The sequence below is a fragment of the Perognathus longimembris genome, chromosome 6 (genome assembly GCF_023159225.1).
Source record: "Perognathus longimembris pacificus isolate PPM17 chromosome 6, ASM2315922v1, whole genome shotgun sequence".
Taxonomy (NCBI): Eukaryota; Metazoa; Chordata; class Mammalia; order Rodentia; family Heteromyidae; genus Perognathus; species Perognathus longimembris.
The window spans coordinates 4,726,023-4,870,201 of record NC_063166.1 but is presented as its reverse complement, the minus strand read 5'-3'; the positions used below and the strand labels follow the sequence as shown (position 1 = coordinate 4,870,201).

At 48.3% G+C, this 144,179-nt stretch overlaps 1 protein-coding gene across 1 annotated transcript; it reads right to left on the bottom strand.

Moving 5' to 3' along the window:
• Positions 1–53,543: 53,543 nt before the first annotated feature.
• On the bottom strand, positions 53,544–101,951 carry Tnfrsf21 (TNF receptor superfamily member 21). Its single transcript, XM_048347649.1, has 6 exons — positions 101,707–101,951; positions 86,770–87,439; positions 84,866–85,372; positions 71,415–71,680; positions 56,185–56,413; positions 53,544–54,983 (listed from the first exon to the last, which is right to left on the bottom strand). Exons 1-6 carry the CDS (start codon positions 101,773–101,775, stop codon positions 54,754–54,756), a joined length of 1,971 nt encoding a protein of 656 aa, XP_048203606.1. The 5' UTR covers positions 101,776–101,951; the 3' UTR covers positions 53,544–54,753.
• Between the last annotated feature and the right edge of the window lie 42,228 nt (positions 101,952–144,179).

Sequence of the window (144,179 nt, the reverse complement as noted above, 5' to 3'; positions counted from 1 at the left end):
ATAGAAATGTCGCTTACGGGGACTGGGAATATGGCCTAGTGGGTAGAGTGCTTGCCTCATATACATGAAGCCCTGGGTTTGATTCCCTAGTACCACATATATAGAAAACGGCCAGAATGCTAGCCTTGAGCAAAAAAGAAGCCAGGGACAGTGCTCAGGCCGTGAGTCCAAGGCCCAGGACTGACAAAAAAAAAAAAGAAAAGAAAAAGAAAAAGAAATGTTGCTTATCAACCATCAACTGAGGCCAAAAGGCCAGGGATAATGAATGTACTGTTTAAACACCAGGGTGGATGGTGCTGTGGATGGAAATGGGGATGGAAAGGGGCTCTGAAGCTGGCAGGCAGGGGTTTGAGTTCTACTTAACTCTGTGGTCTCTCAAAACCAGGAACTAACAGTGAGGATAGGAGAATGAAAGTAGATAATCCACATAAACCTGCTTGGAGCTTGATCTGTTTTTGATAAATGTTAGCTGTTATTACCATAAAGATAGTCGCCAGGCTCATTCTTTTTCTGGGAATGCCACCATTGTCACTCTCTAAGAAGTTTGCGCTGGTTTTACTTGAAGCATTATTATTAATGTGCCTGGTGATTTTTAGGCATTCAGTCAATGGCTGAGGAAAGATGTAGAGTGTAGATTAGTAGAGCTGTATCTTTGAACAGTCTTTGAGTATATGAGAATAAATCTGTGCTACAATTCCACTTACCGCATACACTTGCACATTTACAACTGGAAAAATATTTACCAAGTAATATGTAACCTTCGTGTGCAATATATTTTGCAATTATTTCTTACAGTTTTTAACTTCTGGTTATAATCTACTCAACTTATTATATAGCCGAGTAAGGGGTTGAAACTCATATTTTGGGGAACATATACTTCCACCCAACCATCTTTCCAGTTTGGAGACCTATACCACTGTTTGTTTTATATTTCTATGTTTTATATCCTTAAGTATATCTTTTGAAGTCCAAGTTTCATGCTTATTAGAAGCACACATAACTTTCTAACCCCCAGGCAGAAACCAAAAAGCTCTCTACAATTGTTTTTCAGTAGAATTGAGTTTACATTTGCATAAAATTGAAGAAAATGGACTGTTCTGTCTTCCACAGGAAATTGCATAACACAGACTACGAAAGACAAAATTATCTGCCCATTGAGACAGATAATTATCTGCCTATTACCCTTCTAAATCCTGGATGTGAAAGTTGCTCAGAGATTTAGATACGGAGCAAAGTGTATGAGAAAAGCAAAGCTGGCCAATCCTACTAGCCCCACCCCCCCCCATGCCAGGATTGGGAAGGACAATCGTGAAGGAGCTGAAGTTCAAGTAACAAGAGTTTCTGCTGTCTTGACTCAAGAAGAGTCAGTCTTCCTGATGGTTTCCCCCCTCTAACTATGTAATCCTTCCGACTGTACTTCCTCCTTTCACAGACATAAGCAATACCTACTGGTTTTGCTTTAGTGACTACTTTGGTTTGGTTTGGTTTTGCCAGTCCTGGGCCTTGGACTCAGGGCCTGAGCACTGTCCCTGGCTTCTTTTTGCTCAAGGCTAGCACTCTGCCACTTGAGCCACAGCGCCACTTCTGGCCATTATTTATATATGTGATGCTGGGGAATCGAACCTAGGGCTTCATGTATACAAGGCTAGTGCTCTGCCACTAGGCCATATTCCCAGCCCTAGTGACTACTTTAGAAGCATAGCTGTGAAGATCTTAGGAAGAACTCTAATGCATAAGCCAACTCGCCAGCCTTCTACACCCTAGAATCCTCCATCCCAAGACCTCCTTTTTACTATTTCATGCACATTTCCTGACTTTCATACCTGTAAGCTATTGGGTTCCAGTCCTACTGGAATTTCTATTTCTAATATACATGCTCAGCAGGGTTAGGAAAGCTGTTTTGAGCTTCAGACAAAAAATAACTGTGGGTTTTCTTTTATTTGAATATCCTCCAACCATTATACCTTAGATAAATACTACTACTGGGAAAGAATTCTTGAAGTATTAGTAGTACAATAGCAACTGCTTTCCTTCTTCCTTCCTTCCCTCCCTCCCTCCCTCCCTCCCTCCCTCCCTCCCTCCCTCCCTTCTTTCCTTCCTTCCTTCCTTCCTTCCTTCCTTCCTTCCTTCCTTCCTTCCTTCCTTCCTTCCTTCCTTCCTTCCTTCCTGCTTTCCACAAATTTGCTGAATGCCCCATCTTTTCTCCAATGAGTTAGAAATCGAGACTGATTTCTAAAAATTGCTTGAGAAAACTGCATGAGAGAAACTCTTAACGTCTTCACTCTCTTGTGCAGAACCCGCCATAGCGGGTGAGTTCTCAGTGAAATCACCATAGAAAGGAAGGTGGCCTGGGTTCAGCTTGGTCCCTTTGCCATCTTACAAACAGGTGACCCATGTAGGGCCCTGCCTGGCCTAAAGCTCCAGTTTTGCCTCTGGAAACCGAAGCTGATGCCAGCCTATCATAGCATCCTTGTGGAGAATCACATACCAATAAGCATGCTAAGCCCTCTCCATGGCCCTGGGCAAGCACACAACAGAAATGTCCTTTTTTTTTTCTTTTAGTTTTACTGTTTTGGTTACTGCCGCAGTGATGCGAGTTTGGGGAGTTGAGGTCTGTAGATGGAGTGGATGGTGGGATCAACGAGTGCACCCCAAACCTGCACAGTGGGGACAGACTGCTCCAAAAGAACGAGGATGTAATAAGGACCAAGGAATGAGGAAATGAGGATGGGCAGTAAACCTTGCGCATAATAATGCCCTTTCAGGAAACAGAAAGGTCACCTGCCAATCAAAGCCAGCTTCAAGCACTGTGACGCTCGCTGTTTAACCCCAGGCCAACTCTTGGAGGAAGACCGCCAGAATGGTTGGGGTAGGCTGACGTATTTTCCTGTGCTACGTCCATACCAGGTGCTCTATTTCTCTGACATAGTTCTCTTCTAACAAACTTCTTTTTGCCATCTTTACCTATATTTGTGTCTGGCTTGAAGTCTTCTCTTGCCAGACACAATAACTGGGGTTGATTGGTTGCCCTGATCTTTCTGATAATATATTTGGTGTTGGCCAATTAGTTAGGAATTGAGCATGACTTCCTCTGACTCAGACTCACGGAAAGGTTCCAATATAGCCCTCCAAAGCCCCTCATGCTGAAAAGAACCAGGGTAGCCCAGCAGACTAATAGGGGGAAATCTTTAGCCTCCCGGATCCGTGAAGAACCAGTCTTGGAAAGAAACTTCCACAGTGAAGACATGACCCCATGATTATATATAACAGATCATCCAAATTTCCAGATGGAACTGGCCTGTAGCTCTCAACAGATCCCCCAGGGCCACGGGGTCCCAGGGGCTGACCCTGCTCCTTCAAAGAAGTCCCTGCCAGCAGCTGTCAGGGCTGAAGGAAGGCTGGGCGAAGGCTCCCCAAAGGCCCTTCACACCAGGTGGGGGCCGTTCCCACAGTGCGACTGTCTGAAGCAGGGAAGCAAGTGGGGCTGGAGCACATGTTTTACATTACCCCGAGTCCCCAGACTCTACAACTTTGACCCTGTGTCCTAAAAAGCACAGTCTGGGAACCGGGGTCCTTTACACATAACCCCAGTTCTCAGAGGAAGCCCATCAGGAAACTGGTAAGGCCTTGTAGAGGTACCAGCGCTAGATTCCCAGGTCACCAAGGTCATGGAAGCATGACCTTCTGGCTAGGCTATTCGTGGTTGACCACCAGACACGGAGAGGTAGAGGCCTTTGGCTGCCATATTGCTGGCTGTCGGCTCTCAGAGTTGGGCCTGCATTGCACCTCAGCTCTTTGAAGGAGCAATGACCCTCATGGTAAACTGCCTATTCTGACCCCCCCAAAGTCAGTCCAGGAAAGGCTTTCACAATATAGATGTTAGAAGTCGATTACCTAAGCCTCAATCTGGTGGAACAGAGCTACAGACACATGTCATCACATTCCCGTGCGTTTTTCAGTCTCCAAATGTTGGCCCTGGGCCTTGAAAACCCAGGAGACAGGGAACAGCAAAACAAGACATTTTTGCCTCATGCTTAATTAATTCCCATCTCCTACAATTTCATGTCAAATATGCAGCTGTTCTCCACCCCCCCAGCTTCACAACACAACAGACAAATCTCTGAGGCTGAGAAAGACCCTCGGGGTTATTTAGTCTATCTTCTCGTCTCTTAGGAACCAATCTCATTTTATGATACATAGTCCTGTCTTTGTCAATGTAACATGCTTTAAACATCTTCCAGACCCTTTCTGGGATAAAGCTGTCGTAAATGTTAGATATTCCCATACAGAGTCAGGAGGTAGGAGTGGCTCCTCAAATTTCCCACAGCCTCTCTGCCATGTTCAGCATCTTGGGTCTGGCTGCAAGCGCAATCTGTGACAGTGTATATGCTGTTGCCCTGCATTACACAAGCCATGGGTTTCCAGTCGGTTTCCCTCGCTGGGGCTGGGCTGCTCTGTGTTGTGCACACATCCAGTTGCATCTCGGGATAGGAACCTCCACAAGGTCCAAGGAATGAGAGAGAAGATGAGTTCAAGGTGGCACTGAGCCTCAATGACCAAGACAGAGTTCAGACAGATAAGCAAGGGGAGAAGCAGAAGACTGTGAAGGATGTAGGTGGGGTCTCTGGGCATGGAGTCATTGCAACTCTTCATTCCGGATTCAAGGAAGATAAGCCTCCTTAGGCAAAGAAAACTGCTTTCCAAGACTTGTGGTGGAAGAGATGTGATTAAAGCTACTATTGGCTCATCACAGAAGATAAGTGGACGATCTCGAAGGCTATCTCATAAGATAGCGGCAATCATTATTTGTGTGCATATAATAAACTTGCCCCATGTCTTACATAATCTCCAAGGCAAAGGGAAATCACTGGGGAGACTGAGGGGGGCCAATGATGCTCCCTTCCCCTAAGTCAGCCTTGAATTTGCACCTGAACGCAGTCATTGAAAATAAGTTTTTCAGAGTTTTCCCCAAACTCCTTTATTTTCTAAACAATTTTTTAGCTCTATCAAGTATCCAAAGCCTTCAATGCCTATTCTCTCTGAATACACTGTAAATCACTTAAGATCTAGAACATTAGCAAGTTTCTCACTGAAGTCTGATCCAGCAAAAATTCAACAAACCTTACGGGGCCACATGTTTTTGTTTTTGTTTTTGTTTTCCCTTTTAATGTTACCTAACACCGCAAAGAACTCTCTAGAAGCAGTAGGAAAAAAAATCACAATTAACTTGTATTGCCTTTGAGGCTAATTAATTCATTTGCCTTTTTCAAGTACATTTATGTTCTTAGACTTAGACAGTTGTTTGGGTCACTTTCTTTGTATTTTTTGGTCCTACCAAAGGTTAAAAACTTTACTCCTGTTTAATTTTCCCTGATACGTTTTAACTGCCTGTCAATCTAACTTGGTAAGAACACGTTGAATCTGGATTCTGACTTCTCACTAACCATTCTTCACAGATCCGCACCATTCCCAAATTAATAATCAGGCTACTTGAGACTTCTTTCAAATACTCATTACTCAGTTGAGACCTCATTACTGAGACTTCATTACTGAGAGTTCTTTCAAGTGTTCATTACTGAGTTGAGAGAGGGCCAGACAAAGGCATGATTCCATTTTCCTCCTTAATTGTGCTCTTCTTCAGGGTCCATTGTTAACCTTGACTTTGCTAACTTCAGCAACAAGCTATCTACGTCACTGAGAAGCTTACAAACTTTCCACAACATCATTTATTGAAATCCATCAGGATTTCACTAAGAAAGAGAAATGTCCCTATGTTATTAAATTAGAACACAAAAAACAATGGGCTATTGGAGTTAAGATTCCTACTTGGGTTAGAGTTGATATTTCTATTCCTCAATCCACTTAAAGGAAAAGTAGAGAATCTGTTACACTGATGCCGACTGACGGTGCGGACTGGCTGGCAGGCCTCACTAATCAAACTGGAGCAACCTGGTGACACCACAAGCATATTACAACATTCATGAATGATTTACAGTGGCATGGGTGTTAGAGTCACTTTGGGGTTCAATATAAATAAAAGGACTAAAAGAGGCCATTAAAATGTCATTTCCCCCTTAAAATGCTGTTTCCCACTGAGCGTAAGCCAAGGAATTAGTGTGTGATTCATTTCAGCATGATTTTAAGGGAGGCAGAGTTACAAACTTTGCAAAGAATATCAATATTCACCCAACAAATTCTTAAAGTGGAATAACCAGTGTATTCCTGGCTACAGAATTATTCCTAAAAGATAGTCACATTTCTTTAGCTACAACCATCTCCAGCTTTAGCACATACCATTACCTGCTAGTGCTCTGTAGAAGAAACTATGGGTTTCCTTGCTACCTCAAGATTTGACTTGCTGAGACCTAGGACTATCATGGCCCTGCTACGACCAGCCTTCCTGGCTCAGTGCCTTACGGGAAACTCCTCTCTCTGCCGGAGCATCAGAGGCTACTCACAGTGAGAATCCTGAGACGGATGGAAACAAGACACTGACAGTGAGGTGTAGGGTGAATGTGAAAGCTAGTACAAGGCCGTCTTTTCTCATGCTTTCTTGGGTGTGACAAGAATGTTTTGTTCACAGAAACATCACACGAGAGTGATTTATCATCCCAGTTTTCCCAGGACTGCATGGTGCCCTGGATAAAGGACCTTTAATGTTAACACTGAGAAAAGGTCCAGTCCAACTGTGAGGTGTTGGTGACTTGAGCTCATGCACATGCAATTCGAGAGTGCTACCAAATATCTTTCCTTAATTCTCCCTGCACTTCAAACTACTATGGGGGGTGGGAACAAAGCAAAGGAAAACAAACAAAGAAAACAATACTTATAATATTTATTCCCAATATGAATTCCCAGGATGTTCAGGGTCAGTGGCTCATCGTAAACCAAAACCTAAGGGCCACGTAACATGGTGGTTGGGAACTTAGACTCTGCTCCCCTCCATCTGAGCCCGCATGCCATGTGACCTGGGAACTAGTCTTAACCTTGATGAGATTCGCTTTGTTCATCTGTCAAGCTGGAGTGGCAGGACGGCTTTCAGATATCCTTGTCATGAGAGTTAATGAGTTATGACAGAAGAGGCCCCCTACAGGACTGACCGCGCAGTGGGGCAGAAGCAGCTCCGATGGTTTCTCCCCTCAGAACCGGCCTGCACGGTGCTCGCAGCCCGCCCTTTCGGTGTGAACATTCCTTCCCGGCTCCAAACACTTGGCTGAGCACTGGGAATGTACCGCTCCACACGGCACAGGAACAGGGGGCCGAGCTACCCACTGGGCTACAGTGACGTGCATGAGACTCACCAAGTGTCAGAACCTCGCCATGGCCGGGCTCACCCCCACGCTGACCGCCCTCCGGTGGCCGACCCATGACTGTGCGAATCTTCCCGCCCCCTGGCAGGTTCTCTTCACGGGGAGTGTGATTCCGCCAGCTTTGCACACGTGCCACAACTCCGGGGTCACTGCTGTGGCACTATTTCAACCCCATGTGCTCTCGGGTTACCCTGAGGAGATGGGAAGCAGAAGCTAAGTCAGATAGAAATCACACCTATTTCCCTGCTGCTGTTTTCTCTTTCCCTCTTTAATTAGAGCCTTAAGTTATAGCTCTCCAGCTGATTTCATCTAGCAAGAGCTTGTTGACAAATTCAAATGAACTCATTTCCTAAGTCTCCTGAAGATTGCTTCAGATTGAAATATCTTCCCTCTCATTAAATTATTCATCTCACTCTTCTAAGTCTTGCAGACTTCACTTGGAACCCTAAATCTTTATGGACATGGAATTCTAAGTACACTTTGATTGATTCTTGGCATGGTCCAGCATAGCCTTGATAGTTGTTAATATGAAGAACCTTCTTAGAAATGTTGAAATTAAGTGCCTAGAAGCAGAAAGTGTTCAATAAGCAGGACATGGTCAAAAGACAATATTAAGTCTACTCAATTCCCTTGTGAACTGGTTAGTAGTAGTAGTATTAGCTTTACTTTGCAGATGAGCAAATAGAGCATTTTCTCAAACTCTCCAAGGTCACATCTAGAAACTGCACCCTGACATTCCAGCTTTTGACTCCATGCTCTTAACCACTATCTTCATAACCTTCACTTGTTAGGAAACTTGGAAGTAAGACATTTCTTTTTTTTTTTTAATTTCAGATATCTACTGATTTCTACCATGGAAAAAATAATCTTCCTCCACTCAAATTCTCTTTCTGATATTTCAGAAACAATTTTAAGTGTACTAGTTTATAATTACTTGATGTGGTTCTTGTCAAAAATACAAAAAAAAAAGAGTAATGGCTTGATAATCATTCAATGTTACGGAAGTAACATGGATAATTTACTCCCACAAATCCTCTTTCCAAGAATTAAAGCTCTCTTCGGATTCAATTGTATTGCTTTGACCCTGGTTAGCTAATAGATCTCAGTTGTTGGTTCTGAATTGTAGATCCCATAGGTTACAAACCAAGATTGATTGCTTAGCTGACTTCATGCATGCTAATGGCAAGACAAGGGTTGAAGGTTCCAGCCTGCCAGACTCTTTCTATCCCAGGATGCATTTAGTTGATTCTCAGAAGAATGTTACCAGCAAGCGTTCAAAGAATACAGAGAGGAAAGTACGTGTGTTCGTGTGACTAATATACGTTTCCAGCATGATTCCTATGCGTGGCTATAATGACACACTACTTGCCACACTCTGAAGATTGAAACACTTCACCATGCCCTACCTAGGCCCTACACATCGGCTATGCCCAAAGCCCAAGTGTTGAGAGGACGAATGGTCAGTGGGATGGTTTAGAGAGTGGGGCTTTGAGGAGACTCGGTCATGGGGCCTGCACTCTCTGGAGTGGGATGTGTTCCTTGATGTAGAGTGTAGCCCAAAGCACTGGCTTCTCTGTCACCCCGAGAGAACTCACAGAGGTGTTGTCTGTAACAACTGGCTCTAATGAGACACCAAGTCTTCTAGTTTCTTCATCTTGAGGATTTCTCAGCTTCCAGAGTATGAGAAATAAAATTCTACTGCTTATATATTACCCAGCCAAAGGTATTTTGTTATTGCCAATAAAACTAAGTAAGGGACAGTTCCCCCCTTAAAATGGGTTCAAGATGGATGAAGTATAAAACAACGTATATTTGCATTGAAACACCACGTGCTACTCCCCCAAATAGGCACATTTCAATGCTTTTATATATCCGTTAAAATAAATTTAATTCAAAAAAAATTATTATTTTTTTTTGGCCAGTCCTGGGGCTTGGACTTAGGGCCTGAGCACCGTCCTTGGCTTCTTTTTGCTCAAGGCTAGCACTCTACCATTTGAGCCACAGCACCACTTCTGGCCATTTTCTGCATATGTGGTGCTGGAGAATTGAACCTAGGGCTTCATGTATACGAGGCAAGCGCTCTTGCCACTAGCCATATCCCCAGCCCTCAAAAAATATTTTTAATGAAAGGAAAAAAAACTATATTTAGAGATTTGGCAGGGGGAACCAGAAAGCTATGTTGCCTAAAAGCTAGGCTAATAACCAATGGATTCTTGAGTGAGCAAATAATAGTGTCAAAAAATCAATTATGCCCCTGAGTGATGGTTCAAACTTAGCAGAGAAGCCAAAGTAGTATGAGAGGTCAGCTCAGTCCTCGGAGCCAAGTTCTTCTTTCCAACCTAGCGCAGATTCATTCTAGTCTTAGTGGGAAGCGTGTTTCCTTACTGGCTTCTCTCGTTGCTTATATAGTTGGTGAGAAAAATAAATGGAAATGGAAGGCAGGTGGGAAGTTGGACGGCGGGGAGTTGCTCTGCGGGATCTGGCACCAACCGACTTTGAAAGGAGGAACCGAGGGGTGGGGAGGCAGGACGCGGGCGCTGTTGTAGGCTTACGAGACCTGGGAAAGATAAAGGGGACTCGAGGCACATTCTGAAGACTCACAAAATGCCGGCCTCCGGGGCACTCCTGTAATCTCAGCGACCCAGAAGGCTGAGATCTGAGGGTCGTGGTTCAAAAGCCAGCCCAGGCAGACAAATCTGAGAGAGAGGAGAGAGACTCTTCATGCCCAATTAGCTAGCAAAAAGCTGGGAAATGGGGCGTGGGGCGCAAGTAGTTAAGTACCATCCCTGGGTGAAAACACTAAGCAAGAGGCCCAATTTCCCCACGACTGCTGCCTGGTATTGCTGAAGGCATTAGGACACGGCAAACAAATAATAGTAGCAACATAAAAATGTAAACCAGCTGAAAAATAATTTTGGTCAAACCTCCTGATGTGGGAATCTTTGCTATCGACTGTTTCTCCTATCCTTCTTTTGAGACTAGCTTTGGGAAACCTGCACCTTATTGGCTGAGCACGGGGGCTCACGCCTCTCACCCTAGCTAATCGGAAGCTAGAGATCAGGTGGATCGCAGTTTGAAGCCAGCCTGGGGGGGGGGGGGGCGGTGTGGGGGATAAAGTAAAAGCAATAAAAGCTGGACCTCGTGGCCTACTTCTGTCTTCTCAACGGGCCAGCCCAGCTAGGGTTAACTGCAAGACTGTAGTTAAAAATAAGTATAGCCAAGAAGGATTGGGGGTGTGGCTCAAGTAGCACCTCTTCAAGAGTGGCCCAGAAAGCATGAAACCCTGCGTTTAAGCCCCAGTCCAACGTTCTCTCTCTCTCTCTCTCTCTCATACACACACATGCACACGCGTGTGCGCATGGGTTGTCGGTGCTAGTTCTCTCTGCCTGGAGCCAAGGGATGGGAGCGCGACACACACACACCGGTATCATGAGAGACAACGAGGAACACGGCCCGTGTGAGACCAAGTCCGCCAAGGAGCACCCCGGGAAGAGAAGTGTGCTCACCAGGCACCTTCCCGTCGCTCGCTTTTTGTGTTGTTGCTCCTTTTTAGAGCCTCCCACCCCACTCTCCGGGGCGGTGCGGTTGCCATGGAAACAAGAAAGTGTGGTGGCTACAGCCAGCAGGGGTGAGGAAGGAATGAGAATGCCCACACGGCCGGGTGAAGTTGATTTCGGTTGTGGGGAGGGAGGAAACGCACTCCGGGAATTATTGTGATGGCTCTCATGTCTCCTTGCAGTCTATAAATACACATGGCAGGGGTTCAAATCTCCCTCCCTGCTGAAGCCCAAGCTCTTAAAGGACAACAGAGTCTGGCTGAGGGATGGGGTGGGGGGCAGCCAGTGGCTGAAAGATCTCTTGCAGCATCCGTTCCTCCAGCAAATCGACGATCGTTTTTTTTTTTTTTTGGCCAGTCCTGGGCCTTGGACTCCGGGCCTGAGCACTGTCCCTGGCTTCTTCCCGCTCAAGGCTAGCACTCTGCCACTTGAGCCACAGCGCCGCCGCTTCTGGCCGTTTTCTGTATATGTGGTGCTGGGGAATCGAACCTAGGGCCTCGTGTATCCGAGGCAGGCACTCTTGCCACTAGGCTATATCCCCAGCCCTGACGATCATTTTGATATCACACGATTAGTACAGCATCCTCTCCACAGGAACAGCTGGATCCCATCTGCCAGCCTTTAGCTAAACGCCAGTCCCGCCGCTCACGTTCCGTGGCCCCGAGGAGAGAGCGGGTGATCGAGCCAGCGGCACCAGAGCTCAGCCACGCCCAGTATGCCGTCCACGCGTGGCGTGGAGCCCCGGGGGAGGGCTGGCTGAGAGGGAGCCGTGTCTCGCACACTTGCTTTTCACTTGTTCCTTCATTCAGTTCCGCTCACAGGTGTGTGTTAGGCATGGAAGGTGCGTGACTCTCCGTGGCGGCCCGTAAGCAAAGGAACTCTTTTCAGTGTCCGCTTCCTGCTGTGGCTGAGCCACGGAGACACTTTCTTAATGATCAGATCGTGTGAGGACACGCATGGTCACCTTAGGAAAAAGAAGGAGTGCCGGCCTTCGCGACCATATCGCCGTGCACAACTCAACTGCTCCGCAGGAGTGGCAGAGAAAAGCCCCATGATAAGGGGGCTTCCAAAACACGAGGGTGAATGAGAGGAGGGGGGTCAAGCGTTAAGTCACAGATAACATGAAAAGCGACAGTCAGACCTGCACTGCTGGTCGCTGGGAGAGGCAAGCAGAAGGGGAAAGATGAAGAAGGAAGGAAGAGATTAGGTGGTTGGTTTTCAGATAGAAGAAAAAGCTCCTAGAAGCCAGAGAGTCTAGGAAAGCACCCGGAGTCTGAGCCACTCCCGCCTGGGCTGTGTACAGCCAGGCCCCTCCTCCCCCTCCCCCCTCTCCTAGCCTCCGCTTTCCTGAGGGTGGGGAGCCATGAAATCAGATTCCTCCACCCACCTGGTGATTCCTCTGTGTACCTTACCCCTAGCCCTTGTCCCCGCAGGGGCAGATAACCTGCTCCCAGGAAATGACTCGTACTCAGAGAGGAATGACCAGTCCTGCGTCAGTGCAGCGGAAGAGGTTCTGTGTCTCAGACAGCAGGGAGCAAATGTGCCTGGGAGGGGTCGCTCCCCGGCCCTCCCCCACCCCCAGTTCGCCCAGAAGTGGGACCCTCGGCCCTCTGGGTTTTTTCTGGGTTTGGAGATCTTCCCGCCACCCAGCGTAAGCTCTGTGAGGTTGGTGTTGTCCACTTTGCGTACCTCTGTGGCCAGGGCCTGCGCAGCAGTGGACACTGGAGACGCCACGGGGAACGGACGGGAGTCCATGCCCTCCGCGCCCAGGGGTCTGCATGAACCGCTGGAGAGGGAAGGCAAGAAGCCCGAAGCTCCAAGTCAACGCCATCTGACCTTACGTGACATAACCCGTCTGCAGTTGAAAAACCAAAACGAAAGGGAAATAAGCAACAGTACAATCAAAAGTCCTCGCAATTCTCTTCTCAGGATCAGTGATGCCTCATAGAGTAGTGTAAATCCATCCAGATTTGCATCTGTGTCTATAGACACTCATAGATATGTATATAAATATACACACATATATGTATATAGGTGTATGTATACATATGGATGTAGGTGGATATATACATACACACATATAGAGGTTATATATACATGCATATGTGTGGACATACGTGTATGGAACGAGGTAACTTAGGGGGATGGGTGGGGTTGAGGGAGATGGGTAAAAACGGCAGGGGTAACATTCAACAAGATAAGTTGTACTCTCAATTGGTACGTGGAGTTGAAAGCCCAGGGTACAACTATGTAAAGATAATTTTAAAAATGGGAAACAGTTTTAATTAAAAATCATAAGCGCAGTATCACATCCTGTGCACGACTTCTGAACTGACTGTAACGAAGTGGCACCCTGATTACTTACTGGCCATGTTCTGCAGTTCCCGGCTTACCTAGCCACTAGGTTGTTTCCAACTCTTTGAAGTTCTTTCTTTTTATTATCTTCAAGTAGTTGTGCCAAGGAGTTTCCTTTTAACAAAGCAGTGTTTGAGTACATCTTGATCAGTGTCATCTCTTTCCTTTGTCCACTCCTCCCCCCCGGACTCCACCCTACCCTTTTTCCAATACCTGCTTCCTGTTGTTTCATTTTGCTGAACTTTTGCTTCCAACTTTTCACAATTATTTGCACTGCAACGGCTGTCTTTGTCGCCGAACTTGTGTGCTTGCTATTTCCTCTTAAGAGGGGGAACAGTATCATCATTATGGTTAAAAGACGGGCAATGAGGGCTGGGGATATGGCCTAGTGGCAAGAGTGCCTGCCTCATATACATGAGGCCCTGGATTCGATTCCCCAGCACCACATATACAGAAAATGGCCAGAAGTGGCGCTGTGGCTCAAGTGGCAGAGTGCTAGTCTTGAGTAAAAAGAAGCCAGGGACAGTGCTCAGGCCCTGAGTCCAAGCCCCAGGACTGGCAAAAAAAAAAAAAAAAAAAAAGAAAGAAAGAAAAGACGGGCAATGGTTACCAAATGCATTCATCCTCTGACTCACCTATTTAACCAAACATTGTATTTAACCCTCCCTCCAGCCTTATTATTTACAGATGTGGAAAAGGATGCCGGAATGCTGAGTAACTTGCTGGACTTTACCAATGACTCACCCGCCTTCATTGCCTTTGATAGAGATTATCAAATGTGTCTTCTGGTTTGGGAATGCTCTGGGGGAATAAGGACACACCTGTCCCCTCGGGCAACCCCTTCCAGCAAAGGGCTGTTACACAATATCTTTTAGTCAACTGTTCCCATGTTTTATTGACCGGCCAACATTTGATTTTCCCCTTATGTTTGCCCAAACCCTTCTGATAGTCCAATTAACTTAGCGCACCTGGCGCTGAGCCGCCTTTTTTTATCTCACCTTATCCTAAGGCTGCGCCCCAGAAAAGCAGTAGAGTCCAGGCCTCGGCGTCCTAAAACGTATGTGTGCACACTGATTTCATCTCTTTTCCTAGTGTGGACTCCTTGGGCACATCAGTTCATTTACCTGAAATCGTAGCTTCCACGTAAGATGGCAAAAATCACACCAGCCTAACTCATCTCCCAGGGTGCTTTGCGCGCTGACAAGAACAGGAGAGCCGCGAACCGTCATCGCCATCACAGTCCATAGGGCAGCAGCATCCTTCCGTCTGTGACCTTGCTCTTCGGTGAGCCTTTGCTTTCCTGCACAGAATTTCTTGAACAGAAACAACCTATATTTTGAAGCCATTTCAGATGTCTAAATCCATATGGAAGAAAGGATCCCAACTTTTTCTTATTTTACTGCGTCTGTGGCTCCTTTTCTTTGTGACTAGCAAGAGTTGGAGAGCACTGTTCTTAAGTCCAGAAACTGAGAGATAAGAGGTTGAAATAGACTCTCTGGAGAGTTCAAATAGTATAATCTTATAGAAAGACAAGGTCAAAGCCCAGTAAAAATCAGCACCAGGAAATGAGCCCATGCCAGGATGGGGGTGTGGGCAAGTACAAGTGGGGGAAGGTGAGGGAGAAGGCAGGAAAGAATCCATTACATATATGGCAAAATTCAGAAGGGAAAGGGAAGGCGTGGGTCGAGGGTAAGTGGGAATGCTGAAGGTACGACAGGGATCGAGATGCACTGATTTCATAAATTGCTTTGTTAAGCAGCACCTTCTTAGTACAACGACTTAAAGATAATAATTGGTTTTAAAAAAGAGGTTGAGACTTAGAGGTGAAGGTACATCTGTAACTGGCATCTCCTAGGATCTCCAGTGCACACAACCAAAAGATTTCTTTTGATGATTGATTGATTGGCCAGTCCTGGGGCTTGAACTCAGGGCCTGAGCACTGTCCCTGGCTTCTTTTTGCTCAAGGCTAGCACTCTGCCACTTGAGCCACAGCGCCACTTCTGGCCTTTTCTATTTATGTGGTGCTGAGGAATCGAGCCCAGGGCTTCATGCATGCTAAGCAAGCACTCTACCACTAAGCCACCTCCCCAGCCCAAGATTTCTTTTTAATGGAGCAAGATTTATTTCTTATAGCAAGAAAGAGAAGATTAGAGTCATCCACATAGCAATGTTCTCCCCAAAGGAAGCATGGGAATTTGGGGGGGGGGGGGGAACCTAGGCATATTGCTATAGGAAGGTAAATAGGAGGACAGGCCTATTTCTGAACACCCTCACTTGAAGGCTGTAGATCACTTGCTCCTGAGGGAGAGACGGTAGATGAGAACGCTTCTGGGCATGCTCAGTTCAGTATTACAGTGAGCTTACTCAAAGGTTACCTCAAAGGCTCAGTCCAAAGTAACGTGGGGACAGGGGTCATTTCTTCCAAAAAGTGTTAGCTGCAACGAAAAGAAGGAATCATCTTGAGGATGCGTGAACAGTCTCTTAAGGCTGCAGCAGCATTCAATCCTCAAAGTGAAGGAATGGGCTCCTAAACGTCCTCAGCAAGCAGCAGATTCGGACAAGAGATTGGAAGGCAAGGCTGACAGTGCTCATTCTCCAGGAAAGCAGAAGGCTCAGCACCTCAACAGCACTCAGAGGGAACGTACGAGGTAGGAGGAAGAAGATGGAAGAGAACACAACTCAGAAAGGAACAATTGTGGCACCGGGAGACCCATAGAAGGGGACAGGAGCCTCAAATTAAAATGAATGAATGAATACAGCCTGAATGAAACCAGAGCTATATTCCAATGTATGTGTGCAAAGTATGGAGTATTAGAGAAAGTACCAATCAGAAAAATATGAACTTAGGAGTTCCACTGACCATCAAATTCACATATCACTTTCTAATCTTTAAAATGGAGCTAGGGCTGGGGATATAGCCTAGTGGCAAGAGTGCCTGCCTCAGATACATGAGGCCCTAGGTTCGATTCCCCAGCACCACATATACAGAAAACGGCCAAAAGTGGCGCTGTGGCTCAAGTGGCAGAGTGCTAGCCTTGAGCAAAAAGAAGCCAGGGACAGTGCTCAGGCCCTGAGTCCAAGCCCCAGGACTGGCCAAAAAAAATAAATAAATAAATAAAATAAAATAAAATGGAGCTAAATCCTGACACTTGGACATTATTTTGTTCTCAATGCTACAGTTATCAGCAGTATTTTCTACCAAATTACTTTGGCCTCCAGGCTATGAGAATTTCTTGTCCTCTTTCTAAGACCTTGAACTGCATCAACAGTGAAGTCTCACCCGAAGGGACAAAAGAATAGACTTATAAACACCTACTGTGTTATTCAAGTTGATGTGGCTCAAAATGCATTTCTTCTTCTGGCAACCACAGCCCAGCACGAAGTGTAGGCATTGCAGAAGATTCTGTGACTATTACCCACAGCGTCTGGGGGTCTTGAGAAAATCCACTGCACAGAGTAGTTTAATTAATCTTTAAATTCAATTTTTGCTTGCTAATTAGCCCTTCCCAAATGAAAAATAAAATAAAAAGAATGGTTAATTTAATCTAGGCTTTGGAACAAAGAGGAAGATTAAAGTTAGCTTCTCAGAAAGAATTCTAAGGGTTGCACAGAAAAATGGATCATTAATATTAAGCATGACATGCTAGGGGGGAAAACTTGAATACTACTTACATGAAACTATTCTCTCCCATAATTTCTTAAAGATGCTTTTTCCCACCCCCCTCTGCTGAGGATGAATATGAGACTAATGGATTTCTTTCCTCCTTTATTTAAATCAGGGAGCTGGATGTCATTTCACCGACACGTTGTACCAAGCTTATTGCTTGCCTTTACAAAGCAGAACGGTCTCTGTGTGTGTGTGTGTGTGTGTGTGTGTGTGTGTGTGTGTGTGTGTGTGTGAAAGTTCCTAAGCCATTGCTGGGGAAGGAAGCTGAGCGCAGAAGATATCATGAGGTTCCCCCTACTAGCTTTCTCGTTCTCCTTGGGCCAGCAGGCCGTTTGTACGTGTTCCCCCTCTTTCCCACATGTAAAGCTGAGGCTTGGTTTTCCAGCGCATAATGTCAGGTTGACAAGCATTGCCCTGTGCCATTGAGACATGAACTTGGGCAATGATGCCTGTGAAGAAATCTAATTCCTGGAACTAAGTAGAATGGGGGATTTTTTTTTTTAATTTTTTACTGATAGGAAGCCACATGTCTGGTAAGTGGTATTTTGGAAAGGAACTGATTGGAAATGATGGGAATGTAATTAAAGTTAATGAAGTAGACCTCCTCAATTACAGCGGCGGACTTGGGTTTGATGAAGTTAACCCGGAGAGATTGCGGTATGGGAAAATACCCAGGAAGAGACAACCCGACTCGCTCTCATTGCGAGCATGTAGAAGAAAAGAAAGGAGCAGCTGTTCAGGGAACTTTCCAGAAAGGAGCAACAATGGTGTCGAGTTAGTCCAGCCCCACAAAGGCCCCATTTTGCAGGGGGGTAGAGAGTCAAGTGCTGTATGGTATGGAGGAATAAAGTAGCACTTTGCCTTGTCACGGGCCTGGCTCTGTGCGGGGCTGGCAGTCACGGGCCAGCCCTGTGGCAGGCAGGGTGGGGAAGAAGGGTACTGGGTCATCTCACCTTCCACGTGAGGAGTCTGCAGGTCGCGGAATGAACCAGAATGAACGCATTCCTCCTCCGTGTCCCCCAGTGCCACCACCGATTTCCCTAACAGAAAATGCAGATCCCTGTGGAGAAGCAGGCGCAGGGTTTGGGAGAATGTCATAAACAAATTTAATCACCATTACGCATTCGAGCCTTGGAAATTTTTTTATTTACCAGAATTTGCCCCTTTTGGTAGAAATTCCAAAGAAATGAAATACTGGTGTTTCTGTTTTGATACTAAGAGAAGCAGATGAGAAAATACTAGTGTGTGTTTTTTTAAACAATTCAAACATGTTTTATTATCTTTAAGTATTTTTTACAAAGGAGTTGGCATTTGACCGTGCAGTGTATGAATTCAATGCATCTTGTGTGTATTTAATAAGCGTTATTGAGCACTGCATCCTTCAAAAAGTCCCAGGACAACCTCCATGGCCTTAGGCTCTTACCATCTATTCAGAAATCCAGGTGAGAGTTGAAGTCTGTGAAAGAGAAATGAAGACATCAATGCCCAATGAAAAGCCTCATATACATGAGGCCCTGGGTTCGATTCCCCAGCACCACATATACAGAAAATGGCCAGAAGTGGCGCTGTGGCTCAAGTGGCAGAGTGCTAGCCTTGAGCAAAAAGAAGCCAGGGACAGTGCTCAGGCCCTGAGTCCAAGGCCCAGGACTGGCCAAAAATTTTTTAAAAGCCAAGTCACTTCTAAGTGTCAGAAGTCAGAGGACAGAGCCGACGTTCAAAGCAGTTCACAGCTACCCCAAGACAGGGCACCAAGTAAAATGCTGCAAGCAGACAATACAAATAGGGAAGAAGGTAGGAGGGGCAAGAAGAGACTGAGAGGGTGGCTTGCGAGGTGATGTGGACAGACACCATGCCAAGACAAACAGGGAATACAAAGGAAAACTCCGAGAGGAGACTCACGGGGGGAGCCAGATCTGAACAACCCAGCCACCCCATCACACTGCTAGCTCAGTAGTGTGGGATACGAGAGAGTAAGTTCACAATCGGAGCAACCTAGGAGTTGAAAACTTGCTATGTTGAGTTGAACCTACTACCGTGACTTGGTTTCCTCATTTGTAAGCAGGGTGTTCTTATGCCCATGCATATTGACTGTACCCTTTCTGATTGGTTGTTGTCAATCTCCTAGGCCGCAGAGAGCAAAAAGCAACTGGTCTGTGTTTCTGTTTGATTTGTAATTCCTAGCGTAGTCTGGTTTGGTCTGGTGCCTAAATCCAGGAGTTCTACCCAAAACAATGGCATTTTAAAAATGTTATTTAATAAATACAAACTAAAATGATTGACCTTAGAGTTCCGGCTGTCTGATTTGGAACATGGAGTAACTATTCAACACAATGAGGCTTCCTGTTGTTAGAAAGCTCTAGCACAGCACAGAAATTTGTTCTTCTTAATGTTCTACAGTTAAAATGGTATAAAATTGAGTAGCTCCAGACTGGCCAATTATTTTTTATTATTAATTTACATTATTGTTATTATAGAGGTGGTGTACAGAGGGGTTACAATGAGTCCGGTAATGAGGACATTTCCTTTCGTACAGTGTCTTCTGTTCCCTCGTTCTCTGCCAGTCCCTCCCTCTAATCTCCACCCACAAGTTGTAAAGTTCAACTTCAACGGTGTCCAGTGAGCTCCACTACTGCACTTTTCCACCCCCTTTTCCTTGCATTTCTGTGCCTGCCCCCAAAGATACACCCATGAATACACCATATACAAGACAAAGCAGACAGAACAACCAACAACTAAAACCTGAAAAGGAAAGAAAGAAAACAAAAGAGACCTCTTGCTTCCCTATCTTGGCGTTCGCTTCAGTAAGTGCGTTTCTTACATAAATACGAAGAGGCACTCAGGCATTGTGCCTTGCTGTTTCTCTTCTGGTCTCACGGTGTGTATCTAGAATCCTGTATAATTTATCATCTCCAGCCTGGCCAATCATTAAGCAGCTGTGCTTCCCTCTATCTTGGGCCATGGCCCACCTGCTTTGCTCCATTGTACTCCAGCACTGTGGAGGAGGAGTCAAGAGGATCATGAGTTCAAGGCCAACCCAGGCTCCAGAGATACCTTGTCTGTTTCCTGCATTTCATCCAACTTCTAATGGTCTCAAATAGAAAGAAAACGGAGCCCTGGTTATTCCATCCCAGGGAGAAACAGAAGCTGTGTGTGTCTTTCTTACCTCTGTGAAAACAGACACATTTTCCAGATTCCTCATGTTAATAGTTGTTAATTTATTTTCTTCACATAGCACTTCTATGTCTTAGTCATATGGCTAAATAATAGACTGTACTGAGTAAACATCTCAAATATTCTTCAGAGAGGGGGAAGTTTGTCTTCTAGTTCTCAGTGTTTTCACCTAAGTCTCATGATGATATAGAGTTGAATATACCTCCCTCCCTCCCTCCCCCTCCCTCCCTCCCTCCCTCCCTTCCTTCCTTCCTTCCTTCCTTCCCTCTTTCCTTCCTTCCTTCTTCCTCCTTTCCTTCCCTTACCACTATCTTTCTTTGTATTATCTTTAAGTAGTTGTACAAATGAGGTTTCAATTCAACAAATTAGTCTACAAGTACATCCTGATCCACGTCACCCCTTCCATCATTCTCCCCGTCTTTCCTAAACCCATCCACACTCTCCAGGTTCATGGTTCCATGTTCACACTCATGTACAGTGGACACAATGATCGTATTCTCCTGCCCTTCCTCTCTCCATTCATCTGCCTGCCCCCCTTTCACCTCCCCCTACAAAACACGTTGCAAATTCCTATTATTCACTTTGTTAAACTGTTTATCAGTTGTTCATAGGAGTTGGAAATGTCTTATCAGCTGTTGTTTGGTGAAGAAAATACCTATGCATTAGAGGTTCACTGTTTGAGTATTAGAACTAGTTCCTGAATGTTTTTTAGTCATTGACTGAGATGTGCATGTTTTTTCTTTCATCTATTTTAATATAGTACATTAGCATCATTATCATAACATACATCAGGTACTGAGCTTGGTCTTACAACAAATGAACTTTGTTATATTTTGGTGGTTTGGATATTGTTACTTTTAATATTTTAAATACTTTTTGCATACTTTAAATATTTTAAGATTGTTCTTAACCAAACTTGGGTGCTAGTTTTGTGTGTGTTTTTTTTTAAGATATCTTTGTAAGGCTTTGGTACAATGTTACTTTAGCTTTCTATAAATAATGCGAAGGCTTTTATTTTTCTCAGTGCTCCGCAACAATGTAAATAACATTGGAATCATCTGTTGTACCAACCATAAAGGTCTGAAATAATTCTTCTGTGAAGCAATAATCTTTTTTTTTTTTGGCTGACATTTTTAGCAGTGGCTAACAGGTGCCGGAGTCATAGAAGTGGGCGGATTAATCTGCAGTAGGCTTTTCAATTTATTCTGTCGTTATTAGTCAGTTTTGTATTTTTATATCTGCTGAAGTTGACCTCATGACTCTATATTTTCTTAAGAAAATTATAATCGCGTCTAAGTCCGTTTGCATATCATTTTGCAAGATGCTATTAAGTAAAGTTTCCAATAGCTTCAGAATGTGGGGTGTCTTCCAAGGCCTCATTTGTAACTGTATGTGTGATAAAACCTTGATCCCACGCCCCCGCAGTGTCTTCTTGATTAAATTAGGTAGGGGCTAAGTTAGGTGGGTGATTCAGTTAGGTAGGCGGTTGTGATGTGATGTGCTTTGGGCACAACTGCCTAGATGCAGGTCTTGTCTGTGAAAAGAGTGCATCTCTTAGGACAGACCAGGGTGGACTAATGAAAATAAGCCCTGATGTCCCAGTGACGCGCGGCTTTACTGGGCATGTGTTCACCACAGGCTGGGTCTGTGTCTCCCTCTTTCTCTCCAGGACCCCAGACAACAGAAGATCACATGCCGCTACCTCAAACCTTGGTGCAGAAATCTCACTGGCCCAAGCAAAGTGTGCCTGGGTCTATGGTAATGAGGCAGATCAGAACATGCAGATGGACGGCCACTGACGGGGTGCGGACGAAAAGGTTGTGAGGATCCATGAGGGCCACCGGCGCTTCTGATGAGTGCTCAGCCAAAGCAAAGACTCAACCTCCCTCAAAAATGCCATGGGTGAAGCTGGGCGCCAGCGGCTCACACCTGTCACGCTAGCTTCTCGGGAGGCTCAGATCTGAGGATCACGGTTCGAAGCCAGCCAGGGCAGAAAAGTCCCCGTGAGACTCTTGTGTCCAGTTAACCACTGAAAACCTGGAAGTGGTTCTGTGGCTCAAAGTGGTAGAGCGACAGCCTTGAGCAAAAGAGTTTAGGGTCAGCGCCCAGGCCCTGAGTTCAAGCCCCACAACCAACAACAACAAAAAGCATATGTATGTGTGTGTGTACATATATGTGTGTGTGTACATATATATGGATGTGGTTTAAATGTGCCTTTCAGAGTTGCCAAGAACAGCGGTTAGGGGCTGTGTATAAACTGCTCCACAAGTTGACCTATCACAAGTGAGGGAACCCAGCTCCAGCAGGGGGAAGAAACTTGTTCAAGGTCACAGTGGTGATAAGGGACTAGGAAGAGGCTGTGGACTCCTGTCTTTCTGGCACTAAACCCAATGGTCTGTCTGTTACACTGTAGTCAAGTGCAAGCTGAACTGGCCAGCGGTTCAACTGTAACCTTCAAGTCAGCAACATCAGCATCACCAAGGAATCTGTCAGACATTTGGATTCCTAGGCCTTCATTGAGACCTATGAGATCAAGAATTCCAGGACTGGGTCACCTGACTTAACAGACCTGCCCGGTAAATGGGATTTTTTTTTCCAAGTTTGAGAACCAGCAAATGAGGCCAATGGTATTCTAGAATACCTGCTGAAAGACACCTGCCTCTTAATATTTTCCAAGCATTCAAGTACAGAAAGGACCTTACACACATCTCTTTGTGACCTGATGTCAACACCTCACAGATGTTGGTTGGAGTTCTTTTTGTAGTTTTCTGTTGGTCTTGGGGCTTGAACTCCAGGCCTAGGTACTGCCCCTGAGCTCTATTGCTAAAGACTACCATCTTGAGCCACAGCTCCATTTCCAGCTTTTTAGCCATTAGTTGGAGATGAGTCTTATGGAGACTTTTCTGCCCTGGTTGGCTTTGAACTGTAATCCTTAGATCCCAGACTCCTGAGTACCTAGGATTACAGGCATGAGCTACTGGTGCTGGCTTGAGTTGCAGTTCTTATGCAAGAGAGAGCCCAGAAAACCTTTCCCCCAGGGATTCCAGAGTCACAGTAGAGGCACAAGAGGAGACTTCCTATTCTTTTGATAGACCCGACAAGTGGCTTGTGAGCTCAAGAAAAGATCCTCATCATCCTTAACAAGGAAACCCCAGCAAGGGGGCCCCCAGAGGAGAGAGTGGGCCCTTGGGAAGCATGGAGGCTTCAGAGCTGAGGTCTCTGGCACAAGCTTCACAGTAGAAACCTTGTTGATAGGCACTTGGGTGTTGTGTTTCCCTGTGACAGGCAGGGGAGTGATTGGGAAGGAGCTAGAGATGCTGAGGTGCCTGCAGGCTTAGGCACTGCCCGTAGGCCTGGCTGGCTGTACCTGTCTGCTGGCCTGAGGCCTTGCTGTAGAATCATGAGATTTTGCCTTTTCTCACCTGAGCTGGCAGGGCCTCTTCCTCTCAGCCCTGCCTCGCTTCCACCATTACGATCATCTGCCCGGGTACCAGACAAGCCGAGGGACTTTCTAAACCATGCCACTCAGGTCTGGTGACCCAGTTTACTGGCACTGGGGCATTGAAAAGTGAGGCCACTTTGGCATTTACTCTAGACAGGTGTCAGATGGTGACCTGCTACCAGGACAGAGCCTTGGTCCCCGTTAACCTCAAGCACACAAACTTTACATTGGATCTGAACCCTCAAGTAGAAGAGTGTTGGCCTTAGAATTTTCTAACAGGGACCTGGGAAGTTCAAAGACTTGGTAGATGGCGGTGGGGGGGGGGGGTGGAGTTTCAGTGGGTTAAGTAGGAAGCAAAAATCTACCAATCACTTCAGACACTAGTGATGGGAAAAAAGGGAATATTCAGTTACGCCCATGGGAATTGTGCCTTCCTGTTTCTGGGCTCACTGCAGACAAAACTCAATCACCTTTTTATTCATATGGCTACAAAAGACAGACTGAAATTTAAAAAAAAAATAAATTTACTTTTGACTCAGCATACACCACAGGTGGGTATCCAGTACTTCTTTTTCTTTTCTTGGTGAATAGTAAGCTTGTTTGTTTTGTTGAAGAGTGTGTGTGTGTGTGTGTGTGTGTGTGTGTGTGTGTGTGTATATATATTTGTGTGTGCTTATGTATGTGTTTGGCTGTGTGCATCTGTGTGTATGTACATGTGTGTATATTGTTGTTTTTGTTGCTGCTTCTGGCCTGGGAGTTTGGGGTTTGGTTTGATTCGGTTCTGTGACAGATGCTGGGTAACAGAGCAATGGCCTAGATTCTAAATGAGTATTTCTCTGTAAAAAAGGCCTGTACTACAATGTGCCACTTGTGACTATACTGCTACAGAAGCAGGGACTTATACTGGTGCTAAAAAGCAGGCTGAATTATTTAATGGACTTACACAGGCGGTTCCTGCTGCCCTTAAGCTCACCAGTCCCTTGTAGGAGAAGCAAGCCAGCAGGAGGTTAGGCAAAACCCATCATCATAAATCCTACTCCCCTTCTCCAATCAGTGGGGACCTGAGGCACTTCCATGATCAACAGTTTCCTTGGCTCACAGCCACAAAGTGGCCCTGACCTGCTAGCTCTCATTCTGCCTCCTTGCTGTCCTGTGAGCACATGCTACAGACTTACACATCTATAGTAAACAGCTGTCTTTCCCTACCACTGAACGTCCTGGAGTCCTTTCAACACCCTTCCTATGACTGGGAACTTCCTCAGATCAGCATGGTGTGGACTTTCCTGGACTCCCTTGCAGCTAGGCATGCCAGGTGGCTTAGATTTTTCCATCAGAACCACTTGCTGTGGAAGCCTGTGGCATCCAGAGGATGGAGGCAGCCAGGGCCCTGAGCAGCAATGGCAGAAGGTCCTAAAGGCAGATTCCTGTACTGACATATAGGACAGCTTCATGCCCAGCCAACCTCCTAGACCAAACCTATCCATTTCAAGTTCTTCTGTCCAAATAACCACTAACCCCAGTTCTCTGGTCCAGATGAAAACTCTATGTGCTGTCCAATAAATTCTTTTTTAGCTCAAAGTGAACCCAACTGGGTTGTGTTGCTTGCAACAAAGAATTCTAACTTGTATTGCATAAACCATCTTACTCAACCCCTGGAGAAACTCTATATAACAGGGTTAACCTCCTTTCATAATGAGAAAAATAAAGCTTTTAGTAAATCAACCCAATAAATAAGAAGCTGAGATCCCATAATCTTCTTTTGCCAGTTCCATGGGCTTTCAAACTTGTGACAATATCCATCTTCATGAGTGAATGTGGAATTGTAATGTCTTTGATATTTTTCTGTCTATACTATTCTACTCTTAACTCACCCATTATTGTCTTATTCTTTGAGACAGGGCCTTGAGTCTTAACTTTCAGTGTGAATGTTGAGCTGTGTGGACTCTGACACCTATATTGTATCTTTCATAGTTTTTTAAATCCCACTTTCCCTTCTACCTTATCATTTTTATACAATTGAAATCTGAGTAAAATAAAAGCATTATGGATAATAATTGGGGTGTACCTCCTGAATATTGTTGCCAGGTACCCCGTCTTCACCTTTTCAGCTGATGGGGAGCTGATGGGGAGCTGATGGGGAGGCCTGTGGTTTGCCAACCTCTCCTCCCTTCCCTCATGCACACATGCAGGCCTCTTCTCTGGGTTCGTTCTTCCTGCCCTCAAAGAATCTCAGATCTAGTCTTGTCAATCCCAACTCTTCTTTGTCCATTTTTATTAGCCTTTTCTCTGTCTGCTCTGGGACAACAGACCTCGTAATGGAGAAGACACAAAACTATGCCAACCCGAAGTGAAGCTTCAGATGAGAACGTCTGCCCACCCTGGCATTCCCAGGGAAGACGGCAGTAGGTGCCAATTGTCTATTGGGTTCGTTTCCTCTCATCCAAAGGCCCATGTTCTAATTCACTGTTGCCAATCAGACCACTGGCTGGTTCCTTCCTTGAGAAGATGAGATTTTTCATGACGTGAAGGTATACAGGGGGTCAACCTGTCTTCTATCAGCATCAATTTTCCGTCTCTCTAAGTGATACATGCTGTGTAATATCCTGGAAGATCATAATGTTTATTTAATCCTCACAACAACCAAACAGTCATGTCTTTTGTTTCAATTTTATAACTAAGAAACCTGAGTTAAAATAAGTAGCCTCTAATAGAACTGTGAGCTGAAGCCAGGATTTTAAAAAAAAAAATCAGAGTGAAAGGAAATATATGAGCAATCCCTGCCTTCTTGGAGCAAGCACAGTAGAGTAAATAAAATGTAAATGAACTAAGGTTTGATCATTTCAAATCCAGGCTGTTGGTTTTGGCTTTGGGGTATTGGGGTGGGGGATCAAAGACTCTTTCTCTAAACTGATTTATTTTATTTAATTATTCCTCACCTTCATTTCCTTGGCAGATAAGCCTAGAGATCCAGGTATAGCCATACCTTGTTCATTTTTAATATTTCTTACAGTGAGATCACCAACAAAATCCCACCAAGAAAGCAATATGCAGTACAGGATTGCAACATATGGGCTAAATGAAGCAAGCACCCATCCCCCACCGTCAGACCATGCGCTCTGAGGCAAGTGTGTAACGGACCAGAAACGAAAATCCTGCAGCCAGGAAGTGCAGGGAATTCCAGCTTTCTGTCTCCCAAAGCCCCTGAGTGTCATCCCAACTTATATAAACAAATAATTTTAAAAGGACAATAAGAACCAAATGCTGCACCATGAATTCATTTCAAATGTCTGAGAAACAGAAGAAGAAACTGTTGTGTGTGTTCCGCCCAAGATTTTATGTTTATGGGAACCGTGAGCTGTTTCTGCTAAATAAACCAACAGAAACAGTAAGACCAAATCCAGATCCGGAAAAGAGAACACAGAACTCCTTTACTCCTTGACAATCCAAACAGGGAGACTGGGAAAGAACAGAGAAAGCAGGAAGCAAGGGATTTCTGTCTGAACACGGGAAGTCATGAGTGTCCTTCCTCCTCCAGGATTCTTCCACGCAACAGATTCCCTACAAATTAAAATGAATCTGCCTTACACAATCCCTGGGATTTGAGGAATGTCAATTGTACCCGTTATCTGTGTTCATTAATAATCAGCTAATTGACAAATATGTACAATGCTGGTGCTGGGAGAAGATACAGATGTTTGAGCTGTGTTAAAATGTCTCATGCCTATAATCTCAGCTAAATAAAAGGCCAAAGATAGGAGGTTCATTCTTTGAAGCTAGCCTGGGCAAAAAAATGTTGTTGAGACTCTACCCCAAAGAGCAATCTCAAATACAGGAAATGTAGGTAAGATTGAGGTCCAAGATTTCCGGGAAGGTACCAATTTCTATCCTTCCTCCACAATGCAGTGTGTCTTCATGCACTACCTGGGCAGAAGGTCGTGGGGTGTCATTGCAGAGATTTCCGCCACGCTTCTCATTGGCTTCATCAGCCCTAACACACAGGCCAAGGAACCCATGGAAAGATGGCACCTACCACCAAATGGCTCATCTCCAGTTCTACGTGCTGGGACTGGAGCGGGGAAAACTGGCTGTGTTTGTGGATGCAGTGAAGATACTGCAATTTAGAAAGTGTGGTTTCTGATTGGCTGATGAGCTCCATTTACCCACAGCTGTCGCATACCCCGTGTGCTCACAGAAGATCCACGACGAGGGCTGGAATGTCTTTGGCATCTGTGTTGGCTCAGACCTGGCACACAACACACTTGAAGGGCCTGAGTTTTCCTTTCCCCCCTGTTAACTGGGCTCATCTTTGTAGATTCCTTTAAAGAGAAAGTGTGAGAGAATCATTTTCTGTCAACTCACTGTAGCTTTATGGAAACTTTTCTCCTGGGGACTAGGCTACTCGTCCACTGGGTTCCAATGGCTCAGATCTAGACACTGATGATGGGGAAGAACTCACGGTGACGGCAACTGCCTTCAGCATCTGGACCATGCATTCTTGATTTCCTTTGTTCACATAGATGCGGTCACTTTCTTCACCCGCCTGTCTATTTGGTCCCTAGTGATGGGGCGCTCTGTTAACTCTCTCCATCACTTTGTGGAGGTTCCTTTCCTCTCAGCTTTCCTTTTCTGTCTATCCATCCTCTAGGTATCCAGGGGTACCTCCCACATCTGTTGTGTTGGGCTTTCTCCATCCACATTGTTACTGGGGAGCCCAGCTTGGCAACAACATCGCCTTTGATCGGTCCTGATCTAGAGAAGCGAGCTACCACAGAACCTCCCAGTGAAGCGGGTGCCCTCATTTTCTAGCACATTCCTTACTTGGAGCTCTGGTCAATGTCATTCGGCCTCTTCATGGAACACAGATATGGAGTGTGTTTTCTGGTGTTGTGTGACGCACCGCTGTCATGTAAGTCCTTCTCCGCTGCTATGACAGCAACACATTCCTATGCTTTTGGTGTGGGCTTTTTTTCTGCACTCCATTTAGCGTGGAGCCATCCAGAAGTATACAAATGCTATCTGCAGCTATCCTAGCCAGAGCGCCAACACCTGCATTGAAGGCAATCTTCCCTGACTGGTAAATTTTCCAGTTAGACGACTTTATATTCTGCTGTCTCAAAATGAGTCCCACTGATGACCTCCTGAACCTTGCAGGCTTGTGCTGGCCAGGTCCTGCTGTTCCTTTGGGTCTGGAACGCTCCCTTAACAGACCAGCTCAGTCCTGTACTAAGTTTGGATGTTATTTAACCCTCTTTCTTGACCTGGTGTCCAGGTCCCAGGTTCTAAGATGGTCATGTTCTCCTACAGAGGGTGGAGTGCTTCATGATTGTCAAACTTGTGGAGAACATTGGTGCATAGCAAGGAGACACACCCTTCTGGAAGCTGAGGGCACACAGGAAACTCTTGGAATTCATGGTTTCCAGTTAAATAACCCAATCCAATCTTAGGAGTTAAATTTCTATTCTTTCCCAATGAAGGTGAGGATCTTGGCTCTGTAGGCCAGGCTAACTTACAGCCCGAGCCTTCTTTGAAGTTGTGCTTTTCTTACGATTAAATCACTGATCATGAGCCACAGTTCTTTCTAGCCCTGAGGCTGCAGAAGAGAAAAAGCTTGTTTATAACTACCAACAAATCCCTCTGGCTTCCACGCTGCAACTTTAATTGCCAATTCATGCCTCAAAGCCTTTCATTATCTAGTTCATAACTGTCAGCTGTGCTCACCCGTAACCATGCAATTGCATTGTCCTCAGAGTCCTTCTCCCCATGTGTCTGAAACACCTTGACAGGCAGCACCAGCTAGACTATTCTCTTATGCGGGAATGCCTTCCCAGTTCACCTCCTCAGGTGCCTTGTGGGAAGCACCCTGCTGGCTGGAGGCTGGTAGAGGGGCTCAGCGCCTGCTGAGCAGCAAGTGATCCAGGGCCCCAGGCTCATCAGAGCACCAGGCTCATCAGACCACTGCAAGAACCAGCTGTCACAGGCTGTGAGTCCGGGATGCACGCTCTGAGACCGAGACTGGTGTGCCTCACCAGCACGCAGATTTCCCTTGCCACTCGCACCCGCGGAAGAGGAGAGAGGCTTACCCAGGACATGTTTCGAACACCTCCATTGACTCACTGGAAACCTACCAGTCTGACTAGAGCTTTGAAGAATTAAACAGCCATGAAAAAAGAAATCTTTGTCTTACCTGATCATCTAATACAGGCCCACCCAGCATGGAAGACTTGAATCTGAGTGTGATCATCCTGCTTAAATAGTTTTGAATAGATGGACCGCTAAAGGCTCTGGAGACAATATTCTCTAGGTTGGGAGGACCTGAGTCTTTCTACACTAATGGGGGAACTTAGGTGTCACAAGCCAGTGCTTTATTAGGTAAGCAGATGGGATGCTTAGCACAAGCAAGAGACCTTAGAGGATGGACATTAGACGGTTCCCTCTGGGAGGCTATGGCACCCGGGGGTGAGGAGTGCTTGTCTCAAAGAAATGGAGTAGGCTAGCCCCAAGGTAGATCGCTAAGTCAGGGAGGCCCTGAAGGGAGCTAGGGGGAAGGCTGCCCGGAAGTTCAGGAGATGATTCCAGCCTTTCCTTTCTCCGCTGCTAAATGTCTGTGACTCGTTTCACCTCTCTGAACCTCATCTAAAAATGAACAAGGTAGACCCAAAGTTGGTAGTATATAGAATATACTAGAAAATATATAAAGAACTCTCAAAACTCAACAGTTTGAGTCTTTTCAGAAGCAAGGCAAAAGTCAGACATTCGATTGCATAGGATACACAGATGGTATGAAAGTACGCGAAGAGGCGCTCGGCACGATTAACCACTGTGGGAATGTGCTGCTACAACTATCCGAAATGCTAAAAAAAAAATGTATACGTAATACCACCCAATTGTGGCAAGGACGTAGATAAGACTGGATCATTCCTGCATTGCTAGTGGGACTGTGAGAGTCCAGCCACACTGAAAATCTACTTGGCAATTCCATTTTAAAAAAAAAAAACAAAAACTAAACATATGCTCACCATATGACCCAGCAAATGTATTCCTTAGGCATTTATCCCAGAGAAATGAAAACACACAGAAAGGTTTACATCAGTTTTCATAGCAGATGTATTTATAATGACTAGAAACCGCCTGAATGTCCTACAGTAAATGAATGGCTAAGCCAACTGTGCTGACTTCAGACCATGGAATACTACCACTCAACATTTTAAAAAGAGAAAACTATTGATACATCGACCAACTTCACTGGATAGCAAGGGCAGCATGTTCAGTGAAAGAAAAGCCAGTTTAATTTTTTTATGTGTTCTATGATTCAGTGTACGTAACTTTCTTGAAATGACCTAAGATACGAATTTGAAGTTATGGTTGGTTAGAGGCTGGGAGGCAATGGAGAATGCAGCCAGAGCTATCAAAGGGTGGCATAAATGACCTGGCCAATAGAAGAGCTCTGTATCGTTCATTATGGTGGCAGCTCACGAATCCACACACATGATGAAATGACAGAACATGCAAGATACATCCCTAAACACAGTAATTGCAAACTTAGTGAAATCGGAGAAAGATGGGTAGATTCTACAATGACAACTTCCCGAGTGTTAGACAAGTTGTCACCAATTTGGAGAAACTGGACAAAGGGTATGGGTTATTTCATTTATATATTTATGTCTTCGTTTATTTATGGTGCTAGTATTGGGCTTTGAATTCAGAATCTTGTGCACATGGCTGTTTTGCTCATGCCCGGCACTCTACCGTGAGAGCCATCCCTCCAGTCTGGATTTTCTACGGGTTAATTGTAGGTAGAGCCTCACAGATTCTTCTGCATCTGCTGGCTTTGAGCCAAGGTCCTCCAGGTGTCAGACTCCTCAGTAGCTAGGTTTACAGTCATAAGCTACCAGCACCCAGTGGTATATGTTAGTTCTTACAACTGTGTGTGTATTTGAGTACTTCAAAAATTAAAATAGACTCCAGTCTGAGCGATACCTTTAGCATTATAAATCATAAGGAAGATTATCATCATCTCCCTTCCCAGCCAAATGGGTTGTTAATTTAACTCAGACTTTTCTTTTTTTTTTTTTTTTTTTTGCCAGCCCTGGGCCTTGGACTCAGGGCCTGAGCACTGTCCCTGGCTTCTTTTTGCTCAAGGCTAGCACTCTGCCACCTGAGCCACAGCGCCCCTTCTGGCCGTTTTCCATATATGTGGCACTGGGGAATCGAACCGAGAGTTTCATGTGTAGGAGGCAAGCACTCTTGCCACTAGGCCACATTCCCAGCCCTTCAGACTTGTTTAAAAAAAAAAAATACAGCAATTACCAATCATGTACCAGGCATTGGACATGAGGCGGGCAGCACAACAATGAGCAGAGCAAGAGGAATCCTTGCCTCATAGAATACGCACACTGTACGTGCTTAGCCAACCAGTTATCTAACTAACAAACCCCCAAATTGCTACGTACAGTATGTGCACCACAGGTGATCTGACAAAGTCAGAAGAGTTCCCTGAAGAAGCCGGGGCTTAAGATGAGAGTAGAACAGAACCGCCAGAGGGGAGAGGAAAAGGGAGCCCCGGAGAAGTATATACATTGGAGTAGTAGAGCCGGGCTTGCACAAGACCCAACACAAGACTGGAAAAGCAAGCAGAGCTGGATCACAAGGGACCACTGAGGCCTCCTAGAGACGTCGGCTCCCGACGAATGGGAAGCTATGAGAACGTTTGACACACAGGCTGAGGTGGTTGCAGCTGCAGCAGAAAGAGAAGCTATTTTAAGAGCTTTGCCATTGCGGCAAGCAGCTCAGCGTTGCGCTGGGGGGTGGGGGGGAGCATTCTCTAGGAAGAAACGGAGTGGGATGTTACGGAAGATAAATAGCATCGTGTGGGAAAGTATGCAGAGGAGAGCAGCGGCCCTGCGGGGTGGGGGTGGGGAGGGGAAATTAGGTCATGGCCGGGGAGATAAACAAAAAAATGTGTGTCAGACTCTTGTCCCTGATCTCAGGCCTTTGAAGCCGGAAGGGAAAGGTAGCCAGAGCCGGCTCTCTCCTTGTGTCCCAAGCGGGGCTTTTGGAAGCATTCTGAGTCCTCCTAGAACTCACTAACAGGCAGGAAGGTAGGGCACTCCTTCAAAAGAGGAATGGCCATGAAAACTGAAAGCTAGAATACGAGGGAGAGGGTCTAGGATAGGGTCTTCAATTTCACAGTAGCTCTCAAGGTTAAGTCTTCCTTTACCTCCCTCATCTCCTCATCTTCAGGCGAAACTCTGTGTGACGCACTTTGTTTCGTTTCACAACATCTACTACTTAAAAGCAAATATTTACTAGAGGCATGGCTCAAGCAGTGGAGTACCGGCTGAGCAAGCAAGATAGCCAAGCCAGCACACGGGCTCTGAGTTCAAAACCTGGCACCAGCAGAAGACAAGCAAATAAGTATAGTATTTATAATGCCGGAGTGGGGACCCTTGTAAAATCGTGTAACAGGTCAAGTCGTATCTTAAGTACAGTCACAATTGTATCTAATCATTAATGGTTATATTAACAGTTATTGAGCATTATCCAGTTCCATGCTACTGCATGTGAGTATTTATAGGTGCAATGTGTGGTCTTCGAGAAGTAGATGTGTTCTCTTTCTCTCCTTTTTAGCAGTACTGGGTTCGAACTGAAGGCCGTGTGCTCACTAAGCAAACACTCCGCTATGCCTATTATGTCTCGAGAAGTATGGGTGCAGATGTTGTTGACGGACTACACGTGATCGAACGGTAATTGCTAATCTTCGTTTGGTCTCTAGGTGCTCTGTGAGACTTCCCCACGGCCAGCTCTTTCAAAGAAGTCTGTAAACAATATACACAGTCGCCTTAAAGCACAATCCTCTCCTCGGCCTTGGGAGTGGTGTTGATTTGATGGCTTCCATGTGACAGAGATAAAAAGGTAAAACAACACTGCTCTGTGGTCCACACAACTCTGGCGAGCACCTTCATCTAAATCCTAACTGTTGTATTTCAAGTCCTTCCTGACAGGAAGTGCAAGATGATGAGCTTGCAATGTGCTTTCCAGCTGAAATGGCGCTGTCTAACGCATGTCTGCCGCTGGCCTAGGAGGACTGTTTCAAGCAGTTTTCTTCAAGTTATAGACGGAGAATCAATAATAAAAGCAATGGTAGAACCTGTCTTTGATGAGCGCGACACCTACCTAAGGTGAGAGAGGAAATTTTGGATGGTATAGTATGCAGAAAAACAGGAAAGTCAGTATGGACAAGTTTCAACGTTGGTTGGTGTCTTAGTTGACTTTGTGCCGTTCTATGCGAATACCACAGACCAAGCAGTTAATAACAAACAAGAATGAATCAGCTCATAATTATGGAAGTTAGGAAGTCCAAGATGGAGGATATCTTGCTTTGCTGTCACATAATACAAGGCATCAGACAGTAGAGGGCAAAGAGAAATTGAGAGAAAGGTACAGAGCTCCAACTCACACTTCTGTGAGGAAACTTGAAGTCTCAACAGGTATCTAGAGACTTCATTCGCTTTGTCAGGAGTCATGGCGCTACAGGGCTGGGTCAAGGAGAGGACAGGAGCTGCAAGTGGATGACTACAGAGACTAGGTGATCAGATTCAGGTCGCAGAGGTGAGAGAGGGGTCAGACACTAACCCGTGCATGGCTTAGAATCATCGAATTTCAGCATTGAAAGTGACCCTGAGATCTCTAACTTAACCAGCTCATGTGGCCAATGACAAAACCCAAGTGGAAGGGCAGGGGCTTGCCAAGTCTTACCTAGAGCTGTCAGTTAGACTGAAAGTATTTTCTATTCAAAGGAAAGAACCTAAATGGTGAAAATTCATAAAGTATAAACCAGGAGGGAAGGAAGGAAAAACCATTGATTTAACTCAAGTGGCAAATGGTGTCACAGAAAAATGCTGTGTTGAGCATTAGGAAAGATAATGGTAAATGTTTCTTCACTGAACATCAGTGCACCCAATTTCATAAAACAAATATTACTTAACACAAAGTGTCAGATATAATAGTGGCAGGTGGACCACAACACCACAAATCTCATCAATACATAGATCAACCAGACCAAAATGTTTTTAAAAATACATACAACCAAGATATCTCCAAATCAAATAGCGCCAGTGAGTAAATTAACAGATGTTTGTAGATTATTCCATTCAACGGCAGCAAGGTAAACCCTGGCCTCAGTACCCATGGAATTTCATCCGCACAGATTACATATCGGGCCATAAAACAAACCTTCAAAAATACAAAACAAACAATTTCTGTATCCCAACAGTCCATAATGGAATAAAATAAGAAGCCACCCAAACACACTGATATTGAACAATACACTTTTGAATGCCACTGGGTAATTGAAGAAATTAGAAAGGAAATATAAAACGTTCTTGAACTCACGTGAAAACACAGTCTGTGCGCCACAGGCAAGGTGGTGCTGACAAAAGAGTTAGTTCTCTGAAAAGATAAACAAGATTGAAAACCCCTTAGCCACACTATTTACAAGAAAGAAGACCCCAGTTAATCAAATTAGAGACCATCGGCTTTCCCTAACGCCTCCGTCAGATGTGGGTAGGAAGGTTTGGGCACCGGGAAAGCTTGGGAGGCGGGAGTGGATCTGGAACTTTTCTTCACTGGGAAGCTTTCGCAGTTGGTGACCGGCAAGCAGTTCCCATCCTGCCCTCTGCTTGAAGCAGAGATCAGCTCAATCCCCAGTTCCTGAGGCTGCCGGCGGCAGGAGGGCGGCATTTGGAGGCGTTTGGTGACACCACCTAGGCCTGGGTGTGGCAACAGCCACGTCTCATTGCAGTTTCACGAATTCTTCTGCGAGGAATACAATCACACTTGTCAAACTGAGACGGAACATGGAGAGCAATGCCACATGTGATTGCGGTACCCCTTGTCCAGAATGTTTTAAAATTCCATGAGTTCTTCACCAGGACAGAATGAAACAACATGAGGGCCCCGTTGAGTGCCAGGTCCCGTGAAAATGCTCAGGCTGCAGGTCCGTGAAGATGGTCCATTGACTTCCTTCCCAACTGTCACTAAATAGCTAGCATTCAAACTATGTGTGCGGAGCCCTTCCCCCTTCCTGGGCTTCCCACAGCCCTGTATCTATCGCAGACATCGACCTGGAGGTCCCAAAGTGAACCAGTGGATGGATGGAGATTACACGGGGAGGAGGTAGGTAGGTTGATGGGTAGCTAGGTAGATGATAGGTGGATGGATGCATTTAACAATACGATGTATTATAAGCAATGGACTCACATAGGAAGAGTGAGAAGTTGCACGCTCTTTAGGAAAACCCAGGCAATCGGATGGTATAAATTCCAGTTCAAGTCCAAGAATCAGGGGAACCTACTGGCCAGGCTACCAAGTTCTTACTTCCAAGGGAGGAGAAGATCCAGGTTCCAACTCACAACCAGGAAAGGAGATGACATGTTCTCTTCTTCCACCTTTGGTTTCTTCAGACTTCCAGTGAATTGGACTGGGGCCGCCAATCGAATCGAGGTGCCATTCCACTCACTCATTCTCCCCCCAATGTAAATGTTTCTGTTTCCCAGAATTGTTCACAGACATGCCTAGAAAAAAATGTCGCTCAAAGTACCAGGTACTTTACAGCTGCGCCTGTCAACAATAATAATAATTAGATTGTCCATCCTAAAGCTCTTCTCCCTTCCCTCTACCCATCACTACAATTCCCATGGACGTTTTCCTACCCCTGGTAGTGAGTCCGGGAAGGCTCTCTACCATAGCCATGCTTCCTGCCTCTGGCCTCCAGCCTGCCCATCATACCCAGGAATTGCCACTCTCTACGCTTCTGGATCTTTCCTCCAATCTTCCGCTGGATTTCAGGTCTCTCACTTCAAGGTCAGGCGGTCTTGGCTTTCCCTGAACCTAATTCCCTATGGCCCTGTGGGAAACCTCCGCAGCGCTCCACTTCCAACACGCAACTCTTTCCATCGCAACCTCTTGCTATTCCTACTAACAACTTGACGTGTCTTCTTTTGGGATAGTGAGGACCCAGCTCACCTGTCAGGCAGAAAGGACCATGATAAGTGACCGAAGCCAGCTGGGAGCAAATGGAGTACTGGGGGCCCCTGGGCTTAAGTTTCCATGTCTATTCCTCTTCTTGATGGAACAGCAGAGTGGCTTCCCCCACATGCCTCTGGGCTGCGGCTGTCTGGGTTAGAGCAAGGATTTGAGTGGAGACACTTTGCCGCATTCATTGCTGACTTTCTGGACACATTTCTCAGCGCTCGCCTCTGGGCCCCATTGCCAAATGAGAGGGCTATGGAGATGATAGATACTGTGTAAAGACTTGGCACATCATAAAGGCTCAGAAACAGGCAGCTCCCAGCCAACCTGCATGTTTTCTGCTCAGGCTTTGCTGACTGGCAGGGAAGAAGGCGAGAAAGGCGAGCCCACCCTCGGGCGGGCCCACCTAGCGCCAGGTGTACCGTGCATCTTCAAAGGAGAACCCCGGGGCTCTACCAGCCTCCTTCTTGTCTTTCTCCAAATCGCTTCCCCTGCTGGCTTCCGTAACTCAGAGCTCCCTGGACCCATCACCGAGACTCGCTGCTTCTACCCTTCCTGGCCTTTATTTCTCCCAGAGGAAACACGTCAACCCTTGGGGTTCCGACACAGCCTGGGGGCCCCCCTGGCTCAGTCACTGGTCACAAAGGAGCATGTGGTCTTGATCCATATTTGGCCATCAGAGAGTACCTGGATTGATGTAGCTGAGACATGACTAGGAAAACAGAAATCTGCCTTCTTCCCACCTCCGTGAGCTTGCCGAATGTCACATCATTGCATCATAATTGCACACACAGATCATTGTCATTCGTATCCCCAGATCTCTCTGCATTTGTGGATGGAAGGCTCAAGGCTCGGGGGCAATGAAGGTTGATTTCCCGCCTCATTAAAGTTCCGCTGCCAGCCTCCCCCGCGGTCTTCGGGGGTAATTCAAGGTATCCAGCTGGCCGTATTTACCCGACACCTAAGACCTGGCTCTGTTCTCTTGCCAGGCCACGGACTGTTCACCAGAGGCTTCACGCCACCCACTTGCTCCGTGATTCCTTCCACCCCGGGTCGTCCAGGGGCCTCAATGCCAATGTTTCTACAGCAAAAGTCACAAAAGGCTTTCTACACAGGGTCAGATAATAGGAGCTTTGTGAGCCAAGGAGAAGATACATTTTGTAAGCACTTGCACGTCAATGTGTAGCAGTAGGTGTTATTTATGCAGCTCTACAGTATAAGCGCGGGCTCTTCGGGGTCCTGAGGCCATGAAGGGCTTGGCCCCGTGGCTCTCTTCTCCACCGTGAAGATGTGCGCGGGGCTAGCTCTTCCCGTGCGACTGCCTGAACTCGCTATGACCTGGACTTGGGCCGTTTTTCCCACCACGATTCCTGCAAGTGGACACATTCCACTCTCTGCTCCGCCGGTGGAGTCCATAGTATTTGTGTACTTAATGTGTATCGTTTCCTGGCTAAACCAGTTTTCACTGTTGATATTTAATATATCTGCTTTTAAAGAAAGAAAAAAAAAAAGCCCAGAGGGAACTTTCGTTTGTACAAACAAAAGAAAACGTTGAATAACCGAGCCTGGCGGCTTCCACTTGAGCGAGTTCGTGATACTAGCGGGGGGCCACTGGCTCGGGGGTGCCGCACTGGGGGCCTTGGTTTCTCCTTCCCTTCTCAAGTCTTCCTGCGCAGTGTTAGCAGCCCGTGAAACCGAGAGAAGACATCCATGTTTCCTCAGGTTACCAGAGTCTATTCTTAATTATTTACACATATGCAAACCTAAAACCTGCCTGTAGCCTGTAGCTAAATCAAGAAGCTTCCTTTCCTTCTTTTTACTTTCTCTCTTTCTGTTTTCTTTACTTCTTTCTCCTTTCTTTCTCTTTCTGTTTCTCTCTCTCCTTCCTTTCTCCTTTCTTCTCTTTTTTCTTTCTGCTTCCTTCCTTCCTCTTTCCCTTCTTTCTTTCTTCCTTCCTCTCTTTCTGCCTTTTCTTTTTTCTTTTTTTTTTCTTCTTCTATTGTTATTTTCCTAAGTAGGGATAACAGGAATCAAATTAGATTGTGTTTGCTCCCTTTGTTTTATGCCTTCAGCAAAAAGGATAAGTGGACAGAAACGTTACCTGTAGTGTTCATTTTTTAAAAAATCATTACTTCAGAATCTCCGCATGGGGTCCAGACACTGGATAAGTTCGCTGGACATCACCAGAATTAGAAGCCCCTGGCGCCGAAGCAAGTGCCTAGTCGTTAGACAAGAAGGAGCTGCACAGCTAGAAGTTACCAGCTTGTAGAAAATTACTGATCTTTCTCATTCTGTTTCCTCTGCTACAAAATGAATGTAGGAAAGTAGCAATAAATACATAGCCAATTTGTTTTGCTAATGCCCACCTCTGGATCCTTAGGAAACTCCAAAATGACTATTTCTCCCTCAATTACATGCACACACGCACGCGCGCGTGTACACACACACACACACACACATTGGTGCCCACACAAAAGGCAATGGCACTCAAAGAAAGACAGAAACAAGAAAATAAGCAACAAAGCAGGAACAAAAAACCACCCCTGGCCAAAAGGAAGGAAGACAAGAAAAAAGAAATCTACTCAGGAAGGACTGTATGAAAAAGCCACAAAAATATGTGAAGGTCCACTTCGTGCAAGTACGGTGACTACCATCTTGGAGAGCCAGACAAGGACAAACAGCCTAAAGACAGAGCACAGCTTAGGGAACTGACCACAGCTAGAATTAATAGCTATGTGACCTTGAGTCTGCTTATTCATTTCTAGAACAAGATTAGTAATCTGTCCCTCACTAGTCTGTTGTAAAACTGAATGTAATTAAATGTGGTGACATGTATGAAATGACATCGTTCGTCATAGATGTCCAATAATGGTCCAGCTGGGTCTCAATTTGGCCCTTGTTTATAATTAAGCACTGCTGATTTGTGTTGGATTGGCTTGACAGTCTGTATTTTTGATATGAAAAATAGAATACACATGTATGTATTCACTCATTTCATGATGACATCCGGCTCATCAATGCCATAAGGATTCTGTACCACCTGCGACTTTCTTCTCTGGAATTCTCTTTGTACTTGAGAGGGGCGTCAGGGAAAGAGCTGGTGTTGATTCCGAAGGCCGCCTTCGGCCAGCTGCAGGTTCCTCAGATGTTTATAACAGAAACTTGGAAATCCCCTGAGAAACTTCCTTTTGGATTCCATCTCAGAAGATTTTATCGGATGCACTAGGAAGTCCAAAAGATCCTAGAGGCATTTCAATGCACTTTGAAAACCCAAGGCCCCACCCTGGGCAAACACGACAAATGGACTCCATGTGGCCTTCATACCGAGGTGCCGCCAGGCCGGGGTGGACTGCGGTGGACCGAGTGGACCCGTCACTCGGGAGGCTGGCTCAGAGCAGGGAAGGTTTCTACCCACGGGGAGCAGAGCACCCCCCCCCCAACCAGGAACATCCACAGAACAACACCCCAGAGAGGCCAGGAGGGTGGGTCTTGAAACTTGGCCCGGTGAGATTGGAAACGTGGAGCAGATCTTGCCGTGTGGACTAAGTGTGGAGGAGGCCAATCCATCACCTGGCGTCTTATCTACAGATAGGGACGGCCTTTTGTTTATAGCCCCATCTCGCTTCCGGGTACTGTACTCTGTGACTCAGGAGCCTGCTTTACTCCTGCTACTCCCTTGCCAAGAAATTCAAGTAAACTCTGGAGTTCAACTAAGGCAATTGTCCTGGGTTCCAGGAAGTGGGGGAGTAAACCAAGATAACAACCAAAAAAAAAACACCCCAAGGGCTTCTATGCTCAAAGTCTAGCTCTTGATAAGTGTGCATGGGAGACAACTTCAGATGCCTTTGGTCTGCCTGTGGAGAGATTTAGCTGGGGGTGGGAAGGTTCTAGAGTCATAGAATTTAGCAAACTCAGATCCCAAACCGTCATTCTCATTCTACTTCACTGAGTGCTTGCTATGTGTGAGTTTCGGCCTTCAGGCAACTCTCACAACTCTGCCAGGTTTAGTTATTTTGTTTGTTTTATCATCTCCATTTTATACCGGAAGATATCAAGCCACAGCTCATAACTTAGACCAGGTTCCGTGACCAACTCAATAAATGTGATCTTGGACCAGACTCACTTGACTTCAAACCTCAAGATCTTCCTTCCTTCCTTCCTTCCTTCCTTCTTTCCTTCCTTCCTTCCTTCCTTCCTTCCTTCCTTCCTTCCTCCCTTCCTTTCTTCTTTCCTTTTGTTCTTTCTTTCTCCCTTCCTTCCTTTCTCTTTCTCTTCTTTCTTTCTCCTTTTTTTCTTTCTCTCTCTCTCTCCATCTTTCTCTTCCTTCCTTCCTTGTTTCCTTCCTTCCATCGTTCCCTCCTTCCTTCCTTTCTTTTTGTTTCAGGTTAACTATTTTGGTTTTGATTTTATTTTGTTTTGTTTTTTGAGGGTCTCTATATAGCCCAGTATAGCCTCGCACTCACTCTGTAAGAGCAGTGGCACTGTAGTCATCAGAACTGATTCCCACACACTGCTCTCTGGCTTGCATTGCTTTAAGCACAAGACACATGACACAACTGTTTCCCCGGAAGAGAGTGATTTATGATAGCATTTCTTGGGGTAATGGAAGATCTTAGAATTCACCGAAGCCATCTTTAATTCTTCAGTGTATTCCCAACTACTTTTCACCTAGTTGCCTCTTCTGAACATCACGAGTCCTTATCAGTTTCATTCAGTACACATGAACAGATGCTCAACCAAGCAACTTTGTGAAACAATTCGTTCATTCTTGAAGTTCAGAGTTCTAGGGGAAGGATACATTAATGAAGCAAGCTAACTCTTCATACATCTTTCCCTTTCCAAAGAACGCCCGAGTGGGTTGTGAAACAGCCCAACTAGAAAATCAACATCGACCACTTGGGTTTGCAAGGAGTAAAACCCAAGGGAAAAGTCACATTTTTTTTCAACTCAAAGGGCCATCAATGAGATGTGGCTGATGGCAGAAGGGGGCTGAATTTATTACGTTTTGAATCGAAACACTTCTAAGGGGTGTTTCCAAAACTGTTTATAACTGGAAACACAAGGGTCCCTTTGATCTTTAATTAGTACAGTGGATGAACTATTTTAAACATTTCTATTTTAATATTTCTCTTCAATGTATTTCACGACTCTTCTGAAATAGAATCTGGACTTCTGTCATTCCCTTCATAGCCAACAACCTTTTAGACACCAAGCGTAGAGGTACTCAACTCATTGCAAGCTCACGTACTAGAACTTGGAGCAAAGCACAAAGCTCCATTTCTTTCTGAAAATCAGTCTTAAATTAAATAACTATTCCTAAGAGTTGATTTTTCATGCAGGGTAGTGAATATCAAGGTGATTGATGTATTAGCTATTTCTTTCTATAGGCATGCACTGTGATGTTAAAATAAGAAGGAAAATATTTAGACCAACCAACTTTATTAGACAGCTTAGTCGCTGAAACACGTTCTCATGCTGATGCTTAGTAATCCAAGTGCTCTGCTTGCTCCTCGAGTATACAGAGCTCTGATACTTCTTTATCATGGGAAGAATTAAATAAAAGTAATTAAGAGAAACAAAGTGATTCTAGAGTAGGGCAAATCCAAACTCAAGTCAGAAATAGAGTTTCTGGGGCTGGGGATATAGCCTAGTGGCAAGAGTGCCTGCCTCGGATACATGAGGCCCTAGGTTCGGTTCCCCAGCACCACATATACAGAAAACGGCCAGAAGCGGCGCTGTGGCTCAAGTGGCAGAGTGCTAGCCTTGAGCAAGAAGAAGCCAGGGACAGTGCTCAGGCCCTGAGTCCAAGGCCCAGGACTGGCCAAAAAAAAAAAAAAAAGAAAAGAAATAGAGTTTCTGGTGTATCAAGGGAAAGGAGACTCCCTCTAAATACTGAGTAAATGGCAAAAAAAAAAAAAAAAAGTCCATCAGGGTGGAGGATATAGCTCAGGACACTTGCCTGGTATGTGTACCTTCAGCACTGAAAGATAAAAGCATTTAGAAACTTGGAAAAGAAGAGCTTGGGCGGGGTGGGGGGGGGGCGGTAGATGTGCATAATCCCAGAACTCTGGAGTCTGATATGGGAGGATCACAAGTTCAAGGCTACACAGCAAGTCCTTGTCTCACACCATTCTTTCCCTCCAGTTGGCCTTCAGTGAGTACTGGTTTGACTGTTGCTTGTTTAACTGCAGTTAAACTCAGCTTCTTGGGAAAGATAGCCTAGGTCATTCTCTGCTCATTACTAACAATGACAGTGCTGGCCCAAAAAACTCAGGTGTTTGTTTCAGTATTGGTGACAGTGAGGTGCAGAATTCTTCACACACGTGGCCCTGCGTTATGGACCCTGTAGAAAATAAAATGAATGAACCCAAAGGATTGGAAGAGCCACAGAGCAAGAAAATCTGAACCACCCCCCCAAAAAAACTTGCTAAAGACTATCTCCAGCACCATTAACCAGCAAGACATTAACGCTGTGCCTTCTCCGACCTCAGTGCTCTCTCTACTTCCTCTCTCTCTCATGCGCAATCTCTCTCCCTCCCCCCGGCCCCCACTACTCCTAGCAGCTCCCTTGGCCAACAGAAAATCCATCACTTTAAGCAAGCGTGGTGATAAGGGAAGTCAAGCTTCAACTCTGGGGAGATATTCCCTGAAGAAAGCAATCTGATGTGTTTCTTACTGATGCTCGTTTCCTCAAAGCTGTTTCAAGATTCCTCAGCACAGTTAATCAACTGAGCACAGTCAGATCCACACGGACTCCACTCGCCCCCGGGACCCCCTTTCCAGGAGCTGGGTGCTCAGCTTATCTCCCATCTTCCATTTCTATCCCCCCCCCCCCCCGCAATTTCCCAACATCATCTCCCACTACCCATGACATGGTACCCTCAATTTCCCAAGTCCACGCTTGTCTCTTGCCTGGACTTGAGAGCATGCTCCTGTGGGAAAAGGGGCGTCCATTCTGCTTTCTGCAAACTTCCCGCCCCCCATCTCCACAGTGGAATCCATCACCCGCCCTGCCCTCCACTCCCGGAAGCCACCGTGGCGCTGTCTCCCCCCACACACTGGGCAGTTGCCACACACACGCAGTGACCTGTCATCCCAAGAATGCTGAACCCTTCCTTTAGACTCTAGTCCTGGCCTAACACGGCTTGGGGAGAACCTGGTGGGCCGTGGCAAGGTCTCAAGCACCTAGATCTTCATTGCCCACGGACTCAGTGCTAGTGTGGAACAGACTGGCATAGAAGAGGGTTAGGCACGGCAGCGAGGTAGAGCAGGAGAGGATTTGACTTGGCGATCAGAGAGACATTACATGTGTTCGTGTCCCCTCAGCTTGGTCTCCATGAAGGACTGTGAGTGAGACACACAAGTGACATGGAAGTGACACATGTGCATGGAGGAGGTGGAAACTGAACTCATCCTTCCTGGAGCCTGTCACAAGCACCACACACACACACAGTGTGTGCATGTCTGTTTGTACATAGCACGCATGCTCCCATGTGAGCTGCACTTCCGTTCATGTGAAAGGTTCCTTCAACTCCCTTCTCCAGTCAGCCCCAGCCCCAGCTAGACACAAGGTTCTACCCAGGCCGGGGCACGGAGACTCGTGGCTTCCTGGAAGCTGGGAAGCTGCTGGTGAATGGAGAGGTGGAGCAGGGTGTCACTACGGCTCACGTGGGGAGGAGGAGCCTGGAGCCTGGCAGAGCTTGGCCCGTGAGATGAACGGTCTAGCATGGCTGCTCAGGCCCCGTCCTGACTTACTGGGCCGGGGCACAGACGCCGGCAGGGCAGCTCTCTCGGTGACTTAGAAACCGCCACCAGGGAAGGAAAGTAGCAGCGAGGAGACTCACTCTCTCATGAACTTTCCTTCCTGGTCTTGGCAGTACACGGTGTCTTCTCAAACTCTGCCCCTTGGCCTAGCAACAGAATTTTTCCTTAGCGGCCTCCCATGGAGGTGTCAAGGGGGATGAAGAAGGCTTCTGCGAGTGCAGTGCAGGACCAGGCAGAGCCAGGCTTCACAGAGGAGATGGGCATCGAGAGAGAAGCCAAGCTCAGCCACGGCCAGAGGACCCGAGCGAAACCAAGCAACGGGTTTTCTTCCCACTGCAGGGGAGGCAGGCAGACCAGCAGCACCTGAGCATTGCCTTGGGAAACCCCAACCTGTGCGGACTCCATCACCGGGAACTCTCAGCTGAGCAGAGGCAGCCTGACGGGGCGGGGGGGGGGGGGGGGGAGGGCCTCTAGAAAACTCCAGCCTTCCCCAGCAAGCTGTGAAAACTGCAAGTTGAAGCCAGGTGCCGGTGGCTCGCGCCTGGAATCCTAGCTACTCAGGAGGCTGAGATCTGAGGATCACAGTTCGAAGCCAGCCTGGCCAGGAAGGTTCATGAGACTCTTTATCTCTAATTAACCACCAGGAAACCGTAAGTGGTGCTGTGTGGCTCCAAGGGGTAGAGCTCTCACCTTGAGTGGCCAGGCTCCGAGTTCAAACCACATAACCACTACCACCAGCAGCAGCAACAACAAAAAGCCCCTGCAGGTTGGAGTCTGAAGAATGGATGGAGTCTCCGAACACGACAGTTCCTCGGAGATGTCTTGTTACGCTTTGGTCTGAACTTGCCCACAACATCTCCATCTCCTGCCAACCCAATCCTTCGGGGATCTACTTTCATCTCGCCCCTCCCTGGGCCATCTCACTCGCCCGGCTTCACACTGCCTTCTACTTCTGGCCTAAACACGTCACTGTCTTGTTACAGGCCCCCAGGGCCTGGGCCTGCCTCATGCCCCCCGCGCTACCCTCCGCCCCTCCCCTCCGCATGACCTGACCCCGCACTGTTTCCTGCCTGCTCTGGGCTCATTCCTAGCCCCGTTGCCTTTCCCTCCCCCCTTCTCAAAATCCTGCCTTCTTCCTCTGTCTTAAAATAAGCTACTTGTCCAAGGTGGGACTGAATTCCTCCACAAATCCTTCTTTGTCAGTACATATTGATCCATCTGTCTCCAAAGGTCACTTAAAAAGCTGGACATCTGTTGGTGGGAATGGAAGCTTGTTCAGCCACTCTGGAAAGCAGTATGGAGGTTCCTCAGAAAAACAAACATAGAGCTACAAGTCAGCAGTCCCACTCCTGGGCATGTTTACAAACAAGGTCACAGGAAAGCCACCAGCACAATCATGTTCATCACAGCACTGTTCACCGTAGATGAGATACGGGATCAGCCCAGATGCCCTTCAGTGGACAAATGGATCAAGACAATGTGGTTTATATACACAATGGAATTTTACTCATCCATAAGAAAGAATGCTAGTGTACCATTTGTAAGGAAATAGACTTGGAAAAAAAATATTAAGTGAAGTAAGCCAGACCCAGAGAAACAAAGGTTACATGGTCTCTCTCATCTGTGGTGACTAGAATGTGCCTATAAATCTATAAGTAAACACATTGGGTGTTATGCAAGTGGTTGTAAGTGGAAGTGTAGTACATTGTATGGAGAGCTCAAATAGTTTAATTTTTAAGAAAGATAAAGTCAAAGCCCAACAAAACAAGCCTCATGTAATGGGTACATGCAAGCAGGGGAGTAGGGTTAAGGGGAGAAGGGCAGATGAATGAAGGCAGAGGGAGAATACAGCCAAGAATTCGTTGTATATACCACAAAATTAAGAAAAATGCGAGGAAGGGGTGGGTTGAAGGGGGTGAGAGGGTTGAAGAGGTGACCCTGATGGAGATGCATTGTAACCTGCTTTGTTAAATGGCACCCCCATTGTACAGCTACTTATAAGATAATAAAATATATATTTTTAAAGCAGCTTACCGGTGATTCACATCTGGCTACTCAGGAGGCTGAGATCTAAGGGTCATGGCTCGAAGTCAACCTCGGCAGACGAATCCTACAGCGTTAGCCAACGCAAAGCTAGACCTGTAGTAGTAAGACTTATCGGATGATAGCAATACCCTAGACTACATTTTATTTATTTTTTATTATTATTCTAGACTACATTTTAGATGATTTTGTGTGCTAATTCATTTACTCTTGGGGCTGGGAATATGGCCTAGTGGCAAGAGTGCTTGCCTCCTACACATGAAGCTCTCGGTTCGATTCCCCAGCACCACATATATGGAAAACGGCCAGAAGGGGCGCTGTGGCTCAGGTGGCAGAGTGCTAGCCTTGAGCGGGAAGAAGCCAGGGACAGTGCTCAGGCCCTGAGTCCAAGGCCCAGGACTGGCCAAAAAAAAAAAAAAAAAAGGTTCATTTAATCTTCCAGCCATCCTTTGAGGTGAGTATTCTGATGATCTGTGCTTTTACATCTCTGAATATAAGAAATGGAATTCAGCCTGACCATGGCAAAGCGGCCTCAGCTTTGCTGGGTGTTTAATACAACAGGAGTCCTCGGTGGGGTCTGATAGAGGAGAAGGCTTTACTCCTTTCTCAGCTGTGGGGCCACGCGTGATTTTCCAGATGTTCCCCAAATCACCCCGAACGAGGCCAGCTTTGAGGACGGTGGGAGTTAGGCTGAGGAAGAAGCAACCGCGTGAGCGCACCAGGAGCGCAGGATGGCAGGCATCGTAAGAACTATTTCGTGCCTTGTCAAGTATCTGACACTTGGTGTGTGTGCATTACATCTTGTTGAAGTCACGTAGAAACATTCGGTTAATATTTAATGGCCTCCACGGGAGAAGAACTCATAGTTCCCCAGGAGGATTTGTTTTGTGTTTTTTTTTTTTTTTATTACGAGTACTTTCAAACACACACAAAAGTAGAAGCATTTAATAAACCCCAGGGTACCTGTCACCCGGATTCGACAATGATCAACCCAGCCAGGCTGTTTTTCATCCACATCCCGCTTCCTCCCTGCCAAGCCCAGATGGTTCTGAAGCCGATCCAAGACCCAGTATCATTTCATGATGAGTCTATTTCAGAAAGAAAGAGAAAAACATATGCTTTCTATAAATTTGCTTTTCCTTAAACAAGAGAGATGAGGCCTTGAAAAGAACCAAAGATGCAGTTTCCAGGGTGGAAAACAAAACCAAAAAAATTAAAAAAGGAAGCAGTCCAACACTGTTTTGTTTCTCCACCTTGTACTTATCCACTTTATTATCACTGCGGTTGCACGTTCCCCTCTTGTTTATAACTTTAATGGTCCCACATGGCTTGGTCTGAAAAGTTCCAATTAGAGTGGGATTAGTGCCTGGCTTGCAAGATGGGTGCGCTCCTCTGACCAGGGTTCAGGGTTGCATGTTCTAGTCTTCCATGTGACAGCTGGCCTATTCTCCTCCTGCCTTTCCTTCTTCCAGTCCTACCTTCCTTCCCACAGTCTTCCCGCCTCCTAAGAATGTCCTGACTTCCGCTGTAGTGGCTCCCAGACATGCAGAGTGGCAGCTCCTGGCTCACACATGGGAGGTGTGATAAAGATCCAAGAAGCCCACTGGGAAGCGGGAGGCAGTAGGAAGGCATCTGAGAGGAGGTGATGGAACCTCAAGTCTTGCAGAGTATGAATGAAGCGGCCAAGAGAGGAGGTGGGGAGCAGTTGCTGGAGGAATTGGCACTTGAGATAGAGAAATCATTCTGGCAAGGCTCTGTAGAGGAAACCTAGGTCTAGTCAAGGAAATGTACTATGAAATGTACCATATGGCTAGACCAATGCAGTTGAACAGTTTAGTGGGGCTAAATGATAATATGAGGGGCAGGGGTTGGAATGGTAGGAGTAGGCACAGTACAGACCTGGGGTGACAATTCTGACTGGGGTGGGAGAAGTGGGTTGAAATATGGCTGGTAGAAGAGGAAGTCCCCAGCTACGATGATGGATTCACGGAAGCACGTCTCAACTTTGGACATCATCTGCTCCGGGAATATATTCTTCCCAAACTAGTAATTATGTCTCGCATAGTTAACTGAAGACTATATTCCTCTCCCAAAGATTTGTCCTTACACGAATGAGAATCTGACTGGCAACTAGGCATATTCCCCATGGTACGTATGTTTATTCAGTTTGCAAACATTTGCTTAACCAGAGAAAGTATCCAGAGAAACTGGATCAGACCTTATTTCCATATACTTGTATCACCTGACACAACAAAAGAAGTGAAAAACATGTATGCGATGAAAAGATGGTGATAATTATTTGTAGTGGGTGGCTTTCTTTAAAAAAAAAATAGGTTAACTGTATCTACACCCCTGTGGAAATATATTTAGAAATGTTCTTTTCATGACAAAAGAACAGAACCTTGTAGAAAGATTGACAGGACTCGAGATGGAACCCAGGGTTGCCAACCACTTGGTGAACTCCACTTGTCCCCGAGACGACCATTGCTCTACACCCTTTTCTTCCCGTGACCACTGGCTCGACCTGCTTGGCAGTGGAAAGGTCTACACTTTTGAGTTGTTGCACCTGGCTGGCTACAGAGCTGAAGGGCTTGATGGGTGATGTTTTCAGTTCCAGGAGTCATGAATTTGAATTGCAATGAAGTATGAACTAGAAATCTGCAGAGTGAAATACGTGCCTAAATGACCTCTAATGTAACCTTCCATTTACATAATACTCTAGGTCACAGAAAATTAGAGCTACCAAGTATATCTTTTTTTCTTTCTGAACTAAAAAAAAAAAAATCACATTCAGTGAATGACTCAGTGACACGTTGGATAGAGTTTCATACTTTGTGAGCTTTCAATCCTCCTCTAGACTTAGGATATTTAGCTTCAGGCTTCACTACAAACCGTGTTCCAGCCCAGGAAAATGCCAGTTCCTCAGCTTCCAGATGTGAACCCGTTTCTACCCATTTGTTCTCCCATTTTCATCCAGGCTTCTCTCACCTGTTCTCCTCCAGGTAGCAGCCCATGGCTCTTATGACATGGTCTCCTTTCACTCTGCTCACCCGTAACTGGAGAGCTCAGTGGCCTTCCCTCTGGATACTTTTGGTCACAGAGAGGAAGCGTGGTGCTGGGTGAGTACTGGGAACCTAGAATCCGTCGTCTCTAATCCCCTTCCTCCAGACTTTCAATAGACTTTCACCTCTACTGCCTTTTGGCGTGGCTGCCAGACCCTTGTTCCTTGCCTTCTACCAGCACTTGGCTGATCTCCATCCTCCTCCTCCATGGAACCCTCTCTAGATTTCAAATGATGAGAGCTTGGGAAGGGACCTCACAGCCTACAAGGCCCGGGTCCCTGAGACGCACCTCCACTCTGGAATTTGTCCCCACGTATCCTTCTCCTGGGCTCCTGCGTGGACTTGACACTCTGTCTGCTCACAGCTCTGCCGGGCCCCTGGGCAGGGTCCATCTCCAATCCATTCAGCTTCCGTCAGGCCCAAAGCTCGCCTACACCCTTCAACTTGGTTTGCACCCAAAGATCAAGTGAAGGTAAAATATCTAGCCCTGCTCAAGCCTGGGTCCTTGGTCACCAACACCACATTATCACTGCCTAATTGCTTTTCTCTGGTATCATGTTTCTTTCTTGTATGTCCAAACTCGGAATTGTGATCCAGTGCTTGCTTGTCATGACCGTGGTAAACATGTCTCCTGACCCTTGCTTCCTTCGAACGCTCAGAGCCTCCTCAGCCTCAGAGACAGCCTCTATCTAACATGTGCACAATGGAGGAGCAAAGCAGTAGCCAATGATGCATTTCTAACAAGCTCCCTTGCCCCCAAATGCTGGTGGTGCTCCTAGGGTCTGTGGCAAGGAGGGAGACTACCTAGTGCCGTGTAGCTCCCCCAAAGCCAGTGAGGGAGGCTCATTCTGGATTTCATCTCCAATATTCTGGGCCTCAGGGGACAGGCTGCTCATCCTCGATTATTTGCTTGGAAGTTTGAGCACTACTGATGTGTGTCCAATGTGTTCCCCGAGGAAGGACCATCTTCTCAGTGGAAAGCTGCCGGATCTAATTGTATTTGGACAGCAATAGTCTAGAGAAAACGGTTTCACTCTCTAAAGAATAGAAATAGTTGTTTCCTTTGCCCTCCAAATTACTGAAACTAGTCCTTCTCCTGCCTACACAACCTTGTTTGGCTTAGCCAACCACCACCACCTCCCCTTCCTGTTATACCTGGCCCCGCCTGCCTGTCCCATGCCAGAAACCTTCCAGCTCCGCCCCACTCCCCCAGGTAGGAAAAAGAACACCAAGGTAGAGAGATGACCATGGGCTCTGTTTATCTTTTATTTATGTATTTACTTTCCCCCCCCTCAGGTCCTGAGTCCAAGCCCCAGAACTGGCAAAAAAGCAAAACAAAACAAAAATGTACTCTTTACCTGACTATGTAGGTAACCTCTCAGTAAATCATCTTTATAGTAACAATAAAAAATTGACAAAACAATGGCAGCTGTGACCTGCTACCTTTCTTTCCTTCTGGGAGAACATCGTAAGTGGTCACTTCCTGCAACCTCAAACTCTTAAGCAGCCAGTCCAGAGGAAGGTCACTTAGTATTCTAAAATATGGAGATTTCCCTGGGTCTACCCAGAACATAGGGGCCACAGGTGAGCTTGGGGCTTCCTTTTCTTAGATAAGCTTACCATCTCCATCTTTTACAGAGAGTTTTTACCATTTCCAAGGGGTGGGCAGGACACTATCCCAAGGGTAGGTTCCTTCTCTTACTCATTAAAGAATTAAAGGGCAGGGAAGTGTTTAAGGTAAACAGTATCGTGTGTTTGAAAGTGAAAGGAAAGCAATGAAAGAAAGAGAAGTCAGGCACTGGTGTTTCAAGCCTATATAGTCCTTGCTACTGGGGAGGCTGAAATCTGAGGACCACAGTTCAACGGGAACCCGGTCAGTGAAGTCTGTGAGACTCTTATCTCCAATTAACCGCCAGAAAATGGGAAGGGGTGCTGTGGCTCAAGTAGTAGAGCATTAGCCTTGATCTGAAGAGCTCAAGGACAGCGCCCAGGCCCAGAGTTCAAGCCCCATGACCCACAAGAGAAAGACCCACTACCTCGAGAGCAGTCTGAAGGAGAGTGAGAGGGAAGGAATCCTCTTAGAAAGCTCTTGTATGGAGTCCAGGGCTCCTCCCGTGAGCTGATTGCTTGGCGGCGCATGCTTCTACCACCCTGGCACTTTTCATTGGTCGAGCAGATACCCAGGAAGCATTTCCGCAGTATGGAGGCCTATAGGAACACTCATCAACCTCAGCCACGTGTGATATGTAAGGTTATATGTAAAGGAAGCCACCAGAAAAGAGTTTATTAGGAAGGGAGCAAACTGCGCCCCCTAGGTATGCGGGGGTGGGGTGGGGGGTGTAGGGGGAGGAAGGATGGACACCTGGTGAGATTGAGATTCATGTGGGGGTCAGTGGGGGCTGGCCAGCCTCTGGGAGCCTCCCACTGTTTCAGGGAGGCATGGGGCACTTTTATCATTCGTGATCATTATTATTTTGGCTTCTTTCTTTACAGGGTCTTGCTACTTAGCCCAGGCTATCCTTGAACTCTTGGTTCTCAGCCTCCTGAGTGCTGTGGTTACAGGCAGGTGCTAACTAACAGACCTGCTGGCCCTGTGCACTTAAGTAATGTAGCTGGATGTTGTGTTCTCTTCTAGAAAAGCTAGTTACGCTTCTGTGTTAGCATAACTGCCCTGGGGCAGCAACACCTATCACCTTGTTCCTACACTTCAGTAAGTTCTTGCTGAGCTTCCAAGTGGGGCTTTCCTTGTAACCCATTTGGTTCCTGTGATCAATACCCACAGTGTCAGCCTACAGGATAGCTGGCTGCTGGTCTTTAAACCGAATGAACAAATCTTGGATTTAGATACTCAGAAATCCCAAATATGAAGCAGTCTCCCAAAATGTTCATGTGTTGAAGATTTAGTGAAACAACTGAGTATCGTCCATTAATTAACCCATCTGAGGAGTTAGTTCTTAGCCGAGTTGGGCTACTAGGCAGCAAGGCTTGGTAGAAGTCTATCTCCAGGGGTATGCCTCTGAAGGGACATTTTGCCCCATTCTGTCTCCTGACCGCCATGAAGCAAACAGCTATTCTCCACAATACATTTCCACCGTGCCCGAGAGCAACGGAGTCAGCCAACCACGGGTTGACGCCTCGGAAACCATCAGCCAAAGGAAACGACTCCTCCCTTAAGTTGATCTTCCCTCAAATCTTCTGTGTAATACTCCTCGTTTTATAGGTCTACTTTCATCTGCACAATGGGCATGATAATAGTACCTTTCCCCAAGTCATGTGGGTTTCATAAAAGCAGCACACTGTAAAATATAAAACTGTAAGTGTGGGTTATGAATAAAAAGCATCCCGCTACAAGTAATCCCTACACGTAACCATAATGAGCATTTCTTCATTAGGCCGCCTGCTCCAGTAGAAAATCAGCGGCATTCCTAACATCCTCTGAAAAACAACACCTGCTGGCCCCCGCCCCTACCACCACATCCCACCCATCCAGTGATAGCTTTGGTGTCTTCTACCAAGAAAAAGAAAGGAAAAGGGTGTGGGAAGCAGCAAGCACTCTCCAGAAACCAACCATGTGGACGAGGACGAAACCAGAACAACGCTTTAGGGTCGGTCGTTCACGTGGGCGTCCAAGGGCACAGAGAGGAAGTGAAAACTGCCGAGGTGGCTGGAAGCCTGAAGAACCAGGGACGCGGGGGAAGACAGGGGGACAGGCTACAAGCTATGTGACCTACGCCCCGACCTCCCCTCCGGTGGCCCCTCGAGTTATTCAGGGACAGGGTTGTTTCCTCCAGAAGCCCGCGACACGCAGAGCTCCCGAGTGGCACATTTCTTAGAAGGAAATGAGTGAGAACACGTGGCAAGGCCCAGTCATTATCCGCACATTTCTACCTCCAGGTTCTCAATTCTTAAACTAGGAACTGCCTGGGAGTTTAAGGGCGGCTTGGTATTTTCGCTGGATTCCTCCTCGACGAGCCGCCAGGTCCCTTTCCAGATAGGACTTCGCTAACTTGCATGGTTCACAGATTAAGAGGGCAAAGGTTTCAGAACACACATACTCTTCCAAATGACTAATCACAGGGTTATAACCAGCACACACATACAGAGAGTGAGTGTTAGGGATTAAATACACCCAAACTACCCCAGTAACAAACACCTAATATTTATTAATAAATTAGTACACTTGAAGGCATTTTCTGACGATCAGTTCCTTAGGATTACCCACAAAGCCCCGCTCACACCAAGCGAATCTGCCCCATCTTTGTATTAGAATCTGACGACTGAGCTTTGGCGGGTAGGTTCATAAATGGGAACATAGTTGCAAATATATCAGACAAGAGTTCTTACAGCCGCAGCCATTTTTAATTAAAGTGATTGAGTGATGAAGGAAACCCAGCAAGGCCTTGAGGGCAGGCAGAGACCTATTGGCTAAGTGTGTATAAAACAAAGACATCTGGGAAAGCAAAGCTGGGCAAGTTTTCTATGGGAAAAGGTGCCACTGGCACACGGTTTTGTCTTTCCAAAGTGCAGCAGTAGTTCCGGAACAACTCAATCCCTAAAAGGTGAAGTTCAAGTTCTTTGGTGGCCCAGGTGTCAAGCCACTGAAATAGCAAGTAAGTCCTGATGGCTTAAGGATATTTCATGTCACCAGCCCAGAGCGTATTAGCGGTAAGAAGAGCACAAGTAGTCAAGCATTCTACACAGTGAAAAACCATACAATCAGCAAGTGTGTCAAGTGTCAGCCATGAGTATGAAGTTTAGACAAGGCATATCGAAAGGTAACTCAACACCTAAGTGCATGACAGTAACTTAACAGGGTCATCCATCTGCTTAATCCTTAAGAACATTTGTAAAGGACAAATAATAACATGAAGGGTCTTATTTAAAACAACAACAAAAAAGCAAGTATGGATGGATGTTGAAAGACAGGATGCTTATAGGATTCACAAGATGCCATTACACTTTGAAGGAGTTAATAAGAGCCCCAACCACCATCCAGTGTGTGCGACAATCACACTGCACTGAGGGCAAGCTAAGTGGAGTTAAAGTGCACAGAACAATCTTGAAAATACATAAGGAGAAGGCAGAAACAGAAAATATGAAGCTTAGCAACTGGAGTGGTGGGTATTCTGCAACAGTTAAGTCTTGAAAAGGCTTATAAAACTAACTTCCCGTAAGGAAAAGAAGGGAAGGGAAAGGAGCCAAGAAAAGAACCAGGAAAAGAAAGAACTCAAGCACTGGCCATATATTCTGTTAAACACATACACACACCCAGACGCGCATTTAAAAGGGGGAGGGGAACGCAAGAAAAAGCACCCTGCCGCGAAGTGGGCTGCAGAATGCGTGTCTGTGCGGTCTACAGCAGGTCGGGGAGATGGCTGTACACGGAATCCAGCAGGCTCTGACTGGCTTCTTGACTCTTGACGCCGATGATCTCGAAGAGCCGGTCCAGTTTGTCCTCGGCCTGGGGGATCTCCTCGATGACGCGCAGCTCCTCGGGGTTCAGAATGTGGAGCATGTCGTCGAAGATGGGCTGCAGGTCACAGGGGTCCAGCCGCACCTGCCGCAACACTGTGTCCTTCTTCTCTGCAGCGACAGAGGGGAGGCGGGGGGAGGGGGTGAGCAGGGCCGCGCGGGCTGGGCGTGGGGCTGCCCCGCGGCCTTCTCACTGGCAACACGTGACACAACGGCGTTTCACGTGTGCTGCCTAGTAAGTAAGACGGCACACACCGTTAGACCTGCTCGGGGGGCTCCTGAAGGTGACATCCGCCTAGGTCTTGGATGGGGTCTACATTATCCTGATTGATGGTCACGAGAGAGATGCTGAAACACGTTTAAAAGAAGCACTCACAGGGATCACTTGTTCCATCCGCCACGTCTACACTGGGGCTCATTTTACAAAAAATCCCAAGCCAAGGTCGTCTGTTTATGGGGCTTTATGACCACATGGCTATACTTCTAAGACCAAACTGCACAGAAAGAGAGAGCGCGTAAATGAGAAAATATTGCTTCTTATGCCACAGCTTTCATTGGGGTGAAGAATTGTGTCCCTTACTGGAATTACACAGCTCTCTCGATAGCAGGTATGACATCAAATCTAACTGAGAACACGACTATTCCACACAAACACAAAATGGATTAATAGAGATGTGTGAAACATATAGAATAGGAGGTACTTTGTGTTGTACGAGGATTGGGGGTTCAGCTCAGGGCCTTCCGTCTCTGTTTTGGTTTTTGCTCAATGCTGGGGGACTACCACTTGAGCCACATCTCCACGTGCAGAGATGGCTGGTTAATTGGACGTAAGTCTTTCGGCTTTGTCTGCGCTGGCTGGCTTTGAATCTCAATCCTCAGATCTCAGCTTCCGGAGTAGCTAGAATTACCAGCGTGAGCGGCTGTCGCCCAACACTGAAAGGGAATTTTAGGGTCAAGTGTACTCACTAGCAGTACGCCTCTAATTCAAGACAGGTTACACTCTAAATCCTTGGATTTAACAAGCTTGGTAAATAATTTTCCAAAAGCCTGCCTGACTCGTTCTGATCAGCTGTCGGGGCAATCCACCTGTGACAGCATGGGGGGGGTGGGGGGGAGGACAGGCACACCTCCATTCCCGCCCTGCCTGCCAGTAGCATTTTCCAGGGGGCGTGGCTTCCCTGAGGCTGGCCTGCTCTGGGAGCAAGGCCGGATTTTCCAGAACCTACAGTTCCAATGGCTCCACTACAACCAGATCATAGACCCTGCCAGCAGCAAGCCTTCCCCTCCCCCCCCCACTCTGCCTCTGTGGTACCTTTGGTAATAAAGGAGCCGGTCCTGCTGAGAGCCGAGGAGCCGCTAGATGTGGAGTCGCAGCGAAGGAGGGGCTCGGACTCGTCCACGAAGAAGCCCTTGTTCTTGTCCAGCGGGGAGGGCTCCACAGTCAGGAGGGCGGAGTTCTCAAGCTTCGTGTTGGGGCTGGGGCTGGGGCTGGGGCTGAGCGGGCCGGGGCTCATTGGGAGAGCCAGTTTGTCTGTTTCCAACTGTACAAGAGTCAAGACGGAAAAACAAGGGTTAAGCACCAACAATTACGGGCGGGGAACACCATGGAGCTGAAACCCCTCCTCAAACAGTTTCTATTTCCATTCAACAGTGACAAATCCTTCCCTTTCCTTCATTGTCCATAACACTGTATTATTGTTGAGATACACACATTAAAAAATTCTGCATGGTTTAATGTTGATAAAACAAGGAATAACTGCATATATTACTTGCTTGACTTATTGTGGTCCTGGTTTTTTGGCATTACACTGTAGTGATTTGTGTAACCTTGTATTACAACAATATTATTCGATACTGGTTTTATTATTAAGCTGAAGCAAAGGCTTATTATGGGTTAAAATACACTCAACTACTAAGTTACGTTAGCTTTTACTAATTCAAACCTCTTCCAAGTTCAAAACAAAACAAAACCACGCACGTGCATACACACACATACATACACACACACTTCTAACCTATTAAAAAGCATAGGTGAGCAGATGTCTGAGTTAAAAAAAAAATGGCAGCCCAGCAGCCCACAGCTGTCACCCCAGCTACTCAGGAGGCTGAAATCTGAGGATCACAATTTGAAGCTGGCCCAAGTGGAAAGTCTGTAAGACCCTTACCTCAAATGAACCACTAAAAAGCTAGATGTGAGCCTGTGGCTTAAGGGATAAGAGCACTAGCTGAGAGAAAAAAACAAAACAAAGCAGAAGAAACAACAATACAGGGTCAACACCTAGGCCCTGATGTCATTACCATCAAGCACCCATATGGAAACACAGACAGACACTGACACACACAGACACCCACAGAGACAGACACACACACAGACACACTCTTAGGAAACCCAGGAGAATTCCTGCCTGTAATCCCCACTAGTCTGGAGGCTGAAGGAAGGCTATAGGTTGAGAAGGCTGGCCTGGGAAAATTAGCACAACCCTCTCAACGAAGAAACCAACTGTTACAACAGGACACGGGTGTGAGGAGAAAGAGGCCACAATCTAAAATATAATTTTGTGCAGCTGAAAGCGATTTTTTTTTTTTTTTTTTTTGGCCAGTCCTGGGCCTTGGACTCAGGGCCTGAGCACTGTCCCTGGCTTCTTCCCGCTCAAGGCTAGCACTCTGCCACTTGAGCCACAGCGCCGCTTCTGGCCGTTTTCTGTATATGTGGTGCTGGGGAATCGAACCTAGGGCCTCGTGTATCCGAGGCAGGCACTCTTGCCACTAGGCTATATCCCCAGCCCAGCTGAAAGCGATTTTAGGCAACCAGTTTGCTCCTCTCTGATGGCAACTATATCCCCACATGCATCTATTGGCATCTAAACCCTACCCGTCTCAACTGGACCTACTGAGTTCAGGAAATAGCTTCAGAGCTCTGGCACACCCTTTCGGCATCCTCTAGTTTGTGGGCTTTCGTTTTCATGAGGTTTTCCAGCCTGGGTGAATACCTGGACATCCGATGGCTGGCTCACACGGGACCAGAGTTTGAGGAATGGTTGGGGAGGGGTGGGCACGCTATCCCATCGCTTAGAATTCGCATCAGTTCCACTGAAATAGTTGCCAGCTCCTCAACCAAGACACGGACTCTCACTTCCAAGAATTCCTGCGAGGACACGTAAGGTCTACCTCTTGTTGCAGCTTCTAAGTCCTAAGAAGGCCTTGCCGCCCGTTGTAGATGGTGAAGAACACTGAAGACCGTGCACGTTTGATACTCCACCATAACTCTCCACAGAACCACCGCCCACATCCCGCTGCTGCTTCAATGCAACTTGCAGACTCCGATAGCATACATTACGTGAATGCTTTACATATTTTAATTCACTAGACCCTGGCCTAGGCCTTGCCCCCTGAACACGCACATGGCCATTCATACCAATACACTTCTTTATGCCCGCAACACACAAAGAAACGCTTGTCTACATTCTGGTTCTCAGGAACGTAATACTGGGAGACGGGGCCATCAATATAGTGTACTGTTCTTCTTTTAAAAAGAAGTTCCCACGTGCAAACTCATGACAACAGACTAAATCCACCCACCTCTTTCTAGAACTCATTTCAAAATGAAATCATTAATCACACCCCCAGTTTTACCAAATGGTCCAATCAGTGGGAATTAAACACATGATGTCCAGCGTAATTTAGAAAGGCAGGACCCCTGATCAGATTCTCTCCCGTGCCTAACTTCAAACTGAGTGAATAGGAAATGGCTCTAGGAATGGATTAAGTACCACAACAGAGCTGTAAGCCTGGCAAAACCACGGACAAACCTCTTTCTAGAAATTCACTGAGTTACAAAGGGTGTATGTCCTATTCTGCGCAGCAGTAGCTGGAAGAACTGCTCACAGAAACTTCTTTCTTCCCTTTGCCTAACAGTTACAACCACATATGTTAAGTGCTGTAAATGGATCGGCCCTTGCTTTCCAAGTGGTATCACCACACAAAAGCTAAGTTACACCTCAAGCTCACTGTGGCCCCAGCTTCTGGTTTGAGCATCACCAACACTGGCTCCAAAGAGCCCCCCGCCTCTCAGGAGAGACACCCGGGGCTGCCTGCAAGGTGGGGGTCTGAACATGTCTGGGCTACTGATGCGTTCATAGCGAGCTGTGCTTGGGTGCTGCGGGGCTGAGCCACGGCCGCCATCTTCTTTTGCTTATCTAAGGGTCTCCAGGCCACACTCCCACCCCTCAGCCTCAGCCCCGCGTTGGGCCCTCAGCCAAGGCACAGTCAGAAACTCAAGCTCACAAGCATTTCTCCGCTTCTCTTGCCAGAGCGAAACTTCCCGGGGAATGGCCTTGTCCGGACAGGACAGCTCCTGGGGAATGGCCTTGTCCGGACAGGACAGCTCCCGGGGATGTCTGAGTGAAGGGCAATGACGCAAGCTTTCTTCTCCCCTCGGCCCTTGCGAGCACACACCTCGAGCCGGCCAGAACTCCCCACGTTGTTTCAGCATATACTCCTCGATTCCCACCATTAACATCCCAGGAAAACACGCCGAGGGACAAAAAGGAGGACAGATGGCTAACTAGCTGTACAGGCCCTCATCCTTCCTCAGATCCATCCGTCTCCTCATTTCCCAAGTCAAGGGCTGGACCAGGCGATCCGCAGGCTCCTTCCATTCGAACTCGGGACTGACTTCGTTCTCCATCTGCAGACAGCTGCTTCACTCTGCTCAACCCTCACTTCCCACACAAACCCCCTTCTCCTTCCCACGTTGCCCCCGACTGGCTCACTCAACTAAGGGTTACCACTGATTTATTTTCAATTACGCCCAATTCCAGTGTCCCTGTGGCCGTACAATCTGTTTTCGTAAAAACGAAATTAACAAAAAACGAAATTAACAGCCTTGATGCATCAGTGAGCCCCTGAAATGAAGCGCTTATGACCCGGGTAGGATGCTCCACACCAGCCTGCTAACAGGGTTTGACTTAACCCCCTGGCTTCTGGAACTCTCTAACTGGTTATTACCAGGCCCATTCTCTCCAAGATTTGCCTTAGGGTCTCCAGAATAAAGCTTCTTGCGGGTGGTCAAAAGCCTCCCTCTGGCCTGCTAGATAGATCCCACCTAAGGCTTTGAGAACAGAAAAAGAGTTCTAGGTGACATCTGAAGCAGTTGCTATGGCTCTAACCACGATCTGTTACAGCCCACTTGCTAAATCCAAGGGAAACTCCTTGCTATCCCATGAGCTCACCGGTGACAAAAGGATGGTAAGAAAGGAGTCACCAGGTGATTCAGCTTGAGAATCTGTGGCCTACGGTCTTGGGCTCTTGCCCAAGGTCACAGGGCTAGGTTCAAGGCAAGCTACTTTCAAGTTACCTACTTTTCTGAACCCTGTCACTTCCCTGTCTGGTTCTATAGCACTAAAAGGAAGTTGACAAACTGTAAACCGATTACAAGCAATCACGTGACCACCAGGAATTGACTAGAGGAATTGACCAAAGGGTCGGGGGGGGTCAGCAAGTACCTGAACTCAGTGGCTGTACACGCGGGCTGGTGATTGCAGTGAGAGAAACCTGAGAGATGATGTAAATACCAGACACTTCTACTCAGGAACAATAATTTTGTTATTTGAAAGGAGTTCACATCCTAACAGCCAAGTGGCCAGTAAGGAAAACAAATTCAATTTCCACCAAAGGTTTATCTCAAAGGAATTACGGGCACAAATAAATGTAAAATTATGACTATGTCAGGGTTGTGATAGTATCTCTCCCTTGTTTCTTCCCCTGCTCTCCCAGCTCTTCATGTAATCATGATCAAATTAGGTCTCCAGCCACCCACAGGCCTATGCGGGAACTGGCGACGGGGCTCCAGGGAGGGGGGGTCTCGATGTCCGAGCTTCTGAGTCCCTACGTCAGAGAACAAAATTCAGATGACGGGGAATGGCTTACTATCCGAATCTATGTGGCTCTGGGATGCTACCTAGAAAGGAGGGTTTGGATAATAAAATTATCTGAGTCTATTCAATGCCTAAATTCAGACAGTAAAAACACTTGTACATAATGGTATCTCCCTTAAAAACAGATACATCGTTTCCACGCCCCGCCCCCAAAGTGAGAAGGTCAGTTTCTTTACTGTAAAGCCCAGAAGACAAGAGACCGATGATGATTTCCACAGTATTGTTTCAAGTGTGAATTCTTGTTAGGCCCAACCAGGGAGAGGGCCTAGCCAAGACAGAACCCATATTTACCCTCAGCAAAATCATTTGCAAACAACACACACAAAAAAAACCAAACCTTAAAATGGAAATAGGGAAAGTGATACCTAAGCCTTTCCAAGAAGGGTTGTCGTGTATAAGGAACGGAAGGGAGGCCTTACAAATGGGTTACAGAATGGACACAGACATCCCGAGGTAGCAAGCATGACCATGTGAACAGCTGCTGAGTCCACCTGGTAGATCTGTGAGGGTTGGTTTGCTTTGTGTGTTTCATTGGTCCTATTTATGCTACAATGTATCTGACCAAAAACAATGAAAAAGAGGGGTCAAGAGCCAAGCAACCCTAAGACAGAAGTCCCCCCCAACTTTTCCTAAGTGTCTGCTTGTCTGGCCAGAGCCTCGGTGTTTCCTTTCCTTCTTCCTTCTCTCCTGCCTGGCCCAGGCCCAGGAGGCAGCTGCTGGGAGGAGCCTTCCGTGCACAAGAAGGGGATCCCCGGGGCGCCCCCTGCTGCCGACATCTCCCTGGGGGTCACAGAAGGCCAGGGGGGGATGGGCCGGGGACAGGAGGAGGAATGAATGAATGCCAACGTGCTTCCCCACCACGCCCGGGCTGGACCCCAGCACCCGCACCGGAGACTCAACACCGAGCCGGGGGCCCACGCAGCGTCTGCCGAGGGAACCGTGAGCAGCCAGCTTTCCCCTGGGTATCAGCAAATGCCAAAACCACTGGTGAGGTGCTTCAAGGGACCCCTCCCTCTTTCCCAGGTGGGAGGTGGGGGGGGCACAGAACAATGGACGGGTCTTCCCTCCAACGACAACCTTCTGAAGACCATGCCGCCGGCCCACCCGGCCACGATGGTGTGTTGTCCTTTAGGTCCCCCCAACCCATGCCAGCGTCGTGGGCGATAATGCTGTGCGCAGGTGTCTCCCCAATGGGCGCTGACCGTCTCTAGGAGTTAAATGTCAAAACTGAACCTCAGAGAGCCGTGCTTTTACATAAACATGTTGTTGGCCAATCCTTGGTGGAAGCGAAAGAATCATTCCTTCCCTGCGTGCAGAGGAGAAGGGCTACAGACAGCCAGAAGCCTGCACGGTGCTGCGGAGACTGGTAAGAACCAGTTAGCTCCGGAGGGAGGGAGGGAGGGAGGGAGGGAGGGAGGGCGGGCTACGCCCAGCTCTCCGCGGGTGTCTGCGAGCGGTCCACTCTGCTGACATTTAACCTTCATGCTGACTCACCAGCTAGTTTTCTCAACCAAACAAAAAAAGGAAGTAAAGGCTGCGACTGAGCTTTCTCAGTTCTAACCTCGAAACCAAGCTGGACAAACCTCCCTCCAGCTCGCCTCAAGAGCCAGCCGGGCGACAGAAAGCCATTTCCCAGGCGTGAGGACGTTGAGGGGAGAGGGCTCCAGTCTGTCTGTGTGTGTCAGTTGTGTGGTCTGCTTTCTGAGCGCGACAAACTCGGTTCGTTAGTGTTGTTTAGCAGATCCACCCACCGGGATCGCGTCAGTAGAGCTGCCACACTGCTGGTACTCAATTCCACAAGTACCTCCAGACTCTCTTGCTCTCCTCCCCGGTGACAACCAACACTGTTACCAGTTCCCCGCCCCTCTTCCAGACTGTCCCTACCGGCTCCGTAGCAATGACTCCTGAGGTCAGCAGATAAGGAGCTGACGCACTCCTTTTGAGGACTGCATACTGTTCCACTGGAAGATGCCCAGTGAAGGGCACCCTTCTGCGATCATAAGGAACACTATGGGGCCCTCTAGAATTTGCTCCACTCTGCACGTGTGTAAATGTGTGCGGGGCCTGTCCCGTTCGCTGAGTGCTCTAGAGGAGAGGATGAACTTGGCCGCCTCTTCTTTGGTCTCTCGCAACCCAAGAATGCCATCCCCTTTCTTCCCTGCTAGTCAGGAAGGCTTCCAATCGGGGTACATTTACAAGGATTTCTTTTGCTGTGCATTGTCTTGTTTATGACACGGTCCATTTTCTTATTTCATAAAAAAACCTTTCTTGTTTCCTTTCAGAAAGTTAACCCCTACGTGCAAGCTTGTTTCCTCCAGCTACTGTCTTCTGGACTGAAGGATGCTTGCTGCCTTTCTGTCCCGTCTTGTTGCCTGTACTGACTTACTGTTTTGGAGCGCTGTTGTTTATGACGCTGTAGCACTGTGTAATACAAAGGTCCCCCCATCACCAAGCGGCACCTGCAGCCCTGGGTTTACTGTCAAGTCGTCGGATGCGCTCTGAATGCCTTCTGAGGTTTAGGTTCCTTTCTAAGAGCCTCACCTACTCTTTTGATTATCTCAACAAAAACAAATCCCGTCATGTTTCTTGGCGACCACATTATTTAATTACTGACCATTCTAGCCTGGCCCTCTGACTCCGTCCACCTGCAGAAGTCAGTGCCATCTGTCTCCCCCGCCATCCCCCCAAGGAAGGAAATAAGTGAAGAATATGCCATTAAAACCCGGGAAGGAGCTGAGGTCCAATGAAATTTACTGTCTGCACCATGCAAGTCCTCATCATTGACATTAGGTTATAACCGGCCCAGAAAGCCTCCCCCCATCGCAGACCGAAGCTCGGCGGAGATGGAAGCCAATCATCTCATCCCACTGTATGTTTGGGCTTAAAAAAAAAACAAACAACAAGTCCTCCAAGCCCTGGTAAAAGATGGGGAAAATGTTCTTTTCTTAAAAAAAAAAAAATTGATTATGATTTCCTCCCAATGCACTTTTTGAGAAGTCAGAAACGGTGAGATTAAAGAGATAGAAAACAACTAATCGATGCCTCAGCCTCCCCCGTCAATGTTTAGACATGGTCAGGAATCGAAAGAGCTGGGGAAAGAGCCCATTCCCATCTGTTACGAAGCAGCGCCACAGAACGCGTTCTGAAGTCTGGCTCGCATGCTCCCTCCTACAAAACCATCTGAGTCTAGAAGGACAGCCCTCGTTTTGATGTTCTGTTTCTGGCATCCCCGCAGGTGATGTGTTATTATCAACAGGCAGCATGGGAATGCTTACTAATTTAACTGTCCACGTTAAGCTGTCTCATTACTCACGATGGCCGCAATGGTGATAATAATGAAATTTGTTCCTTAGAAAGGGAATGTAAGTATTAATATTCCCAGGGTGGTTTCCTTATAACCTGTCCCTTCATCAAGTTCAACTTTCAAAAATCCTCTAATTCGATGATGCATCTTTTCTCACACCCTACCATCTCTGAAGGAGGGATATCAAAACTGTAACTTACAGAGCCACGCCTTACTACTGTCTACTACAACTCGTAGTGCTTTTCTTTCTCAGGCCTACGCATAATAGCTAACACAGGACCCATGGAGATACCTCCAGGCCCAGGAAGCTTGCTGAAAAAGCACAGAGCTAAAGCACCCAGACAGAGCACGTGGGGCGGCGGGGCGGAGATTCAGGACACACACTGGTTCGCTTTCTCTGTAATGTGCCAAGTGCATTTGCTCCAACCTAGAACAGGCACTAGGATTCCCTGTAGCCCCTACTCAAGGTCAAGTGCAAGACTGGGTGTTTCTACCGGTCTTCTCTAATTCTCCTGATGTTCTTACAAGGCAACTCTGAGGAACTGAGGCTTGATGACACAACTGGATTCATTCAAGGTCATGCAATGTGGGACAAGATCAAGAAGCAAACTCAATCCAGACGGAGGGCGTGAAGTTCTTGGACCTGCCAGTCCCTCCGAGTCCTTCACGGAGACTCAGTTTGAACCCCAGCACCTGACGTAGACTGGGGGCATTAGAACCTCATCTGTGTACCTTTAATTCTGCAGAACACTTAAAGCTGTCTAAAAAGGTTACTACTATAAGGGAGAAAGCAAGATGGACACATCTGCAGGGTATGACAAGACAGATGGGGCTGCCCACATACAAACAAATGGAAAAGCGTGGGCTAGAAGACCAAAAGAAAGTCTCGAAACTAGTCTTTTCCTTAAAAAAGTGTCAGATAAACAACTATGTGTCGGTTCTGGTTTTCTGTGTATTCCTCGGCAGGTTGAGGAGTCTGAGCCTTTTTAATTCCTCATGCACATCTCTACTGTAGCCTCTGTATATACAACGGATGCTGCTCTACACACTATACAGTTCCATGCCACGGGTACTAGCCACGTTGCCGGCGCTCAACAGAACTTGACTGACGAACCACATGCGAGCCTGCAATGTGATAATAAGGAGGACAGCCTGACAGGTCACTGAAAACCTGAAGACTGTACCCAGATTTCCTTCCTTCCTGTACAACAACCTTAAACCCAAGAATCACGTAATGTACTCGGGACCTTCTGTGTCAGTGCGCGCTCTCTCTCTCTCGTTCTCTCTCTCTCTCCCCCCAGTGTCCTCGACTCTTCCAACCCCTAAGTTCCTCCACACCCTCCCGCCACACCCTGCCATTGAGCAACGTGTCCCTGAATGGCCCTAGATGCCCTAGTGACCCAGCAGACAGCACGAGGCAGAGCCCTGCAAGCTTAGCTAACATCTCAGGCCTTCAGTCTTCAGGTCTCCAGACAATAACCTCTATTTTCCAGGAGATGACCACCTGGCAACTGAGAAACAACAAGTCATTTGAATAGTCCCAAAGCCCGCAGTGAGAAGTGCAGCTGGCACTGGCCGAGTCCCCTCGCGGCACCGCGCCGCTCAAAATAGCCGGGCTCAGGGAGACCACAGATAAGGGCAGCTGCTTCCTGCAGCTGGGAAGCTAAAGCCCGGGCACTGAAGGCCCCTCTGAGGCCCGAGGAGGAGCAGAGAGCGGGGCGCTCCTCCAGCTGGGGCGCGCACCATGCCCCCCGAGACAGAGCAGGGGCACCCGGTTTCCCACACTAAGGCTATTCACTAGGACAGAGAGACAGACAGAAAGACAGAACGACTGACCAAGAGCTCCGCTCCTGAGACAGGTCTCCCATGCAGGCCAGGGAAAGGCTCTCAGGGCCCCATGAGGACAACCGCAGCGGCAACAGCAGCAGCAGCACCGTCTTGACTCTGGGTCCACTGGTTGTTCAACGAGGGCATCATCTTTGGGAAGGCGGTACTTCATGAACGCTCAGTTCCTTTACCTGATCCACAGCAGGCCTTTTCGTGTGTGACTCTCCCGTCAAGGCAGAAACCCACTCACACCGTACATTACTTGTAATTGATGGTGTCGTATTCTAGTAAAGGAACGGATACCGAGGCCTGGCACATACTATTCAACAACTTTACAACACTTTAATAACACTTGAGCCACATCTCCAGCCCCTTTGTTTTTATTTTTCTGAGACAAGGTCTCACTTCTAGCTCTCCTAGTTAGGCTGGTAACCAACTGACAATCTTCTTGCCTTTGTCCCCAAATAAGCTGTGCCGCTCCACCCAGATAATTACCAATTCTTTAAGTGTACAAAAATTCCTTTTCCCTCTTCCTTTCAAAAAGAAACCATAATAGGGCCCCAGAATGCAAACCAGGATGGCTTCAGGGCCTCGCCACTGGGAATCCCTCCAAAATCCCAACTCAGAACCCAGCCTCTGGGAACCTTAACAGCCCAACTCAGAACCCAGGCACCAGGAATCTAACATCCCAGCTCCGAGCCTGGCCATTAGGAATCCCTCCAACATCCCAACTGGAGTGTCCTGGTTGAACAAGTCATCACACCTCAGTTCGTTCTGATAACCATCTCAGAGTGTGAAGGGCGCCTTGTCCCTTAATGCCAGTGAAAAGTCTCAAAAACAACAGTCTTCCCGGTGTTCCCTGGGAGGAAGAGTGGAGTCCCCTCCCGTACCCCATCCAAAGGGAAGGGGTGAGAGGTGGGGAAGTGTTCAAGGAAACCCCTGCGCTGGGTGACCCCTGGCAGTCACCGGCAGAAGGCGAGGGGACGACGGGAGAAAACCTGGGGGCTGTGTGGAGCCGTGAGTGCTGTCCACCGGCTTCTCTGCAGGCCTCGGGAGCACAGACGCCATCTTCACCCCCACACCCTCGTTTCCTCGCTGCGGAGAACGTTCCGACCAGCCTAAGGACACTCGCCCCGGCAGGCAGGCAGAGGTCACTAGTGACAGTTAGCCGGGGGGCTCCAGTTCTTTGGGCACTGGCTGCAGGCAGCAACCCTCCAACTGGACCTCCTCTAGCAGTCCTCCGACGGGGGGAGGGGGGGGGAACCTCCCCCCCCAAAGGGTAGGGACCCTGCGTGCTTGGGATTTCCAGGGCCGTTACGGGTGCGGGGTGGAGCTCCTCAGGAAGGACCTGGCAGCTCGCAATGCTCACCCAGGAAGTGCGGGGTGTGGGGGCCCCATGACCCCCCGCCCCACCCAGCACAGGAAGTCCCCGCACACTTCTCCATGCTCCTGCCCCGCCCGAGCCCTCGCGGCAGGCTGGCGGGACTCAGATTAGAGAAGCCTGGGTAAGGCTCTTCTCTACGTGGCCGCCGGGACCCTGGACGGCCCTCACTTTGTGTGGTTCCCCTGTGCACTGCCTGACGTGGCTGGCACGGGATCGGGCCCCTCCTGGCTTGGTTACCTAAGGGAGAGTTACACATACACGCGCATCCTCTCCTCTGCTGCCCAGCAAGAGGAGCTCAAACCCAAGCTTTAAAGGACAGAAAGGAAAGGACGGCCTGGTTCAACTTCCATTCCTGGCTATCCTGCAAAAACTACGGTGACCTAATAGCATTTTGTGGCTGTGTGATTAGTATTTTCCAGACAAAGATAAGCAAGAGTTCATTGTTGGGCAGAGAGTCTTAGAAATACTCTGTAGGCCAAGGAGTAATGGTAGAGGCTGAAGCTGCGGGAGGATGTAAAAGACAATGTAAAATATCGGCATGCAAGGAAAGCTACCTACATCCTGACTCTGAAGACGACAATCACTGGGAGAAAGATGAGGGAAGAGGTGACGCTGTTCAAAAAGAAAAGTGCTCATCATCTGACTTCCGTGACTGCAACCCCTCTGCACATCACCTTTACAATAAAAATTTACTAAAAAAAGGAAGACAATAATGCTCACGCCTCTGGTGGGAATTGGATGCATCGTATTAAAATCAGCACACCCAGCTGGGTGGCCCTGTGGCACATGTGTCTCATTCCAGCACGCACAAGGCCGAGACAAGAAGATCATGGCTCGAGTGCTTGGACACCTGCCTTCCAAACACAAAACCCTGAGTGCAAGCCCCAATACAGCCGAAGAGGCTCCATCACAACAACAAAGGTCAAACATAATTTTAAAAAGAAAGAAAATGGCTTCTACTGGGTGTTCTGACTCAGGCCTACACCCTAGCTACACCCAAAAGGCTGAGATGAGGAGGATGGTTGGAGGGTAACTTAGTCAAAAAATCGGATGAGACAACCAACCTCCAATAATATGAAAAAAAAAAAAAGCTGTGAATGATAATGGGCACCGGTCACCCCAACTGTGTGGGAAGTGCAGACAGGAGGATTTGTGTCCAGGCTGACCCAGGCAAAAATAGAGACACCATTTCAAAAACGGAAAACAAGTAGTGCTAAGACGGTAGATTTAAACCCAAATACACATGCAATTACATTAAAAAAAAGGTGTCAACCCACTGAAGTTCTCTAGCTAAGGGGCAGAAGCTGGTGAGTAAGTTTAAGAAAAACCTTACATATTTGCTCATTACAAGAGACAACCTTCAAAGACACCCAAATAAAACACAACAAAATAAAATAAAAACATGGACAAAGAGGTTATGCCCGGATGTTCCGGATGCTGTGTTCTGTGGGGTTTTCTTCAACGTCTTTGGCAAAAATCCTAGTATCTCCTATGCCTTATAACTTAAATACAGTTGAGTTAGGAGTTGCTGCCTCTATCAAATGCTCATGCTTTGGGAGTAGATACGATTCCAGAAGTTTGGGTTCCGTTTAAATATCCACCTTGGAAGAAGAAATGCCCGAGAAGCGCGCCTCCCAAGTCACCTAGACAGTCAGCCATTTACAAACGCCACGCTGGCCAAGGTGGTTACTAACATCCCAGCTGCTCTGGACAGAGGTAACGAAAAGCCACACCGCAGGGCTCAACAGGAACCCACCAGAGGTGTTCGCAGGGCAGGCCCAGGACAAGCACCAACCATTAAAAAAGGGAAAGGGGGAAAAAAATGCCATCATTTTTGCACACTGAGTCCATGAATCCAGAAGGAAAGCCTCAGCACCTGGGTAGTACTATACTATGGAATGAGGAGAATAAAAGGTCTCCATTATGCCCCCCTGCCTGGTGACTATCTTGTTGGACTTTCCCGATCTCAGAAACAACCCATGGACACACAGTTCCATACCATGTAGCTAATAAGAGCTGGCAGGCAGGCGTCTGGGCGTGAAATTAAGCGTCAGAACTAGATTCAGAATGGTGTTAAGACGAAGACGTATACCATTAGCACATGGTAACAAGCACCCATCATTATTAATACACGAACCACACACAACCAAACAGAAATCTACAGGATGCCCACACCACTATTCTCAAACCCTAACTAATAAAAACCACAGCTACAATTAGGGTCTTTCTGTATTACAGAGGAGAAGGGGGGAAGCAGCACGAGCGTGCACAAGTGTGGCGACTGGAAAGAAGATGCTTTCTTTGCTCATTCATTCTTATTCACTTCTTAGGATTTCCATGGGCTGAATCCTTCCCCTGAGTACGCAGTCTCCTCTCCAGGAAGACTTCTTCCGCAGGCTCGCCATGAACTTCAGTTAACCAAACCCTAATGTTGCATCAAACACATTATCTTTCTTGTAGGCAATCACTAAGGAGACGTGGTGATTTATTCTGAAGTATCTAATTCTACTTCAGTTCTGTTACAGTTGCCTTTACAGTTCTTCCCTTAAAATCAACACTTCAAGACAGCACAGTGGTGCTCTGCCTTTGGACTCCCTTTATATAAACCGCAAAACATTTCTTTTATTGGATGTTATCTCCTTTGTTTTCTCTGAAAGCCAGAGACTTCAAGTTCAGCTTTAGTTTGTATATCACATTTACTGAAATCCCTTATCAGAAATACACACACACGCGTTGGCATTTATGCCTTTTCATGCTTATAGTCTCTTAGTAAACATTTTCTCTGAAATTCCACATTTTAAAGAAGTTAAAAATACACCAGGAGCTTTAAAAGACCACCTTCAAAGTTAACTAGCTCCTATAAATTTTTAGCCACATAATTATATGTGGGTAGTGACGAATGTTTACTGGATTAGGTAAGCAGCATCACGCTGTGAGTATAAACAGATACAGGCATTTGGCCTTCTAATGTACAGAAAATTGAGTCCCTTCACATACAAATTTTGGTGTAGAATGATAATGAACCGAGGTGATGTGGTTACAAAACACCCAATTCCACCTACTTCTTTTAAGGAGTTTAGATCCCTGGAATAGTAACAAAAGACACTAAGCTTCTGAATCTCAAGTGGCTTTATCAAGTCTTCATGGCACACCATTTTTTTTTTTTAAATTTGGGGAAACGATGATCTAATACCCAATGCTGCGCTTAACTCATGGCCTTGCAGAGAAGTGTATTATCATTACACAGCAGCTGGGCAAGAGAAGTTACGTCATGGTCACAGCTACCATCTGCAGGGGACATTCTGCCTTCAGACATCCTGGAAGATGAGCTTACGAGTACGCCACAGAGTCCCCGGGTGTCGGTGAACGATAGCCCTCCATGTCACCCCGCTAGCAGGCCCTAGAGGCGGCTCGCGTGCTGAGCCGTGAGGCCCCGGAGTTAGGGTTCACCAGTGTGTGGGCTTCACGCTCCTGGGTCCCCTTCTCCGTGCCCATCTGCTACGTGGGGCTGAACCATCGAGGGGGAGGCAGGCCTCCGGATGTGGGGGGGGGTGGGTAGGAGGGAGTCCCAGGCCCTCCGATGTGAGTACGTGGGGTGGGGCGGGAAGATGAGATGGGGTCCCCTCCCCCCAACTCAGCCACGCAACACTGAGCGATCCCTGGAGAAGGCGGGGGAGGGGATCTGCTTCTCCGTGTGGTTCCCGTGTGCAGTACTGAGTTGCAGAGGGGCACACGTGCTCGGTAACAAGGAGCGGATCGGCTGCACCCCCCGACGCCAGAGCCTACACCCGAGATTAGGATGCTCAGCTGTGCGCCATACAGTCCTTCAGAGAGCTCCCAAGGGCAAAGGCTCTAAGTTCAAATCCCAGCATTGCCAAACAAAAACACTGACTCCTAGCTGTCCACCTGGAGATTCTCAGTTGACTGATGTGCATCGGGACGGTTTACCAGTCTATGGTTCGAGACTCCCCTGCCCTGGAAGGTTGGGCAGCATGCCCTCACTCACGCCCCTGCCATCTCTGCTAGCTTTCCCTGCGACCACGCCGGGCGAGCCACGAAGCACCCGAGACCGAGTGGCGGGGACACTCTACCTGGGTGGTGTCTTCCATGAGCCCGCGGATCTTCTCCACGACATCGTTGCGCCGGTGCTGGCGCAGGGCGCTGATGAGCTGGGCGAGGCTGGCCTCGGGGCCCCGGATGGTCCAGTGCTGCAGGGCCGCGTACGCGCGCTCGTGGTCCGCGGTGTAGCCGTTGGAGAAAGCGGCCACCTCCCTCTCGCTGGCGTTGCACAGAAACTGATAGATATCCTTCCACTGGCTTCCCACCTGGGCAGCTACGAGCTTCAGGATGTCGATGCCTACGCCAGAGACAAAACAAAGCCAACTGAAGACACAGGGGGAGGCTCGCCGGTCACCCCGCTGAAGGGACCGGATCCCTGCCGATCACCGCCCGTGTGACGGGCAGACACGGCTCATCCTGGGGCCCCTCGCACAAATGGCACTTCCTGGGCTGGGGGCGTGGATCAGTGGTACAGTGTCTGCCTCACCTGCTAAGGGCCTGGGTCCCATCCAGGCATCGAGAAAATACCAGATCCAATCAAACCAGCTCGTTGATTAAAACACACAATACTTCCTGGACGTGAAACCGGAAGACTTGTGTTGAAAATTGAACAGATCACCCCCAAAAGACGTCTTGAAAGCAAAGCCAATGAAGGCCCTTGGGATCACTCCTTTGTTACTAAGTAAGCAAATCAACGAGAGGCCCCCAGATGACCACGTAGCAGCGGCTTCAGTACTAGAGACACAGAAGCCACCAACTAGGCCGGCGGCGGTGGACCTCACCCAGCTCTGGCAAGGTAAGGAATGTGCAGATCCTGAGAATGCGGTCAGTCCTGAGGTCAGCTGACCACTGTACCCACAGCTCTTCCCCAGATGGGGCACTCCTTCAGACTGTCTATCTTCTGGACCCTTATCTGTGCTCAATAATCAACTTTCTTGGCTACTGTGCAGTTCTCTAGGTCCACTCACATAGCTATTAATGAGGACAGAAGTCACAGTGACAGCACAGTACTAAGTAGCTGGTGTCTTTGGGGTATTACGTAAAGGCATGAGCTCAGCGAAGATTTCTATACAGCATTAACATTCCAACCGCACAGGAAGACGGAGGAGGAGGGAGAGGAGGAGCTAACCTGCTGGCTCAATGTCACAACGACGGGTGGGTTAGGGACTGAATCCATCTCACCAGGCTTGCTTCGATTCAAACTCCCAAAAGGGCAACCACTACCCAATGTGTTCACCCAGGCTACAGTCCAAGAGCGGAAACCCCTTTGAACAAACGCCCTAAGCTGGTTATCTGCCCCCTCTCAATAACTTATTATCAGGCACTTTTATCCACAGGATTCGATCCAAGCATCCCACAGCAGGCATGTCAATACCCCACTATAACTCTATGCCTTTCCCACCCTAAGCGGGCACTTGCTTATTATTCACCACGGCCGTGCTGCTCACGGGGAGAGGCGTGATGGTAAAGCCAGCATGGGTTTATTGTGTCCCTTGTACTTTTACATACGGAAGATTCGTTCTTGCCGGAAACGGGGGCAGACTCAGCGCACGCCTTTTCGTCTGCGCCGAGTGCTTCCGCCTTTCGTGATTCCTGCTTTGCATATTGTGAACTGCCGCCGCCGTCCCTCTTCCTGCCGCCATCACCTCGACGCGCGGCGAGGACCGCTGGCACCCGGCCCCGCGCCGCGGCGGACGGGCGGGGCGGCACCGAGGGCCTCTGCCACGGGAGGGGGCACCAACCTCGGTGTGCGACGACGAGCTGGCTCTGCCAGGGCCGGCACGCGTGCGTAGGTGCAATCCTTCCTTACGCGAGAGCGGCGGTGGCTCGCACCTGTAACTCTAGCTCTCCAGGAGACTGAGCTCTGAGGATCCCGGGTTGAAGTCAGCCTGGGCGGACAACTCCAAGTGACTCATCTCCACTAGCCTCCCAAAAGCCCGACGCGGAGCCGTGACTCCCACCGTACAGAGCCAGCCCTGGGCAAAGAAGCCGCGGGACGGCGGCCTAACCCTGAGTTCCAAGCCCGGTATGGGCCACACACACGTTAACAAGAACCAGGGGCCAGTTCCCATGTGAGACTCGGGGAAGAGAAGAAACAAGGAGGATGAAGAAGAGCGCGTTTGCTTTTGTTTCACTTTGCAGTTCGGTTGTGGATGAAAACGCTTAACGAAACGAGCCAGTCTGCCTAAGAGAAAAAGAACAACCAACGACACGCACGCGTGTTTCTGACCATGGGGGAGTCTGGGCCCCTCCGCCTAGCTCCTTACTCTGCCAGGGCGATTCTTCTGAGACGGAGGCTTATACCTGCACCCTAGACCGCAGGCCTGAGAACTGTTTCCAAACACCTAAGCTGCTAGGAGAAGGCTCTTTCCTCACCAAGAAAGCAGTGATGATGTGCCCAGCTGAGACCGCACTAAACCTCTCCACCGTCCACCCCGGCAGTGTGGGGGAGGGGGGGGACTCGAACCAGCAGTCGGTGAATGCGCAGAGTGGTGGTCAGTCAGGAGCAGAGCTTTGGATTTCAAGAAAAACAGGGAAAAAAAAAAACACACACACACACCAAGAAAACAACCCGAGTCCTATTTAAAACCCCACATGTAACGTGAAGAAACAAGCCAACCCTTTATGGTTAACGTGGTCAGACTCTTCCACGCACCAAAAGGCTTCTGAGTCCCGGGTCTTAATTTAGGTCAATTTGACCAAGGCCCCCAGTGTCCCCCATGAAAACACGCGTGTTTCTTCTTCTCAGCAGAATGGCCACTTCCAGCTGTGTGGGGCCCACGGCAGGGTGGGCTCCGGGCGAGCCGCTAACTGTCATGTTCATTTCCTCACCCAACAAAGACGACAGTCACTGCGGTGCCCGGGGACGGGGCGGCCAACGCTCTCCACAGCTGACTTATTTTTGGAATCACACCCTTGATGATGAATGCTCTCCATCCACTGAGCACTAAAAACCTAAGGCTCGGTGCACACGAGATGCAAATACACAGCCTTTGAAGTGTAATTAGGGATTTTTTTTTTAAAGCCTCGGAAAAGCCCCTTCTTCCAAGACTAGTATTTATATATGTTTCAAGCCACCAAAGAGGGAGGGAGGGAAGGAAGGAAGAAACGGACAGGCAGATGGAGGGAGGGAGGCAGGCAGGCCTACACTCAGGAATCAACGCACGGATCTCTATTCTAGAAGCCCAGCTTAAAGCCCTAAACAACACAGCGTATTTACTCTTTACCAGGGTTGGCACGGTGGGGGATGTGCCGGTGGAGGTGGAGGTGATTCACCGCGTACGGGCGTTACGGGGGGCTTAGGCACCACGTGAGCACCCTGGGGTTCCGGCACCTACCCACGGGGCCCCTTGGGCCCCGAGAGGAGCACCTGACACGCCACAGCAGGAGCAGGGGGGCTTCCTGAACGTGGACTGTCAAGCGCTCCATTCTGTGGGTGAGGAATCTCCTCTGGGGCGGTCAGCGCCCAGCCCGAGGTCACCCCGCCGCTTCCAGAACTCCCCTCACCACTAATTCTGAGAAGCACTGTCACTGTGATTACGCCGCCCAGTCCAGGTACGAAGGCCCTCACTCCGGGCTGGCCAGGGCGAGCCGTGTCTCCCTGAGGCTAGCAAAGGATGGGACCCCAAAACAAGGTGAGAGGAAGGAGGCCATCCAACTTTTCCCTAGAATGGCGAAAATGCACACTCGCGGCTTTGAGAACTTGGGGGCGTCTTGCTGACCCCTCAACCACATTGCACAGGGCCCGGGCAGCCCTCGCCAATCCCAACCGGACTGGCTCTGTTGGGACCATTCCAATTGCAGAACCAGGCATTGGGCTACACTGCACAGCGCCCAGGATGCTGGTTCGACCACCGCCGCCATGGAAAGAGAACACCACCCGACTGTCACACGGCATACAGGTCTTGAAAAAGCGTGTTGTGAGACATACTAAAAAAAAAAACAAAGAAAAAAAAAACAAAGAAACAACGGAAATTCCCACTCTGATTATTAATTGACATCTACCTGAAACAGACAACAAAAAGAGCAAACCGTCAATGAACTAAAGACCACGCGTCTCCGCTCGCCTCGGTGCCATCCAAGCTTCAAGTCTGGAGCCAGAGCCGGCTGTGTGTTGATCAAATCCAAACGGCTTCACTGAATAAAGGCCTCATCTGCTTCTTCTCAGCCTCACGCGGGGGGCCCAGGAAGCAGAGGCCGGGGCTGCCAGGAGCCGGCTGAGCGGAGCGGCGCTGGCGCCGGGGAGAGCGAGCGGGAGCCGCTTGAGGATGAAGTCGTGCGACCATCACGAAGGAAGTCGGCGGTCACAAGCCAGGGTTTCCAACCCCAGCTCCAGGGCTCATCAGCGGTGCGACCCTGACCGCCTCTAAGACTTCGAGACCCACGCGATCAAAATGGAAAGGCCGTCTCTTCTCCCCTAGGACACTTTCCAGAGCTTTCCAAAACCTCGGATCACACAGCATCTGGGGGACAACTCTATTTGGAGCCCTCCTTTGAAAGGTTCAAATATCAGCCGCAGGTCACCACGAAAAGGTCTGACCTTTATAGAATGGCGGGAGGGGCGAGAGCTCGCTTCCGTGCGGATCTAAATGGCTCAAGTGCGTGCGGTCGGGCAGGAGCCATCCGAGAGCGAGAGCCTTCCTCCGTCCCCACAGACCAGCACTAAGTGACACCGCGCAGCACTCGGGGCTCAGGCCGCGCGGCCCGGTTCACACAGAACCGGTGTGCCTCGAGGACACGTGCGTGGGCACCAACACCGACAGGGCGGCCAAGTCACCTCCAAAGCATTCACCTCTCCCTCTGCTTCCCTCACGCACAATGCACGCCATGTCAGTCCTCATTATGCTTCTAGAAAGGAGACGCTGCCCTGGGATGCAATTAAGCCCCGGCATCCTCCCAGGGCAGAGGTCTCTCCACGCGGGGTTCACAACAAACACCCAGCGGTCTCCTGAGAGGCGCGCGTGCAAGACGTCACCTTCCACCACCTTCATCCTCCCGCAGAGGCAAGTGTGTAACAGACACACGACCGTGTCCACACACGACACGGTCACTATCGGTTCAGAGACGGCAGTGGGAGCACTGCCGGAGGGGAGGCTCTGCCCCGAGCGACGGGCACGTCCTCAGAGATATTCTTCCTAACGACCTTCTCCCCACGTCCTGGATCCGTGCTGATTACCACCATCGCCATCATCCACACTGGCCTTGCTAATGTTAGGAAAACAACAGAAACCTTTCAGCGAGCGAGTGAGTGAGTGAATGAATGAATGAATGACAGCCTTTCGGTCTCCCCACCCCTTGTCACCTCAGCTGGTGCTCGAACCTCAGCCCCTGAGAACCTTGAGTGGCCCTAAGCCTGCCACACAGATCTTGCCACGCGGCCCCACCATTTTCCCAGGTTCTGTGGGTAGAACCCGGGCTTCCTGAAACCCACTTCCTAGGCCAGAACCTCTCCCTCTTCCCGTGGGGGTGGCCCATGGTACCCACTGAAGAAGCCCAAGCTCACAAACGGGCAAGGCCCCCGAGCCTCTCCGGCCGCCGCGCAGCCCTCTGTAGAGTCAGCTGTCTAAGCCACATCTGCCCTGAGAACAGAAGTCATGGCCCTAGCCGCAGCCAGCCTGCGTGTCTTCTGGGAGGCGGCACTGTAAGGTGATTACACATGGCCAGCTCAGCAGGGACGACTCCCCGCGAACGGGCCGTACCCAGGACACTGCTGGGTCAGCACGAGGGACCTGAGATGCTCCCAGCTCCGGCACACAAAGCCGGAGGAACAGTTTACTTCTTTTGTTGAATTCCCCCCCGCCCCCCCCCCCGAGCCCCAATGGCTTTTTGAATTTGAAGGAACCACTATTTTACTGAATAATAACGATAAGCTAACAACTGTAACTCAACAACAATGATAAGAACTCTAAGTTCTGATGAATCTCGGCATCTATTAAGGAAAATCCACCATTTCCAAAATAACCATCGAAAAGCAAGGCCAAAGGCATTGCTCAAGTGGTAGAGTACCAGCCTAGCAAGTGTAAGGCTCTAGAGTTGAAACCTAAGAGCAGCCACAAGAGGGGAGGGAAGGGGAAAGGAAGGGAGGAAAACGGAGGGGAGGGGGTAAGACTTACATGGAACAAGTTCTGCAGACCCCCGAGAGAGGGGTCTGTAAACAGGGTAGAAGTGGGGGGTCGCAGGGAGAGAAATCTGGGGAGGAGGGCAGGTGACATCACACTTCTCAGAAGATATTTTGCACTCTGTCTCCAGGAGTTTACAGAGAGGAACGGCACAAGGTCAACTAGGCACTTGAATGGTATGACGGTGGCTACTGTGTCGAGAACAAACCAAAGCGAGGGCAGATGGGAATGAAGCCACAGCGATAATCCAAGCGGCAATCAGAGTGATCTAAACGCGAGGGGAGAAAGACTCAGAGTTAGGGAGACTGAGGTTTTTTGGTCTGCACACTTGCAGAACTGGAGGACCATTCTCTACCATGGATACTAGGCGTGGAGGGATTGTGGGACCTGGCACTGAATATCATAGTTATCCAGATCTGTCTAGCAGGCAAAGGGTTCCTCCACCTGGAGCCAAGTACAAGGTCCAGGCTGGGACTTACGCAGCTGGGAATTCACAGGAGATAAAAGGGTATTTACAGCCCTGGATTACCAAGGGAGGGAAAGTGTGTAGGCAGGAAGGAGGAAGAAGCATGAAGGCCCCCACACCACTGCTCAGAGGTTATAGAGGAGGAGGAACCAGCCACGGAGACAGGGGTGAGAGAGACGACAACGCAGGAGAATGGCAAATGAACAGGTTAGAAAGCCTATCGAGGAGAAGCAAGCCGGAGACGGCTATAGGCCAAGCAGAAGATCCTGGGAACTCAACAGTGGAGCTAGAATTCTGTCCTCTGCCTGTGTGGAAAAGAGGTGAGTTTGTGAATAAAACAGTGCCATAGTCCAACCATCACACCACCACCACCACAACTATCCCTCTCCCTCCTCTTCCTCTTCTGAGTCAGGGTCTCACGACGTCTAGACTGAAGCTCTCACGAGGTAGCCTGGACCGGTCTCCACCTGCCACCCTCCTGCCTCAGCCCACGGAGACGACAGGTATTCACCATCAGGCTCACACAGTTCCCGCGTTCAAACACATCCGCGTGTCTCTTTCAACCACGGTCTTTCCAAAGCTTGGAGGCAATGTTTTGGGTTTGTGTTCTTTAGGATCAACAGACAAATACACTGAACTCTACACATTCACTGCAGCGTTAACCACAAATGACTGTACAGAGCCAACTGCAGAAATTCTTCCTCGTCTGCAAAATCTGCTTACATAACACCTGACCAGGTTGATTCAAGGACGCCCTTTTTTTTTTTTTTCCAGACTTCTTTTTTTTCTTATTTGCATTTGAGCTCTACGTGGGGGAAATGCTGATGTGTTTTCCACCAGTTCAAAAAAGCTTCAACTCAAAGGCTGGTAAACTACAGAATAAAATACATGTCCTGAAAGTAAACATCTCTCCCCTAAAGCCGACTGCAAGTCAAGGTGGGCTCTGCTAGGCCCGGGGCTTTAAGGGCCATGGTGTCTACGGTGTAACAGAACGTATGCACTGCCGCGCAACTCTGGAGCAAATGCTAGGCAGTGCTCTACCACGAAGCTACATTCCCGTCCCTGAGAGACAATGCCCTCGACGGCAGCTAGGCGAGTCCATGTTCCTGCAACGTCTTCCTGTGTGCTTCGGGAACCCTCTAGCACCCTAAGACGTTAACAGAAGGGGTTGGAGGGTGAAGCTTGGTGCTCGTCTATCACATTCAAGGCCCTGGGTTCTATCCTTGGTGCTGGGGGGCGGGAGGGGGGCAGGGAAACAACCTTAAGCAGTTAAACAGGAAGGTGAGGCCTGCCGGAAATGGCATTGTGGGAAGCAAAGATAGGGAGGAGGGAGGAGGGTCTGGGGTGCAGACCCTCTATCACGACGGTGGGCTCCTGGGGCCCAGAGGCTGGAATGAGGTCACGGCAGCCTCTTAAAGGCAAGAATCGGCTCTCTTAGGCCGGCCTCCCGGTGTTTACGATTCAAGTCTCCTTCCCATAGGAACTTGGGCTCACAGACAGACAGGATGACTGTCTGGAATTCACAGTCAAGGAGTCTCTGGCAGAGAGCAAGCAGCTGCTGCTGAGCGCGATGAGGAAAGGCAGATGTCCCCTCCGATCCGCGGGACGCCTGGACCTCTGCCTTACGAGGGACAGTCTTCAGTGGTGACAGCGGCCCCGTGGGCCATCCACCACCGAGAGTCTCAGAGTGCCCATGGCAAGCAAGTCAGGAAAAGTCAGGGGAGCAGGGTGACCTTCTACACAGGTGAACTCGTGGCTGCGGACAATTTCTAGGTGTTTTGCTTCCAAACAAGATGGGTTTTGCCAGGAGAAATAGATGGTTTTTAAGTGTTGATCGTTTTGTTTTGTCTTTGCAATCAGCTACAGGAGACGGGAGGTATGGTTCAGTGGAAGAGGGCCTGCTTAGCAGGCCCGAGTTTGATCCCTAGCACCACACAAAAAGATGCTAGCCACAAAAACTTAGATATGCTAGCACCAAGTAAAGGTATGATATCCAAATTCTGATCATGAAGAGGCAATGTCCACCGTGATCCTAATATTCGAGTTTAAAACCTGAGATTGTCCCTTGGCTGTGTGACTTTGGTAAGTTACTCTCTGTCCCTCAGTTTCACCTATTTGCAAGATACATAAACTGTGGCATTCTCCATCACGGGGCTACAAAAATTAATATTTATAAAATACTCAGAAAAGCACACAGCACTCAATATGCAGGACATAAGACTTTGTTATAGTAGACAATGAGGGTTTGGGGTTAGCTCACTGGTAAGACTACTTGCCTAGCAAACTAGCATATATTGGGCCCTGGGTTTGATCCCTGGCACTGCAAGAAAACAAAACGCAAACGAGAGCTGAGCATGGTGGCTCACACCTGTAATCCCAGCAGTCCGCAGGGTCAAGGAAGGAGGGTCATGAATTCATGGACACAGTGAGACCCCCTCCCAGAAAAGAAAACAGGAGGAAGAGAAGGTGGTGAAAGGGAGAGAAACAGAAAGAGAGAAAAGCACACAAGCGAGGGAGGGAGAGAGGGAAGGAAAGACAGAAGGAAAAAATCAAGAAATCAGAGGGAGGGAGGGAGGAAGGGAGGGAGGGAGGGAGGGAGGGAGGGAGGGAGGGAGGGAAACTAACTTAATGCTAGCCAAAACCTCAAGTCACCTCTTGCTGCCTAGTGGGTAGTGGCAAACGTCTCATAACCTCACTTAAACAAAAAGGAAAAGGAGAAGTAGTTCCTTAGTATCCATTTCTTAACACTTGATTTCTGAATACTCTTCCCTTCTGAATACTGTGCGCTGTGGTTTTAATAATTCAGAGGAAATATTTCCTCACATCATTCCTGAAACCCAGTTCAAGAAGCGTTTATTGCTGCTGTTCCACTATACCCATGGCGTGAGTTCCAGCGGCGTGACACCTGCCACCCAACCGCAGCCGCCCCGGGAAGTATTTACACCAGACGCACGCATGCCAGTCCGTGCCCACTTTGGTGCTGGTGTGGCGGATCAGAGCTAGACTTCCTGCTACTGTCCTTCCCTTCCGGAAAGACGACGTCCAAGCCTGGGTTGCAGGCTAGGGGCCTGGGAGAAGGTGAGGTTCCATGGCCCCAAGCACGGTTCTCGTCCACAGAATCTAGCCGTAGCCATGACAACCATGAAAAAACTGCTTTAGGGATATTAGGTTAGAGAGTAATTACTCCTTGTTTGTATTATCTCTCCCTCTTTGTTCTGCCTCTTGCTGCTGTATTCTCATCTCACCCCTGACAGCCGTGGCTATCTGTGTGTGAAGATTTGTTTTTCCTAAAGAAACAGTAAAAGGTCGGCGGTGTGAGCCTCAATTCATTGTTTCCTTGACTAAAGAAACAAAGTATATGCCAACACTTCCATGTTCACCACGCGGTCGGGACGGACCCGGAGGAGCCTGGGAGACGCCGCCGGTGATCGAGGCCACTCCTAAGGAACCCCCGGTTGCACCGCGAGTCACCTCCCTCGTGATGGGCCCACCCAACGGCACATGCTTAAGACACCACGCTCAGGGCGCCGTCCTGCGTGTTCAGTTCACTTGAGGAAGTCAAGCCACGTGTGGAGAGATGTATGGATCGCTCCCTACAGCTACACACGCACGCGCACACACACACGCACGCACACGCACGCACGCACGGTGGGCAGAGGTCTTCGCTGGCGAGCGAGTTGGGAACGAGCGGCCTGGCGTCAGGGCTCCAAGGGCCCGCACGGGAGCCCGGAGCAGAGCGGCTCTTCATGACACTGACTTCACCTATAGAACCTCTCACCGAAAACCACCCAGGGCCGAGAATCCCTGGCCTCAGCCTCAGGAGCGATCCAGTGTGACACGGACCCGAAGCGGGAAGCAACCTCCTTACCGGCGCTAATCCACCTGCCACAGCCCACGGCAGCCCATCCCATCAACAGGCCATTGTGTCTGGACAGCTCTGCGCACCCGGGGTGACCTTTCCTACACAAAACCTCTCTTTGTAATAGGCTTTTGACCTGGTTGTACCTTCGAGGCCAGCCACTTGGCAAGCAAAGAGACCTTGCTTAGAAAAACACCTTGAACACGCACATCCCAACACAAACACCTGGGGGGACGGGGAAACCTCTGAACAGATGGCTGCTGAACGAGACCCCTGCGATGCAGTGTGGAAGGGGGGTACGGTTGGCTTGCGTGTGATTTAGCACATCCACTCTTCCCAGAAAAACTTGGAAGGACACAGACATAGTCTAATGTGGTAACAATGGCCATAAGAACGTTTAAGGTCACAAAGTATGACTGCATTTCTTTTCTGCTAGACCAGTTTTCACTTCTACAACATCTGTGTTCTCAGGGGTTTTGAAAGCTCTCCTACAAAGGAGTGTTTATAAATTCAGCAGGTCAATCTATAAAAACAAGGCATGGAAAGAATGGAGTGACTTTGTTAATAAAAGGGATGATCAGAGAATGGTTCTAAATTTATATAATCTAGTAGAATAGCTGCATTGTTTTCTACTAATCAGGTAAATAAGGAATAAACTTTTAAATTTCTTACTCACAAGACAATATAATACAATATCGAATTCTAGACTGGACCCCATACTCAAAGGAAAAGACATGATTTTTAAGTAAGGGCCTTACTGAGACAACACACAACACTAAAATACAGATAGTATAGCAATAGACCCGTGTTCAACTGGCTAAGGTTGAAAACTATAGCATGTTTTCCCAGAGAATATCCTTTTTGTTAGAAAATACATGTTACATTACTGAGGCATAAAAGGCTAGGAAATGATTTGGAGAAACTATTTTGTGCATGTATGTTGTTCGTGTCCATGTCCATAATACACACTATAGATCATCACACTAAATCCATAAACAATTCTGCAATACAAAGCTTATTGTATAAAATCCATATATGGCTTCAGAAACTGAGCAAATGATAAAACGTTAAAAGGTCAATCTGGGAAGAGGTCTACAGACATTCTTTTGTAGTATGCTCGCCATTCTTTCCTAAGATGGGATGGTGTGTGGCTGGTTGTGTATCAGGAAGAGCCGAGGGTCTAAAGCTATCTCCAGTCAGGGTTCCAGGAAAGATGGTCTTATCTGGGCCTGCGCAGCCTCGGCCCGGCTTTTCACGCAGTTTCTGACAATTCACACACAAGTCTGGAATGGAGGAAAAGTGAATTGTGCCGTTTCTTTTCACCTTCCTCTAAACTTTTCTTACAAAAGAAGTATTGTGGATTATACAAAACTTGGAAAGTACAGAAAACTCACAAAGTCTCATTACTGGAAAAGAACTGTCATTTTCTCATCCTTCCTTTCAATCTTTATTGTAAAATTTTAAAATAACTTGGGTGGTAGTATACAAGTTATAGCCTTGCTTTTATTTCTTTTTCCTTAAGCATTTTTCCTTTGACATAATAAAAGACAAAAACCTCATGAAATCTTCCTGTTGACATACATATCCTATCATATGGACAGGTCTTAATTCACCTAGCTATTTATTTCTCTAAAACTGGGCCATTATTTCCAGTGTTATACACAATGCTGAGTTAAAAATATCAGACCTTTGTGCTTCTACATTTTTAACAGTATTTCCATCTGTATTTTGATTGATTCGTAAAACGGAATCGTGAGGCCAAGTGGTGTTAGCATTAAGTTGTCATCAAAAAGGCCAAATTTCGCTTCAGAAGAGTAGGAATACACCTTTAGATTTAAAGGAAAAGGAAATGCTCACATGAAATTACCAAAAGAGAGCTGGAACTTCATTTAGGACTTAAAGGAAAGGAAGTTACAACCACGGCTGTAAAACTACAAACTTAGCTCTGAGATAATTAAGTTCTGTGAGCTAATTTTTGCCTTTAAAAGAGGAAAGACCAAAATAGTCCAGCCTGTATTAAAGACACACTGGCTTACTAAGTAAAAGGTGAAAGGGGGCTGTGCCTCTGATGACAAATATTCTCTCTCTCTCTCTCTCTCTCTCTCTCTCTCTCTCTCTCTCTCTCTCTCTCTCCTCTCTCTCCTTTCTCCCTCCCTCCCTCCCTATTACCCTCAGGGCAGAAAATGAGATTCTAAAGGTTGAAGTAGAAAATTTTTTTAAAGGTATGTATTAGGAAGGGGACAGGAACTGAAAAGCAAGATTCCAATGAAACCCTTGCAAAAAGGTCTGTGTTGACACATTGGGCTTTGCCCCGGCTCTGTTTTCTCAGAAAAGGAAGGGCCCCAATGGTCAGGAGATACGGTGTCTGGTCCCATCTGTCCTGAACAAACAACTGGCCTCTTGTTTGGGTCAAACCTATTCGAATTCAGTTTCCTCACTGGTTAAGGAACACAGCCCAACCCCGTCCCTGAGGGGAACTCTCAGACCTCTGACTGTACAATGTTCTCCAGTTTGATGGGGGGGGGGGGGGGGGATGAGAGGACTCTCATCTGAACGTCCACCTTAATAAAACGGTAGAAAACATTTTCTCAAGCGTGACAGACCCAGCAGCGCTTGGTGAGCAGCCCCCCCACCCCACCCCCCACCCCCACAGCCAGCCTGGGAGAGAGCACCCTTGGGTGCTGAGCCAAAAGATGCCAAATCAGGCTACGGCCGGGACAACCGCTCACCACAGCCGCGTTATAAAATCAGCCCAGACGGACCAAAGAGATTTTTTTTAATTTGGGGTGTGCGTGTGTGTGCGCGCGCGCGCGCGTGTGTGTGTGTGTGTGTGTGTGTGTAAACTTAGAAGGGTGGGGAAATGCAGGTACCACTCGAGGCAGAGACGTGACCCCAGTAAACTGGGGGCCGGGACACCTGGGGAGAACGGTGAACCGAGGCGCCTGGCAATTCAACAGCCGGTGTGCAACCGGAGCGTCGCGCACAACTACGGGGAGGGGAAGATGCGTGAGCGGGAAGGGGAGGGGCACCGGGACTCACCGTGGCCGTTGCAGTAGTAGATCCACTTCTCCCGGTTCTGGGTGGGAGTCGCCGACTTCTTCAGGCCGGCCTTCTCCACGATGGCGCTGGGGTCCTGCCGGGGCCCCTTCTTGAGCGTCCGGGAGCTCTTGCGGACGCTGCACACGACGATCACCACGAGCACCAGCAGCAGGAAGAGGACGATCATCCAGGGCAGGTGCTCGTTGATGTCGAAGTGCCTGTGGAGGTTCTGCCTGGGGGGGGCCCTCTTGGGACCCTTCACGGGCGTGCTGGACTTCTCGCCCCCGGTGGCCTCCATGGCCGACGGCAGCAGCTTCAGGATGTGTCTGTGGTGGGGGCCTTGCTGGTGGGGGACCACCTGGAGGGCCGGGAGGGTCTTGTTCCCGCCTTCCTCCCTGCTGGCTGAGCTCGCGTTGTCGGGGACCTTCCCTCCCTTCCCTTCCTGGATGCCAGTTGGTACCTTTGGTCTAACGGAGGCAGAAGCGTTGAAGTCTGTGGAGTTCATGCCTAGGAAAAAAAAAAAAAAAGAGTAAGGAGTGGGGGGGGTAGCGCTTTTCCATATTTGGGGATCTGTGGATTCCTTCCTCTTCCCGGTCATCTCCAGCCTAAGCCGGATCGGGAAGAGACGCTGGCTGAGGCGCAGCAACCAGTGGCATCGCCCATTTCCTACTTTCTACGCGAGGTAAAATCTGAACAGCTCGACTTTTGTCTCCCCGAGACGAGGGCGCCCCGAAAGAGCTGGGCGCCACGGCGGCTTCTGCCACGCAGGGACGTAGTTAGCACGCTCATCAAAAATTAACTGCTTTGAGTAATCAGAGAATGAGCACAAGTTTAATTCCTGCTCATTCTCTTCTGCGCTCCCCTCCAGATCATTCCAGGATGCGACAGTAAATGCGAGCGTAGGGCTACGTGAAAGAGAAGAACGCAAATGGAACAGGCCAGTGAGTAAAAGAAGACAGAACTTCCTCAGTGGCAATTATCAAGAGATTAAGCAAGAAGGGGGCTGGCAGCTCAGCAGATTTCTTTCACAAGTCTTTCCCCCCAGGAGTCTCCACGAAGGAGTGTAAGAGATGGGAATCTCCAGTCCCCAGCCACGGGGCCCGGACTGTCAGCCTGTGAGAAAATCTGGAGTGGGGCCCCATGAGCTCTCTGAGCCTGTCACTTCATTTCAAAATGGCAGCCAAGCAAAAGCTCCCCCACGTGGATGGAAAACCAAGCCACCTGGCAGGAGAAAGCGCTCGGCAACACAACTCAAGTTGGTCATCATCTCATGAAAATTGCCTTTAATCAAAAGGAATTGGAAATGGCTAAATTTTATATTCTGCCAAAGGATTCTGTCAAAAGGAGTCTCAGGAAAACTCGGATACGTCATCAAAAAGCACGCAGCCAAGACCACTAGAAAAAGAGCAAGAACTCATCTGACCTGCTGCTACAGAATCTATTTGCTGTTTCCAGAAATTTCTCATTTTCCTCTCCATTCTTTGCCCTCACTGGCATTAATCGTTCATCTCTCCCTTCGGAACTGAATGGCATTTTCTCTCTTTCCTTCTCACTACATCCACCCAGGAGGGACTCTACGGTGGGAAAACCTTGTAGTCATTTAAGTCGCTTATTTGCTTATTACATCGGGTCTCAAAACAAGACCTGAAGACGGGAAGCCATTTACGTGAGACCAAACACTGTCCTCCTCTCGGTGCTTGTTTCCTAGCTCGATTGTAACCTAGTTTTTAAGTACTTAACCTCTCCTAATTAAAAATAAAATAAAATGAAGTTTTCTAGGCAAGTCCGAAGAGCCGGGTTTAATTAGCAGCCGGGAGCGACTCCTCCCGTAAGCGGCTGACCTGGGGACGCAGGAGTGAGGACGCGACCCCTCTGCCCGGGAGCCGCTGGTGAGGCTGGATTACCTTTGGGAGCGTGAGTGGAGGAAAGGACTTCCAGGGGCGCCGCGTCCCCCGAGCGCGAGTGCGAGGAGGCGGCGGAGGCGGCGGCGGTGCCGGGAGGGGGCGAGGCCGTGCTGGAGAAGGAAGGGCGCGGGCCGCAGACGTTGTCTGCCTCCTTGGTCCCCGGCTGGATGACCACCAGGTTCTGACTCAGGCAGTCTGTGTAGGCTTTACATTTCATCACGGTAGAAGGCACATCAGAGAAGGTACCCCGAGCGCACTGCTTGCACCGCACGTCCTCGTAGTCCGTCCCCTTCTTCCGCACCCCCCAGCCCACGGGACACACGGTGTGGGGGGCGCAGGTACCGTTCGACTGGAACGTGCCGGGCGGGCAAGCGCACTCTCGGTCGGTCAAGGCAGCGCAAGGTGATTTCTCCACCATGGGCCACGGGCACGGCTGGCTACAGTCATGGCACCTCTCGATGCCGTTCTCGTGCCTGGTGAACGTCCCCGGGGGACAGCGGGCGCACACGCGCAGGCTCGTGTTGGTGCAGTGCTCGGAGACATAGGTTCCCGCTGGACACTTGTCACAGGTTAGCACCTGGCCCGTGGCACGGTCGAGGTGGCGGTACGTGCCGACGAGGCCGGGGGCTCTCGGCTCCGGCTGAGCTGCGATGGTGCTGAGGGATCCAAGCTGAAAGAAAGGGAACGGGCGGGAGGACAGACACCGAGAGGCGTTAGACAGAACCCAACGGTGACCACGCCGGCAGCCTCGCTCCCACCAAACACCTGGCCGGCGCCACATCTGCTCAACACGAGCGTGAGCCCAGGGCAGGAGAGAAAGCCACTTGAGTCGCAGCGCCACTTCCGGCTTTAACTATTACTATTTATGTGGTGCTGAGGAATCGAACCCCGGGCTTCATGCCTACGAGGCGAGCCCTCTACCGCTAAGCCACATTCACAGCCCGAGTCCGTGAGACTCTCATCTCCAATTCAACACCAGAAAAGTCAGAAATGGAGCCGTGGCTCAAGTGATAGAGCACAAGCCTTGAGGGGGAAAAAAACAGCTCAGGGCTATGAAAGCACTTTATAGCCAGTATTCAAACTGCTGACCGGGGCGTGGCCATACACACTTGTAACCGTAGCACTCAGAAGGTGGGGGCAGGAGAACAGCAAGTTCAAGGCCAGCCAGGATCATACGCTACAACTGTCTCAAAACAAAGCAGTAAGGAAAGATGGGCAAATGCAATCGTAATATCTGATGTGCCTATGTGGAAATCAGGTAAACTGAGGGGTGGGTAGGGTTGGGACAGATAGAGAATGGTCAAGATACAGTGTACTCACAAACTGATACGTTGAACTGAAACCTCTTTGTACAACTACTCAAAAGATAATTTAACAAACAAGTAAAAAACAAAAGCACAAATACTATGGTGGCACAAGGATTACTTCGTGCACAAAGTTCCTGCAAAAATGCCTTTTTAAAAAGTGCTAGATGAAAGTCAAAATCCCAATACACAAAGAACATCACTAGCTGAATAGTCGTCTTCCCCTTTGCGACCCAAGCGCAAATGTGTCATTCTTGCACACGAGGGTCAGGAAGGTGACTGTTCAACTGCGTAACACAGGGTTGCCTACTTGGGGGTTCACCTACAGATGGAGCATGACTTTCCTTTCAAAAGTTTCTTCTAGACGAAGATAGTTTTTCATCTTTTTCTTTTTCCAGTCCTGAGGCTTGAACTCAGGGGCCTGGGTGCTGTCCCTGAGCTTTTGTGCTCAAGACTGGCCCCTACTGCTTGAGCCACAGCTCCACTTCTGGCTTTTTGGCGGTTACTTGCAGATAAGCCTGTCTTATGGCCTTTCCTGCCCGGAATGGCTTCAAGCTGTGATCCTCAGATCTCAGCCTCCTGAGTAGCTAGGATCACAGGTGTGAGTCAACCAGTGCCCAGAGCGTGGTCTTTTCTCTTTTCATTCATTTGGTGACTGGTTTCCAAACCGAACTCAGAAGAGCACCAGACACGGTTTATATGTCTGCCAAGGAGTGTGAGGTAGATACCATCTCTGCCCAAACCCAAGCTGCTCTGCTCTATCAAACCGACTCACGTGAAGGAGTTCGTTCCTCAAGGGAGCCTCCCAGCCCGTGAGCGGGAGGGGGGGTTGCCTCTGAGACCCCTCCAGTTCCCACAGCAGCAGCTCAGCACTCCGGGGCACCTGGCTCTCCCCGGAAGCACCTCGGCGGAGGTGTGACAATGGGCCTTCCTCTTCAGGAAGATGGCGCCTAAGAAAGGCTGTTGGCCTTACACCTTGCCGCCCCTCTACCCCGGGAGCTATTAAAACCCTCATTCCCAAAGACGATTCTTGAGATAGAGAACTGAGTAGGGGAGATAAAGAGGACTAAATCCAAAGCCAGTATTTCAGAATGGACTCTGTGTAATGCAAAACCAATAGGCCCACACCGGAAAAGGCAGGCAGAGTCACAAAAGGACAAGAGAACGGGCACCTAAAGCCGCGTCGGCCCTACGAATCCAGATCCTTCATTCTCCCACCAGAGACAGAATCGAAGTTCCCTGGGAAACGAGTCTTTCAAACTTCCTATCCCCAGTCACACACAGACGTCCCTGTAACCAGGCCAGGAACGTGGTTTTTTGCTCTAGGGTCTGTTCTGTTTTCAAGCTCTCCACGTGACCCTGATGCCCAAGTAAACGTTGGACTCCCTGAACTAAGCCAGGACCACCCCCACCCCCGCACCTTTCCACTTTAGTTCTAATCTTCTCTGATCCTGCGATGTATTTTCCACAAAACCCAACCCCTTGTCAGAGTCACACCCCCATCTCTTACCCAATCTGGCACTTCCAATTGTCTCAATATTTCTTTTAGAACAAAAATAAACATTCCTGGAGTGCTTCTTATAAGCAGAACTATAGAAAATCCCTGCGTACAACTAACTACCCAAAGGAAATTAAAATTTAGTCATTAAAAAGAGAGACATATAGACACAGGCCATTCATTCCCCAGAAACTGGCTCCCTGATAAATTTCCTGAGAATCTTGAGCACACGTTCTTTAAATTTGCTATGTCTGCTGCTTTTGGCTTGGTTTTGTTTTACATATGGGCCAGGCCTTACACGCGATGTGCTTCCATTCAACGTCAAGTATCCCCTCATTGAGAACACACTGACCACTGCCTTCTAACGGTCAGGTTCTCTGGTCTGTCTCCAATGGAGGCCCCAAAGATCGCCGCTTGTCCCTATGTCCATTTGCCTATCTTTCTCCTTTTCTTTTTCACCCCCAACCTTTTCTTTCCTTCTTATTTCAAATACCAGGTACAACCCCATGATGATGTCTTTTGATAAATTATTTTCTTCCACATCAAAAGAAGTCTCAACATAATAACTCGTAACTTGGAAACTCTCTATTCATCTGTCCTTCCCTATTCATTAGAATTGACTATACCTGTATTTTCACAGGGGGACCAAATCTAGAGTAGAAAGAATATAGTGGGGGGGAGGGGGGATATTTGAGGACAGAAGACTTGTATTTTTACTCAATCTCTGTCTTAAGATCAGTTTGACCTCATTTTATTTGCTTGTCAAAATAGCAGGTTGTATTAGCTAGGGCTGTATTCAAAGTGCTGTGATTCCTTGCGTCCAGGTTCTACCTTCGTAGCAAACCTTTCACAGACTGTTCTGGACACTCAGATTCCAAACAAATGAACCAACTCTTCATCCCATTTCCTGTTCCCGGCCATTGTATTAGTGACTAATGACAGACTGTTTTGTAATGTGTGCCGATGACCCACAAATGTATATATACTTAAGGTCCTGTAATGACTGCAAGCAGCCCAAGGCCAGGCACAACCATGCCCCTTCCTTGCTGGCTCAACCACCTCAACAGTGAAGATTATAGACATAATCAGCAAAACATCCTCTGCGCCGGAGGGGAGCAAGGGAAATCCAACATGCTAATTGCTCTCATAAACAAGTTTACTGGAATGCGGACACCATTTACGTGGGTATTGCCTATGGATGCTTTCGCGATGTAGCGAGAGCACCGCACGGCTACAACGGAGACCACGTGACCTACAGTCACTTAACCGTCTGACTTCTTACACAATAAATATACATATACACAAACATACATCATATATATGTATATGTGCATATGTGTATATACTTCTTTTGTCTGCTCTGTTCAAGTGTAGTATACATGTATGTACAGAATATGTACATATATATGTATGTACACACACACATACACACACACACACACATATATATACCTAATACAGAGACCAGCAGAGCTCACAGAAACCTCCAGGCCTTCCCTGAGCACCTGCCATGGGGGGTGGAATTCTCCTCTTCTCTCTCTACCCACCCCAACTCACACAGCAAACCATATCCTCTCCACGGACTTGGGCGCCTTTGTGCTGAGCTAGCTCTCCACCATGTGAGCCACATCTCCTACTTCCAGTTTTGTGTTTGGGGTGTTGTTTTTTTTTTTTTTCCTGGTTCATTGAAGGTAAGAGTCTCATAGACATTCCTGCCTGGGCAGGCTTTGAACTGAAATTCTCAGATCTCAGCTTCCTCAGTAGCTAAGACTACAAGTGTGAGCCACTAGCACCCAACTCAAAGCTAGTATTCCTTTTTGTAAAAAAAAAAAAAAAAAAAAAACTCAGCTATTATGAAGATTGTAAGGCAACCAAATTGTTTCTGCTACAGACAACCAAACCCTGGTTCCAGGTGACCAAATGGCAAAACCCAGGCAGATACCGTTAGAATTTCTATGCTGAGCGGCACATTAAATGTCTAATAAATAGTAAGGCACTATTTGGAATTCTTCAGGTTTGAGAGAAGAAAAACCAGCAGGCAGGAACAAGAACACTTCAAGGATAAAGCTTCCACAAATCACAGCAGAACAGTCCCTTGCGTTATATAAACGTGGGCAGCTCTCATTTCCTACCGTCCTCTCTGAGTTGGGGGGGGGGGGGGAGGAGTCTGCTGTTGCCAGGGTAAAAGCAAGGCCTGGTTTGGGGTTTGGTTTTTTTTCATGCTGGTGAATATGGAGAATGCCAAGGGGAGAGGATGCTCACGGCAGGGCCAGAGGGAGGCGAGCTCAGGAGCCCCTGTGTGGGATTGGGGGGCGCGAGGGGGGGCAACGCCCCACACGAGGCTTCACCCAGACGCTGCGGCCCCCGGAACCTGCAAGGCACAGGCCCCCATCGGCACTCAGCGCGGGACCACGGAACCATGCCTTCCTCCGGCACACGGGCGATTCCTTCCGTGTGTGTGTGTGTGTGTGTGTGTGTGTGTGTGTGTGTGTGTGCATGCCAGGGCTGAGGCGTGAACTCAGGGCTGGGCACTGTCCCTTAGCTCTTTGACTGAAGGCTGGCACTCTAACTTGTACCACACCTCCACTTATATTTCCATGAGATCGGAGTCTCACGGACTGGCTGGCTTTGAACCGTGATCCTCAGGGGTCAGTTTCCCCCGAGTAGCTACAATTACAGGTGCGAGCCATCGGCGCCTGCTCACGACAGCCGTTTCTAAGACCTCGCCCTCTCTGGGGATGCCAAGAGTGGCTGTCGCTGTGCTTATTCGCTACGTTGTAAATGAACGGGCATCATGTGCAAAACCTCCGGTGGGACGGGTGGGGGCCCATCCTCGCTGAGGATGACAGAAGAACACACACACACCGAAGCAGGAACAACTTTCCCAGCCACCGTGGCAACTCCGGTACTCAAGTAAAAAGGAAAATCTATTTGAACTTGGTGCGCCAAGCGAGCCCAGCTATATGAGGTAGCAGTGGGTGTGACTTTATAGTACATATGTTATGATGATAAACAGACTCAAACAGACCAAGTCTCTGTCTTGCGATCCTCATAAACAGCTCTGCCTCTATGAAGTACCGGTGGATGTGACTCTACTATAGAGCACCACATCTATGTGTATATTATGATGGTAGACAGGTAAGACAGGCGCACAGACTGACTCAGTCTCTGCCTTAAGTTCCTCATAAACGGCTTCTCACCTCAAGGGTTAGGGCAGAAGATGAATGTTGGCTGCAGACCCTTAGGAGGGAAGGGCTCCGGGAGACGAGAAGGCTCCATTACAGCTGCAGCTTTGAGCCGCGGGGAGGGGAAAGGCTGAGGGCGGAGCTGTCCCCCAGGGCTGCTGATGTCATCCAGCCTGCCTTCAGGAGGACAAGGTTCAGAGCTTCCAGAGAGCAGTGTGCGCGTGTGCAGGCTGGGAGCACGAGGGCTGGGTGGGAGTGTGCACGCCCAGAGCGGACACGGGGGGTCCCACAACCCTCCCTCCGCCATGCTCTCTGCACCTCCTCTGCGGGACTGCTCCCCCGCCCCCCGTAGAACAGCCTTTAGTAAGGTTACCCCCGTGGAAAACGTCTAAGATCTGGGTGTTCACACTAGCAAGTGTTCCTGGAACCCAAGGACAAAGGGTTAACAGAGAGGAGGTTTCTAGAACTTCTACTCAAGGGTTGAGACAGAGGACTGCGTGGACCACTGCAAAGATAATTGCTCCAGCGATACAGGTAGGGTGTCCCTAGAGAGTGTAACCAACCGGAGACCTTCGCATATCTAAATTAAAGAAGCATAAATACATTAAAATGATAAACTCCAGCGCTGGCGGGTTTGTGGGGTGAGAATGGCATTTATAGGTGGCTGGTGGCCCTCTGAATTAATTGTCTTCCTGAAGACAAGCTGGCACGAGGCGGCGGAAGCCGTAAAACTGCTCGGTTCGTTGCCTCTGACCCAGAAACTGCACTTTGGGGAACACGTCTGTGGAAGACGACCCCAAGGTCTGGACCAGCCAACTAGGAATGGCGGCAGGCACAGCCGCCCCCCACCACACAATGCTCCCCGCAGGCCCCGGGGAGTCAGCCCTGATCCACCACCCTTCACCTCCACCCGCCCCGCCCACCTCAGCACCAATCAGTTCCCTCCCTGCTGCCCCCCTCCCCCCCGAACTCCTGTCCCACACTCGGGGTCCAACGGGCCTCCCCACCCCATCTTCCACGGAGGGGATCTGTTTAAAAAGTTGAGAGGTGGGGATCCAGTTCCGTGGTACAACGTGGGACGGGCGTAACAAAAGGGCCCGAGTGAACCCCAAGACTGGCAAACACGCAGCGAAAGAGGACTGTAGAAAACCCGAGCGTGAGTGTTCCCTGCACTCTGATCTGACGGAGAGCACACCGCTGGCGGCGGGTGATCTGGCCAGGCCAGAGTCTTCACCTGCAACCGGAGCTCCCGCTGCCTGCTTCCCTCAACGCCAAGAACAATGGCTGCCGGAGTTCTTCGCTATTCCCAGGCCCCTCCACAGGCCTCTCTCCTACTGTGTTCCTCTCCTCCTCTCTGCATGGCTGGTTCCCACCCAACACCTTCCCTTCTATGAAACCCCAGAGGAAGAGACCACCGGCCTCTCACTCCTACAGGTCCCCGAAGTCTAGACCTGTCTGACATTTAACCGATGCGCCTTAGAGCTCATTAAGTGAAGGAAAAAATACAAATGTATCTCTGCAAGGGGACAAGACCTACACACACACACACACACACACACACACACACACACACACACGCAATTACATACGCGTGAGTTAGATTCTTCCAGCTACCTGCCACCATTTTCTCCTTTGCCTTCTTTCTTTCTCCTTCCCCAGCCCCCCGGGGGCTCTTCCAGCTCCCAGTTGAGTAGAACTGCCCATCATCTAGGATGAGATCACATCACTGGTCTCGTCCCAGAGGTTCTCGGGGAGACCAGAACTCCAACCTTGTGTCTAGGACAAATGACTAAATGAATTCCTCTCTGCCTTTTGTCTTTGTCTGGCCTGTTTAGGCTTTGCCATCTAGAGAGATGCTCAAAATCTTGCTTAAGTGTGTGGTACCAGTGAGAGTGTCACACACCACACACACACCCACACACACACACACATCACCATCATCATCACCTCTCACACTACTGGCTTCAGTTTCTAAGAGACCTGAAATGAAAAGCGAGCAAAAGAAACACCGGGAGCAGATGGCGCAAGGCTGGGTACTCCTCTTCAAACAATCAGGCTGGCGGTAAAGAACCCCCTAAAATGTTCTCCGATGCTCATGAGCGAGGTGAAACGGCATTGCTAAGCAGAAAACGCGCGTCGCACCGTCTCACTAAGCAAATGCTTTTTTCAAAATGACCCACCCTGCAGGGAAGCAAAGCCTCCACCGCCCATTTGTAACACGCGCACTGGCAGGAGGATCTTTCCATCCTCATGGTGGTGGCACCCCTCCGTCAGAGTCACCCCAGGGAGTGTGCAAGCCCTCTCCTTCCCATCCCGTCCAGCCGGTCGGCCTGAACGCCCGAGCACCACCATGGGGCAGAACGGGCCCGCGGATGGGAGGCGCAGGCTCAACCCTGGGGGAAAATCATTCCCTTGACGGGAAAGTTTTTTTAAAAATCTGGTAAAGTGAGCCATCCCCCTACCTACAGCTCAGCAGGCCAGTGTGTTCGAAGCCACCTTGATCTAGCTGTGAATCTTCTCTCCAGCACCTGCCAAAGCCATGACCACGAACGCCCTCAATCCTCATTCCTCTGCCTGAAAACCGGGGGGTTCCACTTCAGGAACTTGTAAGACGTACTGAGATGGTGTGTAAAAGGTCTAACACAACCCCAGCCCAACTTCCCGAAAAGCAAGGGCCATCAATACCAATAATTACCATTGATAACCACTTTTGTTTCATTTTTTAAAATTATGTATTTGTCAAAGTGATGCACAGAGAGGTTACAGTTACATACATAGGACAGTCAGTACATTTCTTATCAGGCCTGTTACCCCCTCCCTCATTTTATTCCCACCTTCCCCCCTCCCCAGTTTCTTCCCCACTCCCCCCTCTGGTACAGCCTATTGTCTTGTAAGTATTGCTGTGGCATTGGTTCACCTTTTACCCTTTGTCTCTCCATGTTAATGTTCCCCTTCCCTTCCCTAGTTCCAATAAACCTATATACAATACCCAGGGTACCAAAATCAGTTACAGTATCTTCAGGGGTAATACCATGGGGAAGAAAGACAAAAGAAGAAGGCACAATTTCATGTGGTACGTTGAAGGTAACAACAAAGATAAACCACTTATTTCCATAACTTGGGGTTCATTTCTCTTAGCATCATCTTATGTGTTCATATGTACATAGCTACTGAGCTATGGTGATCTTCTGCTAGGACTGTCCTAAACATGTACTGATTATTACCAATGAGGGAAACCACAGAGTCTATGTCTCTTTGGTTCTGGCTCACTTCATTTAGTATGAATTCTTTTTCCAAGTCTTTCCACTTCCTTATGAATGGGGCAGTGTCATTCTTTCTGATAGAGGCATAGAATCCCATTGTGTGTATGTACCACATTTTCTTGATCCATTCGTCTACTGAGGGGCATCTGGGTCGGTCCCATATTTTAGCGATGGTAAATTGTGCTGCAATAAACATAGTTGTGCTGGTGGATTTAGTGTGATTTTGCTTGTAAGCCTTTGGGTAAATGTCCCAAAGCGGGGCTGCTGGATCATAGGGGAGCTCTATGTTTAGCCTTTGGAGGAACCTCCATACTGCTTTCCAGAGTGAATAACCATGATTTGAATCCCCCCTCCCTCGGGCTATCAGTGTTGAGGCCCAGATGAACCCAGTGTGGTTCCCATTGGCCCCCAGGACACATGGAATCCCTCCGTGTCTCTCCTAAATCCCTACCAGGCAAGGTGTGCAAACACCTTGTCAGGCCACGGAGCCACCACGCGGTCCTGGGTGGCAGAGGAACAAATGGAAAACGATAGAAACATTAGCCCCGCCTCAGCTCGCCAAGCACCTCTCCTCCTTCTTGTTTGGGTTTCCAGCAGTCCTAGGCCCACGTTTCGAATATCCTGAAGAGACGCTGAAAGGACAGCGCGCACAGCCCACTCGTGCCCCACCCCGGACTGCGAGCGGGCGGCACACAAATCCCCAACCACTGCTCGCACGGGTCACCTCAGAGGCCGGCCCCGGCAGGAGAGCCTCCCTCGAGGACAGTGACCCGGCTCCCGCCTTGAATCAACAGCACGGAGACCCAGGTCCTCCCTCATCGCAGAGCTACATCCTGCTCACGGGCTCTCTGCCAGGTTCCTCACCTCACATTACATAAGCCCTGCCCAAGCTCCAGTCCCCTTCAGGCTAGAAGAAGGGGGGGGGGGGGGATGGCCAGGTGGCAATCACAAGCCAATTCCAGACTCCCTGCTGACTTTTCAGTACTGAACAAATACAAGCACGGGACAGGCCAGCATGCGCCACCCAGACTCCGACTCCTCCTCCGGCTCAACCCCATCCGACAGCCCGGTCTGCGTCCCATGGTCTACCCTGACCGGCTCCAAATGATCCCTGGCCTTGCGTCTGAAGCCCTGAGGTGATCGGGCACCATCCGTCACCGAGGACAGGCGTCCCCGTGTGCCCGCAAGTGGCTGGTGGCCCGGCCTCCCTGCAGTGCGCCAGGGCCGCAGGGCATGAGCACTTACTGGAACTCGGGCAGCGCTGCTGTGTCTACAAGCCGGAGCCGCCACTCCCGGCCAGTCCCTCAACAGGCCGGTGATGCATCTGTCCGTTTCCCGTCACCGAAAGGAAATCATAGCGACAATAAGCGCTACCCGAGCCACTTAAAGTTCACAAGCCACAAAGGGCTGGCTTGAGGAAACGCTGACCCGATCTGCTGCCGGAGGAGGGGGCTCGTGCCGGTAATCCTAGTGGCGTGGCGACTCAGGCTGAGACCGAAGGACACACAGTTCAAAGCCAGCTCAAGCCACAAATCCAAGACCAGCAAAAAGCCGGTGGTGGAGGTGTGGCCCAAGCGGCAGACCGACAACTTTGAGGACAAAAATCTACGAGAGCTAGAGGCCCTGAGTTCAAGTTCTAGTACCAGCGCACATCCCACTTCCAGCCTGGTAACAGGTGACATCATCAGACAGGATGTTACGGCACCCGGTACGGTGTCTGGACTTCCTGGGGTGTAAAGTAAGTGTGCACACCGTCAGGCCCATCGTCCTCCCAACCGGAAGAAGTGATGTCTCGCTTTCCTGCGGACCTGCCTGGCCAGTATGCAATCCAGGCAGCGACAGCAAACCCCCTGAGGACAAGAGGTATCTCCTACTCCACAGTGGGGCAAGCCTTCCTAGAACATTCTTTACACCAGCACACACCTAAAAGGTCTTGTGGTACCTTGCTCCAGACGGGGCCTGCCACACATCTCTTGTATTTTGGCTTACATTTTCCTTCCCACTGCCACACCATCAATGTCAACACTCATCAGAAACAGAAATCCAGGCAGTGAAGAACAATTCCTTCCGGTTCAGGTAACGCAACGGCCCAAGCCACCCTCTCAACTCTCTCCCAGTGACCCTTCTCTGCCGAGACACTTTACGGTCAAGCAATCAGAAGTTGTGCAACAGGCATGAGGCAGCTTGGAGCCGAGGGCGCCAAGGGGCTCTGGCCTCCGGCTTTCGTACTCATGCTTCCAAGACCAGCAGAACCCTCGGAGACTCTACTCCTCTCAGCTGGAAAATGCAGGCACTACCACCTGCTTCGCAGGGAGGCTGGGAATACACAGAACACCGTGTAAAAAGCACCTGGCACTGAGCGATTGCTCTCCAGCAACACGTGCGTGTACAGCCACTACACATCTATACGGCGTGCGTATATACAAACATGTGTACATGTATATATGAGTACATTAACATGTATGTGTGGAGATACACATACATGTGTGTATATGTGTTTGTGTGTATTATATATATACACACACACATACATGGGCATTTTTGAAGTCTAGAATAAGCTGCCCTTCACTCAGCCTGGTATTTTTAAAAAGTCACTAGAAGAACAAAGATTTTCAGACATAGAGGAAGAGAACTGAAAGGAGGGGTCATTTTGTTACGAGAGCTCTGGCTGGCACTATTACTCTTCATCTCACTGGCACACGCAAGCTCTGATCCCCACCCTAGCCCCCCCCCCCCCCCCGCCCCGTTCTGAGAATCCCACCCCATGGACCCGGTGCCGGGCCCTGGTGTGGTACGGCCAGGGATAACCCCGGGACAGGTATTCCTACGAGCCACGTTTTGAGATCACTCCCTTACACATTCCTGACGTCCATGCCGAGGGCTGAGGGGGGTCGGGGGCCTCTGACACGAGGCTTCAGCCCACCCTGCTACACCCTCTACTCTCCCCTTTCAGAATGACAGGGCCACCTTGGCCCAGAAGCAAAGACCTGTTTGCTTTCTTCGGTGGTGGTGGGCGGGGGGGGGGGGGGGGGGTTATGCATTTAAACTCATTTGCTAGCAGGTGCTCTACCACTTCGGCCAGGGATCCGCCCGCTTTGCTTTCTGTCGTGGTTCAGAGAGTGCCCAGAGCGATTTTTCCATCCTGGAAAGCCACCCTCCAGCCTAGGCCTCCTGGAAAGCTGAGATGGCAGGTGTTCACCACACCCAACTTCTTGGCTGAGACAGGGTCTCAACCCTCTGGCTCTGGCTAACCTGAAATGACAACCCTCCCAGGCCCCACTTTGGAGTAGCTGGGACGACAGGCATGAGCCACCGCACCCAGCTGCGTGAAGCCTTTCTACTACAGCTAACAGAAAATAAGGACTTCGGTACTGGCTCTCCACTGGAAATTGCTTTTAAACCACAACAGAAATCTCGTTATTTTCTTTAACAGTCAAACTCACTGTGTCAGGCCTTGAGTTGTAAAGATGAAGAATTTAGGGGTAAGCTAGGTCCGGTGATCTCAGAAAAAGAGATGGGCCTTTTGTTGGGTTACTTAACACCCTTTGATTATATACTGACACCTGCCTGTAAGAACCTTATGTAAAATAAATGAACTACTGCATGACCCCAAAGGCTGAGCGCCAGTGGCTGGCGCCGGTAACCCTACCTACTCAGGAGGCTGAGATCTGAGGGTAGTAGTGGCTCAAAGCCACCCCTGGTGGGAAAAGTCAGTGCAACTCTTCTCTCTTAATAAGCCACTCCGAAAAAGCCAGAAGTGGCCCTGTGGCACAAGTGGTAGAGCGCTAGCCCTGAGCACCAAGAGGCTCAGGGGCAGTGCCCAGGCCCTGAGTCCAAGCCCCAGGGCCAGCAAAATACATACATACATACATACATACATACATACATACATACATAAGCAAATAAATAAATGTCTTAAATAATAACAGTCTTGGAGGATGCAGGCACGCGCAGCATGGGTCTCAGGCTATGGGAGAGGAGAGCGAGTAAAGGCAGATCTGACTCTACTAATGTGAAGATCACTGTTTTTCCCTCGACACCAAACAGGTCAGGTGTAGGTCCACAGCTTTCCATGTACCCCCGAATTTCAAGGCAACAAACCTAGACGTTGTCATTACTATACATGGACACAGAAAGACTCTCTGGGGGGAGCCTGGGGCTTGCCTGGTTGTAAATGCTATAAAGGCCACAAACTTTATTTCCTTGCTCTTTAAAATAGCCCCTTCCTCCGCCATGTCCTGAGCCGGAGCCTCTGCCTAGGAATTCTCAGCCCATGGCAACTGCAGGGCTCCGGGATCTAAGCAGATCTCAGCCGGCCTGGCGCGGGGCCCTTTGGAGAGAGGAGACAGCAAGCCGGCCTCGCCCGCACACAGCCCTGCGGTGAACACAGGCTCTTTTTGTTTTGGTATTTAGGTGTTGTTGTTTTTTAATTCTTTTTTAGTTAACAATCTCCACCCACCCGGCAGGGATGAAAAGGAATGGGAAGTTTCTGATGACTCAAGGATTTGATTTCAGATTTCCTTCCTCCCGCCACTGGAGACGAGGGGAAGGGGGCGGCTGCGGGGTCTGGAGGTCACCACGGGGGACCCGCAGGCCGTGGCCAGGTGAGCGGTGGAGGGAGGGCTCCGCACGCACGCACGCACGGCGGGGAGGCTGCCGGCGCCCATCCGCCCGCCCGGGGCTGGAGGACCCAGCCCAGCCGGCTCGGGTAATGACTGGGGAAAACGCACCTCCCTCCCCGGCGCTCGGCCCCGGCTCTGCGGGCGCCCGGGAGCGGAGGTCGCCGGCTCATGGGGTGGGGGGGCGGGTGGGGAAGAGGGAGGACGACGCCCGGGCCCAGAGGGCGAGGGGCGGGCGTGGGCTGGCGGAGGGGGCCCGGCCCGGCTCGGGGGCGCGCCCCGCGGCGGCGCCCAGGGCTCGGGGCCCCGCGCGCACGGCCGCTGCGGGAACAGCTCCGCCGGGCTCCGCACTGCAACAAAGCGGGGACGCGGGGCGCTCGCTCCCCAGGGCGGGGTACGCGGGGCGCTCGCTCCCCAGGGCGGGGTACGCGGGGCGCTCGCTCCCCAGGGCGGGGTACGCGGGGCGATCGCTCCCCAGGGCGGGGTACGCGGGGCGATCGCTGCCCAGGGCGGGGTCCGCGGGGCGCTCGCTCCCCAGGGCGGGGTACGCGGGGCGCTCGCTCCCCAGGGCGCGGGGCGCTGACTCCCCGGGGTGCGGGGCGGCGGGCGCGGGGCGCTCGCTGCCCGGGGCCGGGTACACCGGTCGCTCGCTCCCCGGGGCGGGGTACATGGGGCGATCGCTCCCCGGGGCGGGGGACGCGGGGCGAGGGGCGATCGCTGCCGGGAGCCGGGTACGTGGGGCGCTCGCCGCCCGGGGCGGGGTACGCGGGGCGCGGGGCGCTCGCCGCCCGGGGCGGGGCGGGCAGGTGCCGGGGCTCCGCGGTGCGGCGGCCGGGAGGACGGAGGCAAACGCCCCGGGACGCGCCGGGCCCGGAGCCGCTGCGCGCCCAGCCACCCCCGAGCCCGGGGACCCCCGACGCGAGCGGGCAGCGCCTCGGGAGCCGTCCGCCCCCCTTCCTCCCGGCCCTCCGCCGCTCCCGGCCCCGCCTCCCTCCACCCTCGGGCCTCCACCCTCGGGCCTCCACCCTCCGGCCTCCGGCCTCCGCCCTCCGGCCCGCGCGCGCTCACCAGGACGAGGACGCCCGCGGTCATCGTGGCTCCGACGCGGCGGCGGCGGCCTCCCGCCCGGCTCCCCATGGCGGGGCCCGGGGCTCGCAGGGGCGCGCGGCCCCTCGGCGGCTGGGCTCGGCCGCGGCTGCTGCGGGCGGCGCGGGGCCCATCTACCTCCAGCAGCCCATGGCGCGGCGGCGTCCGGGCGGCCGGGCGGCCGGGCCGGGGTCGGGGGCGTCCGGGCCGGGGCCGGGGCCGGGGCCGGGGGCGGGGAGGCTCGCGGGGCGCTTCAGCACGGGCCCCCCCGGGCCGGCGCGCGCCTCCCCGAGCGCTCGTCCTGGTGCCGCCGCGGCGGCCGAGACCCAGCCAGGAGCGCCGGCCGCGACAGCGCGCGGGAGCCGCTGCCCATAGCGCCGCCGCCGCCGCTCCGCCGCCGCCGCTCCGCCCGGACCGCGGGCCAGCTCTGGGCGCCGCGGCCGCCGGCGCGGGGACGCACGTGGGGCGGGGGCGGGGCGCCGGCCTTTGTGACGTCACCGCCAGCCGGCCCGGGCCGCGGGGTGGGCGGGGCGCCCCCTGGCGCGCGCTCGCGGAACTGCACGGCGCCGCCGCGGCCCGGGTCCTGACCTGGACCTCGGCCTGGGAAGATGCTACTTCCACGGATGGGGGGACGGGTCCAGCCCTCCCTCCCCACCCCTCCCCTCCCCTTTCTGAATTTTGTGGTGTGTGCAATGCATTCTTCCCCCCCTTCCCTCCTTTCCTTTTGGCCACCCCCTCCTCTCTTGAATGTACCCCCTTTCCTGGTGTTGATTTTGTTGCACTTTGACTTAGTCTTTCTAAAAAACAAAAAACAAAAAACAACTGCACTATTCCAGCTCTCCATAAAGCGCAGTACACTTCAGTTAACTCCTTCGTCACCACTCGCATACCACCCAAGGTGATTACTTACAGATTTCTAGCTACCACGAGTGAGGGAAACCATGCACCCTTTGTTTCTGGCTTACATCACTTAATACAATTTTTCTCCCAGTCTTTCTATTTCCTAGCAAATGGAACAATATCATTCTAATAGAGGAGTTAAAAATTCCATTGTGTAATGTATACCACATTTTCTTGATACATTTGCCCATCAAGGGGCACCTGGGCTGATTCCATATCTCATCTATGGCGAACAGTACTGCAACGAACATGGTTGTGCAGATGGTTTTACTGCAGTCTCGTTTGTGTTCTATTGGGTGAATTCCCAGGAGTGGAATTTGCTGGCTAGGGTCTTAAGTCTCCGTTAGGTCAAAGAGGGCGACGGTGGTTCCCTGTGATTACTCCACCATCTTCTTAGTTTCCTGAGCTTCCTGATGATGAGCTCAATCTAGCTTCCCTCTGCCCCTTTGACTTCAAAATAGCCATGCTTTGCTCAGTGCCTGCTTTAGGTCACAATTCTGAGTGAACCTGAAGGCACTGGCAGACAGAAGTGCTCACTATTTCATTCTTAAGTAACATGCTGGGATTTGTGTGTTTGTTTGGGGGGGGGTTGGCTCTTTGTTCTGTGAAAACCCTAGCAGAAGCAAACAGTTCATAGGAGGATCAATTCCAATGTATCCTTTCAAACATCTGCCTATAAAGAAAGAATTGCCCATACAGTGTTGGGGGGCGGGGGGGGGGGGGGGAAAGGCTACAATATAGAAGCCAAGGGGAAATTCAAATAAGTTCTTTCTAGACAGCATTATTACTAAATACCAACTCTTGCGAAGTATCAACTCTTGGGGGAGGAGAAAGATGAGAGATAGGAGCTATGTCTCCATATTTAAGGATCTCTTAAAAGTCTTTCCTCTTATGTCAGTTGTTTTTCTTTGCAAAAATATAAACGAGTGGTCACTCATTGTAAGTTTAATTTTTAAAGAAATTAAATATGAGCCAGTAGTCATAATGGCACATACCTATACTCCCAGAATTCAGGAGGCTAAGGCAGGAGGATCAAGAGTTCAAGGCCAGCCTGAGATATGTACCAACACCTCCCCTCTCAAACAAACAGACAAACCCCTCTCAAAACAAAACAAAACCTCCAGTAGATAGGAAAAGGGAGGGGGTCCAGAGCAGTTTTTAGTTCCTCCATGTAACTCTTTACAACCAAACATACTTCTCAAGGTAGGATCTGACCTGCCCCATAGAGTTGTGTCGGTTTCAAATCTGGTTAACTATGCCAGTACCAGGAGTTATTTATCAACCATTTATCTTCCTAAAGCAGACAAGGTTTTATTTCTGCACAAGCTTCTTTCAAATTCTATTCGTTCCTGGTGTGCTATTGATCATATCAAGTTAAATTTTTATGTACTTTGAGAAAGTTTTTTTAAAAAATCACTTGGTCCTATTTCCTTACTAACCTCATTAGGTCATTGTACTGAATGGCTTTGTTTCTGTCATATTTTCAAGGCTTAGGTAGGCAATTAGGAGTTATTTTCTTTTCCTTTCCCTTTTTCTGTGGTTGAATCTCTAGGAATTAAGCCTTTAAGAGAAAAGTCACTTGCCACCTCCCCTGCAGAGCTCTTCCTTAATGCACCCCTCCTCTCTTTCTCTACCCCTCTTGGGAAATTGTTGTTCCTTTCTCTCATTTATCTCCACATAGTCCCTTATTGCTTGCCCCTGTGCATCCTCGGCCAAGCCCTCAAGTCTCTGAGGGTAAAGTCTATTTCTTGATCTTTTTTCTTTGCCAGTCCTGGGCCTTGGACTCAGGGCCTGAGCACTGTCCCTGGCTTCTTCCCACTCAAGGCTAGCACTCTGCCACTTGAGCCACAGCGCCGCTTCTGGCCGTTTTCTGTATATGTGGTGCTGGGGAATCGAACCTAGGGCCTCGTGTATCCGAGGCAGGCACTCTTGCCACTAGGCTATATCCCCAGCCCTATTTCTTGATCTTTTTCACGTCTCCATCATCGTCAAGATTCAAGTTAGTATGGGGGGGCCTGTAATCCTAACTACTCAAGAGGCTGAGATCTGAGGGTCACGGTTCAAAGCCAGCCTGGGCAGGAAAGTCCCCGTGAGACTCTACTGTCCAATTAACCCTCAAAAATTGAAAGTGGAGCTGTGGCTCAAAGTGGTAGAGCGCTGGCCTTGAGCAAAAAAGCTCAGGGACAGCGCCCAGGCCCTGAGTTCAAGCCCCACATCCAACAACAACAAATTCAATTGAGTTACCCAATGACACATTTGGTGAATGAAAAAAACGTACCAGGAATAAATATGCAATAGTTAATTCATCTGAGGTTGCCTTTTTCTTTCTCCAAATCTGAATCCAGACATACTGAGTTGTGTTATGCAAACAGTAACAAGGTTAATCTTGTGCATTTCTAAAGGTCTGTGTCCCAGACTTGGATTGTAAACAGTTGGTCCACATCACTGTTTCCTTAAAAGAACCCACATAAGAACCTTCTGTTCTCTGGCCTAAGAAGGAGTATCAGCCACTTAGCAACAGATTGTAAGACGCGACGTGCATGCGCATGAGTTTGATTGAGTCTCCATGGTGACATGCTTCCAAGGCAGCCCCCTGGGCTCAGACCTCCTGGGGATAAAATTGCAAGGTGGGCATTGTTCCAGAAACTTCCTTCTGTCTTGGAGGATACAAAAGGAATGACTTGGAAAATAAAATGGCCATTCCATATCAGATGGTACAACACAATTCGAGCCATGTCTCCAGTGCTCTTTGCTCTAGGTTAGTCTCCAGACGGTGAATTCGGTTTTTTCTTTGCTTTTCTTTTTTCTTTTGCCTAGGCTGGCCTTGAAATACAATTCTCCTAATCTCTGCCTCCTAAGTAGTTGGGCTCACAGGTGTGAACTAACACATACAGTCTCTTCACGGGGCTAATTCTATTGGATTTTTACATTCACTGCTAGATAAAATCTATTCTCATGTCTTCATCCCATTTCCTACTTGATGGGAAAACCATTTGGAAAGGTTGTCACCGTTTCCTTCCTTTTTACTTGTCTACTGTGGCCGGGGCTGTATGCCTAGGCTGATTTATCTGACCCTAAACTACTGCTCAACAGATGTCACAGCATTGCTGATTGTGTGTAGCAATGATCATGACAAAATGTCTCATGGTTTAAAAGTAAAAGAAGGCGTAACGATTCTGTCTCACTCCTAAGAACACGGAGGGGATGACATGAGTCCCTTTTTCTTCTTCTGAAAGAAAGAGAGGGTAACGTTACCACCTGGTGAACCAAAGAACTTCCCTGGAGATTCCCAGCCACCCCCCTGCCTAAGGGCTCCCCATAACTTCTCTTTGTGCCATAGCTTTTCACCCATCCACAGTCCCAAATCATTTCTCCATTAATAGGAGAGGTCACGAAAAAGGAGATTTTATTTTCCCCCTTCACCCTCCCTTGCCTTTGATAAAAGATTTAATACTTCAATCAAAAGAGAGTTGTTTGGGGGAAACCTCAGATAGAATGTTATGCCTCCAATTTACTTCAGTCATTTCCTTGAGCTTCTTTACTTGAGAGTGGGTTACAATCTGTGATAAAGGAAACAAGAGAAAATGAGTCCAATTCTCGGCCCAGGCCCTCATCCCTTCATGCGTACTCAAGAAATCAACTCCCCCGCTGCAACCCCTTCTCCCGGAGAAGAATTGGTTGTAAATTACTGTGATTAGAAGAGAGACGGCAGATTGGAAAGTTTTTAAGTTCTTCAGACAGGTTAGATTTTAGGAAACGGTACTTATTTTTAGGATCAGCAGTTGGATTCGTGAAAAGACCCGATTGCTGGTCTTGACTTGGTGACTTCGGACAAACCCTTGTATCTCTGTATGAGATGGTTATTTCAAGCTTCCTCATATGCAAACAAGATAAATGTAGACGTTTGTGTGTCTTTGTTTGTGAGGTTGGGGATCAAACCCAAGGCCTGATGTGTGCTAGGCAAGGGCTCTGTCTCCCCAGTTCTGTACCCCCAGCTCCTAAAGTTATCCTTGGTTATGCTCTATGCCAAATGGCCCATGCTGTAGTCAACCAGACCTATGGAATGAGGCCTCCATGAAAACCCAGGACACATTTCCAAGCGCTTCCAGAGTGCTAAAGCTTCTATTTTTCTGCTTAGGCAGACGAACCAGCCTCAGACAGAATCCTCGTGCTGGACCCGTGCTTCCGGCCACAGTCCCCTGGACGTAACTCAGTAATAATAATTATGACCACTTTTTCCCAGGAAAATGATAAATGAAATGTCAAATCTCCAGGACTATCTCACCCGGTAGGTGGTTTAGAGAAGAAACCAAGCCAGTAGGAACCTTTAAAAAAAACAAAAGTCAGAAGAAAGCTATCAATCTGACGGCAGAAGTAGCATGCGGAGGGAGACCAGCCTTCAGTTGTGCAACAAATAGTTCAAGTTCCAAAAAGAAAAGAAAATGAAGGCGTTGGGTTTCTCTCCCCGTGCTAATCGAGATGTGAAGAGACTAGAACTGGCTTGTGTTTTGTATTGCACTAACCTCCCCCACATCAACAGAAACGGGTTCTAAGAAGTTCCCCTTCCCCGTTGTAGACAGTCAGTGAGGCTTGCGACTTTCCACAGCTACTACCAGGACAAGAGGGAGAGTCAGAGGAAAGGAATAAGAAGTAGGAATTAGTTCAGGAGAAAGCTGAGCCACAGAGAGGGTGAAAGCAGTCAGGACTTCGTGGGGAGGGGCTGGGGAGGGTTTCTTTCAGAGTGGTCCGAGTCCATGCTTTTCAAGTGCAACATAATGGGTCTGGGTGTCTTTTCTACAAATGACATTGATACATGTGTGCTCAGGTGAATGAATACCCCTGTCTCCACTGACCCCTTGATGATGCGTGTATGCGCATAGCCGGGTTGGAGAGGGCCAGCTGCAGAGAAAAGGAGCAGGGAAGACACGCACAGGACAGGGTGATTGATGCCGAATCGTTGACACCAGGCAGAGTTCTGCCAAGTCATCAACCAGCCTAAAACAAACAAACAAGCAAGCAAGCAAGAAAAACAGGGGGTTTGTGTCCAAACACATTGTGAGCTTCCTGGAACCCCAGCTAGCTTAGTGGGGCTTTGGCGTTCCACCGGGTGCCTAAGGAAAGCCCAGGACCAGGGCATGCCCAACTCCTAATTACCTCCACCCAACATAAGGGAGGGAAGAAGTGAAGATGAAGGGAAAGGGAAGATGCGTATCCCGTGGTTTTAGAACCCAGTCTTGATTGCTTAATGCTAATGTGCTTATGAAAATAGAAGGGCTCCGAGTTAAGATTTTCTTTCCCTCCCAAACTGTCAACTGAGGCACTAACAAAGTCAAAAAGAATGAGGAAAAGCAATGTGCCTTGACCTCTTATCCATTGCTTTCTGGAAACCAGATGCGCGGTGAAAGGCAACCTCCTGACCCTCCAAGATGTGGGAGCTGTATGTACATGGGAGACAACGAAGCTTCGTGTGCAGGAGTCCGCCCACTGGTTCAGGGAGCACCTGGTGAAGATCCAAATGTGCACCTCCCTGCCCTTTCCCTCTCTAAAAACCCCTGCCCACCCCACCTCCCCCCCACCCCCCGCCCAGGGAAAGGACACAGAAAGAACCTAGCTCCTGCACACCCACTGTGCACAGTCATCTCTCCCACGTTCTGTGCTCCACACTGTGGATTTAGCAATTCTTCCCCATAGATGCGGCATCCGTTACTACCCAGGAAGCCGCTTGATTTGCCTCCAAAAAACCTGGAACGTAATCAGTGTTCAGTGAAGTCTAAGCATTGGTGTTTTGTGTCTTTCTTTTTTTTCTTTCAAGTTCCTGCTGTGATGAGAATGTTCTCAAATTGGATTCCGACAATGTTTGCTCAATTCTACAAAATTTACTGAAAATGATTGAATGGTACACTTAAAAGTGGGTAGGTGCAATGGTATGTAAATTAACCCTCAACAGAGATGTTAAGAGGAAAAAAGAAATGCTTCCTGGGTCTTCTGTTCCTCCACCAGTTAGATATTCCTAAAGCTTTGTGAGACGGCTTTGCTCCTATTAATTTGCTCCTATAAATTAAAATGTAATTTCTAAATGGGTAGATTTAAATGTGTGGAGCAAATGCCTTCCACATAACAGCCAGGATATAATTACATTCCTTTGAAGACTGTAAGTCCTTCGTAGAAATGTGTGTTACATTTGGATCCTAGAGCTGGCTCAATGATTCGCTTCCTGGGGACCCCAATGATATTAAAGCTGAAAAATGGTGTGCTTGTTTATCATTTTTTTTTATTTAGTTAGTTATTTATTTTTGTCAGTCCTGAGGCTTGGACTCAGGGCCTGAGCACTGTCCCTGGCTTCTTTTTGCTCTACCACTTGAGCCACAGTGCCCACTTCCGGCTTTTTCTATATAGGTGGTGCTGGGGAATCGAACCGAGGGCTTCACATATACGAGGCGAGCACTTTACCACTAGGCCATATTCCCAGCCCCTCTTCATCTACTTTTGAAACTTCTCTTCTTTGTGTACTAGGAGTCCCTGCTGGTGATGGGGTTTACATCCATGAGTCCGGTCAGCTACCACTCCTTCCATAAGGCCCCCACTTTGTACCCCCAGGGGCAGCAAAGTCTAAGCCCAGGAGTATCCTTCAAATGTATCAGAAAGTGGAGGAAGCACGCAGAGCGTGAGTTCTGCACAGCCACAGGAAAGCTGAGGGGCATGGGCACTCTTCCTGTCAATCTCAGTGCCTTCGGACTCTGCCCTGCTGCAGTTTCTAAGGAGGGGGCTGCCGGAGCTGTGTGGCTCGTGAGACTGAGGCTCCGAGCTCTCAGGCCTGGCTGATTGTAAATACACCGAGTGAGGAGGCAGCTCCCAGAAGCCAAGCGCTGGGCCATCTGCAAGTGTTAGGCTCAGGGCTGTGCCTCCCAGCAATCCTCAGGCGATGGATCTCATGACTGGCGGGGAAGGGCAGGGACACCAACTGCCATGCCCATAGCCGTCCGAGTTCCCCACTGCCTAAACTTCTCAGCAGGTTCGTGTCCTGCCTCCTTCTCTCCACCGCCACTCCTTGTGGCCCCCAGCCCCCATGTCAGGGTACCCCGACGCTCTCCAAGCAGTGATGGGTTTCAAGTCTGCAGACTAGCTCTGCCTCACGGGGGTGTTTTGCTATCACTCTCTGAGGTGAGGAGAATAACAACATGGTTTTCCTCTCTGAAGCCAGGCTGCCATGCGTGAGCAGTAACCCCCCACTGGGTTTAAGAGCTGTAGGAAGTGTGGGATTTTCCTGCGCTACGAATTGCCAAGCCTGCTGCCAAGACTGCCCTGCATGGCTGACCTTGTGGTTGTGTTTTTGGCTTCTCCTTCCCACCTGAGGAGCCAGGGTTGGGGCGGTGGACTGTGTTCTACTTTTATCTGTTGTTTTTCAGCTTGTCTGTACCTTAGAGTTGTCATTCTATCTCAAAATATCTAATAATTTGTTTATTGGATTAAAAAAAAAACAGGTAAAAATTGAGGACTTTCTCCTATCTCAGTATATCACTGGAGTGAATGAGCTTCATTCTTTTCCTCCCCAGTGTCAGAAACAAGAACTCCTACCAGTGTTCGAGAGGTATAATGAGGCATAACATTTGCATAGGTGTCTCATATTCTTATCCTGAAAGGTTTGTACGATTATCCCTATTCAAATGCTGGGAACAGAAATGAAGCATTTAAGAGATTCACAAAAAGAGCCTCGCCTGGTAATTAGCAAAACTGGGACACAAATCTGAGCCTCCCTGGCCTTGGAGCCCATGGCGCCTACACCACACCTTCCCCGCGCAGACGCCGTTCAGCAGCCTCCCCACACCCTCGGTTCCACGTTTCCTCTCCTTGTTTGCTGGGCCCACTGATGCCAATCTCACTCTCAACCTTGAGGGAGTAGCACCTGGCATGTGGGCAGAGAGATAATGAAGACACTTTCCAGCCCCTGCCCTCTGTGGAGAGACAAACAGCAGCTAATGAGGCCTTGCTGATGTCAAAGCTCCCGTCGTGTGGAGAGGCGTGGTGATCACACACCCATTGCACAGATCAGCTGGGGAAACCGAGGACCGGAGGCCAGACCGATTCAAAACAAACAAGAAGAAAGCCTAACACTCTGTCCCTCTTGCCTCAATATGAGTGCCTGTTCATCCAGATCGCCTCTATGGTTAATATTCCACGGCTGTACATGGACAGGTGTACATTTCAGGGTTTTTTTTCCCACAAAGACAATTCATTTCAGCGGTGAAGCAGGTGATTGCTCCCTGGGCAGACTCTTTGAGACCACGTGACACAATTCAGTGTTCCCCTTTGCGACAAATAATGCATTCTTCACCCCTAAAGGACTTTACATATGTACTTTTTTATTTATTTAATTTTTTTTGGCCAGCCCTGGGGCTTGGAGTCAGGGCCTGAGCACTGTCCCTGGCTTCTTTTTGCTCAAGGCTAGCACTCTGCCACTTGAGCCACAGCGCCACTTCTGGCCATTTTCTATATATGTGGTGCTGAAGAATCGAACCCAGGGCCTCATGTATATGAGGCAAGCACTCTTGCCACTAGGCCATATCCCCAGCCCCTATGTACTTAAAAAAAAAAAAAACCTGCAATAGCACTGAGAAGCTTGTAAAGATGGATATAGAAGCTCTTCCTGGTGAAAAAAAACCATCACAAGGGGCTGGGGATATGGCCTAGTGGCAAGAGTGCTTGCCTTGTATACATCAAGCCCGGGGTTCAATTCCCCAGCACCACATATACAGAAAACAGCCAGAAGTGGCGCTGTGGCTCAAGTGGCAGATTGCTAGCCTTGAGCAAAAAGAAGCCAGGGACAGTGCTCAGGCCCTGAGTTCAAGCCCCAGGACTGGCAAAAAAAAAAAAAAAGAAAGAAAGAAACCATCACACAATGAATACCCACACAATGAAGGGTCAGAGCCGGTGTCACAATGCAACCTGTGACAAAGTGTGACGTAGAGGCAGGGTTTGGGCTGACCTCTGACTTAGGGGTGAAGGGCAGACCTGAGCTTCTGTATCAGTGAGGTCAAAGTCCTGTTCCCACCCATCTGCAGGGCCTAAACCGTCCATATTTCCGTCTCCTGAGGAGCACGAGCTAATGCGTGTGTTATGTGTTTACTGATTTGGCACTTACTGAGCCTCTGCAGGGTACAATAAAACCCACTCCAATGTCACAGGCAGACAATCTCGGCCCTTCTGGAACCTGCAGTCCAACGGTGAAGAATGATATCATCCGAGGAACCACAAGAGCACGGCGTGTGCGACAGATAACCACCCCAAGCTGTGTGAGGGAGCGGAGCCTGGAATCATGTTAAGCATGGGAACACCAAGACGTTCACATTTCTGGAGCCACCACTGTAGAAAGTCTAATTGACTTGCACTTGCCTCAGATCTACAGACTCCTGGATCCAATGCTGTATCCCAAAGTACAAAAAGCAGCTGTAATGTGTATGGTGGACAGGCTAGCCCAGGAAAGCACCCCCCCGTGATGAATGCGCTCCGATCTTAGGTCAGGCTCCTGCAGTTCTCCTCAGAGTGGCAGAGCACAGATCTGAAGGACGGGGACGTGCCACTTAGCCTGACTGAGGATGGGAGCCATGTTTTCGCCCCTCTTCTTTCCTACGGGATGAGGGAATTAGCGGTGCCCATCTGCCACTGTATAGGCATTCCAAAAGGGCTGGGGAAACCGTGAACGTGGAGGACACAGCTCCGCCAGACCTGATTCCGGGGTTCCAACCATTCTGCGAGCAAAAGAAATGCATGTGTGTGAGGAATAGCAATAGCACAAGTATTACTTCTCAGAGCCCCCCAAGGCCCCTCTCCACCAGCTGTATTCTTTCATTCAGCGATTCACTGATGATGTTAAGTACTTACTAGACAATCCATATTATGTACTCAACAACTTACTTCTAAATCTGGATGTTTCAGAGCTAAGAAAAACAAGATATCTACTCTCACTGATTGAGATTCCCCACCAGCCAGAAATTACACTGTGTGTTGTAGGCAAGCAGAAAAAGACCTCTCCTACTATTCTTCCTAAGTTTTCTGGCTGGGGGGGGAGGGTCTTGTAAACTGAAAATGAGGAAAACAACCTTAAGTTAATGAGCATGTGCATCGTCCTCGCAGGAGGAAATACCTAGAGATGAGTCACTGGAAGGATTGGCTTGTACTTGGGCTTACACAGCATGTTACTTAGCAAAAGCAGAATAAAACGGTCCATAAGCCATGAGACAAAAGAATAAAGAGCACTTTGGTCAGAGTCTGGGGGCAGCTCCAGTAGAAGGTGTGGGGCATGGTGCAAGCCTGCCATTCAGCTCTCCTGCAGGTCGCGCAACAGGAGAAGACGCGATGAACATCTGGAAGAAGCAAGTTCCCGAGTGAGCGCAGAGGATGAGAGCAATGCAGACGGACCTGCAGGTCCACCACCAGAACAAGGGCGGCGAGAACAGAGGGGCGTGGGAGGAAGGGGGTGGAGGGCAGATTCCGTGGACTGTTTCAGGAATCATTCAGAGGTCCCGGAACACCTGGAACTGTGTGTCAGGTTTCCCATTCCCTCGCATTTTCCCTTCCAGTTGTTTTGAGACACAACCTAGGAGCAGGTGAACAGAGGTTAGAAACCTGGAACCCCGCCTGTGATTAGAGGAGTTAATTACAAGGGCATCGTCCCAGCAGTTGATTTTGAAGTACCTGCTATTATCTTCCCCTCCTCCCCATATTCTTATCTCTGAACGCCTGCACCGACGGGCATCGAGCCAGAGGAAGTCCACCTCCGAACACGCCTGCTTCTCACTAGCCCATTCCGAGTGAGGTACGCCCTTAGAAGCGATTGCAGCTTTCGATGTGAGGCAACCAACACTGGCTGTATGAGACTTCTGTTCGAAAGAGAAGTTTCACCAAGGCGATTGACCAGATCCAGTGCCACTCAACAAGACTGGAAAAAGAGGAGTCGCTTTGCAGGACCCTGTGTCCCGCTGCAGGAAATCTGGGTGTCTCTCCAAGACCTGTGGCCTTGAGACTCGAGGAGCTAAGTGTGGACCACGGAGGCAGAGGCCGGCCGAGGATCCTCCTTCAGGAAATGCCCATAAAACACTGGCTCCTGTGGCAAAACACACCATGTTTCCCCCCACACACACACCCCCCTGCTTTCTCTCTTTTCTCTGAGTTTCTACTGCCTTAAACCCCACAACCACTTTATAAAATATGTTTTATAATGTCCTTCCACTGTCCTGGCCTGAAATCCAAAGATGGTACAGGCTCTGCTTGTTTGTAAAATGGAGAAACATTGCAGGCTGAGGTAATCACAAACAGGTTTTGGACCTACTCGAATATCCTCAGGGTTGAGGACAGCTTTGGGGAGTTGTATAGACAGCCTCTCGTGAAGTGGGGCAGCCCCACGCCCCTGCCCACTCGGCCAGCCGTGCCCTCCAAGTCCCGAAGATCCTCCGGGCTGACTCGTCTCGTGGGTATGCGCTAGAAGTGGCGTCTCCAAGCCAGCCTCCCGTGGCGGGCAGGGTTTTGCTGGTTCGTCCGTGCTTATCGACTCATCGCTAAGAAGGAAACGTTTCAGAAGGTCACCGTGGCAGACTGACGTCCCTCATCCAGCCCCCAGTGCAGGGACCCAGCAGCCAGGATATGCAGTGTAGAAAGGGACAAATAGAAGATTGGGTATGAGGATGACTCTTAAAGAGAAACCATCTCCCAGATACCATGAGGCAAGCTTTATGCTCTTTGGTTGAGCTTTTGAAATGGGAGGTTCTGGAAACCAGGACCATAAAGAAAACTGGAAAAATCAACCTGGGGGGGGTGGGGGGGAATGGTGATGATGATGATAGAGTCGGTGTTTGGAGCAGGCCTTCCTCTAAGGGCTGTGCAGAAGATTCCCTAGACTCGCTTCCCCTAGCAAACCTCAGCAGGAAGTGCTCAGTTTCTGGCCTGGGATCTCTGCAGTCCCTGTTCCTGCAGACGCCATGGTGCGGGGAAGAGGCCACTCAGGAAGAAGGCTTCTTCCTCAGTTCATCTAGAGAACATAGCTCCACGCACATTATACGGACATGCTCATTGTCAAAATGAAATCCATTCTATTGAACAATTAATACACACCAGTTAAGATTGTAAGATAAAACTAAAACAAAGGCAAAACATGAAAAAGATGAACACAACCGCTGTGATCAGGATTAAATAAAACAAAGACCCCTTCCCCCCAAATGAACACAATCGCTGATTTCTGTAGACAGCAGCTTAAGTTGGGGTGTGTGTGTGTGTATGTGTGTGTGTGTGTGTGTGTGTGTGTGTGTGTGTGTGGTTCCAGCACTGGAACTCAGGGCCTTGAGCTCTTGCTTTTTTACTCAAGGCTGATGTTCTACCATTTGAGCCACACCTCCTCTCCCAGCTTCTTGCCGGTTAACTGGAGATAAGAATCTAACAGACTTTCCTACCCAAGCTGGATTCCAACAGCAATCTTCAAAACGCAGCCTCCAGAGTAGCTAGGATGACAGACGGGAGCCGCCAGCTCCCAGCCTCCGCCTGAAGTGTACCAAAGTGAATTGCAGCTGGAGCAGAGCTCAAGTAGTAGAGCACCTGCCTAGCAAGCTCAGGCTTGGGAGTCAAAACCCTGAATAAGAAGGTGGGGGTGGGAGGTGGGGAGGAAGGGAAGAAAGATGAGTTCCAAGAAAAACAGAGGGAGACTAAGATGTCTGGGAGTGAGAGGGAAGCATCGACACTGTATTTTTAGGTTGTCAATGCAATGCCAGAAAAGTTATTTCCTCTTGAGCTATGTGTTAAACTGAAGGTCTTTTCACATGAGGAAAACACCTAGGGTTTGGTTATGCCTGTGTAGAATCATGAATCCTTTGCTGTGGATGTGGTTTGCTTGAATGTGAAATTTTGGCATAAATAAAATGAAACCACCACTGGATATGAAACTAGTAATTTAATCGAGTATTACTGAGATACACTCAGCTAAAGGACGAAACCGAACATTTCTTCTTTTCCTCACTCATCTTCATGACATTCTTAGGATCCCAAATTACTTTACCTTCCTCAACATTTCCCCTGTATTCCAAAGAAAAATTCTTAATCCTTTGTTCTCACCTACTCAATTGAGTACTCGGGGTCTTGTCTTGTTAGCACGTGGCAATTTTTAAAAAATTTTTGTTTCTTCTTTTCATTTTGGGGAGTAAAGATGATGAAAATGCCACTTTGCTTATTATTATTATTATTATTATTATTATTATTATTATTATTGCTGTGACCAATCCCTGAATTTAGAGTTTCTATAGGGTTGCTTGTGGAATTGTGGGAGGGAGGAACTCGGCTTAAGCAGTACAGCAGCTGCCTAGCAAACACAAGGCCCTGAGCTCAAACCCCCGTACCACCAAAAAAGAAAAAGAAAAGAAAAGGCTACGAGGACAGACTATCCATTGGCTTAAATCATCACTTTGTATAGGAGAGTAAATTTGTGGGGGGGGGGGGGGAATTTTTGAAAAAGACACATCAAAGAAAGGATTTAGGAAACTGAACTCAAACCCATACCTTGAGGTCTTTTAAGACCTGATACTTAACATATTTTAGGTATGAAAACAGATGTTCCTGCCACAAATGAGGCAAGAAAAGATATATCTACCATAGATCAAAACTTCAAATATTGTATTTGCTGATTTTTTCTTCCCCCGTCCTGGGGCTTGAACTCAGGGCCTGGGTGCTGTCCCTGAGCTTCTCTGTGCTCAAGGCTAGCACTCTACCACTTGAGCCCCAGTGCCACTTCTGGCTTTTTTCTGAGGAGTTTATTGGAGATAAGTCTTACCGCCCAGGCTGGCTTTGAACCTTGATCCTCAGATCTCAGCCTCCTGAGTAGCTAGGGTTACAGGCGTGGGCCACTGGTGCCTGGCTGAGATTGTTTTTAGCTGTGGAAATTGTATGCACGGAAAAGATATTTTAAAGCCCAAGTTCTAATTATTTAAAACTTTACTACAGAAGAATGCCTCTCTTGTATTTGTTCCTTGCTTGTATGTATTCTCAGATCCCAAGTCTTTCCAAGACAAAAATCGCAGTGAAAGGCCCTGGCTCCCGGGCCTACTTCTCCTGGAGACTCGCGGGTGTGGAAAGTATGAATATTGAATGCCATGAAAGAAGTTGGGCGAGGTAGATTCCCAGGAGACTTGAACAAATAAACAAACGTCGTGATGTTTGGGAAATGAAATAGGCAATATAAATAAATTATGTGTCAAACAGCAACTTGGAAAAAAAAATACAGAGAGATAGGCAAGTGGAAGAAACTACATCTACTCAATATTTTTTTTTCTCCCAATAATGGGAGGGAAGATGAGAAGATAAATAATAGATTGGATGTTCTTAGGAGCCTTTAGTAGGCGGAATCGAAGTACACAGTGCTAAATCTTCATTTCTTTCCTTTTGGTTTTCCCTCTGCCATCCTTAGGAGTAAAATTGAGACCGCCCACTTGCTAAACATGTCCTACCACGAGAGTCAAGCCCCCAATCCTTTCAGCTAGTTCTTCAGGAGGAGTCACCTGCTAGCTTGCCCTGTGCTAACCTCAAACCCCAACCCACCTACTTCTCAAGTAGCTGGGATTACGGGCCCACCACCATGCCCATCCTGATTTCTCAACCTTTACTACAAAGGTCCATGCACTTGTTGCCTTGACCAGAGCTGCTTCAACCCAGTTGCCAGCTAGAAACTCCCCTTGTGAGTGGTTCCTGCCTGTTTTTTCCCCTCTTTAGAACCAGCAGGACGTCTTCTGTGCTTGGTCCCTCTCGCAAGCACACCGATGCCCCTCTCTCTGGTGGAGAAAGGACTATGTGCATTCTCTGCAGTGCGGGGTGGTGGTGGGGGGAGTGGGGGGGGGGGGGCAGGTAGTCTCTGGCTTCACTACAGCTTGGTGGGAAATCGGCCCCATCTTGCCAATTCACCAGGCCACTAGGCGGAAATCCCTTGAGAGCTTTCGTAACTTTGTTGCCACCTCCCACCCAGCATTCTCAAAACCCTTGTATCCAGTCATTGCTGGCTCATGGGCCATTCTTCATTCATGGTCAATGTAGAGGCTCTCCTCCAGAGTTCCCTGCAAGACTGGGGGCCATTGTACCTTACCGGTCAGGAGATGAAGCCCTGGGGATCTGTGGTAGCAAGTGGGCCTGTCGTATTTCAGAATCTTAATTATAAAAACCCATAATTGGCTCCCCCACCCCCTAAGAACGGTAAGAATGATGGCTTGTCCACCCCAAGAGGGAGATAGAAGAGGAAAACAAGCACAGAATTGTTGCTGTAGGGAAATGAGGTGTTTGTTTTTTTTTTAAATCTAAAAACAACTGATGATGGAGTACAAGCAATAAACACTGCACATGCAAACGCCCAACACGTGGGCACATTTGCTCAGGAGAAGCACTCTGCACTGATGTTGGGTCCCCGGGCACACTGAAGGAGCTTGAAAATAATCACCTGCGACACACAGGTTTTCCTTGGGACACAATTTCGAACAACTGACCTTATTTTTGAGCTGAGCGAACGCCAACATTGAATTTCTGCTCTGCTGGAACCAAATTCTTCCCTAGCCATCTCTCCCTTGAGTTGGCAGCACTTGGCTTGAATTCTCCGTCCCACTTACGCAGAATTAATTTGAGGTCATCATGAAGGCTTTCCCGTCCGGGCTGGAAACGATGCAGGGCAGGAAGCAGTGAGAAGTTTCGTGGGCCCAGGTGACCCCTTGGTGTGGGTTCACCTTGCTTTGCAGCTTGAGTGGCTGGCTGCTACGTAGTGGGCAAGTCTCCATTACAGTTCACTCTAATTACCCAAACATGTATGTATGTATGTGTGTATGTACGTACAGATGTATGTATTTGTGCTGGAACTGGGACTCGAACTCAGAGCTTGGGACCTGTCCCTTAGCTTTATCACTCAAGGCTAGCACTCAACAACATGAACCAGCACTCCACTTTCAGCTCTCTGCTGGTTCTTTGGAGGTAAGCGTCTCATGGATCCCTGCTGAGCTGGCTTTGAACCCCAATTCTCAGACCTCAGCCTCTTGAGTTGCTAGGATGACTGTGTGAGCCACGGATGCCTGGCCTATAAATATTTATTAAGTAATCACCATAGAGTGAATCTTCTAGTGAATTCTGGGAGAAGTATTTCAGAGGAGGAGGAGTGGCTTAGACAGACAGACAGACAGACAGACAGAGAGAGAAAGAGATCCAAGTCCTCTCACCGGCTCTGGCCTTAGATCTTGGCCTCACAAGAGATCTCGATCTTGGCCTCAGGAGAGATCAGCAAAGAGAATTGTGTAAGAGCTGTCAGCCTTGGGTCCCCAACTGTAAAATTACAGTGGCCGATCTCAACTCTGAGGCAAATGTATTTGTAAACAGATTCAAATCATCTCTAGTTCTCAGTAGCCTCAAATAGAATGGTAAACAGCCTGAAGCACAGCTCATGATCAGAAAACCTTCTAGGACACTCTACAAGGTGGCAAGTGACCAAAGGAAGTACCCAAGAAGACAGCAGCAGACAACAAATGATAGACAAATCCAGTGGCTTGCCTGGGAAGCCTAGAAGGAAAGAAGTCAAACCGCATGTTAAGGAAAAGTAGCTTTCGGACCCATGAGAAAGCACATGGCAAATTGTGTTTACAGAGGTTTTGCTCTTTTTTTTTTTTTTTTTTTTTTTTTTTTTTTTTTGGCCAGTCCTGGGCCTTGGACTCCGGGCCTGAGCACTGTCCCTGGCTTCTTCCCGCTCAAGGCTAGCACTCCGCCACTTGAGCCACAGCGCCGCTTCTGGCCGTTTTCTGTATATGTGGTGCTGGGGAATCGAACCTAGGGCCTCGTGTATCTGAGGCAGGCACTCTTGCCACTAGGCTATCTCCCCAGCCCAGTTTTGCTCTTTTTAAATCATCTTCTGTCAGCCAAGATGAACTGGTAAGCATGTCTAATTTAAATTTTATTATATTTCAAATCACTAGAAACCAACGCATACAGTAAAAGCTGTTTAGGTCTCTAAGATGAGTACAACTTTCAATTTTTCTAGCTGAAAATCATTGTCATTGGACTAAACAAAGCAAAAGAGAAAAGGGTTTCCTTGCTGTCATGGGCCATACAAATAAAAAGGTAGGGAAGCCAGCCTCCAAGGTACAGGCCCGAAATCTTACTACTCAGGAGGCTGAGGTGGGAGGATGGCAAGTTCAAGGACAGCCTGGGTTACACAGCAAAACTCTACCTCAAAAGGAAAAAGAAGGCAGGAGCCTTCATAACCCTGGCTCCTAAGGAGGCTGAGATCTGAGACTCACAGTTCAAAGCCTGCCTGGGCAGACATGCCTGAGAGACTCTGATCTGCAGTTAACCAGTAAGCAAACGCAGACTCTAGCAGAGGAGCCGAGTAAAGGCTCAAAGCACTGCCGAGCTCAACCCCAGTACCAACAGGGGAAAAAAGCAGGCAGGGAGGGAGGGAAGAGAGAGAAAGTCATACTTCCTAAATTTGGCTGAGGAATAATCCGATTTATTAACAAAAATGCCAGTAGATGTTATAATAATGTACATGTACAACAGCACATATTCGATGTACTGGTATATAATAATATACTATTATAACAGTACATATTATATTATACTATAGTATAATAGTTCATATTATACATAGTATATGCATATATGGAATAATATTATATTACATAGATGTAATAGGAGCATGAATGTGTCACAATGCACCTATGTATGTGTCACAGGTATATGTGTGTGCATAAAAGTGTGTCCATGTGTATCTGAAGTGTACATGGTAGCTTCGGCACACGGGAGTTCTCCTAGGGTCGTGACGCTCTAACTATGAGAAGAGGCGCAGCTGCGGCCCTGCCCGTCCGAGCCCCCGGGAAACAGGTGGCACGTGAGGCAAACCAACGCCTCTCCACAAAGGGAGCCTTTGCGGTTGGCTAACGTGGAGAGGTGGATAGTTCCAGAACTTTAATTCTAGGCTGCCTTGCTCTTGTGTGTCCAGTGCCGCTCACACCCTACGCCCCACCTGGGGTGTGCCCGCCGGCCTGCACCCCCCCACGTTCATCCACACGCGGAAAGGTGTGCCCGTGGCTCGCTTTACCACCACTCCTGAAGTGTCCACAGGAAGACAGACCGAAGCCGTGTACGGTGGTGCTACCTGTAACCCCAGCCCTTGGGAAAGGGAAGCTGACGCGGGAAAATCACTACTTTGAGGTCAGCCTGAGATACATATGACTTTGCTTTAAAGAAGGGAGGGAGGGAGGGAGGGAGGGAGGGAGGGAGGGAGGGAGGGAGGGAGGGAGGGAGGGAGGGAGGGAGGGAGGGGAGAGAAGACAAAAGAACAGAAAAGAATAGAACCAAGGAACCCAAAATAATCCCAGTCCAATTTCAGCAACTTCACCACAAGTCATGTCTCTTTCTGAAGCCGGCACTAGGGCTTCCTGCCCGTAACGGGAGGGGTGGGTGTCAAAGCCAGTCCAGGCAGGGGGAAGTTCATGAGATTCTTGTTTGTTTGTCTGTTTCATTTATTAGTCTTTTTATGGTTATTGTAAAGGTGATGTATAGAGGGGTTAATTATATAAATCAGATAAAGAGTACATTTCTTACCTTCAACTAACTACCAACAAACCAGAAGTGGCGCTGTGGCTCAAGTGGTAGAGCGCTAGCTTTGAGCAAAAAAGCTTAGGGGCAGTGCCCAGGCCCTGAGTTCAAGCCACAGAACTGGCTCACGTGCACACGCACACACACACACACACACACACACACACACACACACACAGAGAGAGAGAGAGTTTCTGGCCAATGAGATGCTTAAGTCATAAGAATGTATAATCATTCTTTCTATATCCTGCACCCTCGGCTGGATGATTTAAATGAATGCTGGAGTTGACTCTTCCAGGCAGGCAAGCTTTCTCTTCCCTAAGGCATTTACAATACTGGGAAACGCTCCCTGCTTGGTCAACGGTACTTTTTATACTTCTTTCCTTCTAAGCTGAACTCGTGCTGGCTGGGGTCTCAGAGCAATAGTGTGTTCTTTTTCCTAGGGAAGCAAATTAATTAAAAGCGGAGGAGGGTATGGGTGTTGGTGGGGGGGAAACACCCCTTTTTACACACTTTTGGAGTAATGCAGAAGGCATTGTTGGCCCCACCTCGGTCAGCAGTGAGTGAATGAGGGGCTGGATGGCGTTCTGGTTTTCTATGTTTACCTTTTGCCAGTCCTGGGGCTTGAACTCAAGGCCTAAGCTTCTTTTTGCTCAAGGCTGTCACTCTACCACCTGAGCCACAGCGCCACTTCCGGCTTTTTCTGTGTATGTGGTGCTGGGGAATCAAACCCAGGGCTTCATGCATGCTAGGCAAGCACTCTACCACTAAGCCACATCCCCAGCCTGAGCAAGGACGTTTTTATACACAGTCCTCAGAAGGTTAAGGCAAGAAGATTGTGAGTTCAAGGCCGTCCTGGGCTACATAGCAGGACCCTGCCTTGAAAGAAGGAAACTAAGTTTTCTAGATGGTCTTGCCTACCAACATGAAGTACAAATTCACACACACACCCACACACACACACACACACACACACACGGACAGTGATTGTGTTTATCAGGAAGCTGTTATTTAGGTAGCCAGGGCAATTCTTTGCCTTCATTGCCTCAATATCAGTTCTCACATAGTTCACCCTCTCAAGGGCAAGGAACAGAGGAGGAACAGAGACAGCCACCATGGTGGCTACAAAGTCAGAGAGACCACGTAGATTCCTGCTAGCGACTCAAGGGAAGAGCGGACCACAAGGCCTGCGTGTATAGCAGGCCGTACGTGCGGGGTGCAGAAGACTTTCTGTAAACACTGCTAGGCCGAAACCCATAATGATGCTAATAATGATTCTTTAAAAACATAATTTTATAAAACCCTGGGGACAGCTTAGTTACTATTTTAAAGTTCATTTTGTTTTGTTTCTCTGAAACTGAAGTAGCCCGGAGCTCTTGAAGATCCCATCTGTTGAGATCTTCCAAGGTTGTTGTCAACTTTCAAACAAATATTTTGATTTACTAAGGAGCTCAAATCAGATAAAGAAATTCTGAGGGATGGAGAACCATCCCAAACTTGTTGTTTTAAGAGATTTAGTTATTTTCTTAGGCATCTGCCACAAAGTGCATGCCTTAAAAAGCTAACTTTCTGCTAGCGTTTTACTTCTGAGGCTCTAGTCACCCGAGATCTGACATCTGGATTAACAGCAGATAAGAGGGTCTCCTAAACAGAATCATACAGCCTGCTTAAAAACTTCTCCAAGTTTTGAACCCTTGAACTTGAATAAGCCTCTGTAGGTCACACATCGGCCTAACATGGTTGTATAAATGATTCCTCACATAAACATGTTTAACTTAGAAACAGAGGAGTAGCTCAAGTGGTAGAGCATCGGCTGAGAAAGAATAAAAACAGAACTTGCAATTATCTTTGTAGTACATTATTCTCCCTAAAACGAGGTGCTGATAAGTTTGCAGTGAGGTTTATTGTGCTTCAAGTATTTTCCTTGTATCAACCCATGCAGTTCACCCCACTAAAAGAGAACTACCTATTATTCACCCCATTTTTCAGAGGAAGAAACTGAGACAGTTTGCCAAGGATTAAACAGATCATTAGAGTAGAAGTAGTTGCAGTCAATCCTGCAAGCTGTGTACTTCGCTCCTGCCTTCGTGGTGTCAAAATGATCACATTTTGTCCATCGACCTCAGCCATCAGAATCACTTAAGTGAGAATCGTCTTAGGGGGGAAGAATGTGCTTGGGCTACAGACAGCACAACAGAGCAAAGCCGCTCTCTCCACAGAGGGCAGGAAGCCGAGAAAGGCAGAGCAGCGGGCCGATCCACTCGGGCAGGCAGAGCCCTCCTGTTCCAACCTCTCTCCAACATTTCCACCTCTGAATGCGTGTGCATTCATTCAACTGGAGCTTCAACACAGGAGCTTTTGCCAAGCCTTTCTTACCTAACCCAGAACCCTACCTTCAAATTGGCCACCAATAGCTCACATCTGTTATCCGAGATACTCAGGAGGCTGAGATTGGAGACCATAGTTCGAAGCCTAGCCTAGGTAGAAAAGTCTGTGGGACTCTTATCTCCAAATAAGCAGCAGAAAAGCCAGAAGTGGAGGTGTGGCTCGAGTGGTAGAACTCTAGTCTTGAACAACATAGCCAAGCAAGAACTTGAGCCTCTGAGTTCAAACCCCAGTACCAACACACACACACACACACGCACACACACACACACTTCAACTCCTGAAAAACCATCCTGTGAGCTACTTCATAGAGTGAACTCATCTTCTTTCAACTTTTTTTTTAAAGATGTTTTCACTCTGTAACGCAGACTGAACCTTCTTGCTTTAGCTTCCCCAACGCTTGTTTGGCAGATTTGCACCCCTCCACCCAGCTCTTTTCAAGTTCTGAAGCCCGAGATTATGCAACCTTTGAACCGTTGTTGAGTCGTAGAAAAACTGTGAAAAAAGGGTAAAGTGTTTTTATATAGCTCACACCAATTGCCTACTATTATTCTCTCACACTATTGACAATCCATAAACCACAATTAATGTACGAGTATTAACTGAAGCCCATAGCTTGCTTTGATTGTCTTAGGTTTTTACTCATGTTCTCTTGCATTCCATTAATAATACGATATTCTGTTTAGAAGCAGGCCTCCTTTGCCTCTCCGTTATCAAACTGTCTCATACTTCGTTTTTTCAAGACTTCAGTAGTTTTGAAAAAATAATGGTAAGGTATTTTGAAGAATGCTCCCCAAGTGGGGGTTCACCTGAGGTTTTTCTCATGAGCAGACTGGGGTGATGAGTTTGGGCAGGAAAGACAAAGAGTGCAGACAGCAGCACTGTTTCTGTTAAGTCCGACCACGCCGCCGAGACTGCGGTGGTCAGGTTCCAGGGACGGGCTGCCCTTCCCCACGCTTTCCATGCTCTTTGCAGTTTCATTGTACATACATGCTACAACAGCTATGAACTTGAAATGTGCCACGCTAAGAGAAAGAGGCCAGATTTGAGAGGCCATGTCGTGCACGACCCATCTATGAGATGAGAAGAAAAGGCGAATGTTTCGAGGCAGGAAGTCCGTGAGCGGGCGGGCGGCCTGGCGCTGATGCTGGGAATGGGGAATTAACCACGAGGAGAGCCAACTTTCCTGAAGGCCTGATGGAAAGGTTCTAAAATTAGATTGCAGAGGTGGTTGTATAATTTTGTAAGTCTGCTTTAAAACAAGTCACCGAGTTGTATGCTTGACATGTGTGGATTTTATAATTCAGAAACGTTGCTTTAAAAGAAAACCCTATCATCAGAGAAGTCTCTTCCCTTCCTGCCCTCAATCCTGCCCTCTCCCCTTGTCTTTGGGAAACCAATTCTGTTAGCTTCTGCTCACCCTACTGGTTTTCCCACAGCAAATATTAGCAAATGTATAAAAGATATCAAATGGTGTTCAAATCTCTTTGATTTTTCTTTAAATGTTGATGCAGGGAAGGAAGCTCGAGTTGAGAGATTGGAAAACCCCCCTTTGAGATTTGTAGAAATTCTGAAAGAAAGACAACCCTGCCATGCCACACACATTTTGAAGTTTTATGCCGGGCACCGTCATACATGCCTGTAATCCCAGCACTCGGGAGGTAGATGCAGGAGAATCACTGCTCCAGGCTAGGCTAGGCTACGGAGTGGGGGCCCCATTAGTAGACAGACAGACAGATGATTAGATACATAGTGAACACTATTTATTTATAATATTGGTGTCAATGTGTTTAACTACTTTGGAAAACACATGCATTTCACCCATTTGAATGAGGGGCTCACGAGCTGAGAAGAAAAAGAAGAGATAATAAGAGGAAATGGGGGAAAATGGCTTTGTAGGAGGTCAGAGGAAAGCAACTTAGTAATGATGCAAAAGATGGGAGGTGTGTGTGTGTGTGTGTGTGTGTGTGCGTGCGCGCGTGTACTGTCAGCATGTGTTCAAATGTCGGATGGCTTTTGCTAGGCAGTTCACAGGCACTGAAAATACTCCAGATCTGAGACTCGTCCATTTGCCAGCTCCGCATCTTGACCACTAGATGTCAGCATTGGTCTTAGCCGGTGCAGTGAAAGCACACACACACACACACACACACACACACACACACACACACACACACACACACCCTAGAGCAGTTTGAACATCCACCAGTTTTGAACCAAGAACTCTTACCCTGCTCAAGTGCACATTTAAACAGGTGCACATGGAAACGAGCCGGGTCGGTAAACACAGATGCAAAAGTTCCCCCAGGGTTGTTATCACCTACCAAATTTTTGTCCAGGTTCTTAAAACAACTTTAATATTTTTTTTCAAGTTAACAAGCAAACAAACACAGGGGCAAGCAAAGAATAATGGAGACTTTCCTGGCCACGGGCCGCTGAGCTGGACAGAACCTCACTTCCATCCTTACCTTTGGGGACCCTCCTGACATGAAAGAGACGGGAGAGATGGAAAGTTCAATAAAAACCTATTCAGATCATCATTTTACTGCCTGTGCTTCAAAACTTGGCTCGCGAGTTCACCTGCTAACCCACATGTGAACTTGTGCATGGAGAGGTTTTTTCTTTTCCTTTCAGCTTAGTATGTCAAGACTGCCTTCGCGTCTCCATCTCAGGGGCTGGGGGTGCAGATTGTAGGGAAGAATGGCCAGGACAAAAGGGGTGCTGAGCCACTTCCTTCTCCCCATCTGGCCCTGGGGGGCAGGGGGGCCCCTCCTCGGCTCCTATTGCAAGGGTGTTTCTGTGAGGACGTTCCCCCAGCACCCCTTACAAAAGAAAAGCTTTTCCAGCATCACCACCACTTTGAGACCAGCCAGCTCTGAACGGGTTTGTTCGGTTAGGTTTAACGTTAGGAACATGAATTACAACAGGAAGCCAAACACAAACCGAATTTGAAATAAAAATCAAACATGAGGGAAGGGGTGACCTCGTCCGAAAAGAAATGTACTCAGGTAACTGCAGCCCCTTTGAAGATCACCTTTATAAAAAATTAAATAAAGGAAAAAGAGCAAGAGCCGGGCCCCGGGGGCTCGGGCCTGTCATCCTAGCTACTCAGGAAGCTGAGATCGGAGGTTTGCTGTTCAAATCCAGCCCCGGGGAAGGAAAATCCCGGAGACCCTTACCTCCAAACCTGGAAGTGATGCTGTGGCTCCAAGTGATGGAGGACTAGCCTTGAAAAAGCTTAGAGACAGCACTCCAGCCCCGAGTTCAAGGCGCACCACCGACAAGAAAGAAAAGAGAAGGAGCCGGATGCAAAGGCTCCAAGTCCCCGGTGAGTGATCTGGGGAGCACTCTCACACGACAAGCCCGCGCCCTGCTAAGTCCTCTCTCCCTAGCCGGCTCTCTACCGCCATCTATCTCCGGACACTCCCATAGCAATCCACTGCCCCCGCCGGTGACACTTGCGGAGACAACACGGTTTACCTGTGACAGCGGTACTGTTGCAGGAATTTGTCTACAAGAAACCATTCAAGTCTCTGCCACCGGTGGTTTCTGAGTGTCTGTTCAGAAGTGGAATTGCTAGATCAGACGGTAATTCCAGTTTATCCCCCCCCCCTTTAGGAACCACCATCTCCCCCACCTCCCTTTAGGGACCACCATTCTGCCTTCCACAATGTCTTCTTCACCCTTTACTACTTCCACCCACTGTACGCACCATGGCCAGTCTCTTCATCTCCTTTACAAACACCTGCTATTCTGTATTTTGGAACTATATTGCGGATTCACCTTCACAGGTATAAGGGCATATCTCACTTTAGCTAGTTTTCATTTGCATTTACTTCGTGCTTAGCATTCAGTACCTTTCTGTGTATTTCTTTGTACTTCTGATTTGCAGGAATCAATTCAAGTCCTTTGCTAATTTCTTAAAATTAGATTATGTGGGGTCTGGACATTGTAAGAGTTCTTGATACATCCTGCACATTAATCCCTTATTATACATGTGCTTGGCACATATGCTTTTCTCTCTGTGGGATGCCTTTCCACTCTCTTGATCCCGCCCTTTAATCCATAGAAATTTTAATTGTGATGAGATCCAATCGATCTCTTTGCTTTTGTTGCCTTGCTTTTATGCCAAATTCAAACTAACAAAGCTTCCCCTTACATTTTTTTCTCTCGAGAGTTTCATAGGTTTATGTTTAGGCATTGGATTTGTTATTTTTCTGAGTCTGCTTTTAAAAATCTGGTGTTCGCTTAAGTGTCCAGCTTCATTTTCTTTCATATAGTAAATAAATGCATGTTAAAAATAGAGAAGACCTTGGTAACTAGATGATGATATCCTAGTAAATGGCTTGCTGTTTGTGATATTCCTCTCAGATCTCATTTACACTGTGATTTCCGGTCACTGAGCCGTGTTGTCATGAAAATGGCTGTTCCCTCCGCGGGACGGAAGGAGGACCCGAGACCGCGGCCCGTGGTGGCTCCACTTCAGTGTCGCCTTCCCATCTGTCTGCTTCTTTGTTTTCTAGTCCTGGGGTTCTCAACCCAGGGCCTGGGGCTTTTGAGACAATCGCTCTACCACTAGAGCGATGCACCCAGCCCTGGTGGGTATAATCTCTTTTTTATATAAGATCTCAGTTTTCCTCAGGGTCAACCTTACAGTGTGACCCTCCTACCTGACCTCCTTTCTAGCCGGGATTACAGGCGTGGTCCACCCTACCCAGTCACTGTCCTGTGTGTGTGTGTTTTTTTAAACATGAAATACATAGATAGAACCGACTGTATTCCATTATGTTCAGATGGGTGTGATTTTATCCTAGATTCAGCCTCTACAGCTACCAACAAAATTATTTTAATTATCTGTATTGTGCCAAACAAACCATTATTTGGAAACATAAGCAATATAGAAAAGGGAAAGGTGAGTTGTTACTACACTTTAAATGATTTATAACTTCAAGTCATTGCGACATTATGAGAAATCTACACGGATGCATTTTGCTTTTTAGAACTATGGGGAAAAGGGATTTGAAAATGAGTTTAAATTTTTTTAATCTATAAAGAACACAAAAAGAGCTCAGAAAAAAAATCTGCCTTTTAAATCTGCAGCTTTAACTCTGTAATGTGTTCCAGAGTTAAGCATTGAGCTCTATGTAATGTTATCCTAGGACACAGTAACGGCACAATGCATCACTTAGAGGGTAACAACTTTTTAAAACGAAAAGTGAGTAGTAAACTTTTATTTCAGAACTTCCATTTTCAACTTTAACCAAAGTTCACTCGGCATTTAAAAACAATATGGTCAGGCTGGTGTGTCAAGGCCCAGCTGTGTTCTCCAAACTTGGAAGACTGACGTGGGAGGGTTACGAGTTCAAGGCTAGTCTGAGCTACATAGCCAGACGCAGTCACCTTACCCCCCCCCACACACACACACAAGAAAGAAAACAAACAAACACCTTCCAATGGGACGACTAACAGAGCAACCTGATTTGCAAGGGACCTACGTGCCCTGAGTGTAACCAGCCTTGCAGGCCCTCGGGGATGAGGAATCCAGTCGTCTCCTGGGCCCCGGCACTGATCACTTCCTGTCTAGAAATGCTTTGGGTCTGAATAAACCAACAAACCCTGTGTCCCCTCGGAGAGCCGTTAACCCGTTTATCAAATCTCACTCGTTTATAATTAGATCGTGTTGACTTTCCTTTCTTATATCTCTCGGTAACAGAAAAAAAAAGTCTTAAAAAAACAACTAGAAAGTTCGCTTGGCTGTCTAGAATCCCACAGCTTTGCCTTTCCTCGGTTTGCAGCCCAAAGGATTGCATCATTCAACTATTATGTTCTTTTGAACAATCCCGAGCTTCCCTTAGCAAACTTCTCACAAGTTGTTGAAAGGCAGGAAAACAAAACAAAGGGTAATGGCCAGCCAACACACACACACACACACACACACACACGCACGCACGCACGCACGCACGCACACACACACACACACACACACACACACACTTTTTAGACTTATTACATGTTACATGCTCCGGGGTTTTGCCAGCATTGGATCTTTTGTTGGCTGCTGCTTTAGGCTGGGCTCTTCCTCTGTGCAGCTGAACTCCAGCTCCTCCTGCTTTGATCTTGGCGAAGGTTCTGGCCGCAGGTCCTCCCCCCGGCTCTGCTCTGCCCCCTCCTCCTGTCTGCCCACCCCCCCCCCCAGTGGGAGATGCAGCCAGGGGGTCCCCCACCCAGGCCTTCCCCAGCCCACCCAACTGCCTTGCAGCCTGGAGGCACGCTTCTTAGCCAGGAGCTGAACTACGGGCAGCTGGCCCCGATCACGAACACGCCGTGATTTCTGCGTGTAGCCCAAGCCCAACCGCCCCTTCTGCTCTTGGGCTGCCAGCCCTCCGCCATTTTGTTCCTCGACTCTCTTCCCATAGCACGGCATGTGCGCAAGGAATACAATGTATTATTGGGGTAGTAAGGGTGAACAAGGGAAGCTGAGCAGTCAGAGTCTATGGAAAGCAATATATTTATGTTTGTTTTTCTCGTTCTAAAACTGTTTCTGATTTTGCCTGGCAGTTAACACATACAAACACACTTAACGTCATTTTTATTAGTTATTATCCTTAGGTTAACATTACTGTGTCAGTGTCAGTCCTAAGAGATACTTGAAAAAGAAGGAACAAAAAGAATGGCCCAGTGCAATGACACCTGTAATCCTAGCAGGCAGAGGCAGGACAATTGGGAGTTCAAGGCCAGCCTAGGCGGTCTAGCTAGACTCCATCTAAAACAAGGAAAAAGGAAACAAAACTAGTCAATTTCAAAGACAATTTGGGCACAACAAGGACTAGGGTAAGTTTACTTTCCTCACTTTACCTCCTAACACGAGCCAATCAAGGGAGCTCATTATCCAAAATAAGACAGCACCAGCTACTTCCATTACTCCACGGGGCATTTTCTATTCTTCACAGGTGGTATTTCCATTCCAGAATGCAATCTTATCTTTTGCCAACAGAATTATTTCCTTGTTTTTGGTACATAGGGTCTAATTTGCTTTGCACATGCAAGAGTTTTCTATCTGAGTCTATACGACCTCAACCTAGAGAAAAATCCTTGTCAGCACTGATGCTCCAACAATATCAGAACACAGCAGAACCTGTGGAGCTGGTTCCATTTGGTACAAGGCCGAGGTCCCCATTGTTGGAAGACCTCGTAGGTGGAGTTCAGTTCCATGCGTGAAGTTTGCTCCAGCACAGGCCCCAAAGTCAACATGAAAGGAGAGGTCCTCGAAAGACCTACCTCAGGGTCAGAATTAGAAATTAAATATCAAAAGAGAAGCAAAATTCATCCAGGATAAGCATCCTTGGGCATCTCCTCAGAAGATGGGGGTTTTTCTAACACTGGCGCTCTTGTAGACCTGTAAATCATGATTTTTTTCACTTTCTAAAATGTTTTAAGATTTTGCACTCGCAGACTTAATACATGTCTTTCGAATTCATTTTGCATTTCTGTCTTGAATGAGATTTCTCCTCGTAAGAAGAGCTTCATATTTTCCATATCCCAGCCTTATTATCCCACAGGCTTAAGATAGTTCTATAGTAAGTAATGCACGAACAGCTCATTTCTTTTGAAATACAACAATGACTACAAACCCAGGGGTTCACAGCTAGTCCCTGGGTTTCTGAAAGAGTTGGGGTACCATCCAACGTAGCCACTGAGTTCCAAATCCAATATTAAATTTCCTGTTCTTATTTGGAAATAGCTCTCCCACACAATGATTTTTTTCCGTCTTTATTTAGTGACTAAGAAAAGTCTACTGGGCTGGCCATTTACAGTTCTAGTTAGATAAAACGCACAGGAATTATGTCAGAATGAGTCGGTCTGTGTTTACTGATGGAAAAATAGTTTCAAAGTAGGAGTGTGAGGAAATAGCAAAGAAACAAAAGCTCCCCGAGCTTTCTGGGCAGCTTTCAATCTCACAGAAAGAACAGAGATAAAACACGCTTTTCTTTATCTAGACATCCGCAATAGCACAGTAGCCAATAACACGGCACAAATGAACAGCGTCTGCTTGAAGGAGATTGTTAGAGGAACTGAAGCTTTGTTGAGGTGAGAACGGGGAGGGGGGAGGGGGGAGGGGGAGAAATCTTGGCATAGAGCGAGGTTATTGTTGTCATTTTACTTATTCATTTATTTATTTTATTATCATTAAGCCTTTGCGCCACAACAAAAACCAAACACAAATCCTGGTGAGGAGGAGGGGAAGGAAGACTCTCTCTCACAGCCTGGGTGAGATATCAACGAATCCAGACACTCTGGGTGGAGTTTCCTCAAAAAACCCCAACTAAGAACTACCATATGATTTAGCCATCTCAGAGTAGAAAGCCGTAGAGGTCTCGGTGTGTTGCAGTGCTATTCATAGTAGGTGAGTCATGGAATCAGCCTACGTGCCCACGAATTGGTGAGTTGGATAAAGAAGGTGTGTGGAATAGACACCAGAGGGAAATCTGCAGCCATAAGAAGAGAATGAAATCCTGCCCCTCCTATGAAAATGGACGGGACGGGAAATCACCGTGCTCGGTGAAACAAGCCCTGCTCTGAGGCTCAGGATCAAGTGTGTGCTACTTGAGTCGCATCTCCACTTTCACAAATGGTTTTTGTCTTCCGTGAACATAAGGAGGGGGGAAAAAAATCTCAGCTCCTGAGGAGGCAGAGATAGGGAGGAGGGAGGTTCAAGGCCAGCCTAGCTACAGCATTCCCCACAGACAATTAGCCAGACCATAACTTGTTATCTACCCAAGATGGCCTGGAACTCATGATCCCACTGCTTCTACCTCTAGAGTTCTGGGACTACAGGCGGATACTACCATACCATGCTGGCCATGCTTTCTTTTCATACCTCTAGTGTCTGTTCTTCTATTCCCCTTGGAGCCAGCCAAGGTTAGAATCTCACTGACTTCTTACCTCAGTTCTAGACAGCAAAGAGGAGAGAGAAAAATAAAGAGAGAGAGAGAAAACACATGCTGAGGGGTGCAACCCTAGCCTGCCTGAGGTCCGGAGTTTCAGTCCCAATATCAATAAGTAAATAAATCTTAAACACACACAGGCCCTAGACTCCTCCATTTAACCTTTAACCACATCAAAGATAAAGTGCGCATGTGCCAGGCTTTTCATGGGGGTAGAACCAGACCTAGAGGCTGCGGTCACTAAAAGTGCTGCCCTCGCCCAGCGCCGACAGCTGTACTGAAAGCCAGGATGTGTGGCTTTGGCACCTTGCCTTCATAGGGCATCTTTCTCTTCCCACCTCAAACTTGGGGTCCGATTCCTGCTCAACTCTGCCCGTAGGCACGTCAATCGCTGAAGGGGGCTTTGCCTGAAACAAAAGACGACCTCCGAATCCACGGGAGAGCAAGCACCAGCTTTGACCAGCAGAGCTGTCCCTGCAGTCTCCACGCAGCCTCGCAAGCCTGAAGGAGGAAGGGTCTTCGTCCTAACTAACTCCATCCTGCCTTTCTCACTTGTCCTGCATCTCCATCATTCCCTCCAGCAGCCAAGGCGAATGCCAGGAACCACCGCGTTGACTGCCAAGCCTCTGGTGACAAGAGTCAGAACTAGCCCATAGGCAACTACAGCTTCCTTTTTCTTTTTTTTTGGTGGAGGGGGTGCCAGAGGTGAGACAAGGTCTCCTTGTAAAACCTGGGCTAGCCTCAAGCCTGCAGTCCTGTGGCCTCGGCCTCCCGATGGTAGATTCAGAGGTAGATTCAGAGACACGCTTGGCTTTATGCTCAAGGCTCTGTATGTCCAGTCCTGAGATAAGGATCGCGCAGAGCTATCCACACAGCCAGTCCTGGAATTCTCCAGCCCTGGCTGTTTTCCTTCCTCTGTATAATTCCAAAACTATTGTTAACCCCACCAGGACGGGGACCCGAGGAGTGATCCTCCTGTTTCTTTGCATCCTAAGAGTAAATTCCCTTTCTACATCTACCACCATGGACCTCTGATTTGCTCAGATGAGGCAAGGGGCCAAGTTTAGTCTATTGGAACACTCAGAGTCAGGTCCCCAGCCTATATCTCTGATAACTGGGGTTCAAGACCATTCTACTTAGCTTATGTTCCTAAAGGTATGTTTAAGGAAAGAATGGCTGGCCTGTTACCAACACAAAAATACACAGATAGTAAACAAGCATATGTAAACATAGTGAATGAATTACCTTTAGCCACTAGTGAAATAAAAATTAAACCATGATGGCCTGGTACCATTGTCTTATACCTGTAATCTGAGCTATTCAGGAATCTGAGATGTGAGGATCACAGTTCAAAACCAGCCCTAGTCCCTGAGACTCTTTTTGTTGTTGGTGGTGGTTGTGGGGCATGAACTCTGGGCCTGGGCATTGTCCCTGAGTTCTACAGCTCAAGGATAGTGCTCTACCACTTGAGCCACAGCACCACTCCTGGTTTTCTGGTGGCTAGTTGGAGATAAGAATCTCCCACCTGGGCTGGCTTTGAACCTCAATCCTCAGATCTCAACCTCCCGAGTAGCCAGGATTACAGGCGTGAGCCACCGGCACCCTGCTGTTGAGACTCTTTTCTCCAGTTAGCCATCAGAAAGCCTCAAGTAAGTGGTCAAGTGCCAGCCTTGAGCACAAAAGCTCAGGGACAGCACTGAGGCCCCGAGTTCAAGCCCCAGTACTGGCACAAAACAACAACAACACCAAAAAAAAAAAAAAAACCAAAATTAAACCGGAATGGAATGCTGCCTTGCTTGACAATTCCAAGTGTAAGGAGAATGTGGTACAACCAGAAATCTCTTCCATTGCCTCTGGGAACACAAAATGGGACGGCTCCTCCGGGAGTCAGAACCGCAGTCACTTAGGAAGGGAAGCACACGCTGACCACGTGACCCTATAATCAATTTCTGGTGTCTTCATCCTAAACAGACAGAAACATATCCATGCAAAAATTGTGTCTGATTGCTGCAGAAGTTCTATTTGTAACGGCCATCAGCTAGAACCCAACCATTCTTCAGCAGGTGAATGGATGAACAACCTGCTCTACAGCCATACAATAAAATACTAGACAATGGTACAACAGAATACACCTCCTACTTGTTCGGGTGAATCACAAAAGCATCATGCTGCATGCAAAAGAACTCGTCTAACTAGGCCGTATCATGCATTATGAATTCATTTGCATGGTCCTTGAGAGGCCAAAACTGTAGGGTTAAGGAACAGACCAGAGCTTGCGTGGGTTGAGATACGGGGAGAGAATGACTGCAAAAAGAGAACTGGATATTGACGGCTGACACCTGCAATCCTGCAGGAAGACAGTCAAGATTCAAAGCCACGCTGGGCAGAAAGATGGATGAGGCTCCATCTCCCATTAACCAGCACAAAAAAAGATAAAAACAGGCTGGAGGCATGGTTCCAAGTGGCAAATCGCCAGTCAGGAACAAGAAAGCCACGGTCAGACTGAAGTCTGTGCGTTCGAGCCCCAGTACTGACACACAAGCACATACGAAGCATATAGCATTCATGTCTTTCTTCGAATCCTCATGCTTTGTCTGAAGGCCTTGCTAGGCATTGTTAGAACCTTCACGTAAGCCAACAGGTGAGTCACAGGAGCTCAAAGCCTGTCTGCCAATGACCATGGGTGGGTGTGAAATGGAGAAATGAACTGCAGAGACCGTCAACCACCTCATGTTCTCTGTTCTTGGCCGGGAAGGCCCTACGGTCTCTCTCCTACCAGGGTAATCATGTTAGGTCCCTGTGAGCGCAGGCTGGGAACAGCTGAAGATAAGTGACAGTGGATATTTTCAAGGCCTCTTTCTATTTTCCCAGCCCAGCATTCCTTCCTGTAGCTTCCTCTCACCACGTCAAACTCACACACCACACAGAGTTGAACAAATACCTTTAGAGGACCCCATCCACCCATCCCAGAATTTCTCTACCTATTGTGAGGTATCTTCATGTTCATGCAAATAAATACACAGAGATGCATGGTTTGGGAGCATAGGAAAATGCATTCCACTGGAGAAGAGTGGAGAATTGTCACTGCAAAGAAGCTGGGGAATCCTAAACACATAGGACTGCTAGTGGTTTAGAAGGATTCGCTTTTCCCTGCCCCCCTCTCTCCCTCCCTCCCTCCTTTCTTTCTTTCAGAAGGAAAAGATGGTAGACTCAGGACACTTTTAGTGTGAAGCTTTAAGTGTTTCTGGCCTTAAGTTGTCTCAAAAGGAATGTTCTCCAAGTATGTCCTTAAGGATGTTTTGCATGCGTGTGAATATTCATGAGAGACTGGGAAGCCCCCACGGTGTTCCTGTGCGCAGAGTGTCCAGGAGAGGCGGTCAGGCAGCCAGGCTGTTTCCTGTTAGTGGAAAGAGCCGGAGCTTTAGTGACCTCGCTGCGGGCCACAGGAAGGTGGCAGAGGTCACCGCCCTTAATGAGGGCTCTGAGGAGGAACCGAGAACGGTCAACTGGGAGACTTGGAAACTGCCCATGTGAGAGGAACGTCCGGAAAGTGCTGCCTGCTGTCTGTCAGTAACCCAAAGGAAAACCAGCTGGAGAAAGCTAAGCAGGAGCCAGAAGCCCCGAGTTCAAGCCCCAGGATCAGCACAAAAGAGATAGGCGCATTTATACGGAGATTTTTTAATCTAGAGGATTGTTTTTAGTGAGTGTGTGTTTTCAAAACAGAAGCCTAGTGGACTTCTGAGGGCACAGAGATATTTATCCTCTCGTATCTACTATCAATCATCTACCTACTATATTTATTAATGGATCGTCTATTATCTATCCATCTATGTATCTTACGTATCTGTCTACCTATCTTCTATCAGCTGTCTGTCTTTTGTGCCCGCATCTCTTCTTTATTTATTTACTTATTTATTTATCGCACCAGTACATTTTTTTTTTTTTTGCCAGTCCTGGACCTTGGACTCAGGGCCTGAGCACTGTCCCTGGCTTCTTTTTGCTCAAGGCTAGCACTCTGCCACTTGAGCCACAGCGCCACTTCTGGCCATTTTCTATATATGTGGTGCTCGGGAATCGAACCCAGGGCTTCATGTATACGAGACAAGCGCTCTTGCCACTAGGCCATATCCCCAGCCCCCCACCAGTACATTTTTTAAAGTGTTATTGTGAAGGTAATGTACAGAGGGGTTACAGTTACCTAAGTCAGGTAATGACTACCTTTCTTTTGGGAGCAATGCCACCCCTTTCCTTATCTTCTCCCAGTTTGTAGCAGTATGTTTTCTCTACAGAATCTTTTTCCCTCCACAAGTTCCCTTATTTTTTATTTGTTTGTTTGTTTTCCTATACTAGGCTCTACTTGTTAGGCAAGCCGGCTCTCATCTCTGGCCGACACTGCCAGTCCTTTCTAAAGTGTTCCCCCTGAATGGTGCTGAATGGTGTCTTTTGTTTGCCCTATGTAATGTGGAGGTCAGATCTGGCCAGAGTCATCATGGGCTGTTGAGGGGTATCAGATTGACTCCATCTCAGATTAGTTAGGGAAATTCCCCTTCGCTGTGATAAGATTGTGAACGCTCAAGGTTAAGCCTGTGCCCTCCCATGAGTAGGCAAATCCGCCTGCATCACGTGAGCCCCGCCAAATCCGTCTAACTTACATGACAGGTTGGTTCAAACAGTTGCTATGAGGCAGACTGTGACTCCATTGGCCACCTGTGTGTGACCTGGCATGCTCTGTAAGTGTTGTCCCCTCATTGGCCACCTGCGTGTGGCAGGCCTGACCATGTGGTGTTTGCCTTTATAACCCGACCCCAAGAGTGGCCCGGGGTGCGTGGTCCCAGCTCCCAAGTCTGGGCCGTGACCCTGGCTGGTCAGTATACTTTTTACTTCCCCAATAAATCCATCTTTTTACTTGAGACTGTCTCTGAGTGGTGGACTCTTGGAGGGATGGGGGATTCCCCCCCCTCAGACCCCATTACATTGTGGGAGGACCCCATTACACCCTATTGTCTTCCGAAACCCTGCTACCCTTGGAAATTTTCATGCCACAGATACAGTTTACCTGTTTACGCATGGTGTTCATCTGTACTTCATACATAGAAAGATGGGATAGTTTCACCCCACCCCGGAGCCAACTTTCACACAGATTGAAGCAATAGTATCTCTGTTTAAAAAAACAAACAAACATCCTATACCCTAAGGGGGGAAAAATGAGTGAATAAGAGAAATAATAGTGATAAATAGAGATGATATGGGGGGGGCTAAAAATTGGGGCACAGTTGCCCCCAAATAGAGATACCTAGTTACCTTTCATGGAGCAACACAAAAGAAGGAAACAGTCTGTAGCCTCCTCTTTCTATTTTTATGCTGGTCATGGAGCTTGAACTTGAGACCAGGGCTCTGTCCCTGAGCTTTTTTGCTCGAGGCTAATGTTCTACCAGTTTGAGCCACAGGGCCATTTCCAGTTTTCTAGGGGTTAATTGGAGATTCTTATCTCACAGACCGGCTGACTTTGAAGCTCGATCCTCAGATTTCAGACTCCTGAGTAGCCAGGGTGACAGGCCTGAGCCTTGGGCCCCCTGCGGCGGCGGTAGCCTCTTCTTATCTCTACTTCTTCTCTACCCCGGTCTGTTCCTCTGTCTGGTGTATTGCAGGCTCAAAGGTGAGCCTTGGGGAAATGTATCCACAACCCCCTGGGCCTCTTTTCCTTGGATTTTGGTCATTTTATTTCCACATCTGAAACTTGAAAGGGAAAGAAAGTACAAATGTAATCTATGTGGTACACACCGTTCCCTCTCTTCCTGTTTTTCCTACAAACTCACATGAATCCACTCCTCCCCACACACGAGTTCCACAGCCCGGACTGCAGAGCTGCTGAAAGCCGGGGGAATGGAGGAATCGAGTCCACTGGGTCCTTTAGGGCTCTGAATGGGTCATTGTTCCTCAGCAAGGGGGGAAGTTATCAAAGATAAATCTAACTTGCCATGGTGGCGAAGGAACAAAGCGTTCATCGCTCCACTGGGCTCTGTCCACGGAGGTGTGTTCCAACAAAATAGTGAAGGCAGCAAAACTAAACGCTGGAAAGCAACAGTGCGCGTTTTTAGTGGTTTTGGTTAAGAGGGCGGACGTTAGAGCCCAGACTACTGTTGGCAAGTGTGAAGTTCATTTAACCGCTCTGACTCAACTTGTTCAAATGTCAAAGGAGAATGTAGGTTCTATCATGCTGGGTTGTTACAAAAATAATGAACCAGAGAAGATTTATTGATAGATCGACAGATAGGATTGAGAGGTGATTAGAGAGAGACTCACAGATGATAGATAGATATCGATGGGTAGATAAAGAGATGGATGGATGGATGGATTAGTGATAGAATGATACTATGGTATAGTTTGTTTTGTAAATATTTTCTAATTTTGCTGTCCTTTAGAGTGAATGCATTGAAGTTTAGTTGGAATCAAAGCAGTATTTAATCATCGATGACATTTTGCGAATATGTGTTTTTATTACACTAGCCTTTCAATTGAATTTGTTGATTTCCCCCCCCCCCAAAACAATTAGGTCATTTTATTCCCTTTGACTCATAAATTATACTTTGTGGCAGTCATAGGGTTTGAACTCAGGGCCTTGCACTTGTTAGGCAGAAACTCTACCTTAGCTTTCTTTCTTTCTTTCTTTCTTTCTTTCTTTCTTTCTTTCTTTCTTTCTTTCTTTCTTTTGTTCTTTCTTTCTTTCTTTTCTTCTCTTTTATTTCCTTTCTTTCTTTCTAGAATCTTCTTGGTGGGGGCAGGGACATTTTGGACATGAATCCTCCCATTTATTCTTCTCTCATAGCTGAGATAACAGGCCGGCCATTGCTATGTCTCGCGTTTTGTTAGTTGAGATGTGGGTCTGGTGAACTTTTTGTGCCTGGCCTGACCTTGAACCTCAATGCCTCTGAAATCGCTGGGAGGGATCACTGCAGTGCACTTCTGTTGGGAATGTTCTAAAGCATGTGGCCTCTCTAGGGCTTTCTCGGGGCTGTGGAGGGAGTCTGTGTAAGAATGAATCCTTTGAGATTGGGATTAGAGGCTTCATGGTGCCTCCGTTCCTGTACAGCGGGAGGCTTTGCTAGTTGAGTCATAACCACAGACCTCGCTTCAAGAGTGAACAAGCCCAGGAGTTAGGGGCCTTGCAATCCACAGGGGCAGCACCGGGCCTTCTTGAGCACCTGTGATGGGAGTTGAGTCTCCAGAGCCGCCGCGGGGCTGAGGTCTGTGTGGAAGCATTCCTCACGTGACTGGGGTCCCGGCCGCAGAATCTCCCTGTACCCCTCCCTTCTCTCCAGCAGATCCTGAGGTTACATTCACGTCGGATTTCTACCAACACGAGATCCAGTGGCTTCTGCCTGTTGCCCTGAGTCCTGTCTGAGAAATGGCGGAGTGGATTTGACAGGCTGGAGTCTGGGGTTGAGGCATCTCAAATCTCCTTGGGAGGAAATAACCATCTAAGGGTAGAAAAGTGAATGAAAGCAGAGCTTATGGGAGAAAACTAGTGTGCAAATATCCAAACAGTAAGATAAAGGGCAAATCTATGGCCCTAGTTCAAAGAGATGCCGAACAGCCAAGAATCTTGACTGATGAGAGGAAATGAAACAGAAACAGAGATCAACAAAAGCCAAAGGAAGACCAGGACTGCATTTGATGCATGTTGTGTCTCTCATCCTAACTCCTCGGGAATCTGAGCTCTGAGAATCATGGTTCAGAGCCTGCCAGCCAAGACAAATCCAAGAAACGCTTGTCTCCAATGAACCAGCAAAAAAATAAGCCAGAAGTGGAGGCATGGCTCAAGTGGTAGAGCACTATCCTTAAGTGAAAAAGATGAACAGGAGCATGAAGCCTTGAGTTCAAGGCTTAGTACCAGCCCCCACAACCTCCCTCAACCAAAAAAGAAAAAGACTGCATTTCTGCATGCAGCAGGCCAGACTTTAGGTGCTCTGTTCACCTCTCACAAGAACCAGGAAAGCCTTCTAGCTTTGTCTTCCCGCCTTGTCTTCTGCTTTGCCTCCTGTGCTTTGCACGCAGGGTCGTTTGGAGAGTCTACCACTGCCCCACTTAAATCCACCGTGGGGAGTGTGGAATTCACTAGCCTGGCATTCCTGGCCCTCTCCCACGCAGGTGCCTCCCTCAGCCCTGCTGAGTCACTCTGCTTGCCAAAGCCAAACCCAGTTCAAGTGCCACCTCTTCCCCAGTGACAGTACTTCCTACCCTGAAACACATTGACCTCTCCTCTTCTTTCTCCTCCTGCTCCTCCTCTTCCTCTTCCTCCTCCTCCTCCTCCTCCTTCATTATCTTTTTCTCCTCCACCATTATAAATCTCCAGGCAGAGATTTTTATGCTCTGTAAGTACACTGAAGTTCACGTGGAACAGAACTCTTGGCACCGTGTTTTGTATACTATAGGTATCCGGAATGGCACTAAATAAATACAGAGTTGAATTAAAACAAAACAAAACAACAAAAAAAAAACCTCTCAACCCCTAAGTTCCTGTAGGACCAGAGCCGGTGAAGGTAGGAGGGCGTGGCAGGAATCCTGCAGGTATCGATCAGATAAGCAGGAGCAAGAATTTCCTCGGTCCCTGACTGAGCACTTTGAACCCATGGCCTAGTTGCGTGGAGCCACTGGTCACGCGGACATAATCCTACTTGCAGCACAGTTATCTGGGAGAATTGAATAAGGTTCTGGAAGGCATTTGCTAGGATTCCTGGTCCAGAGGATGCCACCTGAATGTTAGCAGCGTCATTCTCTTGGTCTCCTCTTCTTCAGGCTTTGCCTCTCTAATTCTATATATTCCTTCCCCAATAAAAGAGTATTAGGTGATGGCATGTAGTGCAGAATACGGTTTTCTAGGAGCAAGATATAGTCTGCTTGTGGGCACCATTTTCTCAACATTGCTCCTAACATTTTAAGTATTAAAATATACCAACTGTGATCCAACCAGTTCACAAAATATTATTTGGCATGATACAATGCTTTTTTTGGGGGGGGGGGGGTGGAGGCTTGAACTCAGGGCCCAAACGCTGTCCCTGAGGTTTTTTGCTCAAGGCTGGTGCTCTGCCACTTGAGCCATGGTACCACTTCTGGTTTTCTGGGGGTTAATTGGAGATATGGACTTTCCTGCCCAGCTGGCTTTGAACCGCGATCCTCAGATCTCAGACTCCTGTGTAGTTAGGATTATAGGCGTGAGCCACTGGCACTTGACCGATAATACTTTATTTTGCAATATATGTTAGTTATTTTATCCTTTAACTAATCTTCTAATCTTCCATTTGTGGTTAACTAAAATCTCCAGGGCTTTAAAAAAAAAAAAACAACTATGTACCTCCAGGTCACCTGTCCATTTTATACCTGATCCAAATACAAATATTTCTACTCACCTATAATAAGTTTCCACTCATTTATTGAAATGTAGGATTCCATTTTGCCAAAATCTCTCTTAGCTTTGATTTGAAGACTCCTCATGAAGGAGGGAGTGAAGGATAAAGGGGAAGTAATAACTTGAGACATTCTCCTTATCCTTCCTTAATTGCAAAATAAACATCTCCCACAGGGATGTGGACCGCAGGTCTGCGGCAGCGTCTGCGTCTGGGAAGGGAAAAAGGACAGCAGCTGCACTTTACCTCTGCCAGACCTAGCACAGGAGTAATTAAACTTCAACACGCTCAGGAACTCAGTAATAGAATTCGACTGTACAGAGATCAACTTCAGGCAGAAGGAAAAGGGCGAACACGGCAACCCTTCACATCCTCAAACCAAAATAACTCTCTTGTGATTTAACAAAATATTGCATTCATTACAAACAGCACTATGGGGGGGCGGGAAACAACAACTAGCAATAAATACTCGTGCTCTATTGCAAAACTCTAAGAAATTTAAGCTTCTCAGATTCTATGCAGATAGAATTGCATCTGGTCTTTTTAAGAGAAGAGAGAAACATGTAAAAGAATCCATGCAGTATAAATGTTAAGTCTCTTGCTAAGGATGATGAACAATTTCTCCATAAGGAAAGAACAGGGGATGACACACACCATCTAGGAATGATGGGGAGGAAGGGTTCTTGCAAGCCTCCCGTTTTCCCTTATGAAATGGATTGAATATACTCAATATATGTTTTCCCCCCGGAAAAATGCATGTGTTGAAAAATCCACAGCTATCAATGTGCAAAAATTAGAAGATTAGTAGAATAGTAAGGGCTAGAATTGGGAGACAAATCATTGTTCTATTTATATGTCTCAGAAAATAATATGTTCCTTTCTGTAGTTGGAGATTCCGTTATTTAGTTTACATAGGGCACCTAAAATAAATCATGTTTAATGTGTTAATTTTTATTGATTGTCTTTTAGATTCACTATATATTTCTCACAGGAAGGGGGACATGGGGAAGAACAAAATGGGGGTGACTGACCAAGAAGTATTGTACTCATAACCTGACATATAGAATTGTAACTAACCCCTTTTACAACTATATAATAATAATAACAAGAAGAAAGAGAAGGAGAAGAAGAAGACAACTGGAGGATGAAGAGGAAGAGGAGGAGGAGGAGGGGGAGGAGGAGGAGAAGGAGATAAACTATGTAGCTGGTTGGCCATGGTGGTACCTGCCTATAATCCCAGATTTTAGCAGGATGAGGTAGGGAAATTATTAGTTCAAGGCTAGCATGGGCTCAAAAATCTGAGAATTGCAGATGTAGGTCAGTGATAGTGCTCCAAGTTTAATCCCCAGTACCACAAAAAGAAAAAAAGAAAAAAGAAAACGACATAGAAAGAAGGAAGGAAGGAAGGGAGGGAGGGAGGGAGGGAGGGAGGGAGGGAGGGAGGGAGGGAGGGAGGGAGGGAGGAAGGAAGGGAGGGAGGAAGGAAGGCAGGAAGGAAGGAAGGAAGGAAGGAAGGAAGGAAGAAAAGAGACTATGCAATATGTTATTAAGCTTTTCTAGCCATCAAGATTGTCATTGCCATAATTTTTATTAAATTAAAAATGAAATATATAAGGACCAAGAACCCACTGAAAAGGGTCTTGGTTAAGTTTAGCCCCACCATTGGCCATTTTGAATCATCTGTAGCACTCATTTCTCCTCACAGAAACAGATTGTGTTAACAGCTACTGGAGAGGTTTCCTGTCAGTAGCCTTGCCCGGTGACCTTGGGCATTCGGAGCACCCTTGCCCATCGACACTAGGAAGAGATAATGGAGCTGCCTGTCATAGAAGCCCAGCTGGCTCTTCTTCTTTGTCAGCACATGATTTTTATGCCTTATCCTGGCTTACCCATTCCTTTGTGTGCAAGTAACTTTTCACACAGTCTGAGAAAAAAAATAAACGGGATTTACCGGGACCTTGCATTTTAGTGTTAGAACTGTCTGAACAATCGCTGAGCCCGGGCTTCCTCTTGTGCATGCCTGGCTGCTTTCTGATTCTCTCTTCCAGCCTATTTTGACCGTGTTCTCTTACTCTGACCAAGGCCTCCTACGCAGGTGGGGGAGGGGGTGGGGGGTGATGGGCAATGAGGAATTCATTCAGGAATCCAGGCCTCACCTAATCAGGATGGTCAGATTCCTGGCATTAAAATGAGTGTTATCTGTTCAACTGTGTCCTTCCCACGTTCATGT

Bases quoted from the DNA above. Each gene is read 5' to 3' on its own strand.
- Tnfrsf21 (XM_048347649.1), bottom strand. From the start codon at position 101,775: ATGGGGAGCCGGGCGGGAGGCCGCCGCCGCCGCGTCGGAGCCACGATG. The intron at 71,681-84,865 runs GTGAGTCCCGGT...TCTCTGGCGTAG, and splicing joins CTACTACTGCAACGGCCACG to GCATCGACATCCTGAAGCTC. The intron at 54,984-56,184 runs GTACCACAGAGG...CTGTCGCTGCAG, and splicing joins CGGCTCCTTTATTACCAAAG to AGAAGAAGGACACAGTGTTG.